The sequence below is a fragment of the Pelobates fuscus genome, chromosome 8 (genome assembly GCF_036172605.1).
Source record: "Pelobates fuscus isolate aPelFus1 chromosome 8, aPelFus1.pri, whole genome shotgun sequence".
Classification (NCBI taxonomy): domain Eukaryota; kingdom Metazoa; phylum Chordata; class Amphibia; order Anura; family Pelobatidae; genus Pelobates; species Pelobates fuscus.
In genome coordinates this window covers 14,629,121-14,761,803 of record NC_086324.1, presented here as the reverse complement: position 1 = coordinate 14,761,803, position 132,683 = coordinate 14,629,121, and the positions used below count along the sequence as shown (strand labels likewise).

At 41.8% G+C, this 132,683-nt stretch overlaps 5 protein-coding genes across 9 annotated transcripts; 4 read left to right on the top strand and 1 right to left on the bottom strand.

The window, feature by feature from the left end:
* Positions 1 to 1,420: 1,420 nt before the first annotated feature.
* Positions 1,421 to 32,088, top strand: LOC134571155 (sterol 26-hydroxylase, mitochondrial-like). The gene is made up of 9 exons (XM_063429281.1): positions 1,421 to 1,745; positions 8,667 to 8,857; positions 14,288 to 14,487; positions 15,613 to 15,810; positions 15,889 to 16,052; positions 19,461 to 19,627; positions 26,461 to 26,542; positions 27,307 to 27,507; positions 31,843 to 32,088. The coding sequence occupies exons 1-9, from the start codon at positions 1,506 to 1,508 to the stop codon at positions 31,972 to 31,974; spliced, it is 1,575 nt and encodes a 524-aa protein (XP_063285351.1). The 5' UTR covers positions 1,421 to 1,505; the 3' UTR covers positions 31,975 to 32,088.
* Positions 32,089 to 71,589: 39,501 nt separating this feature from the next.
* Positions 71,590 to 87,824, top strand: LOC134571154 (sterol 26-hydroxylase, mitochondrial-like). 2 transcript variants are annotated; one of them, XM_063429280.1, is made up of 10 exons: positions 72,023 to 72,081; positions 73,091 to 73,219; positions 74,223 to 74,413; positions 75,085 to 75,284; positions 76,202 to 76,399; positions 82,871 to 83,034; positions 83,351 to 83,517; positions 85,014 to 85,095; positions 85,733 to 85,933; positions 87,491 to 87,824. In XM_063429280.1, exons 3-10 carry the CDS (start codon positions 74,250 to 74,252, stop codon positions 87,626 to 87,628), a joined length of 1,314 nt encoding a protein of 437 aa, XP_063285350.1. In that variant the 5' UTR covers positions 72,023 to 72,081; positions 73,091 to 73,219; positions 74,223 to 74,249; the 3' UTR covers positions 87,629 to 87,824. The 2 variants fall into 2 exon arrangements, with proteins under 2 accessions (XP_063285349.1, XP_063285350.1); XM_063429279.1 differs by lacking the exon at positions 73,091 to 73,219 and having other exon boundaries at positions 71,590 to 72,081.
* Positions 87,825 to 93,189: 5,365 nt separating this feature from the next.
* LOC134570627 (sterol 26-hydroxylase, mitochondrial-like) lies at positions 93,190 to 107,667 on the top strand. The gene is made up of 9 exons (XM_063428553.1): positions 93,190 to 93,415; positions 99,744 to 99,934; positions 100,489 to 100,688; positions 100,767 to 100,964; positions 101,570 to 101,733; positions 104,808 to 104,974; positions 105,500 to 105,581; positions 106,536 to 106,736; positions 107,338 to 107,667. The coding sequence occupies exons 1-9, from the start codon at positions 93,200 to 93,202 to the stop codon at positions 107,455 to 107,457; spliced, it is 1,539 nt and encodes a 512-aa protein (XP_063284623.1). The 5' UTR covers positions 93,190 to 93,199; the 3' UTR covers positions 107,458 to 107,667.
* A 1,097-nt stretch (positions 107,668 to 108,764) lies between these two features.
* Positions 108,765 to 115,554, bottom strand: LOC134571152 (mitochondrial chaperone BCS1). Of its 2 annotated transcripts, none has more exons than XM_063429276.1 (8): positions 115,440 to 115,554; positions 114,362 to 114,732; positions 113,897 to 114,036; positions 113,283 to 113,477; positions 112,358 to 112,421; positions 111,472 to 111,641; positions 111,062 to 111,179; positions 108,765 to 110,185 (listed from the first exon to the last, which is right to left on the bottom strand). In XM_063429276.1, the coding sequence occupies exons 2-8, from the start codon at positions 114,679 to 114,681 to the stop codon at positions 109,933 to 109,935; spliced, it is 1,260 nt and encodes a 419-aa protein (XP_063285346.1). In that variant the 5' UTR covers positions 114,682 to 114,732; positions 115,440 to 115,554; the 3' UTR covers positions 108,765 to 109,932. The 2 variants fall into 2 exon arrangements, with proteins under 2 accessions (XP_063285346.1, XP_063285347.1); XM_063429277.1 differs by having other exon boundaries at positions 115,453 to 115,553.
* A 79-nt stretch (positions 115,555 to 115,633) lies between these two features.
* Positions 115,634 to 131,138, top strand: ZNF142 (zinc finger protein 142). 3 transcript variants are annotated; one of them, XM_063429274.1, is made up of 9 exons: positions 115,634 to 115,669; positions 117,889 to 118,208; positions 119,118 to 119,705; positions 120,006 to 120,188; positions 120,832 to 121,644; positions 121,785 to 121,962; positions 122,216 to 125,402; positions 128,608 to 128,713; positions 130,523 to 131,138. In XM_063429274.1, exons 2-9 carry the CDS (start codon positions 117,950 to 117,952, stop codon positions 130,969 to 130,971), a joined length of 5,763 nt encoding a protein of 1,920 aa, XP_063285344.1. In that variant the 5' UTR covers positions 115,634 to 115,669; positions 117,889 to 117,949; the 3' UTR covers positions 130,972 to 131,138. The 3 variants fall into 3 exon arrangements, with proteins under 3 accessions (XP_063285344.1, XP_063285342.1, XP_063285343.1); XM_063429272.1 differs by lacking the exon at positions 115,634 to 115,669 and adding an exon at positions 115,682 to 115,870; XM_063429273.1 differs by lacking the exon at positions 115,634 to 115,669 and having other exon boundaries at positions 117,869 to 118,208.
* Positions 131,139 to 132,683: the final 1,545 nt, after the last annotated feature.

Here is a 132,683-nt window from a genome sequence, read left to right as displayed (position 1 = left end):
TACAAACATTACATACAAACACATTTCTGTATTAAAACTCTAAAATTATATACAAACACCAACTCTACACACAAAAGTACACCTGCATTTAAAAGCCAACACTACAGACAATCACACATTCCTGCATTCAAATGCAAACACTACACACAAGTACACCACTGCATTCCAATGGTAACAGCACATACAAATACACCCCTACATGCACACATACACTCTATACAATAACAGGCTGACATTCAATTGCACAAGCACTGCTCAAAAATGCAACCCTGCAAGGATGGTAGATCCCCACCTGGCATAGCATCGCAGGAGTTGTATGACAGATGGGGATCTATCTTTACTCTTGTGCTACAGGGCAGGCCTGAATTTTTTTTTTTTTTTTGCACCAAGGCACTCTCTACATTAGTTTCGCCTCTAGGTTGGGGTGGAGGGAGTGATTGCATGCCCAGGGGGCCCAAGCAGATGCTTGCCCAATCAATATTAAAGACGGCCCTGCTGTCATGTGTGTGTTAAAGGGGAAAGAGGTTGTGCTTGAGAAAAAGGGGCACAGGTGCTGTAGTGGGGAGATAGTGGGAGTAGTGGGGGATAGGGTCAATGGTGGGTGGGACGGGGACTGTGGTGGGGCAATAGGGGCTATAGTGGGATGACAGGGACTGTAGTGTGCAGCCAGCACCTTCCGGCCAACACCAGGAGATTTTATCAAAGCGTTGTGATACAATATGGAGCAACAGTCCCGCAAGCTTGCCTAGCCCCATGACAGGAGAAACGGCTGCCCAGTGTAGTGTCCCCCTAAGGCTGTGCCCTCTATGGCTTTATGGCAAATCCGGCCCTGAGCACCCTGTTACTTTTTGTAGGGCTGCTGTGATTGGATCATCCTAGAAAAAGAGGAAAAAGGGACCCCCATACTGCAGTCTGAGGTCTGAATGTATACTGAAAGAGGAGGAAGGGAGCCCCACCGAATACACAGAACTGCTGTTTTATTACATGTTTATGTGCTAGCTATGTATTCAATGTTTCAAATAAATGTTTTCAAACACACGGTGCCTGGTAGTGCAGGGGTTAATATTGTGAGGTTGCCAAATGTCTAGAATTTAGATTGGGTCCCTCCAAGCCAAGGGGTTTAACTTACTAAACAGTGCGACACTGACATGCGAATTGCAAATTATAGAACATATCGACCAAACTGGTAAAAAAAACACACAGAGCACAGACATTGTTTATCCGAGGGGCCAGGAGTGGAGCAGAATGCAGAAGGAAACACGAGAAGCTTGATTCTGAATGTCTTCTATCTATTAAACAATGATAAACAAACAATACATTGTGCCGGTTCCTCACACAGTAAACGCTGGATTCTGTGCACTGGAATAAGGGACATTTTCACTGTGGGAGTGGTGACAATGTTATTTAACTAGTAGGAGTTTCTATTTACTGTCAGTCAGAGGGTAGACGCCATGATTGCTGGAACACCTTGTAACTAATCAGGAAAAGCTTCTGAATACCAAGGCATGTTAACCCCTGCATCCCTGCGCTGCTGGCAGTCTCTGGGCAGGAGAAGGGGCTTCTTGCTGCTGCAGACATGCAGGGTGACTGGGACCCAGAACAGGACCATAACAGGGGCTGCAGCGGGGGTAGCAGAAGGGGAAAAGAAATTGAAGACATTTGATGATCTGCCTGGACCGTCACTTCTCAACAACATCTACTGGGTCTTCCTGAGAGGATACCTGCTGTATTCACACGACTTACAGGTAAGTTTAACCTTTATGTTCCAGGCTCACAGAGATGGAGCCTTGCAGTGCCATCCACCATTTAAGTTTCAGGGAACCAGATAATGACACCAGCAATACCAGAACTGAAGGGCAATGAACTTGGATTGAGTCAGTGATACAAATTATCGTTTTCTTCAGTTATTGGTTAAATAACAATTAGAAATTTACTTTTTTCTCAAATGTGTGTTCAGGGCTGCCATCAGAAATTTTGGGGCCCCTGACAAAGCACAAGGTCTGGCCCCCCCCCCCCTCCCGGGCCCGCCCACGCCCTACCTAGTTCGCTGACAATGATGCAGGACTGAATGTGGTGTGTATGGTGGAAGTAAATTAGAATGTGTGTAATGGATGTAGTGTTTGTGTGTATTAGATACTGTTTGTGCAGTGAATGCAGAGTGTGTGTTTGTGTAGCGGATGCAGTGTGTATAGTGAACATAGAGTGTGTTTGAGTAGTGGATGTAGTGTGTGTTTGTGTAGTGGATGTAGTGTTTGTATGTACTATATGAAATGTGTTTAGTGGATGCAGTGTCTGTAGTGGATGTAGTGTGTGTATTAGACGCAGTGTCTGTGTATAGTGAATGCAGAGTGTTTAAATTTATGGTGGATGTAGTGTGTGTACAGAGTGTGTGTTAGTGTGTAATAAATGCAGAGTGTGTGTTAGGGTGTAATAAATGCAGAGTGTGTGTTAGGGTGTAATAAATGCAGAGTGTGTGTTAGGGTGTAATAAATGCAGAGTGTGTGTTAGGGTGTAGTGAATGCAGAGTGTGTCAGTGTAATGAATGTAGTGTGTGTAAATTTGTAGTGAATGCAGAGTGTGTGTTAATGTGTAGCGGATGCAGAGTGTGTGTTAATGTGTAGCGGATGCAGAGTGTGTGTTAGTGTAGTGAATGCAGAGTGTTAATGTGTAGTGAATGCAGAGAGTGTGTTAGTGTGTAGCGGATGCAGAGTGTGTGTTAGTGTAGTGAATGCAGAGTGTGTGTCAGTATAGTGGATGCAGTGAGTGTGTTAGTGTGTAGTGTATGCAGAGTGCATGTTGTATTAGTGAATGCAGTGTGTGTATTGTATTAGTGTATGCAGTGTGTGTGTGTTAGTGTATGCAGTGTGTGTGTGTTAGTGTATGCAGTGTGTGTTAGTGTATGCAGTGTGTGTGTGTTGTATTCGTGTATGCAGTGTGTGTTGTGTCAGTGTTTGCAGAGTGTGTGTTGTGTCAGTGTTTGCAGAGTGTGTCTTGTGTCAGTGTATGCAGAGTGTGTCTTGTGTCAGTGTATGCAGAGTGTGTTGTGTCAGTGTATGCAGAGTGTGTTGTGTCAGTGTATGCAGAGTGTGTTGTGTCAGTGTATGCAGAGTGTGTTGTATTAGTGTATGCAGTGTGTGTTGTGTTAGTGTATGCAGTGTGTGTGTGCAGGGCCGTCTTTAATAACGACTGGACCCGCTTGCTTGGGCCCCCTGGGCCCTGCCGCCGTCGCCCCTCACTCCCTGGTATGCAATCACGGCATCCATCCCAATACAGTGGCGGCATTAAATAGAATGAATTTTATTGGGACACCCAATTGCAAGATTGGACTAAAGGTAGAACCCCATCTGTCGTGCAACTCTAACAATGCTTTGACAGGTGGGGCTCTACCAATTTCCCATGCTTGCAGGGTTGTATTTAGCACTGTTTTGTGTGTTTGAATGTAAGCATGTGTTTGTATGAAGTATGTTTGTGTTAATGTGTTTGTATGTGGTACTGGAGTTTGAATGAAAGTGTGCATTTATGTGTAGTGTTTGTTTTTGAATGTAGGAGTGTGCTTGTATGCAGTGTTGAAGTTTGAATGGAGGGGTGTATTTGTATATAAAGCTGCGGCTCAGATGCACAGGTACATAGTCTGACACACAAGCAGATACACAGATACATACACTGACTACATACAGATAAGCAGGCACATACACTGACAGACATACTGACACACAGGTACATATATTGACACACACAGACACATACACTGGTAGACGTACTGACAGACACACAGGCTTATATACAGACATACTGACACACACACTGATCAACATACTGACACACATACACTGACAGAAATACTGACACCCACACACAGGCACATACACTGACCGAGATACTGACACACACACACACACACACACACACACACACACTGACAGACACACTGACACCCATATACACTGAGAAATACTGACACACATCCAGGCACATATACTGACACACACAGACACATACAGAGACTGACACATGCATGCACATGCACTGACAGACATACTGACACACACACATAGACATACTGACACACACACAAATATTTTGACACACAGACAGACCTACTGACACACACAGATATATTGACACACAGACAAACAGACATACTGACACACAGACACACAGACAAACAGACATACTGACACACAGACAAACAGACATACTGACACACAGACAAACAGACATACTGACACACAGACAAACAGACATATACAGACACACAGACAGATATATTGACACACAGACAAAAAGACATACTGACACACAGACATACTGACACACAGACATACTGACACACATGTAAAATGTACATTTTTAAACCCACCCTCCAGTTTCCTGCCTTTTGCTGGAGGGTGGATTCTATGGGGTCCAGTGTGGTGCCTGAGGATGATGGGAGTGAGGATCCCCCATCCTCACTCCCTCCCAGCCGGCTGCCGGAAAGCAAGGGGCCCGGTCGTGGGGGGAAAGAGCGCCCGACCGGGCCCCTGCTGATACAAGCCCTCCGGGTGGCCCTAAGTGCATGGACCACCCGGTGGGACTCAGAAGACGGGGGGAAATTTTTTACATAATTTTTTTATTTAATTAAATGGTTTCTGCCCCCTCCCTGCTTACCTTGTCCAGGGAGGGGGGAGATTCCATGATCCCTGGTGGCCCAGGCAGCACACAGCTTCTCTTCTCTCCTCTGTTCCAATAACTCTCGCGAGACCCGCGGAGCGTTGCCATGGCAACCGGGTCTCGCGAGAGTTATTACAAGAGAGAAGAAGCTGTGTGCTGCCTGGGCCCCCTCTGCGGTAACAGGGAGCCGGGGGCCCGCGGCTGCACACATAGATAGCGATATTCGCTATCTATGTGTGCAGGGAAGGAAAGTGGGGCCCAGGACTGCCAGAGCAGTCCGGGCCCCCCAGGGCCGCCGGGCCCGTGACAACTGTCACGGTTGTCACCCCCTGATGGCGGCCCTGTGTGTGTTCTTCTGTTGCACAGAATCTGTGTACTTCTATTATGTGTTGCTAATTTAAAGGGTACCTGTCATTGCTATTTTAAAGTTTACTCTTTTGAAAGAGCATAAAAGTTTGTTTATACATTGTGCGAGCAGTTATTCCAGCAATTGGGCATGACTCACCCATTAGCACATCTCCAGTGATGCACACAGTATCCCTGTCATGCCCCCCCATAGCGAATTGAGATTTATATACCCCAATGTCTCAGTGTTAGGGGGTGTGCATGCGTGTACTTGGGAAATCGACCAGTATGTGTGTGTGTATGCAGAGATGTACAGCAGTTTGCTGGGGGAGTATGAATCATTTTCTATATGTGAAAAAAGAAAAAAAAGGTGCACTGTACTTTAAAGTGCAAAATTATATAGCAGCAGAAACATGCAGAAACAGTGAATTGTCATAAAGTGCAACAATCTGTGTGAACACTCTTATTCACATATACATCAATCTGTGTGAATAACCAACTCTTTAGTGTTGAAGGAACCACTTAAAGTGATATTGTGCATACAAACTTACACTAGCAGCAACTCTTCAGTTAAATCACATCTCCAAATAGGAACATAAAAGGAACAAAACAAATACATAGTGTGATGTAAAATAAATGGATAAAATGCTTGATGAGATAAGAGATAAACTCACAAATATAGAGCAGATGAGCCTGCTCTAAACTTTGACAGCCCAAGTAAAAACTTCCACTCTGGCCAGTGAAACAAGTGAACAGTTTTATTGAAGACAGATAAAAATGCATGCAATATCACCCGGGTCCCTTGTGGAAGAACAAGCTTGCTTCTGGATGTGTGCAGTTGCCGGCCGGCAAAAGTATTACATGCACCTTCCTAGTACAGCAGTCTTCTCGGTCGGGATACTTCCCGGAGGCGGGGTTTGCGTGGTGACGTCAAGTCAGTGACGTGGTGACGTCAAGTCCGAGGAAGCCGTTGATTCGGCGAAACGTGTCATCTGACTTGATGTCACCATGCAAACCCTGCCTCCTGGAAGTATCCCGACCGCGAAGACTGCTGTACTGAGGAGGGGGACATGGGCTGAGTAAGGAGACAGGGCTGAGGAAGGGGAGCAGGGGCTGAGGAAGGGGATTTTAAAAAAAAAACTCCCTGAGGCTCACCTTGGGCCAGGAGGGGTGGGACAGGACCTGGAGCCTGCAGTCAGTGGAGTCGGTCAGCCTCTCCTGATGATGTCAGGAGGAGGGGACGTGACTTCCACTGCTCTTCTCCCGGACTCCCCAGCAGTCCTGTTTGAAGAGCAGTGAAAGTCACAGCCCCTCCTCCTGACATCATCAGGAGAGGCCGACCGACTCCACTGACTGCAGGCTGCAGGGAGAGCAGGGCGAGTCCCCAGCCAGAGGCAGAGCCAGAGCCACAGGCAGGGGATTCGTATTTGTGCTGCCCCTCTGCTCTAGCGGCCGCTTGTGCCAACCCTGGGTCCTGCAGGACTAGTAACGGGTACTGCGTTCCAGCTGTGGAAAAAGTGCAGGAACACCGTCCCCACGTGTTCCTACAGGACTCGAGCCCTGCATACACCCCTTTGTGTGTCTCTTACTTTCCTTAGCCCCTTTGTGTGTATCTTCACCCTCCACCCTCACCCGACCCCCTTTATACATCTCATTCTTTCCATTAGGACCTTTCTGAGGCTTTTTCCTCCCATGCCATATAGATATAGATAGCAACACACAAGCAAACAGGCACACAGAATTATTCAGGCACACAATCAAACAAACAGTCATACAGGCACACAGTAGTACAATCTACACATACGGGTACACTGTCATACAGAGACATACAGACACAGTCCTATAGAGACATACAGACACCGGCATACTGAGACATATAGTCCTACAGATGCGTGCATAACGAGCAGGGGTGGATCCTGAACCTAATCTGATGAAGGGCACTGGTAGTGGGTTGTAGTGGGGTGATAATGGCTTAAAGGAGTTAGCGGGTGTGGTAGAGGGCTAGGTGCTGTAGTAGGAGACAGGGACTTTAGTTGAGGGTTAGGGTTGTAGTGGGTGATATAGGCTGAAATTTGGGTAGAGGGGCTGTAGTGGGGAGGATATGGGACTGTAGTGGGAGTAAAAGATTGTAGTAAGGGAATAGGGGCTGTAATAGGTAATAAAGGCTGTATGTGAGGGGGTAGAGGCTAAAGTTGGAGGCATGTGTAGTAGGGGCTGTAAATGGGGGGCAAGGGTTGTAAAGGGAAGGACAGGAACTGTAAAGGAAGGCATGGCTGTGAAAGGGGGGACAGAAGCTGTAGAGGGGGTAGAGGAGCTGAAGTAGAAGAAGCAGGGGCTGTAGGGGTGCAGTGGCTGTAGAGGAGGGGCAGGAGTTGTAGAGAGAGGACAGGAGCTGCAGAGATGGGATGGGAGCTGTGGAGGGGGCGAGGGGCTAAGAGGGGGGACAGGGGCTTTAGAGGTGGGGCAGGAGCTAGAGAGGGGTGGACAAGAGATGTAGGTGGGGACAGGAGATGTTGATGGGGGATGTTAGTTGATCAGGGGGGGACAGGGGCTGTGGTGGGGGCCAGGGTCTGTAGATGGGGGCACATGAGCTGAGGTGAGGGCCAGGGGCTCTAGAGGGGGGCATACGGGCTGTGGTGGGGGCCATGGACTGTAGAGAAGGGAGCACTGGAGCTGTAAAGGGGTAGGGAGTCTAGGAGAAGATCAAAGGAAGTCATGCCCACTTTTCCTGACATCTTCAGAAAGAGTCAGCCGACGCCACTGGCAGGGGATTCTGATTTTTTTGCGACCACCCTGCTCTGGCGCCCTAAGGCAGTCTCCTATGATACCTTATGGACGTGAAGCCCCTGGGGCTTAGGAAATTTTTAGATTTTGTTTCAGTGCAGATTACAAAACTTGGATTTTGGGAACCACTGCTCTATAAGAATACCTTGTGTTTATTTATTTTATTGTTTGCACAAATTGACAGGTTTATTTATTGGAGTGAGAATTCAAAGTGAATTTCAACTTTATAGTCAAAATAGACAAATTAGTCAAATTCTAGTCAGCTAAATGGACACGTGGTATAAATGCACTTTAGCTTGCTGAAAGGCTTTATATGTGGAGTGTGTTCTCTTTTCATGTTACAAAAAGTGCTGATTTCAAAGGAAACTGGCACTTTTATAATATAACCTTGTTACACCCCCTGGCTGTCATCCAGACAACTGGTCCTATTACCTCCTGGTCTGGTTAGCTCAGTGGAACTATACTCAAGAGGCAGCAATTGCTCGGAACACCTACCTTGCAAATACGTTTCATTGAGCTGTATTGGAAATTCTGTGATTGGACAGACATAGAATGTCTGGGCGGGGTTAAAAGGGGAGGACTTGCAAAGGATACAGACAAGAGAACTGCAGCTTTTGCAAGCTGTTTTTAGATATACCACAATAAAAAAAATCATAATTAAATGCATACATGTTTTTATTGGGGGTAGAGGGTCTCTTTCAATTTGAAATTCACTTTGAAATCCTCTGATAAATCAACCTGTGAATCTTTTCTAATACAGAGTTTTTTGAAAGTGGGCTTTTAGTGAACCAGTCCATTAATTTACTGAGCAAGCGCTGGTTAACATGTAAACTCTGCTGAAACAGTTACTGATGAATTCATATTGTGATCATTTTGTAACATATCAGATCATTTTCAAGAAGAAATATGGCCCAATGTGGAAAACGTCTATGGGACTTCAAAAAACAGTGAATGTTGCTGATGTGGATTTAATAGAAGCCATCCTTAGACAGGAGGGAAAATATCCAATGAGAACCGACATGCATCTTTGGAAAGTCCATCGTAATATGAGGGATCTGGCCTATGGTCCATTTACAGAGTGAGTTTAAAGAATTCCTTTCACCAACCCATCATTCATGGAATGTATTGTCTATGCAAAGCACGTAGATCTGGAAACCGAGAGAGGTCTGTTCATTTCTACCACTTTCCCAAAATTACCAAGTTCTGTCTCAGTCTTGTCATTTTTAACCAATTCAAAAGATAACTCCATTAAACTATGTTCTTCTAGTTGTGCTACATTTTCTCAGTATTAACTCACTTCATCCCAGAGAAAGGGAGAAAAAAAAAAGAACTTTTAAAAGGTTCTAAAATATCCTGCCGCCAGTATCACTGTGTTGCTAGGCAGCAGAATAAATAAATGGTGATGTGAAAAGAAGAAGCTGCAGGTTGGCGGAGGCGCCAATTAGTACAGAAATATTTTCACACAATTATATCAAACAGTAAAAGGTTTAATCACACATTGTTAAGTGAGCCAAAAGTACCAAGACTGTCCCAGTCTATACTTGGAACACTCTCACCGGCAGTAGCGCGGAGATGTAAAGGGTCGTTGTCAGGACTAGCGTGCCCAAGTTAATAGAGCATCTTCGGGTACACATTTAGGCACTTTAACAACAATTGTGGTCAAAAGTGGGGAGATGTGAGTTAATTAATGGATTGGGGGGATTCAAAAAATTCTAGAAGTCCCTGTTTTTATTTTTTTATGACGTGATAAATGGTACACAACAGAGAATACATTTGTATTGTTTGGACATATGGGCAAAAGGACATGATTGTGGACCTGTGAATTAAAGTAGAGCTGTCCTGCTTATAGTTCTTTCTACAAAGAGTTTATTTGTCTATTTGGTATCAAATGAGAATCATAGAAAGTTAGAAGAGGTTCTTTTTAATAATTGTTACCATGTTAAACAAGTTACAACTGCACTTAAAAGTAGCACTAAGTAATACAAGGTAGAAAATGCAGACAAAAAGATCAGCGCTATTTAAGCAGACCACATACAATTTAGAGATATTGAACAGCTAGGCAGCACACCTTAAAGTGTAGGGCTCCCTCTTAGCCCTATGTACAGATACAATGGTAAAAGAAGGATAGGGGGAAAGCTTGCACCAAAACAATAGTCGTCTACTATTTATGAGCAACACAAAAAGCTATTATAATAGAATAAAATATATGAGTAAAATGGTAACTATTACAAAAAATGATAGATATTGTAGAAAAAAGTCCAGAATAGGAACATAGACTTGCCAGAAGAGATGACTATAAAATACTTCAGAGAATATTATTTCGCCAGGGGATCAGAGTTAGAAGAAGTCTTGTAATTCGTATATATAAAAAAAAAAAAAAAACAGAGAGAGACTAATAATGTAATATATCCCAAAATGTTTGCATATATTAAAAGGTCTATATGGTTCTACTCACATCTTTTAGAGCTATGACCAGCTCTAGCATGTATAACGTACAGTGGTACAATCCCCACTTATAGGATACGTGAGACGTTGATAGTTTTTTCAATGTTGTGAAGACCGTAATATGATAAAAGGAACAATAATAGTGCTCACGGTTTTAAAAACTCAAGGAGTGTAGAAATTAATAAATTAGTACGCACATTTGATTGAGAACGCAAACTGCTCAATGAATAGCGCTTAAGTGGTAGAATCCCCACCTAGTGTTCTTTAGAGTAGTCCTCACTGGTCTCCCGAATATAACAGTACCCCTCACGTACAGGTTTTATGGTGTTTTTGAAAGTTACAGGGTCAAATATAAGGCTTGATTTTCTGTTTTATTCACACTGAAATTTGCCAGATTGGTTATGTTGCCTTTGAGAGCCTATGGAAGCCCATGAATGAGAATTACCCCATGACAGCATACCATTTGCAAAAGAAGACAACCCAAGGTATTGCAAATGGGGTATGTTCAGTCTTTTTTAGTAGCCACTTAGTCACAAACACTGGCCAAAGTTAGCATTCATAATAGTTTTTTTGCATTTTATCACACAAAGAAATATAAATGCTAATTTTGGTCAGTGGCTACTAAAAAAGACTGGACATACCCTATGTTGAATACCCTGGGTTGTCTACTTTAAAAAAATATGTACATGTGAGGTGTGATTTAGAGATTTATGACAGATAATGTAACAATTGATACATTTTAAAAATATATATTTTGAAACAGCAATGTCCTACTTGTACTTATAGCCCTATAACTTGCAAAACAAAGCTAAGAACATGTTAACATTTCTAAACTCAGGACAAAATTTAGAAACTGTTTTGTCTGCAGGTAGCACGGTCCTCTGGGGTAAACAACAGGCACAGTCCTTTTATTTGCATATAATCCAGGCCTTTTATTTGTACATGTAGTGAAGTTACTTGTTTGTAATGGTTATACGAGCGTCCCAAGTCCCATTATGTGTCTAGGTAGTTAGCTGGACAGCGGGTATTTTTAAGTCCTCACCCGATGCCGCTGGTGTGCTTCTGAGGGTAGTCATGCTTGTTGGTTCTCTCGATCGCCAGCGCACCAGGGGTTAGGATTTTCGGATGTTCCCCTTGCCAGGCATTTCCCGATGTCCCTGTGTGGTGTTCACCGTTCTGGTGAGTCCTGTCGAAGATTAGGGCTCGGGGAGCTGGTGATGTGAGCGTGGAGGTCGGAAGTTTCCAGAGTCCCTGTGTGGTAGACAGCTTGGGCATGTTGGCTGGGCTTTGTTGAGCAGTTTCTGGGGATGCCGCTTGATCAGCCTGATGTGTGTTGTTGTGCGTCTTGCTTTGAGGCCCGGGGATAGGAGCAGCATTACCCAGGGAACATGACGCCGTTTCCCGCCTTGTGGTTTTGTGGCTCCGTTGCGCTGGAGATGCTGTTCCATAGTCGCGGGTTAGATTTTCCCGCAGACTGCGCCTGGTAGCTGGTCGAATCCATGCCTCCGCATCTCTTAATGCCTGCCTGAAGAGTTGTCTCTGTTTACGCAGTTTCTTCCAAAGGTAAGTACAAAGCTGGTTATAGAAATCCAGGATATGCTTGGGCGGTTTATTGCGTGATTGTTTTCTTTCGATCTGCCTCTGGGCCGCCATCTTGGTTAGGCCCTGGGTGCTTGAGGTTTTCGTCGCTTGATTTCTCCGCAGTTCGGGGGTATTCGCCCCCGGCGAGGACCGGGATATCCCCCGCCGGTCCAAAGGGGGGGTTGGTAGGGCTGCAATGCATGCTCGTTGGTGAGCGTGTCCCGGGCCGTGGGATCGGCCGCTTCCCCCAGACCACAGGTCCCGCTCTTGCATAGGCCGCATGGTCGGTTTCAGCCTTTCCTCGGCGCTCTGGTGCCAGGTTGGTATCAGTATGAAGCCCTTGTCGTCCCGTGCACTTTGCTGGTCTCCGTGTGTTGTTAGCGCGGTCAGATCGCCCAGAATCTCCGCTCTTAGGACTAATGTAGCAGGAGCTCCGAGATTATGCTGCCGGCCATCTTGGCTGTCAGGCCCCGCCCCTTGCCTTTTATTTGTAAATCCACACAGGAGACAGCAGCAAATGAAAACATAAATATAACACAAATCCCTATAAACAAAAAACCTAGCTCGTCTGAGCACTTACTAACTTCAGGTTCCCTATCTCTCAGGGGTTAAACTAGAACAAAACAATATTAGTTTCACCAACCTAGTGTCTTTGTCAGCTCTCTGCACTCCCAGTGCTCCAAGCCAGCCTTGACTGCTTCCCTTTCTGCACTCCCAGTGCTCCAAGCCAGCCTTGACTCTCTCACTAGAGAGAACAGCCTCTCTCCTACCTGCTTCCAGGGAGGAAGCCAGCAATCCCCCTTTACCTGCCTAGCAGGGAGGGGTTTATTCCCACTGCTACAGCTGATTATCTGCAGCTAAGCAGTGGGTTGGAAACAGCTCCAAAAAAACTCTGGCCTGGACCTTATTTCCCCCAGTTGTGTATAAACTGAGGAGTGGAGCATTGGCCCACCCTGCTCTCCAAATGCTCCACCCCAGGGGCCCATAACTAAATGTAGCTTTGTGTTGCACACCACACATACAACACGTACTAACCCTGGGCTTAAATGTTAAAGGCCTCTCTGCCTTCACTTTATCACAATGTGATAACAGATTTTGGGGGTCAAAGTTAGAAAAAGTGTGTTTTTTTTAAAAAAAACAATTTCATCATATTTTATAATTTGTTTTTTAGTAAATGATATGATGTGATGAAAATAATGGTATATTTAGAAAGACCATTAAATGGAAAAATAAACTATATATAATATGTGTGGGTACAGTAAATGAGTTAAAATAATATTACAGCTAAACAGCCCTGGTCCTTAATGGAAAGTAAATGTAAATACGGTCTGTCACTAAGGGTTTAAAAGTTTCTATCATATCCCCCCTGTCTCGTCTTTCCTCCAAGCTATACATGTTAAGATCCTTTAACCTTTCCTGGTAGGTTTTATCCTGCAATCCATGAACCAGTTTAGTAGCCCTTCTCTGAACTCTCTCTAAGGTATCAATATCCTTCTGAAGATACAGTCTCCAGTACTGTGTACAGTACTCCAAGTGAGGTCTCACCAGTGTTCTGTACAATGGCATGAGCACTTCCCTCTTTCAACTGCTAATACCTCTCCCTATACAACCAAGCATTCTGCTAGCATTTCCTGCTGCTCTATTACATTGTCTGCCTACCTTTAAGTCATCAGAAATAATCACCCCTAAATCCCTTTCCTCAGATGTTGAGGTTAGGACTCTATCAAATATTCTGTACTCTGCCCTTGGGTTTTTACGTCCAAGATGGAATATCTTGCACTTATCCAATGCAGCTCAATGAGAAGTCTTTGCAAGGCATGTGTTCTGGGCAAATGCCGCCTCTTGCATTTAGTGCAACTAATATAACCAAACCAAGAAGTAACAGAACCTGTCATCTGCTTGAAAAGCCAGGGAGATGTAAACAGTACAATTTATATTTTTTTATTGAAATCTGCTCTTTTTCTAAAATGAAAAAAAAAGGGGACACACCCTTCACACATAAAGCTATTTAGCAAGTTAAAGTGATTTTGGGGTCTGCAGTGTCCCTTTAAAGAATCCTCATAGGAAAGCACGAAATCAATACTTTTCTATGGGGTAATTTGAAAACGATGCAAAGTGTGAGGATTTCTAATGTCATTTCACAGCGTAAAACTCTGTTAGGGACCCAGTAGCGCCTCTAGTGGCTGTCTAGAAGAGAGCCACTAGAGGTGGAGTAAACCCTGCAATGCACTTATTGCCGTTTCTCAAAAACTGTAAGGATTTACATTGCAGGGTTAAGGTCACTGGGACACTGCACCCAGACCACTACAATGAGATAAAGTGGTCTGGGTGACTATAGTGTCCTTTTAATATCCTTAATACTTTATGCATTATTATAAAATAATGTAATAATTTAGGTAGTTTCCATTCTTTTTGTTGCTTCTGTTTTACCGCTTGATTGTATACGTTTATATAAGATGAACCCCATGTTCCGTGCTTTCAGGGAAGGCCACCGTTGGCACACACTACGAAAAGTACTGAATAAGAGAATGCTGCTGCCCCAGGAAGCGGTGTTGTACGCGGGATCAGTTAATGAAGTGGTTACAGACTTTCTGCTCAGACTGGATGAGATGAGAAAGGAATCTCCTTCAGGAGTTATGGTCAATGACCTACCGAACGCCCTCTACAGATTCGCCTTTGAAGGTTGTAGTTTTTAAAATACTTTGGGAAACTAACCTAGCTGTATACAGCCATGCTGCCTTAATGCAAGACATTGGATGAAATGAGGGCTAGCCAATGGATGGATCAAATGACACACTCACACTCAGATAGTCTAACTCCCATAATTCAGTATATACGGTAATAAATTGTAAATACATTGGAGTGAAATGAGGGCTAGCCAATGTATAGATCACATCACACACTCACATTCAGATAGTTTGACTCCCATAATTCAGTATACAATAAATTGTAAAGACATTGGGGTATATTCACTAAAATGGATATTGTGGAGAATTGACAAGAGAATTACAGATATTAGTCGCTAAACTGGAAACATAACTAAATTGAAGAATTTTAACAGTTTGGCTATTTTGGCTTTAAATGTTGAATTATCTTCTTAATTCTCCACTAGTAAATTATTGTGATTAATTTTGTGGAATTGTTGAACGATTAACACATATGACTTATTGTAATATTTATTCTCCAAGATAAATATTTATAAATACATAATTAGTATAACCAATGAGACCTAATCTTTCACCATTGCATTGTATGTGTTTACATTGATCAAACAAGATGTAAAATGCCTTCAGTAAGATTTTGGAAAACTATTGATGTTTACATTATTATTACAATTATCTTTTTTTATATGACTGCTGGTTCATGGATTTTGGACAAGTAGACTTGTCTTTATTCATTACTAGTGTCCGTCAATCGTGTTCACAGGATCCTCCAAGAGACCATGATTTGAGGACAATATAGCTATGATTCACTGTATGTCAGTGGAACTGTCTGAGGCACTAATAAAGTCCCTTGTGTTAAAGTGTTAACCCAGGACATCAGAGATGTTGGAGATATCAAAAAATGTTGGCCTGTTATTGACTCTAATGGACAAGTTTGGGATGTACTCACCTGACCCAGTGATCCAGTGAACATCTGACTGATTGGACTGATTCATTAAGGTTTAACCAACAGCCATCCATGGGTCTGTCATTCAATGAGAACTGAACCTAATTTCCTTACTTCTCTATAGTCCTTACAAGATCTATATCTAGAGTAGATATTTATTTTACAGAAGTCATACAACTTCTTGTTCACTTATTTTAGGTATTTCTTATATTCTGTTTGAGACTCGGATCGGTTGCTTGAAGAATCAGATACCTGCAGAGACTCAGAACTTCATAAAATCCATCGCTGACATGATGAAGTATAATATAACTATAGTTCTCCTTCCACAGTGGACCAAAGACATCCTGCCATTCTTTAAATACTACATAGAAAGCTGGGACAATATCTTTAACTTTGGTGAGCAGTTTTATTAAAATAATCCTCTCCTCACAGTTTTGTACTGGTAACATTGATAATCTTGATTTTCCAATTTAGGAAAAAAGTTGATTGACCAGAAGATACAGACCATACAGGATCGTTTGGAATGTGGTGAAGAAGTAAAGGGTGAATACTTGACGTATTTACTATCCAGTGGAGAGTTAACACCTAAGGAAGTTTACGGCAGTGTGGCTGAACTGCTATTGGCTGGAGTGGACACTGTAAGTAAATATTAGTTACTTATTTTAAAAACATGTAAAAAAAAAAATAGTTTGCATGAAAGTGTAACTCTTTCAGAGTGTTGTTTTTTTAATTAATGAATCAATTGATCATTCTTTAGGGCCCAGGCTCTATCCTTCCATCCCACAGACAACATTAAGGAAAGCATTGATCCCCATTGCTATGTTTGGGAACTGCTAATATAGATGAAAAAAATCCAAGAAATGTAAAAGCAATGTTTGGGTAGACAATTTCATAGCCCATTAAACGTTGCATTCAGTCGCCTCTGCTGCATATATATATATGCAGCAGAGGAAACTCTCTAATCATCAGGGCAGACTGATCTGGTGAATGTTAGAAACCTTGTGCTACCCCACCTTCCGTTTGAGCATGCCCCACAGATGCTCAATAGGGTTTAGGTCTGGAGACATGCTTGGCCAGTCCATCACCTTTACCTTCAACTTCTTTAGCAAGGCAGTGGTCGTCTTGGAGGTGTGTTTTTGGGTCGTTATCATGTTGGAATACTGCCCTGCAGCACAGTCTCCGAAGGGAGGGGATCATGCTCTGCTTCAGTATGTCACAGTGCATGTTGGCATTCATGGTTCCCTCAATGAACTGTAGCTCCCCAGAGTCGACAGCACTTATGCAGGCCGAGAGCATGACACTCCCACCACCATGCTTGACTGTAGGCAAGATTACACACTTGTCTTTGTACTCCTCACCCGGTTGCCGCCACACATGCTTGACATCATCTGAAACAAATAAGTTTATCTTGGTCTCATCAGACCATAGGACATGGTTCCAGTAATCCATGTCCTTAGTCAGCTTGTCTTCAGCAAACTGTTTGCGGGCTTTCTTGTGCATTATCTTTAGAAGAGGCTTCCTTCTGGGATGACAGCGATGCAGACCAATTTGATGCAGTGTGCGGAGTATGGTCTGAGCACTGACATGCTGACCCCTCACGTACAGGTTTTATGGTGTTTTTGAAAGTTACAGGGTCAAATCTAAGGCTTGATTTTCTGTTTTATTCACATTGAAATTTGCCAGATTGGTTATGTTGCCTTTGAGAGCCTATGGAAGCCCAGGAATGAGAATTACCCCCATGACGGCATACAATTTGCAAAAGAAGACAACCCAAGGTATTGCAAATGGGGTATGTTCAGTCTTTTTTAGTAGCCACTTAGTCACAAACACTGGCCAAAGTTAGCATTCATAATTGTTTTTTGCATTTTATCACACAAAGAAATATAAATGCTAATTTTGGTCAGTGGCTACTAAAAGAGACTGGACATACCCTATGTTGAATACCCTGGGTTGTCTACTTAAAAAAAATATGTACATGTGAGGTGTGATTTAGAGATTTATGACAGATAACAATGTAACAATTGATACATTTTAAATATATATATTTTGAAACAGCAATGTCCTACTTGTACTCATAGCCCTATAACTTGCAAAACAAAGCTAAGAACATGTTAACATTGGGTAACATTTCTAAACAAAATTTAGAAACTGTTTAGCACGGGTGTTTTTTGGCGGTTGTAGATGCTGTGATCCTTGTCTGCAGGTAGCACGGTCCTCTAGGGTAAACAACAGGCACAGTCCTTTTATTTGCATTTAATCCAGGCCTTTTATTTGTAAATCCACACAGCAGCAAATGAAAACATAAATATAACACAAATCCCTATAAACAAAAAACCTAGCTCGTCTGAGCACTTACTAACTTCAGGTTCCCTATCTCTCAGGGGTTAAACTAGAACAAAACAATATTAGTTTCACCAACCTAGTGTCTTTGTCAGCTCTCTGCACTCCCAGTGCTCCAAGCCAGCCTTGACTACTTCCCTTTCTGCACTCCCAGTGCTCCAAGCCAGCCTTGACTCTCTCACTGGAGAGAACAGCCTCTCTCCTACCTGCTTCCAGGGAGGAAGCCAGCAATCCCCCTTTACCTGCCTAGCAGGGAGGGGTTTATTCCCACTGCTACAGCTGATTATCTGCAGCTGAGCAGTGGGTTGGAAACAGCTCCAAAAAAACTCTGGCCTGGACCTTATTTCCCCCAGTTGTGTATAAACTGAGGAGTGGAGCATTGGCCCACCCTGCTCTCCAAATGCTCCACCCCAGGGGCCCATAACTAAATGTAGCTTTGTGTTGCACACCACACATACAACACGTACTAACCCTGGGGTTAAATGTTAAAGGCCTCTCTGCCTTCACTTTATCACAATGTGATAACAGATTTTGGGGGTCAAAGTTAGAAAAAGTGTGTTTTTTTAAACAAATAAGTTTATCTTGGTCTCATCAGACCATAGGACATGGTTCCAGTAATCCATGTCCTTAGTCAGCTTGTCTTCAGCAAACTGTTTGCGGGCTTTCTTGTGCATTATCTTTAGAAGAGGCTTCCTTCTGGGACGACAGCCATGCAGACCAATTTGATGCAGTGTGCGGAGTATGGTCTGAGCACTGACAGGCTGACCCCCACCCCTTCAATCTCTGCAGCAATGCAGGCAGCACTCATACGTCTTTTTCAGAAAGCCAACCTCTGGATATGACGCTGAGTATGTGCACTCAACTTCTTTGGTCAACCATGGTGAGGCCTGTTCTGAGTGTAACCTGTCCTGTGAAACCGCTGTATGATCTTGCCCACCGTGCTGCAGCTCAGTTTCAGGGTCTTGGCAATCTTCTTATAGCCTAGGCCATCTTTATGTAGAGCAACAATTCTTTTTTCAGATCCTCAGAGAGTTCTTTGCCATGAGGTGCCATGTTGAACTTCCAGTGACCAGTATGCGAGTGTGGGAGCGATAACTCTTATAGAATGTAAGCTCGATTGAGCGGGGTCCTCTTCAACCTATTGTTCCTGAAAGTTTATTTGTAATTGTCCTATTTATAGTTAAATCCCCTCTCATAATATTGTAAAGCGCTACGGAATCTGTTGGCGCTATATAAATGGCAATAATAATAATAATAATAAATAATAACACCAAATTTAACACACCTGCTCCCCATTCACACCTCAGACCTTGTAAGACTAACGAGTCACATGACACCGGGGAGGGAAATTTGGCTTAATGGGCCCAATTTGGGCATTTCCACTTAGGGGTGTATGTATGTTATTTTGAGAGGACAGCAAATTTACACTGTTATACAGGCTGTACACTTACTACTTTACACTGTAGCAGAGTGTCAGAGTGTTTCTTCAGGGTTGTCACATGAAAAGATATCATAAAATATATACAAAAATGTGAGAGGTGTTCTCACTTTTGTGAGATACTGTATATACATGTTTATGAGTTCAAGCTACCTTACGTATGTGTATCAAGTACTGTGATCTGCTTGTCTAAGGAAGAAGACGTGGCATTGTATTGCCCTCACCATGTGGTGGCGCTGTGATAACATTCTTCTCTCTCTCTCTCCAGACTTCCAACACACTGTCCTGGGCTCTGTATCATCTGGCACAAAACACAGAGATACAGGACCAGCTTTATAAAGAGGTGACAGGGATTGTTCCAAGAGAAACTATACCCACTGCGGAGGACATCGCGAAGATGCCACTGCTGAAGGCTGTCATTAAAGAAACACTGAGGTAGGTTCTCTTTGAATTTAGTCAAAATGCCCATCACATTTATAGGAACACTGGGGTAATGTAGTTTCTGTAAGATCAAGTACATATATGAAAAAATACACATAAATGAAAAGATCACATAACTACTGTTGCAAAAAAAAAGTGAACTTGAAGTTTAAAATCTTTCTGTTGTCATTATGAAACTCCTGAACGTCATTCACTTCCCACAGCCGCTTCCTGTGAGTGCCTTTTACTGTACTGCTTGCATGATCTCAGTTTGGCCATGATAGATGTTTATCCAGATCATATAACCATATGATTCCTTTAAAAAAAGTGTGCGATATTCAGTTCACTAACACGAGCAATGTCTGGAATTCTATGTGAATTTAGAATTTCAGGCCAGCGTAGCTGGATTATTCAAGTTTGGCCCATTTTAATACACTTTAAATTGCTGACAATTTGTCGGTGAGTGGATTAGATGTAATAAAGATCTAGCAGATTATTCACAATTGTCTGAATTGTCAACTGAACGTCTGAATGGGAAAATTCAAGCTATAACAGTGAAAGTGGGAGAATTGTGCGAAATCAGATATTTCCTTACTTGAAACTTGCCATTCGAATCTGAATTCACTACAATTGAAGATTATGCTAGCGTTAGTGTACTTATAATCTTAATTTTAGTAATGACAGGAGGCGAGTATTTTGCATTAACTCTCTTTACTAACTCACATAGCAGTAAAGAAAAGGTGAAAACATTAACCAATCAAAAGAAAGTAGGAGGTATAGTATTCACAGTAATGAGGCTCCTCCCCCTCTTTCGAGAGCGACATCAGATACAATAACAAATTTTTTAAAAGAACGGATAAAGTCTTGCAACATGCACCAACGGGTGACTTTTCAAATACGAAGTCCTAGGGTGATCCAAACATGCACCAACAGATGACTTTTCCAATTGCGAAGTCCTGGTTTCTGAAGGAAGGTCCAAACCTGTCCATCCTGAATGTAGGCTGTACTGTCTTGAAGTTATGCTGAAAGAGAGTGTGGAAAGGGTTAGGAACCGGTCTGGCAACTGTTTGCAGTAATGTAATAAACCCAGCACAAACTCTAACGAAATGTACCTAGTCTAAGTATGACAATAACAGTAACGAAGCTGTAGTTAAATAAGGTACACGTCTTATATATACCAGGTAGCACACGTCTTATATATACCAGGTAGAAAATATGAAGGAAAAGATAGAGTATAGGTATACTTACATGAGATTTCATCCCTCGAGGGTGCGGAGGGTGGGAAAATACTCGCCTCCTGTCATTACTAAAATTAAGATTATAAGTACACTAACGCTAGCATAATCTTCAATTTTACCACATGACAGGAGGCTTCATATTTTGCATTTTTAACGCTGATGAAGGAGAGACGTGGCTGCCCCCGAGTTTGGGCGGAAATAGAAGGTCCGAAAGGTCGCTTCGCGTGACCAATCCGCGGCTCGTAGGATGTCTGCCAGTGATGCTCCCGCGGAGAAAGCCGACGAGGCCGCCGCTCCGCGAACGGAGTGGGCACCGAAGGTGTCTTCCACACCTGCTAGAGACAGGATCCAGCGAACCCATCTGGCCAGGGTGGTAGTAGAGACGGGAACGTGAGGTCTAACGTAAGACACCAATAGTTGTCCCGAAGATGAAACCCGAAGGAGGGAAGTGACCTGAACATAACGACGCAGAGCAGAGACCACGCAAAGTAGCGGTTCCGTAGGAAAAAAGGGGTAGAAGACCGACGATGAGTCCGATTTAGTACGACGAGACACTTGGAAGGTAACTCCCTCTGGGGAGACCGAGAAGGCGTCGATGTCGAAAGCCCGCACGTCCGAAACTCTGCGGAACGATACCAGACAAAGTAGGAGTGTTAGTTTGGCCGACAGTTGTCGAAGTGAGAGTCTGTCGTTATCTGGCCAGTCTCGCAGAAACTGTAGGACGACTTCCACGTCCCATAGCCGAGTGTACTTGGGTCTGGGGGGCCTTTGAAGTCTGATGCCCCTGAGGAGGCGGCATACCAGAGGGTGTCTCCCGACGGGTGAACCCAGGACCGGAACGTGAGCCGCTGAGATCGCGGAGCGCACGACGTTGAGGGATCGGTAAGACCTGCCCGCGGAGTATAGGTGGGAGAGAAAATTCAAGATGGCCGTTACAGGTGCCGTAAAGGGATCAAAGTTCCGTTCACTGCACCAAGTGGACCAGGAATTCCATGCTGCAAGATAGCATCGTCTGGTTCCTGGTGCCCACGAATCCCATAAGAGGTCTCTAGCTGTCTGCGATAAGTCCTCGGTCTGCCAGGCACCCCTGAAAGAGTCCAGGCTACTAGAGTGAGGCGGTCTTCCAGAATGAGAGGATGGGGGTTCCCTCTCGGGTCTGTGAGGAGCGTCCGGTAGGACGGTATGAGGAGAGGATCCCTGTAGGATGAAGCTAGGAGGTCCGGGAACCATGGTTGGCTCGGCCATAGGGGAGTGATGAGGAGCAGAGACCCGTGTTGCGTCTTTAAGTATTGTATCGTCCTTGCCACCATGGCAAATGGGGGAAAGGCGTAAGCGCCCCTGGGTGGCCATGGTTGGAGAAAGGCGTCTACTGCTTTGCTGTCCGGATCTGGTAGCCAGCTGAAGTACTCGTCCGTCTGCCTGTTGTTCCGAGATGCGAAGAGGTCCAGGTGGAGGGGGCCTCTCCTGACCGAGAGGCGATGGAAGATTGTGGGGTCCAGCCTCTAGTCGCTGCTGTCCCGCCAATGGCGAGAGAACCAGTCCGCTGTCAGGTTCGTTTCGCCCGGGAGATATTCTGCCATGAGGGAGATTTTCCGGGGAAGGCAAAACTCGAATATTTTCTTCGTAATCTCTGAGAGGAGTCTGGATCGGGCCCCTCCCAGTCTGTTGATGTAACGGACCGCTGACACATTGTCCATCCGGAGGAGGATGCAGCAGTTGGTCCGGTTTCTCGCTAGGCTGCGAATTGCAAACGACCCCGCTAGAAGTTCTAGGCAGTTGATGTGGAGTTTGAGTTCTTGGGAAGTCCAAGCGCCTCCCGTCGAACTGCCTTCGCAGGTGGCGCCCCATCCCCAGAGGCTGGCGTCTGATTCCAGGACCATGTCGGGCGTGTTCCCGAAGATGGCTCGGCCATTCCACGCTTCCATGCTGTCCAGCCACCATCCCAGTTCTTCTTTGACTTCCTCCGTCACCGGAACCGTTTGGTCGTACGAAGGGTTCTGGCGGAGAAAGGAAGCCTTCAAGCGCTGCATCGCTCTGTAGTGGAGTGGACCCGGGAATATCGCCTGGATAGATGCGGATAGCAAGCCCACGATCCGAGCCAGGTTGCAGAGTGGAATGGAGTGGCTGCGAATGGCTCTGCGTATTTCCTTCTTGATGGCTGTGATCTTTGAGGTTGGGAGCCGAAGTGTGCTGGTCTTGGAATCTATCTCGAAGCCCAGGAATTGTATCTTCTGGGCTGGGGATATTTCCGATTTTTGAAAGTTCACCACGAAACCTAGGGACGTGAGGAGTCGGGTGGTATATTGTGTGTGTTGCGTTAGACTGTACCTGTCTGAGGAAAACAGTAGCAGGTCGTCCAGGTAAATAATGCACCGAATTCCTTGAGTGCGTAGTCGAGACACTACTGGCTTCAGGAGTTTGGTGAAGCACCACGGTGCGGAGCTGAGGCCGAAGGGGAGGCATGTAAACTGCCAGGGGCGGCCTTGCCATCGGAATCTGAGGAACTGTCGGCAGGATGTATGGACGGGTACCGATAGGTAGGCGTCCTTGAGGTCCAGTCTTGTGAACCAGTCCCCTTCTTGGAGCAGATCTCTTAGGAGATGGATGCCTTCCATCTTGAAATGTCTGTATGTTACGAAAGCATTGAGTTTCCTTAGGTTTATAACCGGCTGAAAGTCTCCAGATTTCTTTTTCACTAGGAAAATGTTGCTGAAGAAGCCGTTTTGGTCGTGAGCGGGTTCTATCGCTCCTTTGGCCCTGAGTTCCCGTAGTTCGCCATCGATTAGAAGGCGATCTTCCTTGGAGCACTGAATGGGGTACGGAGGGGCGGTCTGGGACGGGGTTTCCACAAAATCTATGATGTAGCCTTGGACCGTCTGGAGGATCCATGCGTCCGTGGAGATGGCTGTCCAGTTCTGAAAAGACAGAGCGATACGACCTGCAGTATACGGGGTTAGTGGACATTGAGGCATAATGGTGCTTACCTGTGGGGAAGCGTGCTCTGCCACGGCTACGAGGTCCTCTGCCTCTGTCTGCTCCACGGGTGTAGGAGAAGGGCTGCCTGAAACCCACTTCCGGGTAGAAGGGTTGGGGTCTGTGTGAGCGGGGGCCAGAGGGCCAAAAACGGCTGGCTGCTCGGCCCCTGTAGCGGCCAGCCCGTCCAAAAACACCCCGACTGGGGTAGCCCCTGAATACTCGCTTCATTGAAGTTTGAGCCTTATTGAGCGAGGTGAAAATATTTACGTGCTTATTAAGCTCTTTGAGGAAGGCTTCCCCAAACAATTTGCCCTGTGCAAGTGGTCCCAACTCCTTGGTGCCCAATTCCACCAGCTTTCCGTCAATACGGAGCAGCGCTGCTTTTCGCCTCTCAGAGGAGAGGGCTACGTTGGTGTTACCAACAAAACAAAAGCACCTCTGTGCCCATTCTCTTATATCGTGAGCCCACTCTTTAACCATACTGGTATCAAATTCGTCAGCCCTTGTAAAAGCATCGTCCGCCAAAAACATGATGCGGGAAAGTGGGCCAATAGAGTCTAGGAGTTTGTCTTGAACTCCGTGAAAGCCCTTCTCCACTCCTCTCCTGGGGTCGCGGCCACCCCTAGACATGAATGTGTTCATGACCTGGTCGAATTCGGGGGTTTGGGCCACGTTGTCGGGAAGGGCGAGGGCATTCCGAACGTAGTCGGTTGCGCACCGTTTTGTCCAGGGGTTTGCGGAACCAACGGTGCATAAATTTGGAGAGATGGTCGGGGGGGGTCCAGTCCCCCGAACGCGGGTGCCGTATGTTGCGGGGGTCGAATAGACGTTGCCCCGTGGGGTCCAGAATGGCTTCCCCTTCTTCTTGGACCGGTGTGGGGTCGTCCGGTAGTTGGATGTCGTCCAAGAAGGTGCCTTTTAGGAGACCCGTATGGGATCCCGTGTCCGAACCCCAGTCATTGTCTGGGTCGGAATCTGCGGCCTGCCACTCATCTAACACAGCCATAGAGCGTGTTTGTTCTTCCCCCCGTCCGAGGAGTAATGGGCGGGGGTGGGTGGTGTTGGCCTGTGGCGTTTGGCAGGAGCCTTGCCTTTGCCCATGTTGTCATTCCTTTCCTTGCCCTTCCAGTGGCGTTTGCTGGGCCGAGAGTCGGCCTGGGCATGGGATTCTGAAGCCTCAGAATCATAGTCATGGGCTTGGGCTGTTGTGGCTTTTTTAGTCTGATCGGCAGTCGCCGTCATAACCCTGGATAATGCTTTCTCCATAGAGGCGGAGATGGCTTCCGCAATCATGGTTTGGAAGTCTGCAGGGTTTTGAGGTGTATCCATGGTAATAGGAGTTGGGCCGCTGTAATAGCTGAGGCACAGAAATGTTGGGCTAGGGGTCTGTCCCAGTTAGTGATAAAAAAGGGGGGTACCTGCAGTACCCAGTTAACCCCAGCAGGGTAGGTATAGGTATATATATATAAACCGTGAAATGTAAAAAGGCAAAAACCCCAGCAGGGTGAATATGACAATTCTGGCAGTAAAAAGCACCAGTTTCCCCAGCAGGGAATATTGGGATTTTCTTCTGGGCCACACCCAGGTATAAATGCTCAAATATGTATAGGTGGCACGAAATCCACCTGATAGCAGCGGTATTAAATATAGGGCTTCACCCTGTAAGTGTGCAAAAGCACCAGTAGGCAGTAAATATTTTTCGATTATGGGGCCACACCCCAAGCACAGGTAAATAATTTGACTGACCTGGGGACCCCTGCCTGGTTGTGTCCGGTTACTGTGTGTACGGGCGCCGGAATGAGGAGACCGCAATGCTCCCAAGATGGCGGCCGTGGATCTTGCGAGACGCGAGATCCAAGATGGCCGCCGGAGGAGCGGGAAAAAACGGTTTCCCGCCGTGCGGCTACAGTGAAAGCGGCTGTGAAGCCGTGTGGAGGAAAAAGGGGGGGTGGAGGGTGAGCGTTACCCTCAGGGAAGTGAGAGACAGTCGGTCCGACGGCGGAGAAGCCGGCGGACCGAGAGGTGAAGAAAAGGAGAGAGACCCTGTGAGGAAAACAGGGAGGGGGAAAAGACTCCCCCAAGAGCGAAACCCCAAGAGGGCAGAAGAAATAAAGGTAGAAAACAACAATAGTAGCAAAAATAAAACTACCTATATAAGATAAATACAGTATATATAAAGAATTACATAAAAAATTACATATACAATAGTGAAAAAGGGAAGAGCCAAAAACTCTGACCTGTCTGCTGATGGAGCAGTAAAGAAAGAGGGGGAGGAGCCTCATTACTGTGAATACTATACCTCCTACTTTCTTTTGATTGGTTAATGTTTTCACCTTTTTCTTTACTGCTATGTGAGTTAGTAAAGAGAGTTAATGCAAAATATGAAGCCTCCTGTCATGTGGTAAAATTAGATTTCAGAGAATACACTCATAGCATTCTCAGTCAATCTGTGAACTGAAAAGAATGAATTAGATGTTAAGAAGAAAAAAAAATAGAAAAAATTATTATAATTTTTTTTAAAACACATTTTTAGATATGTGTCCAATGTTTAGTTATGATGATACAGATCCAAAGAATGATTAAAGGTAACATTTACAAGAGAACAGATTCATTTATTGTGCTCTCCATTTTTAGGATGTACCCCGTCGTGCCAATCAATGCCAGAGTTGCTGTTGAGAACGATATAATTCTGGGGGATTTCAGCTTCCCAAAAGGAGTAAGTGAAATGTGTCAATGTGCAGTGACTGGCACACCGACAACAAGGGAGGCATCTCCCACTTAGAATCACACTAATTGCCAGTAGTTATTGTTACCATCTCATACCTTGTGTTAATATGATAACATTTCTTAGTTCCACAAGCACGTTACTTGTATTGCAGCAGCTGCTGCCGCTGTACAACTATTTCAGAGCATACTATAGGAGGTCTATACTGCAGAGACATGCAGCGTGGCAATACAATGGGAAAGTAGTTTTATTCGTGATTAATGTATGAGATTAGTTCTGAGGCATTTCCCCGTCTTGGGAATAGAGACACGGAGTGGGTGAAACTATTCTGATGATAATCTATACTGTTATTGAATCAGCTATTTATCCATTATATAGTACAGGCCAGTGAGACTTTGGCTACAATAACATCAATCTCAGTCACCAATGAGGCAAACAGTAACATTACTAGAGTGGGGAAAAATTAACCCCTTAGTACAGGTTACAAGCCACCCAGTTCTTGAATTCTATAAATTTGTCAGTAAAATATATATAAAATACAAGATAATGGGGTGCATATCAAATTACCTGTACTTTGTTCATTACATTTCACAGGTAATATAGTTATGATTTCAGTTAATCCTCTCTAGTTTATGGTCCGTGCCATAGGGAGTTTCCCATCTGTGAAATATTCCTTGTAATTGAAGGCATTAACAAATCTACAAAGCCATGCTGCCCCTTCAGATGCGTTCACATGTTTTTTTGTCTATTTGCAGACCCTCTTTGCCCTGGCTCACTATCTTACAGGTCGAGAGGAGGCCAACTTTCCTGACCCCAACAAATTCATTCCTCAACGATGGTTTCGGGACGAGCGAGTCAAGAATAACCCTTTCAGTTCAATCCCTTTTGGCTATGGCGTTCGAGCCTGCGTGGGACGGCGGATCGCAGAGCTCGAAATGCACTTGGCGTTATCTCGGGTAAATGCGCAATACGACCATATTTATTACTGAGGTCATACCGACCTAAACTGTTATGTCTCTCATGAAACACAATGGCATAATATATGCAATATTGTATCTGCAAAAATGTTTTAATGAATCTTTAAACAATCATTATTAGATTTACTTATCCGTTATATTCAACACGTATGTGTTTGTGAGGTCTGAAATTTTTTGTAATTAAATGTAGAAATCCACACCTCTTCATCCTGTACCAGGGCTCCTCCATCGTAGCTCAATGTCCATCATTGTTATCAATGTTGATCTTTTTACCTGGCAGTGAGTATACAGAAAGTATATAAAGAAGAGGAGATAGAAATGATACAGTGTTACTATTTTTGCTCTTCATTTGCATTGTGTGCCCTGGCTTTGCCTTATCTGAACTGGATTATGATGTAATTTGCTACATTTTATATATATATATGTGTAAAAGAAAACAGAGCATCACATGAAATAAGGTTAGTGGACTTTGTAAGTGATTTTAAATTTATTCCATGGTGTTTTCAGAGAAGCAGCAGTTCACTTTAACCAAAATAAGTGTGCATAATAAATAACCATCGCCATTGGGGCAACTAAATGACCTCCATTTGTATAAATTTACATAGGGATTAAGGAGAGAGCGCGGGTAACTTTTTCTTTTCTTTGGTTTTTACTATATATTGGGGCTGATGTGTGCTGTAGTCATTGCTGCCGGCCCAGTAGTGATGGGAGTGAGCGCAGGACTTCTCTTTTTGTATTTGCATAATAAATATGACCATGCAGCTACATATTGCCGGCTGTAACTCTGCTGCGTTGAAACATTCTCTCTGAAACGCTCCTGGCTAAACCTGTATCTGGGTCAGAGATCAGTCTAGTTAATCAATACGCTACTTTTACAACCTGCAGAGAATAACAGCAACTTTGCTTTTTCACCTAATGATATCACTGATAAGGCGGGGATGCCGATGGGATGCATGCATGCCGCGTCAATGTGCTGAGAGACATCAATGGAACCCTCACACAGGGGATACAGGATATGAGAGAGGATGCAGGGTGAGAGGAAGGGCAGGGTGTAAGAGGTGACATGCTGGGTGAGAGGTGAGGAGGGGGGTCCTATGCTGGGTGGAGGGACAGAAGCTTCCTGGTTAGAGGGGGAAATAGAGGATGCAGCGTATGAGAGGGGGAGACAGGGGATGCAGGGTATGAGGGAGGAAGACAGGGAATGCAGGGTATGAGGGAGGGATACAGGGGATGCAGGGTATGAGGGAGGAAGACAGGGAATGCAGGGTATGAGGGAGGGAGACAGGGGATGCAGGGTATGAGGGAGGTAGACAGGAGATGCAGGGTATGAGAAGGGTAGACAGGGGATGCAGGGTATGAGGGAGGGAGAAAGGGGATGCAAGGTATGAGGGAGGTAGACAGGAGATGCAGGGTATGAGAAGGGTAGACAGGGGATGCAGGGTATGAGAAGGGTAGACAGGGGATGCAGGGTATGAGGGAGGGAGAAAGGGGATGCAAGGTATGAGGGAGGTAGACAGGAGATGCAGGGTATGAGAAGGGTAGACAGGGGATGCAGGGTATGAGAAGGGTAGACAGGGGATGCAGGGTATGAGGGAGGGAGACAGGGAATGCAGGGAATGAGGGAAGGAGACAGGGGATGCAGGGTATGAGAAGGGTAGACAGGGAATGCAGGGTGTGAGAAGGGTAGACAGGGTATGAAAAGGGGAGACAGGGGATGCAGGGTATGAGAAGGGGAGACAGGGGATGCAGGGTATGAGAAGGGGAGACAGGAGATGCAGGGTATGAGAAGGGGAGACAGGAGATGCAGGGCATGAAAAGGGTAGACAGGGGATGCAGGGTATGAGGGAGGGAGACAGGGAATGCAGGGAATGAGGGAAGGAGACAGGGGATGCAGGGTATGAGAAGGGTAGACAGGGAATGCAGGGTGTGAGAAGGGTAGACAGGGTATGAAAAGGGGAGACAGGGGATGCAGGGTATGAGAAGGGGAGACAGGGGATGTTGGGTATGAGAAGGGGAGACAGGGGATGTTGGGTATGAGAAGGGGAGACAGGGGATGCTGGGTATGAGAAGGGGAGACAGGGGATGCTGGGTATGAGAAGGGGAGACAGGGGATGCTGAGTGAGAGGGGGAGACATGGGCTGCAACGTATGAGAGGGGACATATTGCTGCAGGATAAGTGTGGGGCAGGGGCTGCAGGGTAAGAGGGGGTAGGGCTGCATGGTAATAGGGGGGCAGGGGCTGTAGGGTGAGAGGGGGCATAGGCTGCAGGGTAAGAGGGGTAGGGGCTGTAGGGTATGAGGGGGGCAGGGGATGCAGGGTGAGAGTGGGACAGGGGCAGAAGAGTGGGAGGGAGACAGTGGCTGCAGGGTGAGAGGGGAAGACATGAGGAAGGGGGACATGGGGCAAAAAAACTTACTAACATACTCCCCCATCCCTCTTCCTTACCTTGATCCTTGGCAGGAGAGGACGCTGGAGAGGAATTATTTTCCCTGGTGATCCAGTGGAAGAAGATCTTTGATCACCTCACCGCACAGAGCTCCCTCTATGGGCCGGAGGTCAGGCAGCACTTGCCCTAAAGGGGCCGGTCGGGGAGATCCTTTGATCTCCCCTGCCAGACTCGGCCTATGGCCATCGCGGCCCACCGGGCATTTGCCCGATGGCCAGTCCGGGCCTAACTAGGGATCACTCTAGATAAGAAAGTGGCTTTCCTTGAGAGATATCATTGAGTGGCTAAGCCAAGGAACCTACCAGAAGAAGTCACAAGAGATATAGTCATCTGCTGTCATTCGTATATGCATACAGAGAAGAGCTGCTATACAAGAGACAATAAAATAGAAGAAGTAGAAGGATATCAAAGAATTTCCGGAGCTATCTTTTCAGACAAGAAAGTTAAGAAAACTATTTTGGCCAGTAACAGCTCTTTTGAGGGTAAATAATATTAAATGTAGGTTGGGTTTTCTGACCAAGCTTATAATAACCACTGATGGCAGAATTGAACATTCTCCGGAGTACATAATGAAGAAGTAAAATTTTGGGGCATACAGCGGAAGATAGTAGAGACTTGAGTTGGGGGCATAGTGGATGGAGGTGGGGGAGAGCCGCTGAGAAATTTACAAAGTTTACAAATTTACACAGTATCAGGGGGATATTGGTAATGGAAGTGAATGTATATTATATATGTTTTGTGGGCGGTTATATTGCACAGAGAAGTAGGAATTTATAGAGTCAATATAATAAAACAGGTGGATTTAAGTATCATTGGCCTAGAATGCTAGATTGAACAGGGGTGTATTTTTTTTTTTTTAAATCAATAGATATAGTTTTTTTTTTTTTGTCAATCTGTATTTTATTGAGGTATGGTAGTTGGGATATAGATATAGGTTTTAATGGTATTTGATAACTTAGATAAAATGGTGTGTTCTATGAAACATAATAAAGTAGGAAAAATAATGATGCCCCTCTCCACTCCCCCCTTTATGAGGTCATCACAGGAAAGTATTAATTTGAGGAGGTTTTGGATAGTAATATCACTTTAATTTTAATTATTAATTGTCTATGGAACACACATACAACTTGCACTGTGAGTTTATACACAGCAGTATTATTTTTCTGAACTGTGTGTACTACATCAGTTTTGCATTGTGTATATTTGAAGTGCTCTTGCAGTAGATTGTTGGAGTGCACTTGGGTTTGTTTAGCACCAGCACTGTTTAGTTTCTCTGGCACATTGGAATTGGTGTGGGGATAAGTAAGATAGAATGGTCATGTTTTGGATGTGAAGGGAGAGGTTGGACTTTATATTATAAGTGAGGACCCCCGGGATAACTGGTGTGTGTGTGTGTGTTTATTTTTTTTCTCTCCTCTAGAGGTAGGGAGGGACACACACACACACACACACACCAAGGGAAGTTGTACAGGTTGAGAGGGAAGGTATCGGGAAGTGTGAGGGAAGGGAAAGAGAAAGGAATATAATAAAAAATCCGGATTTAGTATAGAACAGACACAGGATATCCATTGTGATACTTTATATATAACAGTATTATAACTGTAATTGTTTGGTTTTTTGACACTGTATTTTTCTGAATTGTGCTTACCACATCAATTTAGCATGGTACTGAACATCAGATATTTATCCAAAAGTCATTTTTCTAACTCTATTGAATTGTGTTTATTTTAAAACATTTAACATATTTTGGATTATTTTCTGTAAATGAATGCGGGTATTACCCTTTAATCCCAGGTTGTTGTCCTTCCTGTTAACCAATGCTAATCCTTATCTGAGTGTTTGTGTGACAGTCCTTCTTTCTTTGACAGATTATGCAGAAATATGAGGTGAAACCCGACCCCAAGGGTGGAAACATTAGAGCCATGGCCAGGCTAGTCTTGGCTCCAAATAAACCCATAAACCTGCAGTTTCTGAAGAGGATGCCACTGTCTCCACCATGATGATGACCACCTTTCTGGTCAATATTTTAACAACATTTCTTCAAAATTTTTGTATACAATCAAGCACAGAAACACCTTTGTTAAAGGAATACTATATATATTATAAATAGTAAATTTAACCTACCTGTGTGTTTCCTGTTCTAGAACAAGTATGGTTGTCATCCTGGGCTTGTGTACTATCCAATGAACCAACACATGCTAACACTACAGGGGCAATCACTTAAAATCTGATTGAAAGTTATAACGTTGACATGTTTGGTGTCTACAGAACTGGGAGCTGGTAGGTTTTGATTGAAGGACATCAAGTGGAAGAAAATAAATATCCAGGCACATCTGAGGTTTCTTCTAAAAGGCAGTCTTTTTATTTGAAACAAGAAAGTAAAGACAACGTTTCGGCTCCACTCTGAGCCTTTATCAAGTCTAACTAAAGCAGTGTAAATACCCATATAAATACCATCCTAAATAACAATTAAGGGTAAAAGGATAATGAAAGTGAAAACATATGTGACAATGAATTGCACAACATGTATTGTGGAAATAATTGTACAGTGTACAGAATAATAAAAAATAATTCTAAATAAGCCAGTCTTATTGCATTTAGTGACCTGCCATGTGACCTGTAGAGTGAGATTTCAAGGGCTCCTATTGTGGAATAGAAAGGTACAGATAGTCTTTATTTGGAATTGATGTGAATACAATGTTTCAGCTCCTACATAAGTCTTTGTCAAGTCTCTTGACAAAGTGATTTGACAAAGGTTCATGTAGGAGCCAAAACGTTGTCTTTACTTGTGTGCTCCAAATAAAGACTGCCTTAACAGGTTAGTTTTATGTGAACGCATGGCAGCTCCCGCTCACATGCAGAGCCTGCAGGGTGGTTTAGGGAGAAGAAGTGAGGGAGGCCCCCTCTGGGCACCAGCAACGTGACCACAACTAAGTCTCCCAGAGCATGCCCTACTGGACTGAGGGCCACCAAGGGTTTGCCCCGAAAGCACCATCCACGAAAGCGGAGGCCCGTCGGACTGAACCAGTGGCACACCATCAAGACCTCACGTAATCCCACTTGTGGGAAGGACCTGGACTCACAGAGCCCCCAAGTCCGTGACTCAGTGGTGTTGGCCCCAACACGAGTCCAGGGCTGGAGGGAAGCCACCCCAGGACACTGCCTCGCCATCCAACGAATGGCTACATGCACCCCAGAGAAAGCCTCTTCATCATGGCCTCTGTGTGGTGTGGGCTGAAAGCTCCTCAAGGACACCTCTGTTATGTGGCACCACAGAGTTGTATTACTCCTTGCCTTTCCACATGTCCCTCACTGGCTGAGAATGACCTCAGAGGTCCCATTCATCTGCAGATTATGTGCACCCTGTTCAGTGTTGGTACATTTTGTTAATTTAGTTAACTATGTTTTATTATATTATATTATCAACTACTTTATCTTACACGCCAGAGCAACTTATACGATGTCAGGGTTAACGCGCTGCCCAGGCCCCAACCAATAACCTACCTAATCCTGCTTAGTACAGCACTACTCTAACACTGCCTATTAAATGACGCCTGTATCATCTACGAGCAGTCTGCCGGCTTCTGCCTCTACTCAAGCTAATTTTAATTTGACAAGCATGGTCAGCCTGTTTATATTCTTGTAACCTTCACTCACATGGTCAGCCGGAATAACCTGAGATTTATCATTTGTCGCGTTACCACATCACTGACTATTACCCTGTTTTCTCCTGATGTCTCTTATATACAAAATGTGCACTTATTCTCTATGCCACAACTGTTATGCTTTGTTCATATCAAAACATGTTCAAAAACTATTTTTATCTGCAGACTAAGGGAATGGCCATGGGGACCAGATTTGCCCCAAGCTATGCTAATTTGTTTATGGCACATTGGGAGGAACTCCAAGTTTTCTCCAGGGCAGAGCTTGGGACAAATCTGGTCCTTTATAAACGGTATATTGATGACATTTTTATAGTATGGAGAGGAAGTCACTTTTAAGCTTTTTAAATAATTTAAATCAAACCGATTGGAATATTAATATAACATGTGAAATTAGTGACCATATGGTGATTTTTTTAGATGTGTATATTTATATCGAAGACAACCAGATTAAGAGTAAAACCTTTTTTAAAAAAGTAGATGTAAATAGTTTTATTAATTTAAAAAGCTGTCACTTTAGACCGTCGCTGGCTAATATACCCAAAGGACGATTTTTAAGAATAAAACGTAACTGTACAGAGGCTCAACAATATGAAGATCAATCACAGATTCTAATTGACCAATTTGTGGGAAAAGGCTGTAACAGAGACTCGTTAATGTGCATAAGAGATGAAATTAGACAGGAACCAAGAGAAAGTACTTTAAAATATAGAATAAAAGAACAGAAAGAGGAAGATAATATTATACCTGTTATTTTTAATTATAGTTCTAACAGTAGCCAACTACAGAGAATAATAAAGAGAAATTGGCTTATTTTAGAACAGGATCAAGATATTCAACAATATTTAGGGGCGAGACCTAAAGTCATTTTTAGAGGAGCAAGTAGTCTTAAGCAAGTTTTAACTTCAAGTTTAGACAAAGAAAACAATTCTCAGGTTTTAACAATGTTTAAAAGAGAAAATGGTTTTTATTATTGTGGGACTTGTAAAGGTTGCACTTGAAGAATAAATAAGAATAAGAATATTACTAAATTTACCTCATTCCATAACAAAAAATCTTTTAGCATTAAACCGTTTTTAACGTGCAACTCTAAAAATGTTATTTATATGATTTCCTGTCCCTGTGGGTTTCAGTATATTGGGAAAACCTCTAGAACACTTTGAATTAGAATTAGGGAACATATTTATAATATTAACAGGAAATTTACCCTCCACAGTGTATCAAAACATTTTTTGGAAACCCATGGGAGGAATGCTAATGGTATAGAATTTATAGATGGGGTTAAAGTGCACTGGAGAGGAGGAGACATTGAGAGTCTCCTTAGTAAAACCGAGATGAGGTGGATTTTTAATATGGAGTCTTTGTCCCCTCGTGGTTTGAATGTAGATTTCGAAATTAATTCATGCATATAAGAAAGAGGGTTTTATAAAATGTTTCCCATGTCTCCCCCTTTTTATATAATATTTTTCCCACTATCAATCAATTTTTATTTCATTATTTTTATGTATTTTTATGTATTTATGTTTTTATGTAATAGTGCATTTTTTCCGTACATTCAGTTTTTTCTGATGATATTTTCCCTATACTCTTTTTCTGAGGAGGTTTATGTTTCAGCACTTTATTAATTATAAGAACCTGGCAAATACTGGTACTTGGACTTATACCGGACTTTTTAAAATGGCGCCCGCAATACTTCCAGGAAACGTCGCCGGAGTGATGTCATGCTGCAAGAGACTCAATGAAGACGTCGGACGACGAAAGATGACAAAAACGGAAACTGGAAGACATAGAAATTTCAACAATGGGCGCCAAAATTTCCCGTATAAAGACAGGAACAGCGGAGATGGATGGACAGCACCACTTGAGAAAGGCACTATTGCCGAAACGCATCGTGGTATATTTTAAGGACATTTTAAGGATTCTGTAATTGTGTTTTTATCTTATTTCATTTATATCAATAAAGAAGTGTTAATTTGTTCCTGTATCCTGGATTGATTACATCGATTACATCCAGAAGGATCCATTTAGACCGTTACAGAAGTCCTGGGTTACAAGGTTTATCTCCGCTACCAGCTTTAAGTTTGAGTCAGCTTTTTTAAGTGACTCAGTAATATGTGAGTTTGACCAGTTACAAATGGCTTTCTATATTTGTGTGTAACAATATTACCCTATGGTCTCTTTTTTTTTTTTTTATATTTTGTTATTTTAGGTACATGTTCAGGACAGAATTGGTAAACTTTTTATAATTTCTATTGAGTGCTCTCACCATTCTTTTGATTTGCACTTTGTATATTCTTGTGTGTTAGAGTGATTCACACTAGGTGATAGTAGCACCATAATATTTTCTGCACTTTTTCCCAACTTCCATTTTTATCTAAGTGAACGAAATGGACTGAGTGGAAATGGTGGCATTCGCTGGATTGATGGAGTAATGTGTTGGCCATGAGTAGCCCAGTCTGGCCTAAGAGTCCTATAAGCGTTCTTTAGCATTTGTAATAAATAAATAGTTTCGTTTTTCTCCAGAAGCCTACCCTTTCTCCCATTCCACCTACCCTGCAGTGTTTCCCGTTACACTTCAAAAATACTGCTTTACGTGATGTCAATTTTGAAAATGACAATTTTTTGGAAGTTGCAGTTCAGTTGTTAGCTCCCTACAGTTTTTTAGATTATTATTTTGAACTATTTAGGACCAAATCTATACATGTCTGGAGCTTTGCTTGCTCTACTGGTCGGTAACTGTTTTACTCTTTCAGTCTTAAAAAAACCCCAAACAAGCAGACCAACAAAAAAAAAACAAAAAACAAGATACTGTACCACAAAACATCTGTTATCTTAGAGTCACACATTTCTGAAAGGCTATGGAAATCCGAGGATCATTTCTGATTAAACATAAATTAGACTATTCAGTGACTATTGGGTGCCTTCTTACCCTAACAGGTTAAACTACTTCACCACAGCATTGTGAAGTCGGTGCCTGTTGGCTTGTCCCCTTGTCTTCGGCGTAGTCTGAGGCTTCAATGAAGAAGCATTGGGGTAAGCACTGTCGGCTGTTTGCGGTGTAGTATATGTGTGGGCATGTAAACTGGGGCTGTTTGTGGATATGGACTCTAGTGGGGGGTATTATTGACGATAGGGCCTTTTTGTGTGTTTGAAGTTCAGGATAGTAGCTGTATAGTGGATATAATGGGTCTGCAGAGTGTGTTTGGGGGAACAAATTTTGTTGTGTGTGGGTAGTTTTGTGTAGACAATGGCTGTTATGTGTGTTTTGAGGGAGAGAAAGGGGCTTTGGTTGGGCAAAAAGTTGTTAGTGCCAGGTGCTGTAGTGAGGAGATAGTGGCTGTAGTGGGGGACAGGGACAGACTTTGTGGGTGAGACAGGGACAGTGTTGGAGAAATAGTGGATATGGTGTGGGAATAGTGGATGTGTTGGATGAATAGTGGATGTGGTAGAGGAATATTGGATGCGGTGTGAGAATAGTGGATGAGGTGGATGAATAGTGGATGTGGTAGAGGAATAGTGGACACGGAAAGCAGGAGCAGACAGGGCCCCTTCTCACAACACGTGTTGGATGGCTGGACTAGACAAAGATCATCCCTAACACAGCCAACCCCGAAGTCCCCAACATACCCTGTAACGAATACAACCTCTTTTAAAGATAAAAATTACCCCCCCCCCCCCCTTAGAGTGAACAATAGAACGCACAGGGAACACACAAGAGACAGGAACAAGAGTACAATAGAAGTTCCTGATGAAATTAGCAATGACTTGATGGCCTAACCGGCTGGTCCCCTCTTGCAGATCTCGAGGCACCTGTCACTGAGCCCTTTTTCTCAGTGACCCTGCATAATCTTCCAAATGCTCAAAACCAATCTAACACCAAGACGAACTACAGCCAATCTGCGCTAAACATCTAGGCCCGGAAAGCGGTCATGGTTGGTCGAGCGGGTGTCTCGGTGATCCCTAGGTCGCTGACCCACAGGCCTAGACCCAAGTAATACCCTGAACAGGTCATATATACAAAACACAAAGATATGCTAAAGTTACTATATCTAGACCAATGTACCTTCCTGAACAGGCCAGAAATACGATGATAATAGGATACACAAATGTTACCGTATATCCGCTTGGGCAATAAACCGAACAACCCGATTAACGCAGAAAATAGAATACACCACTGTTGGATACTTTGTTCTGTATGTTTTGCTCTCAATGTTGCCACATCAACCTTTGACATGTATCCCCTTGCCCCTTTTTCTTTTTTGTACCCCAACGTATGTTACGACATAAAAGTAAAAACTAAAGAATATATATAAGAAAAAAAAAAGTTACTCCATTAAACTACGTTCTTCTAGCTTCTTCACAAGTTCTCAATAGTAACCCACTTCATCCCAAAGAAAGGGAGACATAAATAACGAACTTCTAAAATGTTCCAAAATATCCTGCCGCCAGTATCTCTGTGTTGCTAGGCAGCCGAATAAATTAAAGGTGAGCCAAAATAACAAAGACTAGCCCAGTATGTACTTAGAACAGTCTGTTCGGCAGTAGCGTGGAGACGTAAAGGGCCGTTGTCATGACTAGCGTGTGCATGTTAATAGAACATCCTCGGATACACAATTAGGCACTTTAACAACAACTGTGAATAGAGAGGTCTGTGGTCAAGAGTGGGAAGATGTGAGTTAATTAATGGATGGGACAATTTGCCATATCTGAGAAGTCCCTGTTTTTATTTTTTTCTGACTTGATAAATGCTATACAACAAAAATACATTTGTATTGTTTAGGTACTTATGTAGAAGGACACGTGTGTTTATAATTGCTGACCTGTGAATTAAAGTAGAGATGCTCTGTTTATAGTTCTTTCTACAAAGTTTTTTTATTTTTTTATTTGGTACCAAATGAGAATCATTTCAGGTAAGGAAGATGTTTATTTGAATAACTGTAACCATGTTAGACACGTAGCAACTGCACTTTAAATGAACACTATAGCGTTAGGAATGCAAACCTGTATGCTTAATGCTATTGTGTTCCTGTCCCTAACTTATCAGACCTACCCCCCCAACCCACCCGATGGGGATATCTAATGCACATTCGCAGAGAGCACCGCATAAGCATTAAGGCTTCTACATAGGAAGGCTCTGAATTAATGCTTTATTATGGTATCACAAAAACTGTAAGGATTTACATTGTACGGTTAAGGTCACAGAGGCACGGCACCCAGACCACTACAAGGAGCTGAAGTGGGTGACCGTAGTGTCCCTTTAATATCCACTTTATATGTGTTAAGATAATCTACACATTGTACTTTGTGTCATTTGAAATAGTTTATCAGTGTGTTATTGTTAATTTATTTTACTTAAAGGCAATACTGCTTGATCCTATGTGTCTCCTCGCCAGTCTCAGACGCTCAATACTCTAAGTTAAGGGACCACTACAATATACTCGTTTTCCTGGCACTATAGTGCCCTGAGGGTGCCCCTACCCTCAGGCACCCCCTCCCACCGGGCTGGATGCAGAGGAAGGGGTTAAACTTACCTCTTTCTCCAGCGCTGTGCAGGGAGCTCTCCTCCTCCTCTCCTCCTCCTCTCCTCCTCTTCGGCTGAATGCGCATGCGCAGCAAGAGCCGTGCGCGCATTCAGCCAGTCTCATAGGAAAGCATTATCAATGCTTTCCTATGGACGCTGGCGTCTTCTCACTGTGATTTTCACAGTGAGAAGCACACAAGCCCTCTAGCGGCTGTCAATGAGACAGCCACTAGAGGCTGGATTAACCCTATTAGAAACATAGCAGGTTCTCTGAAACTGCTATGTTTATAAAAAAAAAAGGGTTAACCCTAGATGGACCAGGCACCCAGACCACTTCATTAAGCTGAAGTGATCTGGGTGCCTATAGTGGTCCTTTAATAAAAAAAAAAATATTTAGTAAACCTATAGTGTACTTTTAGGTAGTTTCTATTCTTTTTGTTGCTTCTGTTTTAACGCTTGATTGTATACGTTTATATAAGATGAACCCCATGTTCCGTGCTTTCAGGGAAGGTCACCATTGGCACACACTACGAAAAGTACTGAATAAGAGAATGCTGCTGCCCCAGGAAGCGGTGTTGTACGCGGGATCAGTTAATGAAGTGGTTACAGACTTTCTGCTCAGACTGGATGAGATGAGAAAGAAATCTCCTTCAGGAGTTATGGTCAATGACCTACCAAATGCCCTCTACAGATTCGCCTTTGAAGGTTGTAGTTTTTAAAATACTTTGTGAAACTAACCTGTTTATATACAGCCATGCTGCCTTAATGCAAGACATTGGATGAAATGAGGGCTAGCCAATGGATGGATGAAATCACACTCACACTCAGATAGTTAGACTCCCGTAATCCAGTATACAATAAATTGCAATTACATTGGGGTATATTCACTAAAATGGAAATCGTTGAGAATTGACAAGAGAATTATCCATATTAGTGGCTAAACTGAAAACATAACTAAATTGAAGAATTTTAACAGTTTGACTATTTTGACTTAAATGTTTAATTATCTTCTTAATTCTCCGCTAGTGAATTACTGTGATTAGTTTGTGGAATTGTTTAAAGATTAGATCAGATTTCATATGATCCGCAATATTTATAAATACATAATTAGTATCACCAATGAGACCCCACCTGTCACCACTGCATTTTAATTGTTTACATTGATCACACAAGATGTAAAATGCCTTCAGTTAAATTTTTGGAAATGATTGATGTTTACATTATTATTATTATCTTTTTCTCTGTGACTGCTGGTTCTAGGATTTTGGACAAGTAGACTTGTCTTTATTCTTTGCCAGTGTCCATCAAACCCAGGGGCAGACTGAGCACTCAGGGGAGTCATTCATTGACTGAGGCTCTTAGGGGCCGATCTGTGTGTGAAGTAATAGCTCAGCTGGGGAGTTAGGGATCTGCATAGCCTTCTGCGGGTCCCTGTAACTAAAGACCCCCCTTTCTCAGCCACACTGCAGAGGCAGCCCCTTTGTAGCCCACTGATCGACAGGTCATGGGCCTTCCCAAAGAAAGAGCAGGCTGCCTCCCAGTGTGCCTAAACGACAGAGACAAAAGTAGGGGGCAATAATAGAACGTTTATGTATGTGTGTGTGTGTGTGTATGTATACGGATGTATGTATATGTAACGGAACGCCTGGTACCCCGACTGGGTACCTTCCGTTGACAGATGCTCCTAGTGCTTCCCGAGGGCTCCAATCACATCCGCATCACCACACGCTTCTGTTGCTGCTGCTCATCACTGGGGAGACTCTCACCTCGCTGTCGCTGGGCATCTTCCAGGGCATCATACCAGACTTCCTTCCTGTCTGCATCCCTGTAGTCCGCGGCCGCCTCCTCCTTCTCATCATGGAACGCGGAACGCTGTCCGAAAACTATCCGATTCCATACTGCTGTACGGATACTAGCGTTGTCCTCAATTAGAGTTCATACAATACCGGTGTCTGCGAGCTGCTTCTCCTCGCACTAGGACACCATCCCACCGCTGTCACCACTGTAATGGAACACCTGGCACCCTGACTGGGCACCTTCCGTTGACGGATACTCCTAGTACTTCCGAGGGCTCCAAGCACTCCACCAGCACCATAATCACCGCAGACCCCACAAACTGCCGCAGCTTGGTTGGGGTTTCGCCATCTTCCACCCACTCTGGACCCAAGACCTGGCAGGTTCGAAATGTCGATTAATCCACTGTATGTAACTTTTATATAATAAATCACATCCTTCTAATCCAAGACCTGTCAGTGCATCCTGGATCACTTCTTTCTATATTTTGGACGCATTGGGATCTGCACCGAGCAGGTTTTTTGTTTATATTTCTTTAAAGGAGAGTGCCAAGCCATCACAATTAATTTTATATAATTTTACGTACTATCCACAGACTTCAGGTGGAAATGTATATACGAATGGTGGGGAAAAATATATACGAAGCAAAAAACTAAAATGTTATGGTGGGGAAAAATTGTGATTGAAAACCCCTTCCACCTGAAGTCTGTGGATAGTCAATACAATGTCAAACACAGATCTGCACACCAGTCAAGCCATAAGACTTGCTTTTCACACACACATTCAATGACAAACACACAGACGTCATTGACAGACACAGACTCTCACTGATTTGACATGCACACATTCACTAACAAACACAGATACACTCACTGACACAACACACATTCACTGACAGGCACACAAACACTCAATGAGAAACACAGACTCTCACTGGTGTGACAGACACTCACAGACAAACACATACAAATTCACTGACAGACACACACTTTCACTGACAGACACACACACACACACATTCTCTCACACACACACTCACAAATGACTAATATTATTATATTGATTGGTCCACCCAGTCTCCATTCTTTTGGGGGGCAGCGGTGAGGCAGTCAGCTGTGAGCACATCAGAGGCAGCGAGGGAGTCGTAATCCTCCTGCTCTGCTCCCTCACGGGCTGTCTACGGATGCAGGAAGCTACATCACATTCCAGCTCCCGGCATCAGTAGACAACGCGCAAGGGAGCAGAGCAGGAGGATTACAGCTCCCTTGCCGCCTCTGATGTGCTCACAGTCACCCGCCTCAGGGGTCCATAAACTGCTTCCTCCATGACAGAAGGAAGCACCAGGGGTGTCCATGCGGTCATTTTGGGTAGGATGCAACCAGGGCTGGCCTTAGGCCTTTAGATGCCCTGTGCAAAAAAATCACACACACAGGCTTACAGTCACACACACAGGCAGATAGTCACACACACAATTACAGTCACACACAGGCAGACAGTCACACACACACAGTTACAGTCACACACAGGCAGTCAAACACAGAGGCAGACAGCTACACACACAGAGGCAGATAGTCACACACACACACAGTTACAGTCAAAAACACACAGTTACAGTCACACACAGCTACAGTCACACACACATTTACACACACACACACAGTTACCTCTGTCCATTATGGACTGAAAGGGAGATGTGGAGGCAGTGTAGCTCCTGTTGTCTGGATGTTGGACATGATTTGTGGGGGCATGGGCTCTTCAGGCCCCCCTAGTCACTTCACTGGAGGCAGAGCCACTATACCCCCTATACCCACTAGAACACTTGTACCACCTGCAACCCCTGCATACCCCATACCCCCTCCACCCCCGTCCCCCCCCCAAAATGTTTAAATATACTCTGAATTCACATATCCTGACACTGAAATCAAAGTCATGCATATATTCACTTATACTAGGGCTTACAGTGAATTTACACAAAGAAACATACATTAATTTTACATGCACATCCAATCAAATACATGGAACATCTACACCAACATATATATTGGTCTGCAGGGGGCCTAGGTCCTGGTTTTGTCCATGGGGCCCAGACCACTCTCAGTCCCACCCTGATCATACCTGTTCACAGGATTCTCCAAGAGACCGTGATTTGAGGATACAATAGTTATGGTACACTGTATGTCAGCGGATCTGTCTGGGACACTGATAAAGTCTATTGTGTTAAGATGTTAACCCAGGATTTCAGAGATGTTGGGGATATCGTAAAATGTTGGCCTGTTATTGACTCCCATGGACAAGTTTGAGATGTACTGACCTGACCCAGTGAAGGAAAACATCTGACTGATTGGACTGTTTCATTTAGGTAGGTCCAACAGCAATCCATGGGTCAGTCATTTAATGAGAGCATGTGAACCTTGTTTTTTTACTTCTCTTTAGTCCTTACAAGAACTATATCTAGAGTAGATATTTATTTTACAGAAGCCATACAACTTCTTGTTCACTTATTTTAGGTATATCTTACATTCTGTTTGAAACACGGGTCGGTTGCTTGAAGAATCAGATACCTGCAGAGACTCTGAACTTCATAAATTCCATTGCTGACATGATGAAGTACAATATGATTGTGTTTCTCCTTCCATACTGGACCAATGACATCCTGCCATTCTTTAAATACTACATAGAAAGCTGGGACAATATATTTAACTTTGGTGAGCAGTTTTATTAGAAGAATCCTCTCCTTGTTACAGTTTTGGACTGATAACATTGATAATCTCGATTTTCCAATTTAGCAAAAAAGTTGATTGACCAGAAGATGCAGACCATACAGGATCGTTTGGACCGTGGTGAAGAAGTAAAGGGTGAATACTTAACGTATTTACTATCCAGTGGGGAGCAAACGCCTAAGGAAGTGTATGGCAGTGTGGCTGAACGGCTATTGGCTGGAGTGGGGGAAAAAAAATAGTTTGCATGAAAGTGGAAAGTGAAAGTGTAAGCAGGCAGATCGGGGCAGAGCAGCAGCAGCAGACTTGAATTCAGGTAAGATTTTACTTTATTTAGGGAGGCAAGAGGGGACCAGGGGGCTAGATGGTGGTTTTAACACTATAGGGTAAGGAATAGATGTTTGTGTCCCTGAGCCTATAGTGTTCCTTTCAAGTTTCCCTCTTGTATATATACGTACATGTATCAAGCACTTTGAACTGCAACTCCTATTGTCCTCAGCTGCCCAGCTAGGAATTTAATGCACAGGAACTAGAGAGTTCAGTGTCCCCTACTCTTCTCAGTAGGTAAATTATAGGAATATAGTAATTCCTTTACTTCAGGTACATTAAAAATTAATCATATTCTAATAAATAGTTTTTCACATAAAATCCAGCCTAAAGATTGTTCAACAAACTCCATGAAAAACACTCTGTGCAATTTTATAACATCATGCAGGGTGTGATTGTCTTAAAAACTAAGTCCATAATGGTTCCTGGGCTAAATAAACATCATAGCTTGCATATCATGCTCCCCCCACCGCTTGTCTAAGGAAGAAGATGTGGCATTGTATTGCCCTCACCATGTGGTGGCGCTGTGATAACATTCTTCTCTCTCTCTCCAGACTTCCAACACACTGTCATGGGCTCTGTATTATCTGGCACAAAACACGGAGATACAGGACCAGCTTTATAAAGAGGTGACAGGGATTGTCCCTGGAGAAACTATACCCACTGTAGAGGACATCTCAAAGATGCCACTGCTGAAGGCTGTCATTAAAGAAACACTGAGGTAGGTTCTCCTTGAATTTTGAATGCCGTCACATTTATTGGAACACTGAGGTCATATATTGCAATAAGATGAAGTGCATCGATGGAAAAAATACAGGTCACATATGTACTATTGCAAAAGCTTGAACTTTAAAATATTTATGTAATCATTAGGGAACTCCAGCAGAATGTCATTCACCTCTCACAGCCGCTTCCTGTGATGGCCTTTTACTGTACTGCTTGCATGATCTCAGTTTGGCCATGAGAGATGTTTATCCAGAACATATAACCTTATTATGCCTTTAAAAATATACATGTTCTTCAGTGTCAATTCTAAGCCAATCAGGAACTTCAGGCCAGAGAGGCAGAATTGTTGTCCCATTTTAATTTACTAATTCCAAAGGACTCCTGGAATTTGGTGTAAATCGAAGATTTGTGGAGGAGTATGAAAACAGTATCCCACTGTTCAGCTGTTAGTGTGTGTCCCAGGTCCCTCTCCCAATATTTGGTAAAATAGGGAAGGGGAGCATCAGCGTGCGGAGTGTTCAGCAGGCTGTACAGTAGTGAGATCGCGTGCTGCGGCGGCGAGGGCCGGGTGCAGATGGTCTCAAATGCAGTGAGAGCTCTTGATGCCGAGGCGAGGTTAGGGATGCTCTTCAGGAATCGTACCAGTTGGTGGTATTGGAAGTGGTATCTACAGACTGAGGAAGCCTAGAAGGAAGGCTAAACACGTGTCTGAAAGAAGAGGAGAGAGAGGAAACAATAATTTAGTATTTATATGTGTATTTTTTATATACCGTATTTATACTTTTATTATTTTTTTGTCTAAATAAATTGTAATTTTAAAGCTATATACATCCATCTCTACCTCATATTTGGTATCCGGTTGAGGGAAGTGTCACCTCACAATTGACACTTATGCCTACAGTATTCAGAGCCAGTCACCAAAAGGCTCTGTAAAAGGTGAGCACTGAGTTTTTATATATATTCTCCACCACTTGCTTTAAGATAATCTGCACCAGGAGATTTCTTCTGTTTCTGTGCTTTATTTGGAGATAATCTACTGACAGAGGGAAGAAAGGAACAAGCCCTGTTGAGAACGATATAATTCTGGGGGATTTTTGCTTCCCAAAAGGAGTAAGTGAAATGTATCAATGTGCAGTGACTGGCACACCCACAACAAGGGAGGCATTTCCCACGTAGAATCACATTAAATGCTAGTAGTTATTGTTACCATCTCAAACCACTTCAGATGCGTTTACATGTTTTTTGGGGGCTTTCCGTTGCAGACCCTCTTTGCCCTGGCTCACTATCTCATAGCTCGAGAGGAGGCCAACTCTCCTGACCCCAACAAATTCATTCCTCAACGATGGTTTCGGGATGAGCGTGTCAAAAATAACACTTTCAGTTCAATCCCCTTTGGGTATGGCGTTCGAGCCTGCGTGGGACGGCGGATCGCGGAGCTAGAAATGCACTTAGTGTTATCTCGGGTAAATACGGGATATGACCATGTTCAAATGTCTCTTATGTCTATATTGACACAGTTTGATATAATATATGCAACATTTCATCTGCAAAAATGTTTTAGTAAAACTTTAAACAATCAATGTTATATTTACGTATCCCTTATATTTAACATGTGTGCGTTTGTGAGGTCAGAAAAAAATAGAATTAAATATAGAAATCCACATCTCTTCATCCTGTACCAGGGCTCCTCCATCTTAGTCCCACGTCAATCATTGTTGTGAACGTTGACTTTTTTACCTGGCAGTCAACTTCCTAGAAAGTATACAGAGAAGAGGTCAAAATCACACTATGTTTTTTTATATTTAATCTTTAATTTGCTTTTCTTTTCTTTTTTTTTTTTTTAACCAGAAACATATCATCTCCATATTATTATAAACATCTCCATATTATTAAAAAAAAAACGTACGTAGTTTAAGACAAACCATTATATTACCTACCAACATGTATACAGTTAGATACATAAATACTAACACACTAACATAGGACTTGGTGTTAGAGAATCTATAAGTGACTTCCTTGTGGATTCAAGGCAACGTTCGACTATATAATCATACGTATAGGCCCGTATGATCTCTTCATTTATCGTTCTTGACCCATTTCCTTGAGGATATTATTCCAAAGAGAATACTGGGCGTTGCCTTTGTTAACATATGACATACTGCCTCTTTCCATTCTATATTGGAAAATAAACTGTGTCTTAACCACAGACAATTAGTTAACTTTGTTGATTTACAATTTTTTGCTATGTCCAATTTTGTTGCTGTCATTAAATTGACAAATGTTTTTTTCTCAACTTGATTCAGCCCTTCATAGGCGTCAGGTCAAATTTTCGTCGTAACCAGTTTGAGAAGAATTCCTCATTCACATAATGTTTTGATTACTCCTCCTCATTTGCATTGTGTGCCCTGGCTATGCCTTATCTGAACTGGATTACGATGTAATTTGCTAGCTATTTAATAGAAATTTAAAATAAAACAGAGCATCACATGAAAAAAAAGGTTAAAGGGCATTATAAGTGATTTTTAAATTTTATTCCATGGTGTTTTCAGAGACGTGACAGTTCACTTTAACCAAAATATGTGTATACAATAAACATGATATTGAACCATACAGCAACATCTTGCAGGCTGTAACTCTGCTGTGTTGAAACATTCTCTCTGAACCTTCCCGGGTTAAACCTGTGTCTGTGTCAGAGATCAGTCTAGTTAATCAATACGCTGCTTTTACAATTTGCAGAGAGTAACAATGACTTTGCTTCTTCACTTAATTTTATTGATAAGAAAACTGATACCTGTCAACAAGGTGCGGCGTGTAAAGATCAATAAAGTGAACTCCGTCAAAGTCTTACTGTCTATCTGATAACTATTTCCAAGCACGAGTACGTCCCGAAATAAAGTACATTTATTCACCTTTGGAAGCTGTATGTATTCGGGACATATTATTCTCATAAAACTTGCGAAATATAAGTCTAACAAATGTAAATTCAATGCGAGCTAAACAGGTGGAATAAATAATCGCTCCTTGAGTCAGTAATTGATTAAAGATACCTTATAGTTTTTGTTTTTAGTTTTTTTTTTTTGTTTTATCTAGATCTGCCATCATAGACAGACTTAGTATAATTTTTTTTATCTCTTTTATAGCATAGGGTTCCCTCTTGCTGCTCTTCCATACAAACCTCAGCTTGGTGGAGTGGTTGGGTGAAATCTGTTCTGTGGACGGTTTGTCCCAGATGTGAAACACCCCAGCTCTGCCCAAGTTACTAATGTCCTACTTACTCGGTCACTGGAGTGTCCCTTTAATAAAATAAACTTACCCAGTATAACTTACTGTAACCTAATCTACACAGTGCACCTAACGTGTGTGGGAGCCTAGAGTGTCCCTTTAATAATATAAACCCACCCAGTATAACTTACTGTAACCTAACCTACACAGTGCACCTAACGTGTGGGAGCCTGGAGTGTCCCTTTAATAATATAAACCCACCCAGTATAACTAACTGTAACCTAACCTACACAGTGCGCCTAATGTGTGGGAGCCTGGAGTGTCCCTTTAATAATATAAACCCACCCAGTATAACTAACTGTAACCTAACCTACACAGTGCATCTAACATGTGTGGGAGCCTGGAGTGTCCCTTTAATAAAATAAACTTACCCAGTATAACTAACTGTAACCTAACATACACAGTGCACCTAACGTGTGTGGGAGCCTGGAGTGTCCATTTAATAATATAAACACACCCACTATAACTAACTGTAACCTAACCTACACAGTGCATCTAACGTGTGGGAGCCAGGAGTGTCCCTTTAATAAAATAAACCCACCCAGTATAACTAACTGTAACATGACCTATGCTGTACACCTAACGTGTGGGAACCTGGCGTGTCCCTTTAATAATAATAATACAGGGGTTTGGGGGGATTCAGAGTAGGGTTGGAGGAGTCAATAGTTTTTTATTGATGAACCAATTTTAATGATATTACATTCAATGAATGCTTAACGTACGTATGGAGATTTGTTTGACTAAGTACGGAAGATGACATCTTTTAGATGAGCTCCATTTGCCACCTCGCAAAGTCGGACTCTTTCGATTAAATTGATCATAACATTAGTTAATGTTTGAGACACTAGTGTTCAAATTTCTGCACAGATATTCTCGTTGAGCTGCTCAAGTGTACGCGGTTTGTTGTCCTACACCCGCTCCTGCAGATATCCCCACAGTAAGTAATCGTGAGCAGAAAGGACGGGCGAACATGACGGCCATTTAATCTGGGAATCTCATGAAATTACCCACTATCTAAAGCTACCGGCAAAAGGAGTCAATGTGAAACTCATAAAATGCTACACAGCAAAATATACAAAAGAGAAAACTTTGCAATGTATCAGGAACTGATATTTAGGTGCATGAGTCAATTTATTAATAACATCTATAAACATTTCCAAAAACTGATAAAATGCTAATTGATGTACGTAGAATATTCATAAAAAGCTCATAAACATATCATCCAAAGAAGACATTCAATAAAATAAAATTACAAGATACAGTAAAATGGAGAATATAAATAAATTATTTTTTATCAACACATCAAAGAACTAATAAACAAATACAAACATGTGAGCATCGAAGCCAAAATAAAAGGGGATGGGAACGAGTGCACGTGTCAGTGTTTGCAGATAACACAAACTTTGTAAAGTAATACAATGTGAGCAGGATTTTGCTTTGCTGCAGTGGGATTTAGAATGGGGGACTGTGCACTCAAATGGCAGATGGTCTGTGATGTAGATAAATGCAAAGTTATGCACTTTGGGGTAAAGAATGCACAGGCAACTTAGACCCTAAATAGTAATGACTTAGGTAAACAACACATGCAGGGCCGGACTGGAACGAAAATTCAGCCCGGGCAGTTAATGGCAGAGCAGCCCACTGTGAGAGGCGGGGCCAAAAGGGTGTGTGTTAATTGTGTATATAAACGTATATAGAGTAGTGTGTGTGTGTGTGTGTATGTATGAATGCATGGGGGTGTGGTGTGTATGAGGGATATAGAGGGTGTAGTGTGTATTTATAGAGGGTGAAGTGTGTGAGTGCAGGGGGTATAGTGTGTATTTATAGAGGGTATAGAGTGTGTGAGTGCGGATAGCGTATTGTATGTTTAGGGGGTATAGCGTTTGTGTACTGTGTGTATGTGAATGATGGGTGTGTATATAAGGGTTATAGAGTGTGTGTAATGTGTTTGTGTGTAAGTGCAGGAAATGTAGTGTGTGTGTATTTAAAGGGGTATAGAATGTGCGTAGTGTGTGTGTGAGTGCAGGGGGTATATAGTGTGTCGTGTGTAAGTGCAGGGTGTGTAGTGTGTCAATAGGGGGCAGGATGGCAGAGTGTGTAGTGGATTAATATGGGATAAGATGGCAGGGGTTAATACAGGGTAAAATTACAGGGGGTGTAGTGGGTTAATAGTGTGTAAGATGGCAGGGGGTGTAGAGGGCTAATAGGGGTATGATGGCAGGGGGTGTAGTGGGTTAATAGGGGCTAAGATGGCAGGGGGTGTAGAGGGTTAATACGGGGTATGATGGCAGGGGGTGTAGTGGGTTAATAGGGGGTAAGATGGCAGGGGGTGTAGAGGGTTAATACGGGTATGATGGCAGGGGTTGTCGTGGGTTAATAGTGGGTAAGATGGCAGGAGGTGTAGTGGGTTAATAGGGGCTGTAGTGGGTTAATAAGGGGTATGATGGCAGGGGGTGTAATGGGTTAATACAGGGTAAAATGGCAGGGGCTGTAGTTGGTTATTAGGGGTTAAGATGGCAGGGGGTGTAGTGGGTTATCACAGGGTAAAATGGCAGGGGGTGTAGTGGGTTAATAGGGGCTAAGATACAATAACTAAATTACTTATAGCTAGTGTCCATAAATATATATGTCCATTTAATTTTATATTTAGAATGCCATGCAGCTTGTCTCACGAGTGGTTGTCCTCAACACTCTAGACAACAATTTAGTAGACTATATATCTTAAACAGAAGCGTTATTAAATAAAATTAAAAAAATAGGATAAAGGAGTCAAGACAAAGGTACTTACAAAGTGCCAATACCCCTACCTGTACTGTACTTGCAGATGCAGACAGTCACAGGGCAGTCTTGTCTGGGCTCAGCTCTGTCTTGCAGAGCGTTCTGCAGATCTGGCAAGATGCCACCGCTACGCTGCGCACTGTAGCCGGCCGCCGCGCATTTGCTACTCACATCCGGCTCATGTTGATGCTGCTCACATCCGGCGGGCCGCGACCGCTGGGAGCATTGGCCGTGGCTCGCTGTGCGGCTGCGATAGGATGAACCAAAACAGTTTTTTTTCTCCTGGCTTGTGGATAGGTGCAGCCACGACTCAAAGCGGCCCCAGGGCAGGCGGCCTACCGGGAAATATCCCGGTATCCCGGTAGGCCAGTCCGGCCCTGAACACATGGGAAGGATTTAAGAATATAGACAACAAACTAGGCAACAATGTGCAATGTCAATGAGCAGTTCTAAAGCCAGTAAAGTTTTGTCATGTATAAATAGGGGCCATAATTCTAGATTTCTAGAATTCTAGAGATAAAAATATAATTCTGCCTCTTTATAAAGAGCACATCTTCAATATGCTGTGCAATTCTGGGTACCTGTTCTAAGGAAGAATATTATGGCACTAGAAAAAGTGCAGAGGCGGGCTACAAAATGAATAAAAGGAATGGAACATTTTAGTTATGAAGAAAGGTTAACAAATGTAAACCTATTTAGTTTGGAAAAATGGCACCTCAGAGGGGATATGATAACATTATACAAATATATTCTGGGCCAATACAAACCATTGTGTGGAAATCTATTCATAAACTGGACTTTACATAGGATACGAGGTCACACATTCAGACTGGAAGAAAGGAAATTTAGTCTAAGGCAAAGAAAATGTATATTTTCAGCAAGAACTATAAGGATGTGTATTTCTCTGCCTGAATAGGTGGTTTATCAGAGTCTGTAAAGGTGTTTAAACAGCAACTGGATGAATACTTGCAAAAACATAATATACACGGATATAATTTTTTATTAGTGGGGTAATAGCTTCTTGATCCAATAAGATATCTGATTGCCATTCTGTGGTCAAGAAGGATTTTTTTTTAATGCACTTCAGACTGGGTGTTTTGCCTTCTTTTGGATCAACAGCAAAAACAAATGTGGGAAAGGCTGAACTTGATGGACGCAAGTCTCTTTTCAGCTATGTAACTATGAATCAAAAATAAATATAAAATAAGTTCATCTATCAAACAAGCTGCTTTAGAAACAGTCTCAGCCAACAACCATTGCTAACCAGTCCCAAACGGCAAGTTGATTGCTTAAAGGAACACTATAGGGTCAGGAACACAAACATGTATTCTTGACCCTATAGTGTTAAACTAACAATTTAGCCCTCCTGTTCCCATTTGAAAAGGCAGTGTTTACATTAAAAACCCTGCAGGGACTGACTATACCCACCAGAACAAATACAATAAGCTGTAGTTGTTCTGGTGATTATAGTGTCCCTTTAACTGAAGTGTGAAAAAATAATATGCAGTAGCCTCTTGTTAGCAATATTACTATTAATACAGTGCCTAAAAATGAGATATAAACGTGGTAGTATGGTCCACAGACTCTGGAGTGAAACATACAGGGGTCAATAGGATCGAATAGAACTACAATAAAACACCATTGAGTGCAGCATCCTGTCTTCCAATGAAAATGCAAACCATATATATTGGTCAATGTAGAATAGATTATATTATATATAGAATGAATATATTGTGGATTTAAAAGAGAAAAATGAACACATCTATAGTGCTCTCCGTAGAAACAATAATTTATTAATCCAAACAGATTAAAAACACAAAGTACGTGAATTAGGAATCATCTATCGCAGTGATTCCCAACCCAGTCCTCACGTACCCCTTCCAGTCCATGATTTAGGGATTACCCAGTTGTGTCTAAGGTGTTTTTAGAAAGAAAGAAAAAAAAACACTTTAGACACAACATGGTAATCCCTAAATCCTGGACTGGTAGGTGGGACTTGAGAACTGGGTTGGGAACCCCTGATCTATCTGGTAACGCAGCCCGTAGTAAGTGCCACTCTGTCCCACATTGCTTCCACGTGCTGATTTGAGAAGGAGTTGGTGCTTCTTAATATTATAATCCTGACACAGGCACAGGTGTGTGTGGTGCTGCGATGCTGATCTGAACCTCACGGAAACTCAGTCATGCATGCATAATGAAATAATAGGCATGCATTATGCGAAATCTGATAACGTGAAGGACAACATATCACATACGCATATTGTATTACTGATCATGTATCTAATAATAATAATAAAATTAATTAACACCAGAGGGCGACAAATACCAACTTCTTTTTTAGAGTAGTCAATATAAGTGAAAATAATGATGCATATGAAACATAGAAACATAGAATGTGACGGCAGATAAGAACCATTTGGCCCATCTAATTTGCCCAATTTTCTAAATACTCTCATTAGTCCCTAGCCTTATCTTATAGCTAGGATAGCCTTATGCCTATCCCACGCATGCTTAAACTCCTTTACTGTGTTAACCTCTACCACTTCAGCCGGAAGGCTATTCCATGCACCCACTACCCTCACAGTAAAGTAATACTTCCTGATATTATTTTTAAACCTTTGTCCCTCTAATTTAAGACTATGTCCTCTTGATGTGGTAGTTTTTCTTCTTTTAAATATAGTCTCCTCCTTTACTGTGTTGATTCCCTTTATGTATTTAAATGTTTCTATCATATCCCCCCTGTCTCGTCTTTCCTCCAAGCTATACATGTTAAGATCCTTTAACCTTTCCTGGTAAGTTTTATCCTGCAATCCATAAACCAGTTTAGTAGCCCTTCTCTGAACTCTCTCTAAAGTATCAATATCCTTCTGGAGATACGGTCTCCAGTACTGCGTACAATACTCCAAGTGAGGTCTCACCAGTGTTCTGTACAATGGCATGAGCACTTCCCTCTTTCTACTGCTAATACCTCTCCCTATACAACCAAGCATTCTGCTAGCATTTCCTGCTGCTCTATTACATTGTCTGCCTACCTTTAAGTCATCAGAAATAATCACCCCTAAATCCCTTTCCTCAGATGTTGAGGTTAGGACTATATCAAAGATTCTGTACTCTGCCCTTGGGTTTTTACGTCCAAGATGCATTATCTTGCACTTATCCACATTAAATGTCAGTTGCCACAACTCTGACCATTTCTTTACTTTACCTAAATAATTTGTAGTTTAGCTTATCCCTCCTGGAACATCAACCCTGTTACATATCTTAGTATCATCAGCAAAAATACACACCTTACCATCAAGACCTTCTGCAATATCACTAATAAAAATAATAAAGAGAATGGGTCCAAGTACAGGTCCCATAATATTCAATACACTAGAATATACTGCTAGGTATCTTGCAGAAAAAACGGAGCCAGGTCAGCAACCCCTTATTTTACACTTTACTGCTTGACAGCAACCTTTAATTTATTATCAATACTCTGCTATGATCTAGGCAGCTTTTGTGATATTTAAAAATCTTTTAACTATTGACAGCACTGGTTTAGCAGTCGTCTTATCTCCCCCCTCTTGTTACAGCTATTAGTGATATATAATACAGTATCACTTCTATTACTTGGGAATACACTTATGTTATATTGTAGTAAAACAGTATTTTGTCCCTAGGTTAATTCTTTTCATTTTCTTCGTATAATACTCTTATAACTTGCTTAGCTTCTTTCTGCCTAATCTTATAGGTCTATCTTCCTCACTCTGTTTTTTTTTTTTATAATGCTCTGCACATGACTTGTTTTGTTGCTATCACACTTTGTGTTACACTCAAATTGCACCTTTATTTCACAAAACACACTTTGACAACAGCACCCCCAACCTTGAGATGCCTCGGTTCAAATATCAGAAAATGTTGCAGTCACACTCCATCCAAAACGGATCACTGCTGCTCTAAAATATTGAAAGCAGTACGGTCACCCACCGCCTGAAAAATTAGTGTTTCATTAAGATAGAATCTTCATGAAATGATCATTTTTACTGTGTTGGAATTGAAATGAAATCCAGACCCCTAAAGCACTTTAGCTTGCTGAAATGCTGTGTGTAAAGAGTGTGTCCTCTCCTCGTTTTGCAAAAATAGATTTCAATAGATATTGACACTTTTATAAATGAACCTTGTTACACCCCACCGGGCTGTCAAACAGACGACCTTCCGATTAGTTTGTGGTTTGTTTAGCTCAGTGGAGCTAAACTCAAGAGGCAGCAATTGCCCTGAATAACTGCCTTGCAAAGACTTCTCATTGACCTGCATTGGGAAGTCTGTGATTGGACAGCCAAAGAAAGTCTGTGGGGGACAAGAGAACTGCAGCTTTTACATTTACCCAATGGGAAAAAATGCATAATTAAATATGTGCATGGTTTCATTAGAGGGATATTTACTAAAAAGTGTTTTTTATTTATTTTGTATTTGGGCAGTGGAGTGTCCCTTTATCTTCTAGAGGGTAAAGCTAACCTGTAATGCCCATTTAAACAAAAAAAGGGAAAAAATAGGATATACTATATGGTGGGAAAACGCTGTAAAACCAAACATATATATGTAAAAAAAAAACAAAAAACAATTCTCCTGATGCAGAATAAACCCCCCTTTATAAAAAGTGGCCGACAGGATCATATTCTGGCTTCTGCTGCTCTGCAGAAGCTGGATGTCATCATTGGCCACTGTATGAAATTCGGCATCCAGCGAGGACCCAGCTAAGAGCACAAGCCGTTACCGGTAACAAGGGCCAGGGTACTCCTGGGTTCAGCGGGCTGTAGAGGTTAGGATACTTTAAGTAACTCTTTAAGGATGCAACTGTGGCCAGGTCTCTATATTCCAGGGTAGGTAAGTACAGCTGCAATAAAGTATTAGGGGCAGGAAATTGTCCCTGAGCCGGCACTTTAACCTAAATTATCAATATCGTATTAAATAAATCTGATTAAAATTGGTGAACTGTTTTTAAGAATGCACACATTTAATATGTAGGTGGGTTTTATTAAACTAGTTTCAGTTGATTTTTTTTAGTATAGATAAAATGTCCTACATATGATTGTGTCAGTTTTTTTCTCTAAGCAAACAATGATCCTGCGTTTCCATGAGGGAACTCTCTGTGTTGACATTCTTTCTCAGAAAATAGAACATTAGAGAACATTAGCTCCCTATCTAAATATAGGAAAGCAAACACATGACTACTGTAAATTATTTATAAGTAAATTAGCAACAGATCGATTATAAATCATTCTTACTAGAAACAGACCTGCTTCAAGGACCATAAAACAGATCACTCCAAGGACCATAAAAACTTTGCATAAACACACATTAACAACTTTAGCTTAATGAAGCAGTTTTGGTGTATAGATCAAGCCTCTGAAGTCTTGCTCAATTCTTTGCCATTTAGGAGTTAATCCCTTGAGGACGGCGGGTGTGCTATGCCGTCCTTGGGGACCTGGCTCTAGTGGCATAGCACTTCCACGGCGATCGCGATGGGGGGACTTACCTGGCATCCTAGGGAGTCCCCCTGCTGCCGATCCGGCCCTCCTGGGCCATGTGATCACAAGGTCCTTGCGAGGACCTCACGATCACATGGACGGAATAGCCATCCATAGCAGTGCCAGCAGGGGGATGCCTGGAATAACAGGTTGTCCCCCTGCTGCCTGAAAAAAAGTAAAATAAAAGTTAAAACAGTGTAAAATTAAATAATAATTATATATATATATCATCTAAGTATATACATACACTTACACATACATACATAGTCTAAGTGTATTCTGATATTAGTATAGATATAATTATATATCTATATTAATATCAAAATACACGTAGACTGATATTAAATATATATATATAATATAAAATAAATATATAAATACGTAAAAAAAAAAAAAAATGTTTTATTACTTTATATATATGTGTGTGTGTGTGTGTGTATGTGTAATTTCATTCTAATACCAATATATATACTTACATATATATTTTTTGTAATTCTACATATATATTTATGTAATATTTTTACATAATTAAGTCATTTTATTTATTACAATTTGCGGGAAAGTCCAGAGAATTTACTTTACTTACGTGAGACATCGCTGAATACAATTAAGTGTATTTTATTGTAGTAAACGCAAACAGTATTATGACATTCACAGTTAAAATGTCATGCAGAACTAAAAAATAACATTTCTTAATTTCTCACTTTTTTATATTTTACTCATATTAAATTATGTTTCATAGCTAAATATTTGATGTTGAATGAAAGCCCTATTTCTCCTGAATATAATGATATATAATAAGTGTGGGTGCACTTAATATGAAAGACGTGAATTACGATTGAACAGACATATAGTCAAATTCCAAGTTTTGTTTACGTTTTCGTTTGATCAAAACGTGTACATTTGGCTCAGTCCTTAAGGGGTTAAATTACTTATGTTTCTGTTTATGCAGTCCTAGCCACACCTCCCCTGGCTGTGACTGACACAGCCTGCATGAACACAAAATGGTTTCACTTTCTTTTAGATGTTAACTTACTTTAAATGTTTTATCTCCTGCTCTGTAAAATGAACTTTAATCACACACAGTAGGCTCCTGCAGGGTCTATCAAATCTATTAACAGAGCAGGAGATAAGAAATTCTAATTTGGACAGAATTTTCAACTCTTTACAGGAAGCATTTAGGAAGGGTGTGCAAGTCACGTGTTGAGACTAGGGCTGTATAAACAAAGTGATTTAACTCCTAAATGACAAAGAACGACTTCATTAAGCTAAAGTTGTTTTGGTAGTTATAGTGTCCCTTTAAGCAGAGTATAACAGAACATGATTGAGTCACAATGGATATAGCTGAAATGTACCAACGTCTTTTCATCTAAATCACCTTTTCTTTACAGCAGTTAAACTTTTAATATGGAAGTATGAGTCACCTGACTTTGAAATCTGGAAAACCGACTGCTGCCGGCCAAGTTGTAATATTCTGAATATTACATCTCACCCAGTGTTACTAATTATTTTACGGGAATACCATAATTAATTATGGGATTAATTGACAGTTCCTACAATTTAATTGTGTTTTGATTGTATGCCAATATCAGCAATGCTTTCCTTCGCTATTTCACGTTTAAAAGTATAACGAAAATTCTAAAATGTAAATAGTTTGTAACATAAAAATAAAGCTGGCTTTATTGCCCCATCATATTATTTGGATTTTACCCAGCCTGTGTAGAGATTTGGTCACTAATGCCCTGGAAAGTTGCAGCTTGACCCCGATTTAGCTTTAATTGCTGCAATTTATTTTGGATAGTCAGTTGTGACAATTAGTCGTTTTTTATGCTAGGAAGTTGGCTTATGACGCTCTGTGATTGAATTGAATACCAAAAATGTGCTTTGATTGTGATCATTTTGTAAAATGTTGCTTATTTTATAATTTTGTGTTTTATTTTGATCTTTCTCTGAAATAAAAGACCCAGGGATAGCTATTAATACAATATGTATCACCTGTGGGTAAAGATTGCAGGCTCTGTTTGAGACTGTCCTCTAGAACCACTTTTCACTAAGTAATAAAACTTCTCACATGTCCTGTAGCTTTACTGTTAGCTGCTTATCTGTAGTTATCGGCTAAAAGACTTTACTGTGGATAATTGTAGATAATTGTAGATAATTGATTTGCTATTTAGGATTTGCTACTAGGTTAAGACAATGTCTAGTTAAAGGGACACTGCAGACTCCTAATGCAGTTGTTGAAATGCCTTATGGGTAACGAGTGTGTCTTCCTTTTTCATTTTACAAAAAGTTCAGATTTCAGTAGAAATTGGCATTTTTATAAATTAACCTGGTTACATCCCCTGGCTGTCAATCAGACAATAGGTCCTGTTATTTCCTGGATGTTTAGCTCAATGGAGCAACATTTAAGAGGCAGCAATTGTCCACAGAAACTGCCTTGCAAAGACTTCTCATCGGGAAGTCTGTGATTGGACAGCCACAGAATTGGAATACCCCCAATGAAACAAGTGATACGTTTTTTGTTTTTTTTTATTTGGACAATAGAGTGTTATTTTAAGCGTAAATTTCATATTTCATAATCTGGGGCTGGTTTTTGGTGGGGTTCCTGATGTAGTGAATAGTCCTACATGTGTATGTTATGTATATATAAATATATATACAGGAAAGTGAAAGAGTCTGGGTTTAATAAAGCGTTATTGGCACTCACCCAATGCACGCAATATGTGTAACGGACCTAATTGGCTCACGGCAGGTCCCTCTTTACCTTTTGTATGGGTTTGTGTATATTGCACTGTCTCGTTCCCCAGTTGTACAACACTATGAAATTTGTTGGTACTTTGTAAATGCCAGTAATAATAATAAAAAAAAACATTTCTCCATGATTACCCAAAAGAGATAAAACATTGCATTTTGTTGGGCCATAGCTAGTCGTGGCAAGTGTTTTATGTTGGTTATTGTATCACAGTCAGAATAACTACAGACAACATCTTGGGGGAAGGGGGGCTAAACTCCCCAGACAGAATTTAGTGTACAGAATGCCGAAATCTGACCTACTGCTCTCCAATACTGCTGCTCTGAACATTAAATGGACACTGTGGGCACCCAGACCACTTCAGCTAATTGAAGTAGTCTGGGCGCTGTGACTCTTTTACACTTAGTGCTGTTTACATTGCAGCTCTAATTCGGCCCTCTATGTCTAACCTTTGGTCGGTTATGTGACGCTGGACGTCCTCACGATTATTCAATGCTGTCCCGAGGGGAGATCTAATTCGCGTGCACGGCCATTGACGCGCATGCGCATTAGGTCTTCCCCGCCGGCTGACATTGGTGGGGGAGGAGCGTGGGCAGAGCCTGACCTAGTGCCGATGGACATTGGCGCTGGATTTAGTTAAGTGGCTGAAGGGGTTTTATCCCCTTTTGCCCTGCGGGAGGGGGGCCCCGAGGGGTTAGGGGAACCTATTAAACCTATAGCGCGGTTTCTTTTCCTGGCACTATAGGATCCATTTAATCAGATAAATAATATCCCCGGACTGTACTGCAGCTCAGATGGAGCCTAGACTGCTTCCCTCCATAGACCTCCGTCTCATTCGTCCAAGTCTTTGTGAAGTAGATTAAAAAGCAATGCTTTCAGTATCACAGTCAGATAATACAGCCTTTTTAACCCCTTAAGGACCAAACTTCTGGAATAAAAGGGAATCATGACATGTCACACATGTCATGTGTCCTTAAGGGGTTAAAGCTACATTTATACTTTACACTTTAGACTAAATAAAGTGTTGGTACTGGATCGGAGGTTGTAGGAGGTGGGAACAGCCAGGGAGAGCCTTCTGCTCAGGTAGGACGGGAATTTCCCAGAAAAGCTCTTAACCCCTTAAGGACCAAACTTCTGGAATAAAAGGGAATCATGACATGTCACACATGTCATGTGTCCTTAAGGGGTTAAACACAAGGCTGGAAAGAGGAAGGGTGCGTCTGGATTCCAGCGACAGCCAGTTTAGTTCTTTTAGCATGTCACAATGGTGGGTCATGTAATTACATTGTAGCACAAAGTGACAGAACGAGTTATACAATGTGTTGAGTTCATTAATGTGCAGATGCATATACTACAACCCCATAATCAATGATTGTCAATAGCATTTGCTGTACAATCTTTTCCTTTACTGTAGGGCTTAGGCAGGATTTGTTTCTGTACAGGGCAACTAGTTTTGGATAAAGTTTAGAAGCACGTTTTTCTATGTGCAGGCCAAAAGATAGATTGGGGTCTAACAACATACCCAAGTATTTGAAAGAGTGGACTGCGGTCAGTGTGCCATTTGAAATAGTTTTGATGCATAAATACAAAATACAAAAGACCGAGACATACTGTAGTGCTCTCTGTTGTACTTTATTTACAAAACAATGAATGAAATACACTCACAAAAAGTTCATGTCAGTGTGACATATGATGGAGTCCAACTCCTATCAGTCACAGTACCCCCTCCAAGCTTCCTCCTGATGGCCGGCCTTGGGGAAAGTCTGGGGTAGAGGATGAACTGAACACTGAGCTGCAGGTCTTCTGTGAAGTGTAACTAGATAAGGTTTAAAACCCAGCTGTACTGAACTGAAGATGCTTTACCTCTGATGAAGTGATCGGCAGAGTCACGAAATGCGTAAGGCTAAATCTGGTTACACTTCCCAGCTGCAGCTCAATGGAACATTCATCCTGTACCCCAAACTTTCCCGAAACAGGCTATCAGGAGGGGGCACTGTGACTGATGGGAGTTGGACTCCATGTGTCGTCACACTGACATGCACCTTTTTTTTTTTTTTTTTTTTTTTTTTTTTTTAAATTCTTTATTTTTGTAGTGCATGAAGGTATAACAGTGAATGTGTGGTACCCCGACGGCATTCCACACACGTTTTAATGACATTAATAACATTGGGGTATTTAGGTACTTTGCACATTTTTAATATATTAACATGAGGGGTCAACTGTATGCGCTGTCGCTTAGAGGAATGTTTAACGCTTAAAACAAGATAAAAATAGAAATAGAACAATAGATTAAGTTATGCATCAGGATTGTCAGACATTGCTAAACGGTGGGTCCCTGAGACCTTTTAAGATTCACAAGCATTTGTTAGCCGCTCATCTAGAGTGGTTACAGCAGAGTAAATGCTACTAGTAAGTAATTAATAGGACGCTCGTAGTGAGTATTAAGTGTGCTAAGATTTGTAGTTAAGAAGTCGTTAGGCTTCAGTGAGATTGTTTTAAGTAGTTAGATAGTAGATTTTTAACTAGCAAGATACTTTTGCAGTGTTGTTGCTTGCCTGATAAGTTATGCATGGACAAACAATAAGCTAATAGTGGCTGACAGTGCTAAGATTTGCCTTCCATATAGAGTCACTCCGCTAGTCTCTCTAGACATGTTAATGCTCTGTTGTGTCAGTAGGTAGTTAAGTGTATGCTTAATTTACCAAGCTAGCGTACATTTTGTAGGCGTTATAATCAGGCTCATTGGATTATGTATGGGGTTAACAACCTGCAGTATATACATCAATGAGCTACATTGACTAGCATTTAAATGTGTTGCAGTCATAGGCATATAGTAGTGAGAGACATAAGCTCACATAGTCTGCGCATATTGGGTAGAGTGACCGCTGGAATACGGTTTAGTCCTTACGGCATGGTAAAGCGTTCAGGTAAGATGGTGTCCATCTGTATCATGGCGGAGTCAGAGTTAAATAACGCTGTCCGCAAACCTGAGAGAGTCTCTGACTCAGCTAATCCCCTGACTCGGGAGGCTCTTAGGACATGTGAAGAGGTAGGTGGCAGCTTTGTTCTCCTCCGTGGGGGGTCCCTGCGCCTGATGGATCTCAACTGTGCAGTCCGAGTATGTCATGGAGGTGTTCGACCACCAGCGTTGACGTTGGCCGCTTTCAGGGTTCCCCGGAATGCTTGCCGGTGCTGTATGGCCCCTGCTCGAGCAGGTAAGTCGGTTCGTGCCGGTCCTTATAGGCGTTTGTGGGCTGTTGTAGCGCCGGTATGGGTGGGCTACTGCTGCCATCGGTTTAGTTCCCCTGGAGCTCTGCGTTTGCAATCTTGCTCGTTGGGCCGCGCCGGTCCGGGGTCCGTGCTGGATCTCTGCGCGTGGGGGAGATGATTTTTGGCGCTTTACTGTAGTTGTCCCCCTTGCTTTGGTTGCTTGTTTTTTTTGGCTGCTCCCGCTTTCAGTGTGGCTCCAGGCCCCAGCTTTCGAGGTGGCTCGTCCCCTGTGTCTGCTCGGCCTGAAGGAGTAGTGCGGTGGATATGCTGTGACACGCTCTGGGGCTTTCCGTGGCATGCCCCGTGCGATATTTTCGAGTGGGGGCTCCTGCTCTGTGGGCCACTGGAGCGCCTCCAGCTTCTCCCAAAAGGAGCTGAATATGCCGTTGAGTCGTAGCTCTGTGGCCTTCCAGGCTGTGCACAGGGTTGCGTTGTGTGAGCCTTCCGCCATTTTGGAAGTTGCACTGTTGCCCTCCGAACTCGGTAAGCTTGTCGCTTGGGCGTCTCTTAATGTGGGGATCGTGTGGGGGTGGCCCGGGATAACCCCCGCCGGTCCAGAGGGGGGGGAACGAGGGCTCCAGGGCAGGATTCCAGCCGTATCCGGCGGCAGGAGAGCGGCCGTCTCTCCCGCGCCAGCCATGCTGGTAGGCCTCTCCAGGGTGGTCGGTGTGCGCCGATGCAGGTGTCGCTTAAAGGGTATCATTGTGTGCCGCTCGGTTACTCCTTTCCCCAGGAGGCCTTTCGTCGCTGTTTTAATAACTTTTCTGGGTTTTATTCTCGCTTTTTTGCCCCAGTATGCAGGAGCCGTCGCGGTGTGCGTCCTCTTGGCTCGGCTGTCAGGCCCCGCCCCCTGACATGCACCTTTTGTGAGTGTATTTTATTCATTGTAATGGAAATAAAAGTACAACAAAGAGCACTATGTCTCTGCCTTTTGTATTGTAGATTAATCTGAACTTCAAGCTGTTTCTGCAAGTGACTATCTTGTTCCTCAAGGTTCGTCACTCTCGACTTCCTGCGTTTTTTAATATTTTAATGTATCAGAATTTTTCCATGCTTTGGATTCTAGTCTCGTACTGGATCATTTTAGCAGAGCAAGCAAGTCTCTTGGCCGTCTTCAAAGCACTGCACGATCTTCAGCTGATACATTGTGGACGATTTTAGGAACATTTTGTATCCATTTTGCAATAGCTGTATAGTATCTATTATATATAACTAACTAGGAATGTTACTAGCTCAATCTGTAAATCCTGGGTTGATCCTTTTCTTACTATATTGCACTGGCTTGATTTCCTCCCCATTCACTGTTTAGTGAATATACCCTTTATGCTGTGTTTCCATTTAGATTTTCTCATTGTTTTATAGAACATTTACTCCTGGTAGAAGCGTTAGTATTTCTATTTGGCCTTTCAGATTTACTTTTTTTTGTCAAATCGGACATACACATCCTTTATACTGGCAACAATGCTGTACTAAGATCAAAAGATGGCATGCAACTTCACCAGGAGGATAAGCCAGGGTGAACTCAAAACATTAGCAGAGCTATTATTATTCTGTATCTGCTCCAGAACCTCCAGAGACATTGTGCCTCCACCGTCACTATGCCTGCTTTCCCTGGGGTCACTGATTCACTAGGTCAGGGACAGGCAACCTTCTGCACTCCAGATCTTGTGGACTGCATCCCCCATAATGCTGACAAAGCACCATGGGAGATGTAGTCCAAAACATCCAGAGTGCCGAAGGTTGCCTATGTGCTACCTGGATCAAGTTATGAAATGCTCACCCTCCTCCCCCCTCCAAAAAAAAAAATCAACATATATGCTTCTGCAATGGTAGTGTCTCTATGTGGGTGTGCTGGGGATGTACTGTGTGTGTCTGTGTGCGTGCTGGGGATGAAGTGTTTGTCTGTGGGTGTGCTGGGGATGTAGTGTTTGTCTGTGGGTGTGCTGGGGATGTAGGGTTTGTCTGTGCTCCTTATCCCCCCCTCCCATAGTGGTCCTTATCCCCCCCCATCCCTCCCCTAGTGGTCCTTATACCCCTCCATTACTCCCCTAGTGGTCCTTATACCCCCCCTCCCCTAGTGGTCCTTATACCCCCCCTCCCCTAGTGGTCCTTATACCCCCCTCCCTTAGTGGTCCTTATACCCCCCCTCCCTTAGTGGTCCTTATACCCCCCCTCCCTTAGTGGTCCTTATACCCCCCCTTAGTGGTCCTTATACCCCCTCCCTCCCTTAGTGGTCCTTATACCCCCCCCTCTTTAGTGGTCCTTATACCCCCCCCTCCCTTAGTGGTCCTTATACCCCCTCCCTCCCTTAGTGGTCCTTATACCACCCCCCCCTTTAGTGGTCCTTATACCCCCCCCTCCCTTAGTGGTCCTTATACCCCCCCTTTCCCTTAGTGGTCCTTAAACTCCCCCCCTCCCCCCCTTTAGTGGTCCTTAACCCCCCCCCCACCCTTTGTGGTCCTTAAACCCCCCCCCTCCTGCCCATGTAGCGTGGCCGGGCGGCGCGGAACGCGGGACAGGAACCTTTGTTTCCTGTACCCGGCCGCCGGCGGAATGACAGGAAATGCTCACTGAGTGAGCACTTCCTGTCATTCCGCCGGCGGCCAGGTACAGGAAACAAAGGTTCCTGTTCCGCGCCGCCCGGCCACGCTACATGGAGAGACCGGCAGGAGGGAGCGCTCTGCGCTTCCCTCCTGCCGGTCATAAACCCGGCCGCCCTCCATGCAGCAGTGCTGCGCCGCCTGGGGCTTGCTAAAGCGCCCAGGCGGCACAGCATGAGGAAGCGCAGCGGGGACAGGGATCCGGCGCCCCCTGGTAAGTTGCGCCCTAGGCGGCTGCCTAGGTCGCCTTACAGGTGGCGCCGGCCCTGCAGACACACTGATACGCCTGCAGATACTGACATACAGATATACACACAGACACACATGCAGATACAAAGACACACAGATATACACACACACACTACAAACATTACACATATACCCACACTACATACAGATACAGATACACTCACACAAACAGATATACACACAGATACAAAAACACAGATACCCACACTACATACAGATTTACACAGATACACATAAACACACAGATACACATGCAAACAGATACATACACACAAACACACACACACGTTAAAAAATTAAGCCGGGGGCGGGGCTGGCCGCCGGCGGGATCAGACGCACCATGTCTGAGCTCCCGCTCCGGGGCCTAAAAATCGGCGAACACTGGATGCCAAACCTAACCAGCGGACCATTCTGGCGACCAAATTGACCCCCAGCTGATGAGGAAAGCGGGGATACCACACAAGCCCTAGCCAGGCAATAACAGCGACCCGACCAGGGCTCGGAGCACAAAGGAGCTTGAGCCGAGACGGGACGGCCGCCCTCCCGGGTCTCCAGCCGGCGGCTGGCTCCCCTCCCCCCCCCTCTGGACCGGGGGGGTCATCCCGGTCTACTAGGGCAACCACTGGGGCGCCAAACTGGGCCCAGAACAACCACCTTGCCGTGGATTATCCACCAAGTGGCACCACACAAGATGGCCACCGCCCGCATGCCATGTGCGCGAACGGCCAGCACTACAGAGCCGAAAGCAGAGACGACCACCCAGCTAGAACAAGGCAAGTCTGGGGACGACAACATCTCCTACCACAGCCGGGGAGAAAGTGGGGCTGACAGTGTTACTAACCTTCTGACCACAACCGACGACCCCTGGAGAAGCTGTGCTCTCACATCACACGACGCCTCTACCAGTCACCCCCTGAACAACAACAAGCTCGCTAACCCACGGCTGCAGATCAAGCCTGAAGGGAGAAGCCCAACTGCCACCCAGATGAGTACGCTGGACACCTGTAAAAGCTGGGAGGATACGCTGTCACTTCTTCCCAGCTCTCCATGCGGCTAGGAAGGGGCCTGCTCGTGCTCTTAAAGATGGACCTTCACACAGGTTCCCAACCCGTGCGGTGCTGCTGCACCCCCACCAAGGGTTGGGAAATCCTGTTTTAGATTATGATAGGGGTGGCAAAATGCCGTCTGAAACCGTGGCTCCAGCGCAGTTTATGGATGGGCCGGCCCTGCCCCACCACCTTCCAGTAGAATTTTCCCTTTGTCTTTCTAGTATCCCCCGTCCCCAGATAACATCTTATCTGCTATTTATTTTGTCTCACTATTCACTATTTTAGAATATATTCACGGAGTAGGGAATTGTGAAATTTAATCCATAATAGGTCAAATGTGAAAATGTCCAGATCTTGCATGTTTCTAGCGGGGCTCTATTTTCTGTTAAGTATAAATGCGTGGAGCAGTCACCATGGAAACCAGTGGAATTTTCTTGTTATTGTTCCAGGAAACCTACATTTTAGTGGCGACTGGGGTATACCTGCTGATTTAATGCTCACTAATCCCAATTTGGAACTCAGTTGTATCTGATTGGATGAATGCTGAATTAACTCCAACAGAGCTATTCACTAAGCGAAAATTAAAAGTGAATCACAATATTAAAGAGAAAGTAGTTAAGCTGTAAGCGTAGCTATACTAGAGAACTATTCTCGTTTGGCTTTTTTTTTATTTATTTTTTTTATTCTTTATTTTTGCAGTGTGTTGCATAAGCCATACAATAAACATTCTGTTGCGTAATAGTAGTTCTGGTATACAATTATTGTATGAGTATAACATTATGTGCGTCTGCACCATTTTTTAATTTTTTAACATGCTATAAATGTGGATCTAGGTTCTGCTACGTGTGACATTTATTTAGGCATAAGTGTGGGTCGCCTGGTCAGTCCTAGCGTCCTTGTCCTGGGGGGCCTTAGAAGAAAAGGTGCGTTCGTGGTTATGGCACTTTTGGGTGTAAATGTTTTGAACGTGAGTGTTTCGTGGGCATAGAACTGAGTGGCACAGTTGTGACTACTGAAGTGTGTGGGTATTAGGTCGCAGCTTCTCCTTTATGATTGTGTGCTATGCCTTGGGTGAAAAACTCCTAACCATGGGAGTTGTGGAAGGGGGGGGGGTTTAGTAAGAGTGTACTTGTCGCCCTGTTACATGTTTGTTGAACCGCCCTGTCTTGGATTTGATGGCCTGTTGCGTGTGTTTGGCGTCGTGTTGTGTGGGTGTGAGCCGTACTGAACGTAATGTCAAACAGTTGAGGTCAGTGTCTATAGTTGGTCCGTCATGAGCTATCAGTGAGATTATCTCCGTCGAGGAAAATAGCATCAACATAAACAATAAACTAGAGAATCATCATATATCATATGAGCCATGTCCACAAGAAGGTTGAGGAGGAGGGAAAAAGAATGAGGGAAATAAAACGTTGTAGTCTTTAGAATTGTTAAGGCAAAGTCAGTTTCTGGGGAAGGGTCCCTTCCGCCGGTACTTGCGCTTCGTCGTCAGCCAGTCCTCTGAGGTTGGTTTGGTTCCTGGGCCTGGGGGCTTCTGTTCCTTGGGTCGAATGGTGTGGTGTGTTCCGGATCCCAGTTAGCAGTAGAGGGTCTCGGGAGTGGGTTAGCGGTTGGGAGCTCCAATCCCAGGGACTCTAAGAGTGTGGGTGCCTCCTCCATTGAGGTAAGTATGTGTTGGGTTCCGTTCTGGTGTATCACCAGGGATCCGTTTGCCCCCCATCTGTAAGTTATGCCTGCCACCCTATGTCCGTTAGTGAGGGTACTGAAGGTTTTGCGCCACATAAGGGTGGATTTTGTGAGGTCCTGGAAGAATGTTAGGCTAGTGCCCTCAAAGGTCAGAGGTGTTTTACCTTTTAACGCGGACATGATCTGTATCTTGTCGTGGACCGTTGGACACCTGAGTATCACATCGCTGGGCACGTTAGAGAGCGCCTTTGCTGGTGTGGGTAGGCGATATATCTCCCCTGTGACCATCTTCTTTAATGTGGCATGGGGTAGAATAGTGGCCAGTAGGCGTCTTGTGTAGTGCGGCAGTTCGTCTGATGAAATGGCCGCCGGGATGCCCTTATTTTTATATTAATGCGCCGGTGGCGTTCCTCCATAGCCGTCTGCTGTGCCATCATGACTCTTTGTTGTTGGCAGACTTGTTGCACTGAGTCTTGAAGCTCAGCTCGATGGGACTGTAAGTCTGTGATGTGTTTTTCGGATGCTTGTACCCTGTTAGTGGTGGCTGTGATGTCTGTTTTGATGGGGGCTAGTTCTGCCGCCAGAATTTTGTGGAAGTCCAATAGTAAGATTTTCAGGTCGTGCCTGGCCGTTGGGGTCATGTCTGCTGGAGGTTCGGGTTGGGGTTGCTGCTCTGTGCGGGTTTCTGGGGTTGTTACTGGCTCCGGTGGCTCCGTGTGATGAGAGTGAGTTGCTGAACGCGGTATTTCCGCGGGGGTGATTTTAGTTGGAGTAGGCCGTTGGAGCATGGCCCCTATATCCCTGCTGTGTTCTGCAGCTTGTGGTCTTTGTGATCGGCGGCCCATGGCTGGCATGTGAGCAGGTTGGTCTCTCGTTTGACTATTTTGACATTACATTTAAAATTCACTTTAGATTCTCACCTTAGTAAATAACAGTGTAACTGTTCAGTAGGTTTGATTGTCCCTCCCTGTGTCTATCTGTGTAAAGTAGCAGCAATCCCCTACAATGCAGGCAGATCCATCACGTTTACTCACATATCTGAAACTGTGTCAGCTGGTTACTATAAAGAAGTCCAAAGCACAAGCATTTTATATAAATTAAATACTGACCGGTAAAGCAAACAAGCTAGGAGCATTGTAAGTTAGCTGGAATCTTCGGCCCCTATAAGCTACACACGTACATGGGGTAGATGCACTAAACGGCATGTTGTGGTAATGCGAGAACTGAATTAGTTCTGATGGTTTTAGTGAATAGGCTACTGACTTGCAAAGTTTATTTACTAAATCAGAAACCGACAATAACTGAAAATATAATCGCATTGTTTCGTCCAATGCAGCGAGTAAATGATTTCTTTACTGAAATGACTTAATTTGCAGTTGTGAAATCAGTGTGCCTTTAAAGCATTGGGCAATTTATATTGGGCGTATCACACCCTAGGATAGGTGTACACAAATTCCCTCTTCATTTGTCTCTGTTTAACATATGTCCTCATACCATCTAACTTTCCATAGAACTAACCTTCAAATATTAATGCTCCAGTAAAATATTAGTAGATTGTACTGGTTATCTAAACCTGCATCACTTGACCTCTCTAATGCATACAAAGCAAGCTAAATAAAATGAGTCCTCGGCAATTAAAGCACAGCTTTATTCTATGGTTGGAAACTGCTAATATAACATAAGTACTTTAAAAAAAAAAAAATTAATTTTTTAGTGTGCATAGGATAACAAAAGCAGGGGGCACTAAACAGCCGCTCAGATCAGGAGCGGAGATCGGCTGCTTCTTCTACCCTCCAGGCACACAACCCCTCCAAGTCAGCTGTCCATCAGCGTGGACACCCGGAGACATCGGACACGCTTGGGGACATCCCCAGTCAATCCAGAAGAACCATTGAGGTGATTAAAGTCATCGGTGGGGGGTATAGACAGCAGTATGAATGCAATATAGCAATTTAAGTGCCAGCGCTCACTCGAGTCGCGCCCATTTGGCATGGCCATCAGGCTCTGCCCCAACAGAAGTACTTTTTAACAAACAGATCATAAAACATGGACATGATAAATCATTATAAGAAAAAGAAAACACCTTAGGCTGGAGATTAAGGTCAGAGGATCTTATGAAAGTATAAAACTGGTTGAAGGATCAAGAGAATTTAAAGGGACACTATAGTCACCAGGACCAGAACCATTAGCCCCTCTGACTCCCCATGGGAAAGCATTGGATTGGCCAGACAAGATCTGCAGCCAAAGCTAGAAGGGAGCAGCGAGGGCTAAAGGTAAGTACATATTATTTTTGTTTTGGGAGGAGGAGGGAGAGAGAGAGAGGTGTACAGGTTTTGTATTTTTATTGTTAGTATTCCTTTAATGATATTTATTTTAGCTCAATAGATCATTACTCTTCTCATCAAATTAAAAGATATTTCTAAAATTAAGATGGAAAGTCATTGTTTTATTTAAACCACACAGATTACTTCCATTAATGTCAAATTCAGTAGTTAGATTTGTATTCAGTTTAGTGACTAAGTCACAAAGCAATGTTTATAAGACATAGGAAGTAAGATACTTTTCCACAAACCCTGATTTTTTGCTGTGTTTGTTTGAACAATAACATCGACTCACTCAAAATGGATTCAGTTTAGATCTAGGTTCTACAATACTCCCAACACAATACACTGGGTATGTCTCATATTACACAGGTGTAGTAACTGTAGAGATTGCGGATGGATCATTTTTCCTATGGTGGCTGAGAGGGCTTTAGTTAAAGGGACACTCCAGGCACCAGTACGACTTGAATGCATTTGCTAGATTTTGGCCTTATTACTCAGCTGCGTTTTTTGCATTCTCAAATCTTTATAGTTTTTTGCACACACATTTTTATTTATTTTTTTGCAGAATGCGGAAACCTAAAACCCCTCTCCTTACCCACGCCCCCTCCACTCCAGTAATCAAAGGTATGCAGACCGTCTCAGCCCCAATCGCACAGAGTGAGCGGCTTTTAATTCACAACCTGGCTGCAGACAGTCAGACTGCAGACACGCAGTGATATCCTCACCGTATGTCTTCCTGGGTTACTCTACTTCAAATGCAGGGATTTGTTGTCAGCGGCCGAGCTGAGTGCATACCTTTTTGATAATGAAGTCTATCAAACAGTAACCTAACAAATGCATTAAAGTAGAATTGGTGCCCGGAGTGTCCCTTTAAGGGATTCATTGACAGTTGGAGTTGGGAGGACCTGATGGGAGACTGTGATGATATAGTCGACAAGTACAGAGTTCCCTAAAATTTGAACTGCACAAAATAATGGAACACTGTATGAAAATCTGGGACTCCTGCTTGGATTGTAAAATGTTATAATTTGTCTTTTTTCACATTCCAGTTATTCACTAAAGCGTTAAATTCTGGGCATTCAAACAGCGTTCTTTAGCAAACTGAGAATTTTTGGGAATGCAAAGAGAATTTCAGACCAAACTAGCCGAACTCGAAGCATTCAGATACGGTCTCTGGGCCTTAGATTTTAAATTCACTTGATTCTCTTTGAATTCCCGATAATTCTCTTTAGTAAATAACTCTGAAAGTGAACTCAAAGTAAATTCCAAATTTAAGGCCAATATATCTGAATTCGAATATTTCTGCAGGTCAACAATTTTTTATTTATTTTTTTAAAGTTTAACTACTTTAGCCTAAAATGTAAAATTCACTTGAATCTAACGCAGTAAGAATGAATGTGGTAATTCGGCTGCCTGGCGCAGTAATGGCTGGCCCTGGCACAGTCACAGAGTGGGAGTGGGAGTGGATGTGGGTGTGTAATTTATTCTCCAACAGGGAATAAGCGGTCACTAGAGGGAGTTTCTTCTAGCTATTTTTCTTACACAACCAGCTTTTCTGTGTTGGTATAAAGCAGCTGCTGTCATTCAACACTCTCACAATAGCAGAATCTGCTCTCAGACATGTTAACCTCTGCATCCCTGCACTGCTGGCCTACTCTAGGCAGGAGAAGGGTCTTCTTCCTGCTGCAGACATGCAGGGTGACTGGGACACAGACCAGGACCATAGCAGGGGCTGCAGCGGGGGTAGCAGAGGGGGACAAGAGATTAAAAACCTTTGAAGATCTGCCTGGCCCCTCTGTGCTGCAGAGCATATACTGGGTCCTGCTGAGAGGATACATTCTACACTCACATGAGTTACAAGTAAGTTTAACCTTTTCAGTGCCAAATATAGCATTGGTTGTTTGGGTGCAGCCTCGAACGTGCTATAGCTATTGTTCTATGCGTTTCCCACGGCTGTTACGCAGAAGTGTGCTATATTTAGTGTTGTTGTGTTAGATCGTAGGGACACGAAGAGGTTTAGCCCGAGAATTGTGGGGAATTGACAAGGAAACTGCAATATATCAGGTTACAATATCAAAACTGGAAAAATTGTCCCGCAGATCTTTTTTATCCAGTTAAGCTATCTGGCCATAGCATGTGTGATTCACATTCTCTAAAGCGTTCTGTTCTCAATTACATGCTACCCAGGGTAACCCCCAATGTTTTTTAGATATCATGAATTCTTAGTGAATTTCACATTTAAAGGGACGCCGTTCCAGACCCTTATAAGTTTAGCGTGCTGAAATGTTTTATGTGTGAAATGTCCTGTTTGTTTTTTGTTTAGTTTTTTCATTTTACAAAAAAATGCAGATTCAAAAAATATTGTAACTGTTATAAATGAACTTTTGTTACACTTCCTGGTTGTCAATCAGAGAGTTAAGTGAAGCTAAACTCAAAAGGAAGCAATTGCCTAAGGCACGGGTTTGCAATCCAGTCCTCTAGTGCCCCCATCCAGTCCAGAGTTTAGGGACTACCTTGTCATGTCGAAAGTTTTTTTCTCTTTCTTCTAAAAACACATTGGACACAACAGGGTAATCCCTAGACCTTGGACTGGTAGAGGGTACATGAGGAATGGGTTAGGAACTACTGGCCTAGAGTAGCTGCCTTGCAAAGACTTCTCACTGAGCTGTATTAGGAAGTCTGTGATTGGACAGTCACAGAAAGTCTGGGCGGGGTTAGAAGGGGAGGGCCTGCAAAGGCTGCAGACAAGAGATATCAACATTTTTAGACATACCTCTAATGGAAAAAATGCTAAATTAAGGGCACGCATGTTTTTTGGGGGTATATCTATTAAACAATGATATTTAATTACATTTTTGTATTTCGGCAGAGGAGTGTCCCTTTAAGGCCAGAGGAGCTGAACTGAAAGCATAGCTGGACTTAAAGGATTGATCCAGTTCAGTTATATTTCATTAAATTTGCCCCATTCCATAGTCCGGGCGATGGCGGTAGGTAGCAGGTATGTCACTCTGATGTTAAGTTCTTTCTCACTGCTGATAATTTAGGGGACGGATTTTCCATGAGCTGTGGAAAAGTAAAAGTTGGTCAGCATATCACACCATTTGTTCATATTGGTAATGAAACGTTACCTTGTTTAATTCAGGATTAGATTAACAGTAATCTTATAATAATCCCCTCGTCGGACTCTAGCTGAAACTCACGTGGGATTCCTCACATAACAGTGAAAAATATCTGGGAGACTCGAATACCTTTCACCAACAGCTGTCCATTAAATGTAATAAAATGTATATAAAATAACTTTGTTTCCAGAAATAAGACATTCTGGGGTAAACTCCTCTAAAACATGGGAGTACACCATGTGAAAAACGGGCCTGGACAAAAGCAGTCAGTGCTGGGTTTACACAAAAAAACCAAACAAACTGGTTTTAAACTTTGTAATGTGAGATGAAACCAATAACAAATCCAAGGAACATTCACTGGACAATAAATGGTTTATTGACCTGCATTACTGTGTCATAGAGGAGTTTATCCCAATGGTTGAAAGAGGAATGTCGTTAAAATAAATCCGATTCTAGGACACTGCACACAGTAAGTTGTTTACTATGACCTTCTTATTTTGAGTATTCGATGACGAGTTTTGATGCAACTAATAGAGAGAGTAGTGTTTTGGGAGTGCACCGCCACGGGGTAATGTGCTATAGTGAGAATGCCAGAAATTTAAGTGGATTTCACATTAAATAAACCAAAGAAGCCCAAATGGAAGCTTTGCTGATTTGAAGATTTTTTTTTATTTTTTTTTTTCTATTTTGGTATTAAATTTACTTTGAATTGCTCCCAATTCTCACTTTAGTAATAAAATAAATAAAAACGTGCCAGTAATCCTAGCACATGTTTCTACAGAGTACAATAGTTACGGGTGGTTGTTTGTTTTTTCACTTGTTCTCTATGTAACATCTAGTATTTGCATTTCAAAATAATCTATTAATATTGCGAACTTTCAGATCATCTTCAAGGAGAAATATGGACCGATGTGGAAATCGTCGTTTGGACAATATCAAGTGGTTAATGTTGCAGACGTGAACTTGGTAGAAACTGTCCTCAGGCAGGAGGGGAAATACCCGATGAGGTGTGACATGGTTCTATGGAAAGTACATCGTCATATGAGGGATCTGGCCTATGGTCCATTGACAGAGTGAGTTTGAAGAATGTATTTTACGGAGATCTCTTGTCTGGATAACTCTAAATTGTCTGCATCATCATAGCATATTCAAAAAATATTGTGATCTGCTGTGTGCATTATCTTTACATTTGTTTACCAAACAATGTATTGGTTGTTAGAGTTTTGTGTGTTTATAAAAAAAAAAAAATTAAAATATAATGGTTGTAGACCAGTGGTCCCCAACCCAGGTGCACTGGGCGGGTTTAAATGATTAAATGGACACTCCAGAGGTTTATGGGACGAGATCAGATTCTTTAGACCAGAATGAGAATTTGAGCGGTTTCCTGGTGAGAAGGGGATTTGCCTCATGCTGCTGGCTTCAAGAGCCTGAAATGTAAACTTTGTTGTTTTTTTATGTTGTGTTTTTTTTTTTTTTGTTTTTTTTTAATTCACATTTTTGCAGCATGTTTTAATCAGCTATCTGTATAATGTATTACAAAACATGAGGTAGTGTGACTGTTGTTTCTCTTTAATATCAATGTTGGGCGGGGGGGGGGCAACTGAATAATAATAATTATTTTTTTTAATGAGTTTGAAGTTTCAATAGCAAATAAGTAGTGAATATTACATAAAGTGTCTGGTTTTTCAAATCCATGTTTGAATATGGTATTTCTAAAGGGAACCCCATGTTCCGTGCTTTTTAGGGAAGGCCACCGCTGGCACAGGCTGCGGACTGTGCTGAATAAGAGAATGTTGCTGCCCCAGGAGGTGGTGTTGTACACTGGATCACTCAATGAAGTGGTTACAGACTTTCTGCTCAGACTGGATGAGATGAGAAAGGAATCTCCTTCAGGAGTTATGGTCAATGACCTACCAAATGCCCTCTACAGATTCGCCTTCGAAGGTAATTTTTGGGGAGGGGAAAGATGCTAAAAGAAAACTACTTCTGTTTTCCAGATCTTTATAATTGTTTTGTTATTCACTCACATTTTCTGCATCCTGTGGATTGGTACTTGAAAACCCAACAATATTTAGAGTTTATGTGCTCCTGGCATGAAATCAATTATGTAATCACTGCATTTTCATTGATATGGAACTTTTTGATTTCTTACCTAAGGTCCATTAGCACCGATAGCAGCTTCTGCTACTGCAGTCAATGAGCCAAGAGGTCTGTGTTTGAGGTAAGCCTGGCAGTGCAGGGTTTAGCTAGTTGGCTGAGCGTTATCAACGGACACTCAGAGCCAGTGAGCTAACCATGCACTCAGGACTTCACTCGGGAGAAGTGATGGAAGCTCATAAGAAGAAACATCCATCTCTCTGGCTGAGATAGTGGAGACCGAGAATGGCATTCAGCAAACCCCAGATAAGAAGTCACACCAATTTAAAAAATAGTTGGACTACTTATCATGGTAGGATGCCAGGGCACTCCTGAAACCATAACCACTATAGCCCACAACTAGCCAGGCTGTGGAATTCACAAGGTGGCAAATACTTGGCGAGACAGCAAGCCTAAAAATCCTTCTTACAGTTACGGTATTTTAAAATCTTTGGTCCATCGGAACTTACCAAAATTCTGGTCCATAATCTTGGTAATTTACTAAACTACAAATTAATAGCCAAATTAAATTTACAAAATCCAGCATGGGAGTTTACAAACCAGAATCATTTTGGAAAAATTGGTTCTTGGGTCCCAAATTTGCATCTTTAATTTTGGCACCGCAGCAACTACCATATGTTGTTGTAGTTATGGTGTCTAGAATGTTCATTTAACGATCACAGATTTTCTTATTCATGATTTTTATTTATTTTTTCTTCTTTTAGGTATTTCTTACATATTGTTTGAGACTCGGATCGGCTGCTTGGAGAAACAGATACCCTCGGAAACCCAGAAGTTCATTGACTCCATTGGCAGTATGATGAAGAATCACGTCATTGCTTCTATTTTGCCAGAGTGGACCAACAGAGTACTGCCATTTTTTAAACGCTATATAGAAAGCTGGGACAACATCTTCTCATTTGGTGGGTGACAAATTCAAAGGAAATTTTTTTTATTTATTTTTTTTATTGCACAATTTTTCTAGTAACATTAAAAAGGGCATTCTACAAAAATAAAATTTGTAGTAACAAGAAAGCAAAAAACAAACAAACTACACTAACAGAACCTAGGTCGGGGGTGACCAAAAGGTAGATCTACAACTCCCATAATGCTTTGCATGCCTTTAGAATGGCATCATGGAAGTTGAAGTTTTAAACTATCTGGATTACATAGTTGAAAAGAGACTTGCGTCCAAGTTCAGCCTACTCACACACGTTTTTGCTGTTGATCAAAAAAAAAGGCAAAAAAAACCCCAGTCTGAATCGCTTCCAATTTTGCAACAAACTAGGAAAAAATTCCTTCTTGACCCCAAAATAGCAGTCAGATGTCTCCTTGGATCAGGCAGATATTACCCCACTAATTAGAAATTTCTATCCCTGTATGTTATGTTTTTGGAAGTATTTATCCAATTGCTGTTTAAACATCTGTATGGACTGTGATAAAACCACCTCTTCAGGCAGAGAATTCCATATCCTTATTGCTCTTACTGTAAAAAATCAAAAACTTTTCTTTGCCTTAGATTAAATCTCCTTTCTTCCGGCCTAAATGCGTGACCACATGTCCTATGTATAGCCCTGTTTATGAATTGATTTCCAGATAATGGTTTGAACTGGCCTTGAATTTATTTGTATAATGTTATCATATCCCCTCTGAGGCGCCGTTTTTCCAAACTATAGAGATTTAAATTTCTTAACCTTTCTTCGTAACTAAAATTCTCCATTCCTTTTTATCAATTTTGTAGCTCGTCTCTGCAATTTTTCTAGTGCCGTGATATCCTTCTATAGAACAGGTGCCCAAAATTGCACAGCATATTCAAAGTGTGGTCTTTATAAATAGGCAAAATTATATTTTCATCCCTGAGAATTTATGCCCCTATTTATACATGACATTTACATTTACATTTACATTAATTTTCTTTAACTGCTGTAGCACCTTGTCTCAAGTCATCCAATCACAAGTTATCTGTAAGTTTTTTTTTGTTTGTTTCTTTTTTTTGCATATCTCTTGCCATAGGATCATCATTAATATATACTGAAGTTATTTAAAAGTTCTGCCTTTTCCTGGTCTTTATTAACTAACAGACCTATCTGTTTCCAGTGTACCTACACTTTCATTTTTTTGGGGGGGGGGGGTTTTTTTTTTTTATAATTGATGTACTCGAAAAATGTTTTGAGGTTGGTTTTGCATTCTTTGGCTATCAATTTCTTATTTTCTAGTTTAGCCACTTTTAGTTGCCTTTTGCCAATTTTATTTCTTATATAGGATGCCTCTGATTTGTCCAATTTTAAATGGCCTTTTCTTATTTTTAATCTCTCGATTTACTTCTCTACTAAACCACATTGGTTTCAATTTGTTTCTTTTATATTTATTACCCAATGGTACATCCTGAGAAATGTACCTTTCTAATATTTGTTTGAAGAGTTTCCATTTAAATATCCTCAGTGTTTCTTTCTTTAAGGAGCTTATGCCAGTCGATATGTTGTGGAGCTGCCCTAATCTTACTGAAATTGGCTTTTTTTAAATTATATGTTTTAGTATACCCCACGTTCTTTTGTTTTTTGAGTTTATTTAAAACATTACCATATTGTGATCACTATTTCTCAAATGCTCCCCTACTTGAATGTTGGTCAAAATCTATCCCAATTTATGTCCGGGTAATTAAAATCTCCAATAATGAACGTGTTACCTCGATTTGCAGCTTTCCCAATTTTACAGCTGTTCTTACTCATTAATATTTACATTAGGTGGTTTATAACATACCCCATAAATAATTGATTTCCCTTAATTTGCCCCAAGCAGATATCTACCCATAAAGCTTCCACATTTTCCTTGTCACACTCCACATGCCTAAGATTTGACTTTAACTCATGGTTGACATACAAACATACCCCACCACCCTTCTTGTTTTTCCTATCCTTCCTAAATAGTGTGTACCCATTTAAGTTAACTGCCCAGTCCTGTGTCTCATCCCACCATGTTTCCGTGATGCCTATTATATTATTTAGTGTATGCTATTGCCTCTAGTTCCCCCTTTTTGTTATATAGACTCCTTGCATTAGTAAGCATACATTTAATATTATCAGGAGTCTTTTGTACTTTTTGTGAATTTTGATCAATATTACATACCTCCTCTGTTCTGAGCTAGCCCCACCCCCCTTACACTGAGCTAAAGCCGATCTCCTTTCTGTCCTATCTCTCGGTTGCCATGACCCCCTCCTCCTTTACTACTAGTTTAAAAATCTCCTCCAACCTTCTAGCCATCCTATCCCCCAGCACAGCAGACCCTCTCCCATTTAGGTGCAACCCATCACGACTATACAAACGCAAAATCGGCCCAGTGCTCCAAAAACCCTCTTTCCTGCACCAAGACTTCAGCCACGCATTGACCTCTCTAATCTCCCGCTGCCTTTCTGCTGTAGCGGGCGGCACAGGTAACATTTCTGAAAATATTACCTTGGAGGTCCTTTTCTTTAGCTTACTTCCTAGTTCCCTGAACTCATTCTTTAGGACCTTCCTTTTTCCTCTGACTTTTTCATTGGTACCAATATGGACCATGACAGCTGGGTCATCTTCAGCTCCTCTCAATAATCCCTCCATTCTGTCGGCAACATGCCGGACCCGAGCACCCGGGAGACGGCAAACTGTCCGGTTGAGACGATCAGATTGGCAGATTACCCTATCTACTCTCTTAATAATAGAGTCCCCTACCACCACAGCCTGTCTAGACTTCCTTACACTCTCAACCCCACCCGTACTAGAGGGGCTGTTCCCACGGCTGTTAGAAGGATCAGCTTCCTGCAGTACAGCTACTCCTGAGCTGATGCTCCCAACATCTTCACACAAATGGGCAAATCTGTGAGGCTGCACTAGATCAGGACTAGCTAAACCTTTCCTCTTCCCTCCTCCCCGCTTCCTCGCCCCACTGTTACCCAGCTATGTGCCTGCTCACCAACCGTCTCATCTCCTCTCACTCCACTACCTGCACCCACTAAACTCTGCTCAGTGAGCAGCAGACTCCTCTCGATTGTCAGTCTCCCTCAATGTTGCAATTTGCCTCTCCAGATCTCCAATCTGAGCTTCCAGAAAAGCCACTCGCTCACACCCACCACAGAGGTATGGACCCTGGACAGATTTATCCAGGCATGCATACATGCAGCAGGATGTGCACTGAGTAAAACTCGCAATCTTGCTAGCACTCATCCCCAGTTACCAAAACACAAGTGAGCAATAATAATAAAACTACTTACCCTCTTGGTTTAAACTCCCTTTCAGTTTAAACTCCTGTTGTTGTTGTTGTTGCATCTCGTACTTTAAATAGTCTACTTTCAAGCAAACTCCAGTGAGCAAGCTCTGTGCGTCAGTAGTGTATTTATATTGGCAATACAAATCCCACACAAGTGGAAATTAAGGTTCCTCTCAGAAATGCATCCTATATCATTCAGTGTAATAACAATAATAATATTTACAGCTCAGGGAGCACTTGGAAATTGGCAACCAGCTCAATGAACCTTTCTTCATTAAATGGTTTGATTCTATACAGGGCTGATAGCAAAGCCTTAAAATCCACTCCAATCCATAGCATACACAGCAGGGATACATGTTTACTACCCGGGATACATGTTTACTACCCGGGATACATGTTTACTACCCGGGATACATGTTTACTACCCGGGGCACATGTTTACTACCCGGGGCACATGTTTACTACCCGGGGCACATGTTTACTACCCGGGGCACATGTTTACTACCCGGGGCACATGTTTACTACCCGGGGCACATGTTTACTACCCGGGGCACATGTTTACTACCCGGGACACATGTTTACTACCCGGGATACCTTTTCACTTGCTGGTGGCTAGTGAAAATTCTGAGCCCGAATATTTATATTACTTGCGCTTTCTCCTTAATCCCTATGTATATTTAGACAAATGGAGGTCATTTAGTTGCTCCAATGGCCATTGGAGGGATGCCCGCCTGCCAACGTCAAGGCAGACCCCCCCTAAGCGGGTCCTAACACTGACCCTCCAGCCTGCTTCCTTGAGCTTCTGGCAAAGATATCTCTAATGAGACAGAAAGGGGTATTTTTTATATACACCCCTTTACTTATTAACCCTTAATAGGGAACACATGGGATGGGCAGCAGCATTGTAACCAGGCTGTGTGATACAAAGTAAATACAAATACAAAAAGAGAAGTCCTGCGCTTTTTGGTTTTTACTATATATTGGGGCTGATGTGTATTGTAGTCGCTGCTGCTGGCCCAGCAGTAATGGGACTAAGCGCAGGACTTCTCTTTTTGTATTTGTATTTACTTTGTATCACACAGCCTGGTTACAATGCTGCTGCCCATCCCATGTGTTCCCTATTAAGGGTTAATAAGTAAAGGGGTGTATATAAAAAATACCCCTTTCTGTCTCATTAGAGATATCTTTGCCAGAAGCTCAAGGAAGCAGGCTGGAGGGTCAGTGTTAGGACCCGCTTAGGGGGGGTCTGCCTTGACGTTGGCAGGCGGGCATCCCTCCAATGGCCATTGGAGCAACTAAATGACCTCCATTTGTCTAAATATACATAGGGATTAAGGAGAAAGCGCAAGTAACATTTTCTTTTCTTTGGTTTTTACTATATATTGGGGCTGATGTGTATTGTAGTCGCTGCTGCTGGCCCAGCAGTAATGGGACTAAGCGCAGGACTTCTCTTTTTGTATTTGTATTTACTTTGTATCACACAGCCTGGTTACAATGCTGCTGCCCATCCCATGTGTTCCCTATTAAGGGTTAATAAGTAAAGGGGTGTATATAAAAAATACCCCTTTCTGTCTCATTAGAGATATCTTTGCCAGAAGCTCAAGGAAGCAGGCTGGAGGGTCAGTGTTAGGACCCGCTTAGGGGGGGGTCTGCCTTGACGTTGGCAGGCGGGCATCCCTCCAATGGCCATTGGAGCAACTAAATGACCTCCATTTGTCTAAATATACATAGGGATTAAGGAGAAAGCGCAAGTAACATTTTCTTTTCTTTGGTTTTTACTATATATTGGGGCTGATGTGTATTGTAGTCGCTGCTGCTGGCCCAGCAGTAATCGGACTAAGCGCAGGACTTCTCTTTTTGTATTTGTATTTACTTTGTATCACACAGCCTGGTTACAATGCTGCTGCCCATCCCATGTGTTCCCTATTAAGGGTTAATAAGTAAAGGGGTGTATATAAAAAATACCCCTTTCTGTCTCATTAGAGATATCTTTGCCAGAAGCTCAAGGAAGCAGGCTGGAGGGTCAGTGTTAGGACCCGCTTAGGGGGGGTCTGCCTTGACGTTGGCAGGCGGGCATCCCTCCAATGGCCATTGGAGCAACTAAATGACCTCCATTTGTCTAAATATACATAGGGATTAAGGAGAAAGCGCAAGTAACATTTTCTTTTCTTTGGTTTTTACTATATATTGGGGCTGATGTGTATTGTAGTCGCTGCTGCTGGCCCAGCAGTAATGGGACTAAGCGCAGGACTTCTCTTTTTGTATTCGAATATTTATATTGTTTTAGGTCACACAATTGGATTGAAAAGACCTGCCTTTACCCAGGAGTAAGGGGATGTATACAATGAGGAATTTGCAATAACTGTTAACATAGACAGGTTGGTTTGACTACTATCTGATACATTTGGCTTCTCTCATTACATTGAATGAGACCTTTGATGACTTGGATTGATTGAATGGTCTAAACACCATAAACACTTTGCATCGTTGCAAATGGTACTTCAAACACGATGAGCACGCTGCCATTTCTAACAATGGGGTCTAGCAGAAGGGATTTGTAAAAACAGCAGCCACTATAAGAAAGGCCACCATGACAGTCAGGCATCCTGCAATACTTTATTCCGTTTTGCCAGAGTCCATTATTTTGCCTATTGTGTGTCATGTGCAAACCACATACACTACTAATATATGAGTTCCTTCTCCCCTCCCCAGAGATACAACGAACAGCTGATACTAACTGTATGAACTGAGGCGTAAAGAGCTGTTCAAATAATTCTATGTGATGATTGGAACTGCTTTTTTGAGGTGTAACTACTTATCCCATAATCTCCTAGTGGACAGGAAATTTGGGATAAAGTCTCTCACCACAAACCAAAATACAAGGCTCCTGATTGGAGAATGTTAAGCTAGTGTTGGAGGGGTCTGCCAGTAGCTGCAGAGAGACTCACTAAGAAGTCCCCAAGGTATAATTTTAAAAGGTAAATAACTTTTTTATTTTTTTATTTGTTGCCAATATTTCTGATACGAAATATTAAATACAATTGTGCCCTATTTTACCTAAAGTAACCCTTAACTCAATCATATTCCTCAGTTTTAAAAAATAATAGCACATGTATTGTGTTCACTGACTGATAGCCCTGCCCCTCTATAGGGAAAAAGTTGATCGACCAAAAGATGGAGAAGATCCAGGAGCGTTTGGAGCGCGGTGAAGAAGTACAGGGTGAATACCTGACGTATTTACTCTCCAGTGGCCAACTAACAGACAAAGAGGTGTATGGCAGTGTGGCAGAGTTGCTATTGGCCGGAGTAGACACGGTATGTGAATAATGGGTTCTTTTAGATTTAAAAATATAAAAAAAAATTGTGGAATTTATTTTTTTTCCCTTAGTCTTTATGTACTAAGAAAGTACTAATTCTTCATTATCCCTGATTGGAGCTGTACAGTCTGTACTACAATAAGAGGCTCAACTGCAAAGAGGAATCCAGGCTCCTGCCCCCGTTTTTATGCCAAGTTATAATCCTTGGCTACCTATCCTGCTCGACCCTTTTCTATTCTCAGGGGTAACGTGTGACCTTGTATTGCCCTCACCATGTGGTGGCGCTGTGATAACATTCTTCTCTTTCTCTCCAGACTTCCAACACACTGTCCTGGGCTCTGTATCATCTGTCAAAAAACCCAGAGATACAGGATGAGCTTTATAAAGAGGTGACAGGGGTCATCCCTGGAGAAACTATACCCACTGCGCAGGACATCTCCAAAATGCCACTGCTGAGGGCTGTAATTAAAGAAACGCTCAGGTAGATTCTGCTTGAATTTAGTTATGTCCCTCACATTTATAGAAACACTGATGTAGGCTCTGCTGGGATTTACCTAACAATTCAGTTGAAAGCGAAGATAGAAAATCTAATTCAGGGAGACCCGACACTCCCCAAAAAGGAAAGGTTTAATATAAATATATAGAACTGGGTTTCAACTCTCATAATTAAATAATTTAGCACTGGTGGGTTTTTCAAATATTCATTTATATCTGAGGAGTAAAAAATAAAGAAATAATTTTACATTAAACTAACATGCTGAATATATATATATATATATATATATATATATATATATAGTTAATACAATGTTAAACAAAAATCTGCACATCAGTCAAGCCATAAGACTTGCTTTTCCCACAGAAATAACAAATTTGCAGTGATGTTACAACCGCAAAGGATTCTGGGTGGGCATATGCAAATTACTTTTAACGAAGAATCACATTTTTGCCTCATTCCATTTTAAACATGGATTCCTTTTAATCTGTGTTTGCTGTATACAACAGCTTGAAACACAATATAGGAAAAGATGCAAAACCAAAAGTCTTTTTGCAGTAAAATTCCTTTATTAGATATATGTGAAAAGTGATCAACGTTTCAGCCCTCGTCCGGGCTTTCCTCAGGATCAATGCATGTCTAATACACATCACAAACTCTTTTGTTTGCGATGTGTATTAGACCTGCATTGATCCTGAGGAAAGCCCCGGACGACGGCTGAAACGTTGATGTCTTCACATTTATCTAATAAAGGAATTTTACTACGAAAAGACTGTGGGTGCAAGCCATTTACTGTTTATTTGTATATTTTGGCTATGGCTGCTAGATGCAACTGGCATTATACAGAATAGTCAGAGTGCAAGGACCTGTGGAGATTTTCTATATATATTTATTTTAATAGTTTTTGTGTTTTTTTTTTTTTCTCTAGATATAAATAAATTATTTATTTTTTAAATACACTAGAGCTACCTAAATTAAGGCCAACCACATTTAATTAGTACATGAATATATTTATTTTTATTAAAGTTTGTTTGGGTTTAAATATTATCCCACAAGGAATAAAAAAAAAAAGGCTCCACTGTAATGTTTATCCTTTTAAAAGTGACTTGGGGACAAAAAAAATATTTGATTTTAAATAGCATGGGCCTGAGACATCTATAAAAGTTCTTCCATGAGAAGTCAAGCAATTGCGCGCAAACAAAGGGAGTTTGCCGATATGCATGAAGCCATTTCTGCCCAAACCGCTCCTAACAGCCAGTGAGGTGTGTCTGCCAATTCAATTATAAAAGAAATCGTCACTTTCATAAACTGTCACAAATATGACAGACTACAGACACAAAAAGCACTTCAGCTTTCTGGAGTGTTCATTTAAGATGAAAGTATCAGTATTTGGAGATTGAAAGTGATGACAGCATTTATTATTTTAAATTAAAAAAAAAAAATCTATAAATGTTTGAACTAATTGTGCCTCTATTTTTCAGGATGTACCCAGTTATACCAACGAATTCCAGAGTTGCGGTTGAGAAAGCGATAAATATAGGAGATTATAACTTCCCAAAAGGTGTAAGTAAACGTTACCATTGTGCCGTGCGTGGCACACCCAGAAAACAGAAAATGGCAAAGATGGCTGCCACCAATGCTTGCTTTTAGATGCTTAATTTATAGGTGCTCATAGGTAAAAATACTGCAAACCTTGCTCTCATGCATACATTATATATTGCATTAGTGGTACTAGGTAGGGGAGGTGAGGTCATTTAATCTGTCCACTTCTGCATTCAAAAATTCGCATTCTCTACACTTTTTATACACAGACACACATAAGATACACACATGCAGATTCACATTCACACATACAGATACACAGACACACTCACTGACACACACACATACAGACATACAATGACACACATACAGATTCACACAGTTACAAACACCTGACATACAGATACACAGGGGCACACATTAAAACACAGAACCAAAGATACAGATACAAAGACACACAGATCTACGTGCAGCCGCACTAGCGATGGTTCCACCCCTGTTTGTATTATATTGTGGACCTTGTCGTGAGGAATTGTCCATCTTTGGGAGGTTCCTTAAAATAACATGAATGTGACTGATTGCGTTTAGAAATCATTGATTAATGTGTGAATCAAGCTGCCCCCCAGTTCTGACTCGTGTTTCTGACTTCTATTTGTAGACCCTTTTCGCTCTCTGTCACTACGTCATAGCTCGAGGAGAGGACAATTTTCCTGAACCGAATAAATTTCTCCCTCATCGCTGGTTCCGTGAACAGCGGGTAAAGAATAACCCTTTCAGTTCAATCCCTTTTGGCTATGGCGTCCGAGCCTGCGTAGGACGGCGGATAGCAGAGCTAGAAATGCACTTGGCATTATCTCGGGTAAGTGTGCGCTATGATACGATCCATTTGTGAAGTCATATGTTGATGATTCTAGTTATGAAAATCTGCTCTTTCAAATGCCGTCCATTATCTGTCAGTCACAGGAGAAGGGGGTGCTTGTGATTTGTTTAAAGGACCACTATAGTGCCCTGAGGGTGCCCCCACCCTCAGGGTCCCACTCCCACCAGGCTGAAGGGGGTTAAACACTCACCTTTCTCCGGCACTGGGGACTCTCCTCCCTCTTCTGATGTCATCGGCTGAATGCGCGGCAAGAGCCGCGCGCGCATTCAGCCAGTCCATAGGAAAGCATTCTCAAGGCTTTCCTATGCATGCTGGTGTCTTCTTCTCACTTTGAAAATCACAGTGAGAAGCGCGGAAGCGCCTCTAGCGACTGTCAATGAGACAGCCACTAGAGGCTGGATTAACCCATATTTAAACATAGCAGTTTCTCTGAAACTGCTATGTTTACAGCAGGCAGAGTTAACCCTAGATGGACCTGGCACCCAGACCACTTCATTAAGCTGAAGTGGTCTGGGTGCCCATAGTGATCCTCTAAGGATGGAGTAGTTTCCATGTTAACTCCCAGAAAAAGTTTATTAAAGTTTTGGAAAATACACCTGAGATTGTAAATTGAGCTTTCAAACTAGAAAGTACAGAAACGTTGTGTCACGACAGCTAGTGTGGTCCAGCACGCAGAACTACGTAACATCTACATAGACAGAACAGAAAAGGATCGACCGTAAACCGGTCCTTCGAGTGGCCGGACTAATACGTTAAAGACAAGGAATGGTCAAGGGATAGCCGAGGTCAAGGAAGCCAGAAATACACAATATCATTCGACAAGCCAAGACCGGGAAACCAGAAATCAGAATAGTCAGAAATAGCCAGAACGTGCGTCGGTCGCACCGGTTGGGCGGCGCGTCGGGGCCTGTGAAACTTTGACATCACTTGCGGTATGTTATATATCTGCACAAAAAAAAACCTCCTGACCAAAAACCTAAGCATTTATCAGCACAGTAACTTGGTAAATAGTCATGAGCACTAAATAGGGATAGTTGATCTGGCTTCTGATAATAGAATTGTACGATCACTGCTGGAATCTGTGCCTGGCTGTTACAGACAGTTTAGTTAACTAGTTATCATTATTATTGGTATTTATATGGCGTCAACTTATTCGGCAGCGCTCTACATTAATATAAAAGGTGGAATTTGTCAATAAAATGAGACAATTACCAAATGTTACAGGAACAATAGGTTGAAGAGGGCCCTGTTCAGACAAGCTTACAGGCTAAAGGAGGTGGGGTACCAAACACAATAGGCAGTACTTCAAGGAAGACCTCAAACAAACAATAAGATGGGAAAGTAGCAGAGCTGGTGGTGAGAGTGGAGTGCGGCCCTTTAGGAGAGAGCAAGAGGCAGATTTGTAAAGTTGCTGTCATTAGACTGATACTCCTGGTGTAGGACACTTTTCCGTTACACGTTACTCTATTCTGTTGTATGGAGGTAATCATAGTATGATTTTATTTCTCGTTTAATAGTTTCTTCTTGCCTCCCCAGATAATGCAGAAGTACGAGGTTAAGCCGGATCCCAATGGTGGAGAGATTAAAGCTATGGCAAGGATTGTTCTGGCCCCTCACAAACCTATAAACTTGAAATTTCTGAAAAGGGACTCTTTGTCTTTGCAATCTGCTTGACCATCATTTACAATTCCAATCGAGGTTTCATCACACAGAACTGGAGTCAATGTCTGAGCGTGGATTTCACAATTCCCTTAAACACCCAGCCCTTGATATTACTTCAATATCTCAACTTCATCATCAAAAAGTTAATTCACGTTTGCCGTTAGTAATAAATGAATGCCATGATTTTTATTAAAATACAATCATTTTATTGGTGGACTCCTCAAACCAGCTAAATTTAAAACATGTATCATCTCCAGCACTGACCCCCATATTCCTGGTGCAAGACAGAACTGGCGGCCACAATGGTCAAGTCCTTTGTAAATTTTAATTTTTGTCAAAATGTTTTGAAGATTTTTTTTTTTTTTCTTTAAATTCTTTATTCCGGTCTTTCTAAACCATGGTGTGTTTTGTTTTGGGGTTTTTGTTTGTTTGTTTTTTTTTGTCTGTTCCCTTGAATGCATGTGAAATAAGGTCATTTCGGTAACATTACAGTGTAAACGGGAAACATTAGACGAGGTCATACTAACAAAAAGATCTTCGAGTTTTAACGACAATTTTCGGTTTATTAAATCAACTGCAAAGTGTTAAACTTGAGCTATACAATTTGTCTCTATAAGAACCTTACAAAAAATGGAAATATCCTTATCATAATAATATATATTTTAATCTATGAAGTTGATAATTACATCGTATCAATACGTTTCTAACCATTTTAATATAATTCCTTGCTTTATGTATGGGGATGTGCAGTAAGAGTGGAATAAGGCATTGTTTATTTTTATTAAGTCACAGTTCAGGGAACAGAATGTGAGATTCCTGACTGGGTCACACAGCGGGGTAACTACCGAATGATACAGGATTGCAAATGGGGCCAATCACAGAGGCAGCACAGCAGTTGAATTTAATTCTGCATTGGTTTTCTATTTCACTGTTAGTGGAATCATTTTAGGAATTTACTATTGTCTCCAGCTTTGCTTATCTCTGGTATTTCAACAAAGAACTCCCTGAGCCTGTTCCAGGTCAATGACAATAAACACTGCCTAATTTTATGACCCCCTCCCCCCTGACTTTCTCTCTCTGTGTCACACGGCAGATATACTTTTACTGTAATGCTACCCTCTGTCCCTCTCCATGTCATCTTTGTATCTGTAAACACACCTTCCAACAGGTGATTTGCTCCTGACAAGATGCTGAGCAGCGGATATTAGACTCAGCCCTCAATCTCTATCAAAAGTCCTTCTCGATCCTCCTGGATATCTCTGCAGTCTTACATTAAAGCCCAGAGCACCCCATTTTTACTCGATCACTTCCCACATCCTTATGTCTGTGTGTTTCTAACCAAAGTCTCTCCATCCATTTCCTAACTCCCACTCCTACTTCTCCTTTTCCAAAATGTTCTCCACTCAGTTTTTTGTTTTGTTTTTACTGTTGCATCCCTGCTTTATAATAACCATATATTAGACACATAAAAGGGGATGAGGGGAGAGCGAGAGACACACAAAGGGGTTGGGGGGAAGAAAGATACACAAAGGGTCTGGTTACAAGACACCCAGGTGAAGACGCATTTTTTTGAAAAGGGGGGTGGCAAAATGTATCTTGCCCTATGTTGCCAAAAATCCTTGCACCGGCTCTGCCCACACCCCATACTCTCGCCTGAAGGATTTTTTCAGGATTGAATCCTCTTTATGGAATGCCTTGATACGGGACAACCGACTCTCCCTGTCTCTGCAGTTCTTAGATAAATCCCTGAAACACTTCTTTAGAAATGCCTATCAGATTTCTCCTTAACTCCTCATTCCCGACAACAACTCTACCTTCCCCACCTACTGTGCTCCATCCTCCCGAACAGCACCTTTCTCAACTACAGTTAAATCCCTTGCTGCCCTCACTTCCCTTAATGTATTTGGCCATCATCGACCTTTAGTTTGTGAGCTTGTTTTTGTATAGCCATCTAACCTACTGTTCCCGTTTGTCATACATGTTTTGTTAGAGTTGACTGCTTGTCTTGCCTCGTATTGTACAGAGCTCTGGAATATGTTGGAGTTATAGAGCTAAGTGTAATTGTAATCAAATCCAGAATCAAACAACAAAGAGTCAGTGATGATTTGGGAACAGGTCACATTGTACAATAATTTTAAATACAACTATATGCACACCGACACACATGCACATATACAGGCACACAAATACATACATTGACAGTTACAGACACAAAGCTACAGAACATGACACACATGGAAATACATACATACACACATGGACAACATACAGATATAGACACATATACTGACAGACATACCAACACATACCTGGACACACATACTGACAACATACAGATACATAAATACACACATTAACAACATACAGATACAGACACATATTCTGACACATAGTCACACACTGACAGACACACTAACACATACAATTACACACTGACACACACATACTGACACAAACACATATGCAAAATGTACACTTGTTATGTCACCCGTGACAACAACATAAAAGAAGACAAAGTCGCTCCTAACGCAGAAATGCCATTTTTCACTCACCTTCTTCATCCTATTTATCGCAGTAAATGTGCCAATAGCGAGGGAACATGGAACTATCATGTATCTTGTGGACGTAAGATATGTGACAACAAATAGCAGCCACCTTTATATCCTCGTGCTGCCGTTAAAGTCTGCTGGATCCATCTGATCATTTTATATTATTTTATTGTATTTCAGTCATTATGTAAATAACATGTTGCCGAATGGCCCGACCAGTTCTTAAAGGAACACTATGGTGTCAGGAACCGTATTCATGGCACTATAGTGGTAAAATCACTGTTCAGCTTCCAAGCCCCCTTGCCTCTCTTTGAAAACTTATTATACTCCCCTTTTTTCCAGAGCCGCGCCAGTCTCGCGACAGATGGCCCTGTCTGGCTCTGTCTCCATGGCTGAGATCATCAATCTTGATGATCACAGCCAACCCTATGCTTTCCCATAGGATAGCAAAATGCTAAACGCTGTGCTGGCCAATCAACATTTCAAGCCATCCAATCACAGTGCTCTGTGTCATTTTACAAGCGTCGGAAAAATCCAAAGAACTTTCCCACGCTTGTAAAATTACAAAGAGCACTCTGATTGGCTTAAACCCACCAATCAGAGTGTTCTTAGCCTAATTGCAGGGCGGGGCAAGGCTTTATAAGCCTTCCCCCGCCCTGCAGAGCTCAGTCTGCGCAGAGCCCTCCATGGGTGAAGATGGATTTTTTTTTTGCGCTCGGGTTTTTTCTTTTTTCGTCAGGTTTTGTTTTTTGCGCTCGGGTTTTTTATTTTATTTTTAGTTCGACGGGTATGATGGTTTTTATTTGGCCTTTTTTGGGGCTGAAAAATGAAGATTTTAGAAAAAAGAAGACGTTGAATGGTAAGTTTAATTTTACTTTACAGGTTAGCAATTTTATTCCCCCCTCACTATTTTTTAGGGTGAGGGGGTAGGTAGGGGCATTTTTGTTTGGGTGGGGGGTGGGTGACTAGGGGCTTTGGGACCCCTAGTCACCTTGATGGGGGGGGGGAATTGACTTAGTGCCCCCACCCACCGCCCAGTAGGTCCCCCCCATTATCATTATGGCCCCCACCCGCCGCCCAGGGGTGGGGGCCGGGGGGGAGGACAGTAAGTCCCCCCCCCTTATTACCATTATGGCCCCCACCCGCCAGCCAGGGGTGGGGGCAGGGGAGGGGAGGACAGTAGGTCCCCCTTATTACCATTATGGCCCCCACCCACCGCTCAGGGGTGGGGGCCGGGGGGGAAAATAGGTAGTAGGTCCCCCCCCCCCTCATTACCATTATGGCCCCCACCCGCCGCTAAAGAAGACGGGAAGAAAAGAATAACAGATCCCGAGAGAGGGGGAGAAGAGGAAGAGATTGAAAGGTAAGTTCGGCATGACAGTGCCGCTTTAAACATAGGTGCTGTACACTGCATAGTATTGACACATGAAACCCCTGTATTCAAATTTTACGTGTATATTTAAGTAATATTTTAACACAATTATGTGATTTAATTAATTAAAATTTGATTGACATGCCTGACAACCCAGGCAGAAAGTACAGAGAATTTAACCCTGTAACTTTCCAAGACACCATAAAACCTGTACATAAGAGGTACTGTTTTACTCAGGAGACGTCGCTGAACACAAACATTAGTGTTTCAAAATGGTAACTTGTATTACAACAATGATATTTTTAGTAAAAGTGAGTTTTTTTGCATTTTTCACACACGAACAGCACTTTTACTGACGATATTATTGTTGTAATATGTTTTACTGTTTTAAAACACTTATTTTTGTGTTCAGTGAAGTCTCCCAAGTATAACAGTACCCCCCATGTATAGGTGTTATGGTGTTTTGGAAAGTTAGAGAGTCAAATATAAGGCTTGCATTTAATTCTTTTCACATTGAAATTTGCCAGATTGGTTATGTTGCCTTTTGAGACCGTATGGTCTCAAAAGACAAACACACAAACACACACACACACACACACACAAACACCCTCACACACATACAGCACACAAACAGCACCCTCACACACACATCAAACTAACAGCACCCTTACACACACAACACCCTCAAACCACCCTCATGCAGCACACACACACGCAGCAGTGTATGTATGTGTATATATATATATATATGTGTGTGTGTGTGTGTATGTGTATATATATATATATACACATACATATACACGCGGTATGTGTTTGTGCTTTAGGGTGCACACCCTAATGCAATAGGCTGCGCACGCCTATGGCAAATGGGGTATATCCAGTCATTTTTAGTAGCCACTTAGTCACAAAACACTGGCCAAATATTTGTTTTTTTTGCTTTTTTCACACAAAAACAAATATAAATGCTAACTTTGGCCAGTGTTTGGCTAACTTTGGCCAGTGGCTACTACAAAAGACTGGACATACCCCACTTCCACTACTTTTGCAAATGGTATACCATCATGGGGGTAAATCTCATTCCTGGGCTACCACACGGTCTCAAAGGTAACATTATTAATCTGGCAAATTTCAATGTGAAAAACCTGAAAAATGGAATGTGCTATATTTGACCCTGTAACTTTCCAAAACACCGTAAAAACTGTTAATGAGGGCTACTGTTGTACTCGTGAGACTTTGCTGAATCCAAATATGTGCTCTTTTTGCAGTAAAAGCTAACAGTATTATGACATTTACAGCTAAAAAAAAAATAAATTTTTTTAATTTCTCACAGTTTTTTTGATTTTATTCATAATAAATTATGTTCCATATATGAATAGTTCAAGTGAAATGAAAGCCCTGTTTCTCCTGAACAAAATTATATATAATAAGTGTGGGTGCATATAATATGAAAGAGGTGAATTACGGTTGGACAGACATATAGCCAAATTCCAGTTTTTGTTTACGTTTTGTTTTGATCAGAACGTGCACTATTGACTCCGTCCTGAAGGGGTTAAAGATTTTACACCTTTCTGTTCGATGAATTCTAAGGAGGAGGAGTTAAATAAAGTATCTAAAGCTGTGCGGAGAGCTGGAAAGCTCAGATTGATCACACGTTGGGAAACCATGACATCTCAGAAACTTGCCAAAGTGTTCCTGCAGCCAACATGCAGAGCTGACACTGTCTATGGGAGATCAAAGGCCACACTGGGCACTGCAGCAGCAAAGCTTGACACAGAAAAAAAACTGAAGGGGATTGCGGATTTACCAGGACCCAGCCAGTTAAACGTTTTATACTGGATCTTCCTGAGGGGCTACCTGTCTCGTATACACGAATTAGAGGTGAGGAGAGTTTAATACATGGAAATCCTGAGAAATAAGAGGGATTATTCACTAAACTGAGAATTGAAAGGGAATAAGCATGGTTAACAGAACACTGGGTCAGGGTCTCAGTTTGCAATGCTAAAGGTACAGGCACATTGTGCAATTATTATTTTTTTACAGAAAAGGTGGTTGATTCATGGAAGAGACGCCCAGTGGAGGTGGTAAAGACACGGCTATAAGAGAATGCCTGGGAAAGGCACAAGGCTATATTAGCAACTTAGTGAACTTAGTGGGTTTACTATTCACATGTAATGTGGCAGTCCTGACAGGCTTGTTGGTTTATTCTATTCGCTGGCAAAGACTTTGTTTCCTATTCACTAAACAGGGCAAAAGCTGTGGGCAACTGAAAATTACGTATTCTGAATTTAGCAGGAAAATAGCCAATTTTGGAACAGAGTTGTGTATGACTGACTTTTTTTTAACATTATATCCCAATTTGTGTTCCGCAGTGGTAGTTTATTTATTAAAGTGAGAATTGAAAGTGAATGTCAGAATTAAAGGCTGGACTATTAAAAGACTGAAAGCTCAGCTGACTTTGACAATGTTTCTACTAAAGGCACCGAGACCACCTAATCTCAATGCAGTGGTCTGTGTGTGCTGGCCCTGTAGTTTTACACCTTGTGATGTAAAACATTGCAGTTTTTTTTAGAAATGACATTGTTTCCATTGCAGGGTTAAACACAGCTCTAGTGGCTGTCCCCCGTACAACCACCATATGTCACTCGATCATGTGATGTCTGATGAGAATGTCCAAGTTAGCAAATCAAATGCAGCTCAAAGGGAAGCACTGGATTTAATGCCTCCCTATGCAAAACATTCTATTGTCATTCATCTCGTCGACAATTATGTCGCTGGATATGGAGCAGGTGGCAGCACCGAGTGAGTCGTGGCGCTGGAAAAATGGTCAGCAAAAAAGGCAGTGCCTGAATCTAAATATGCACTAGGGGGGCGGAGCCTGACCGCCGAGCGGAGCAGAAGCAGGGGACAAGAGCTCCTGCTCGACGGGCAGAAAAAGAGGCATAAACGAGGGCCAAATAGCCCGAAGACCTGCCAGGGTGCATGACTTGGGGGTGCACCCCTGAACCGATAGATATCTCTTTGGAGCCCGTAGGAGCTATAAAAGCAGGACACCGAACGCGGCCTACAGCAGCCGGAGCCGGGGAGAGGCGGCCGCTCTCACTGACACCGGACCCCCAAAGCAACCAAGCAGGTCTCCAACCCCCCCCCCCCCCTTTGGACCGGTGGGGGATATCCCGGTCCCCACTGGGCAGAGAGACCAGGCAAGCTGATCAGTCCCCTGGCTACATCGCCGGCTTGACCACCAAGGTACACACAAGATGGCCGCCCAGCAGGAGCCCAGATTGGCGGGCGCACACGCCACACTACCAGCTCGCTGCATGGAGGGCTTTGACAGGCTCTGTAAGGGTCTCTGGACGCTACTTCGTCACCGCGGAGTGTCCAGCACCCAAGCAGCCAGAACGATCGCCTTATGGATCCGCCCTGTGACCTGCAGACGCCATTACAGATACCCACTCCAAGCCAACAGGCCCTCTAAGCGGCCAAGAAGGCGCCAGGATCCATCATGGCGGACCATGGTGCCAAGCTGCCGGAACCCACACACTCGCTCCCAGACACACTGCAGCTGGATAAACGAGCCATCCCTGCAGCCACATCACCTAATCACAACTAAGATGGATGAACACCACGTGGCTGTACAGGAGGACGCCTCACGCAGAAACACCACAGATGGAACTAAACCAGGGGGCCACACTGAGCAGCGAGATTTACATGGAAACAGCTAGTATCTGCTATCAATGCCCGTAACAGGCATAGGTTGAGGGATTCCTGGACTGCATAACTAAGCCCCCAGATTGGGCCCCCCCATGACCACAAGCTCAATAATATACGCTTACACCCTGTACCTTTATAGATCCCACTTTAGCAATAGCAGATCACCTAACAGCCTCAACCTCACTTAGCAGATCACTTAGCACTTTAGCAATAGCAGATCACCTCAACCTCACTTCATGTAGATAGAGAGGCAGTAACATGACCTGTTAGCCTTTACAACCTAAGCATTAGCCGCTGACTCCACCTGTCTACATTGTTTTCTAGAGATCATATAACTACAAAAATGTGTGACTAATCTCTAACAGTCTCATATCTTACGTTTTGCAATGTACTAGCCGTTAAGCGATTATTGCCTGTTCTTCCTCTTGTTAGCACAGATAGACCAAACATAGTTAAAAAATAAGCGACTAATCACTAACAGTTTCAGATCTTATATTTTGCAATGCACCAGCTATTAAGCGACTATTGCCTGCTCCTCCTATTGTTGGCACAGTTAGATCAATCATGTCACTATGCCGTATACTCATGGACCCACGCTATGCATATCGCTTCTGCTTTATAATATATAAAAATGTGCAGACATATTACTTGCCATGTTTGAAAATGTATGATTTTGCGTGTACCTGCTGTTGTGGCAACGCACGCTCGCTGTTAAACCATGCACAACAAAAATAAAGAATTTAAAAAAAATAAAAATAAATATGCACTAGGAGACTATAGCTTTAGCAATACATGTTTGTATACCTAATACCATAGTGTTCATTTAAATTTGAAAATCACTTTGAATATTCTCACTCCAGTAAATAAATATATAATAAATATATATATACGTCCCAGGTCCCAGCACTCAATGCTCCCGGTCTTTTAATGCTCCGGTGCTGTCTCCAACCAAATTGTATACGATACCAGGAGAGAGCACTCAGGAGTCTTTCAAGGTAAATTTCATCTGTTGCTTTATTGAGCAATTACAAATTCACACAACGTTCCAGCCGACGTTTCAGTCTGTAAAATACTTTTTTCAAGACAATTGTGTATGTGAGATGGATACCTTATATACAAAAACTGCAGTGATCCTATTTGGAGGTGAACAGGTGAAATGTAACAACGGATCAGAGTGATGTCATTAATGACGAACTGTCTGGCGTGCAATTCTATGATACCAGGTAAAACCTTCTGTCATCCAAAATCTGGAAAGGTGTACACAATTAAACACCGGATTACGTGCAGGACCACACATGTTGTGTAAATAATTATATGCCCCTGTGGTCTCACTTACGTGGGCAAGACATCTAATGACCTAAGGGAACGCATGCGGGGTTACAGGTCTACTATACGTTCAGCACTACTGAGCGGCACTGCAAGCACTCCAGTCGCCCGGCATTTCCTTGAGATGGGACATAGCCTGTCCTCACTTCGCTTTATGGGAATAGATCACATACCCATCTCACCCAGAGGAGGAGATCGTGATAACCTGTTACTCAGACGTGAGGCTTTCTGGATATACATGTTGGAAACATTATCACCATCTGGTTTAAACGAGAAGAACTGATTATATTGTTTTTTACCTAGAAGATAATATATGATTGAGCTATTTTTTTACAGAATTACAGTTATTTGCCGTAACTCCATGATGAAAGTAGTCCATATCGTATAATGCTTCAAAATTACACTGACAATATTTTGCTATAAATTAGTTAATATTTAGCTAATGACAATGTGTACTATGTATCTATGTTCCCTTCGTTAGGGTTGAAACTTTGTATATACTTTATTTTTATAGTTATTTATCATTTATTACTTTCTGACTTATCTACACAAGACTATGTTTCACATACCGGTTACACATAGGGTTAACTTCAATTTATTACGTAATTTAAACATGTTTACGTCATTAATGACATCACTCTGATCCGTTGTTACATTTCACCTGTTCACCTCCAAATAGGATCACTGCAGTTTTTGTATATAAAGGTATCCATCTCACATACACAATTGTCTTGAAAAAAGTATTTTACATACTGAAACATCAACTGGAACGTTGTGTGAATTTGTAATTGCTCAATAAAGCAACAGATGAGATTGACCTTGAAAGACTCCTGAGTGCTCTCTACTGGTATTGTGTGTATATATATATATATATATTTATTTATTTATTTATTTTGTGTTTGTTTTGTTTTTTGTTTGTTTTTTATAATTCTGTTACATAAAATTCGGAAAAGTATATCATCCAGATTTATTTTGTGATTCAGAATGTTATCAACAACAATTTATGACTTGGTGGAAAATTTCCAACATGCATTCCACAATGTACTGATCTACAATTGAAAACGTGTTGTTTTAGGCCAGAGATTCCGCCAATTCCTTCTGTAAACACTGAAAAGCAGACTGAGCAAAATAACATTCTGGTTTTCATTTTGTGAGGGTTTACTGGGAAAGAAAAACAGTTCTTGAATTGTTGAATAGTTCCATTGAAATTAACTGTTTGGGGATGAAGGCTTTTCCTCCATAGAACAAATGTTACAAAGAAACATTGAAAACTTTCAAAAACATCTTGAAAAAAAAAGCATTTCAATGCGACTTTCGAGATTTCAAAGAAGATAACAGTTTTCAAAAGAACCGATAATCTAGACATAGATCTAATTTTAGATATTACATCTGATGAGATCAAGTGAACCCGAAAGACAAGTTTGATTGGGGGCTAAAGAACACGGGAATTTTTTTAAGATTATAAATTTATGTGGGAGGAAGAGATGTAGAGAACAGCTACAAGTACCTGGGGGTACCACAAACACGTGGCAACCATGAGGAAGAGGCAAGGAGAATAGCAACGTTCAGAGATTCAGACAGGCCCTGAAGTCCCAGCTCAATGGCAAGAACAAGGTCCAAGCCATCAACACATATGCCCTATTGGTCATCAGGTACCCAGCTGGAGTAATAACCTGGCCAAGAGAAGAACTGGCATCCATGCATATCAAGACTTGGAAACTACTTACTATGAATGGAGGATTCTACCCAAAATCCAGCACCCAGAGACTGTACACTACCCAGAAGGAAGGAGGTCATCCAGGCCTCAGTCCTGGATGAAGCATGGAGCATCCACAAGTACAGCAACAAGATGGCCTCCAAAGATGAACTACTAAGGGAATGCCTTAGACTTCAAAAGATAGAGAATGCAGAAAAGGAGGAGGTTCAATGGCAAGACAAACTTTTCCATGGGGTGCACCACGGGCAGAAAAAAAAAAGGCAGGAGTTTAAAGACAGCACTAATCATAGCAGCACAGGAACAGGCACTTAGCACCAGATCAATAGAAGCGGGGTCTACCGCACCAGTCAAGACCCAAGGTGCAGATTGTGAAAAGATGCCTCTGAAACAATACAGTACTGTCATGGAGTGATGGGATCCAACAAGCAAAGTTACGTAAAGCAAATATAAAAAGAAAAGAAGGCATATTACCGGACCTTAGAATGGCCGGACTGAACGCTAAATAGAATGATACAATACAAGCCGAGGTCAGGGATAACAGGAATCAGAATAAACATTAGAATAGCCAAAGGTCAAGGACAATCAGAAGATAGAGTAGTCAAGGAAATGCCAAGGTCAATAAGCCAGAAGATACTAGAATTAGAAACGCGCTCTTGGATAGACCAAGCTAATGGAAATCACGACAGGGCATCTAAGAAAAGGCTAAGAGTGTTTAAAGAGCCTTAGAAGGGCTCTAAGTGGTTGATTGAACCTGGTGGCATCAAAACATGCCAACAGTGTCATAAACTGAGGCGGTGCCTTTAAATTGCGAGTCTGTGGAAGCGGCCGCCGTTCGTCGGAACACCAGTGCGACCGTAGCATAGAGAGTGGAGGGAGATCTGGCATGAGATAAGTATTTTTTATTTGTTATTGTTAGTGTGTCCACACCGATCGGGTGCCATGTGACAAGCAAATAGTGGCTGGTTGCAAGATTTTAGCAGGAACAACATACACTGAGAGATACAACCAAGTTGCTGGGTTTATGTACTGAAACATCTGCTCAGAAGTCCATATGGGAGATACCACCAAGGGTAGCTGAGAATGACAGGACTAATATTCTGTGGAACTTTCAGATCCAGACAGACAAGCAACTACTGGCCAACTAACCTGACATTGTGGTGGAAGACAAAGAAGGGTAGACTGCAGTCATGGTGGATGTGGCAATACCCAGTGACTATAACATCATTGTGCTAAGATTTAAATCTGGTCTGATAAGCTTTGGTTCAAATTAGGTTTAAGGTATAGTTAGTGTGACTTGAGTGGAAGGATGATACAACCATCTTATATAAATTATTAAATTATAAATACAAAATATCACCAATCTCCTCCACTGATACCACAATGACATTTTATCTGGAGCAGACATGGTGATGCATCTTTCCAGCGAGAATGTTCTGTTATTGGTCATTTCAGATCATTCAGAAGAAAAAGTATGGGCCTCTGTGGAAATCCACTTTGGGAAACTACAGTCTGGTGAGTGTGGCCAGCCCAAAGATTTTGGAGTCACTGCTGAGACAAGAAGGGAAGTACCCTATGAGGAATGACATGTTCCTATGGAAAACACATCGGGATATGGGAGGCCACCTGTATGGACCTCTAACAGAGTGAGTATAAATTGTGACATGATTTGCCCCCCAAAAAGTATAGAGTTTTCCATGGGATAGAATATGTCTTTCAGTATTCCAAAGCTGATAACCATCGTGAGTAGGACCTCTCGGCATGGGGCATATCTCTTCTAAAAGGATGAGAAGAAGGAGTTATAGGACAGAGGAGAAGGGAATGCTGTTTTAAGTTACCTAAAAATTATTGTAAACTCAATGTAGGAAGTCTTCCGAAAATAAAGCAGAGTTGCAAGTGTTTTATTCCTCTACCTATTAATAATAGATGAGTATGTGTTCTATAACCTATAGTAAAAGTGTAAAAAAGAAGAACTAGATATTCTCTTTATCTTCCCATAAAGAGGGGCTCATAAAATAAAAAAAAACACAAAATAACAATATAACCATTAAAAAATGATTTCAAAACATTGACCAGTCAAAATCAGTAAAACCAACTCCCTAGTTTTTCAGAACAGACAGAATCCACAAACACAGACATAATGACGAGAATTAAGTACTTTGTCTATCTAATCCTAACCTATAACCCTCACGTCTCACAGAGAGGGTCATCGTTGGCAAAAACTGCGGTCTGTGCTAAACCAACGGATGTTAAAACCGAAGGAAGCCGTACTCCATACAAGAAATTTTAATGAGGTGATTTCTGATCTCCTGATAAAGATTAAAGATATTAGAGCTGAAAGTCCATCAGGAATAATGGTGAAGAACATGACTCACCTACTTTACAGATTTGGCTTCGAAAGTAAGTTAAAGGCTTGTCCTCTTACTTAGATTTACAACTAAAAAAAAAGAAACTGATATTTGCAATTTTTGTTGCCAGGTGTGTGCACAGTCTTGTTTGAAACCAGACTTGGATGTCTCCAAAAGGAGGTCCCACCAGAGGTTGAAAAGTTTATCAATTCTGTTGACATTATGTTCAAAACTCAAGTGATACTGGAAAGATGTCCCAGGTGGTCGTTCAACATTCTTCCCTATTGGAAAAGACATAAGGATGCATGGGAAACACTCTTTACATATGGTAAGTGAACCATTACTTCTGCTAAGAAAATAGAAACCATCTTCCTGGGCAAATTGCGATCAGATTTGATGTGTCACAGTTAAAGGACAACTGTCACCTCAAAACAGTTTTTGGGGGAATTGTTTTTTTTTGTTTTGTTTTGTTTTTTAGTATATGACAGTAACCTTCATATAGATGTACCTTGGGTCAGTAGATACTTAAAAACCAGAAGTTCGTCTCTATGGTTTTTCCAGCTTTCCTCGCTCCACAGAAACAGGGAAGACCATGGAGACTAACTGTCCACTTTCAAACACTGTCCATAAAAAAATCTGTTTCCTTTTAAAACTTGATGAAATGATTTTTATATTAAAAATAGTTTTGAGGTGACAGTTCTTCTTTCAAGAATCTAAACTAGACAGTGAACCTGTTATTAATCTTCAATCAGCTGGTTCCACCTTAGTTCTCGCACACTGGAGGTTAGGAGTACAAAGTGTCGAGCCACTATACAGGTATGATTTATAATTTTCCATCTGAATCACTTTCCAGGTGGTTAAAACCCTTTCCCTACTGTTATACATTGGTACATGGTGTTTTTTTCATTGCTTCCTCTGCCTTTGTATTCTTAGCAAAGTATTTGATTGATATGAAGATGGAAGACATTGAGAATCGATTGCAAAAAGGAGAGACAGTAGAAGGGGAATATCTGACGTACCTGTTGTCCAGTGGCAAGCTGACTATAAAGGAGGTGTATGGAAGCATGCCAGAGATTCTACAAGCTGGGGTTGACACAGTAGGATCTAGATTCTATATACAAACCACACGTTTAATAATTAGAGATCAATAAATATAATAAATATTCCAAACTGTATGATAGAGAGTTCATGTGGAACCCACAGAAATAAACTACATAATGTTTTAGCAATGCCACAAGCAATTATATACAGCAAGATGTAGTGTTCCGACAGAACACAGTGAGAATCTTTGTATCTTTGTCCAAGAGCTCTACCAAGTAGGGGTCTCTGCTGTATGACGAATACTGAACATGATCGAGAAAACTTCATATCATTCAATATACCACGCAAAGGTTAAAAACCTTAGCCTTTAGGGGTGTCATAACTGCCATACTATTACTAATGACTTAAAATCCATTACTGTACTCTTGGATAATGGATTATTTATGAAAAACAAACAAAATCTATTAAAACTATTTCATATCACAACTCTTACAAACATGCAGATACACAGACATACAGATACACACACAAACATATTTACAGATACAGACTCACAGAAACACACATACAGACACATTTTAGCCACCCTCCAGTTTCCTACCTTTTAGGTGCTGCAGGGGGGCTTCTGCTGTGAGGCTTTTGGGACTTATGGGCTTGCTCTCCCAGTCCGCCCCACTTCCTCTCCCTCCGGCGCAGCTTGGTCTGTTAGCTGGGAAGTAGTGACTGGCTCTCACTTACTCCCAGAGCTGAAATATTGCAGTCCAGTCATGCTGTTAAACGCCCCAGCACAAAACCCAACCCATGATTCGAAGTACTCATGTGGCTCTAAATGCATGGGCCACCCGACAGGGCCCCTCAGCATATGGCCCCGGACCAGCTGCACTAACTGCACCGATGGTAGTCCCACCGCTGTTCAGTAGTCATTGCACTGGTTCCTCTTTTCTGATGCAGATTATTTCAATAACCTGGACAGATGCTACCAGGGTTATTCACTAAGGAGCGAATTGCTGAGACTTTAAACTTTCTTTACATACTCCGTAGCAGCACCGAACATAGAAACAAAGAACCAATCAGAGACAAGTATAGAATATAGCAGGCACCTCAAACTCAGGCACTTCCTCTAAACAAAGCGACATCACAAGTCCCTTATGAAACAAAACAAAATATTTCAATAATCAGAAGACAACATCCATTCAGGATCCTGTAAAACAAAGAAAATTGCTGTAGGCACACGGATGAATTAAACGAAGAAAAACTGGTGCAGGCCCACGGAAGGAAATGTCCGTTGAGTTAAAGCGGCACTGTCATGCCTAACTTACCTTTCCCCCAATCGATTCCCCTCTTCTCCCTCTTTCAGGATCTGTTCTTCTTTTCTTTCTGTTTGCTCTAGTTTTATTTAAAACATAAGACAAAGTAGGGACTATTTTGTCTTATGTATTTTTCCTACCCTTGCCCAACTTTGTCTTATGTATTTTTCCTACCCTTGCCCAACCGTTTCCTGTGGTCAAAGCAATTTTCCCACAATTCTCACCTTCCTCCGGCTGCTTCATTTGGCGTTTGACCGCCAGTGAAACTACCGAATTTCGTCCTAACAGAATGAGAACAGTTTGTCCATTCATGTTAGGACGAAATTCTGGACTTTTGTTCGGATCGTAATTTAATTCAAATAAATAAAACACCAATCCTATTTGTGCCGTGAGTAGATAGCTCCCTGATTTTCAGAATTGCCAAAAATGGCCTGACTATTCCACAGTTGCATACATTCAAGCGATTATCGGAGTTCCTGATGAACTTCTTCTGTCACCGAAACCAGTTTATTGTATATGGGGTTCTTCCAAAGAAAGCGGGCTTAGAGGCACTGCATGGCCCAATAGTGTAGCGGACCCGGGGAATATCGCTTGAATGGATGAGGATAGTAGACCCAAGGTGTCTGTGCGGAATCGATTCCCAACGGAGTACCTTGTGATTCCCAACGGAGTACTTCTTTGTGAATCACAGAGACCTTCAATGTTCAGTGTACAAGACTGTGAGTTGATGTTGAACACCAGTCTGAGTGGGAACCAATGCAGATTTGGTCTGATTGACTATAAATTCCAGGATTTCCCAGAACTCCACAATGTAGTTTGTGTGGGCCACCAGCAATTTTTGGACATGGCAAAAGAGAAGTATGTAGTCCAAGTATAATATGCAAAAAATGGACTTCGCCCGGAGATGGGTGAACTGAGCCCGAATGGGAGGCAAGTGAATAGCCATGGGGCCCAGTACCATGGGAAATGTAGAAAAGGGTCTAAATCTATCCTGAAAGGATAGATCCCAATTCCCCAGGGTAGAAACAAAAGACATTCGTTGGCAAATTAAGCCACAGGCGAATGGCGAATTACGCCACAAACGGGTTGGCCATTTGCAGTCAAATCTATTAAACCCAGTGGGCAAAACAAACTCACTCTGTACGTGCACAACAGTGTTCGGTTCACGAATAGAGAGACAAAGAGACACACATGCGCGAGGCAACCTACGCACAAATCCACAAATTCTGAGGCACTTCGTTGGCGCTTCGTGCTGCCAAATAAGTGATTGTGAATGTGTGCTCCTGTGTGGCGAGTGTAGCCACATGGAATCAATGGCCACTAGAAGTTCCTGGCTTGCGTACAAGTGCTGGGAATGGAGGGTAAAGGTGTTGGGGAGGGATGGGAGAGAGGAAAAAGACTGGCAAAAGAAGCAGGGAAACCCAACCAAGATGCGGGAATGGAATAGCCCTGCAAGCAGCCCTAGGAACCCACAAATAACCAAGACAGATGATTTAGAGTTGCAATGATAAAACAGTAAGCATACAATATAGAATCAATGATCAAATCTATTAAAAGTGCAATGTCAACGAAAATAGTGAGAACACAATACTGTGCCCTGACTTGTGATCGAGCAGCAAAGAAAGAGGAAGTGCCTCAGCTTGAGGTGAATGTTATATACTATACTTGTCTCTGATTGGTTCTTTGTTTCTATGTTTTTTGCTGCTATGGAGTAAGTACAGAAAGTTTATGCAAAATGTAAAGCCTCTTGTCACGTGTGAAAAATTCATCCTTTATTAAATAATCCTGTATTGTGTAACTTTCTGTATCTCCCATTTCCTTAGACGTCGAACACCATGACGTGGGCTTTGTATCAACTGTCAAAAAATCAAGACATTCAGGAATCGCTGTATCAGGAGGTGATCGGGGTTATCCCATCTGAGTCTATTCCAACTGCAGACGATATCAACCAGATGCCACTACTGAAGGCAGTGATCAAGGAAACCCTGCGGTAAACTATGCAGTTCAACTTTAAAAATCAAATTCAACAATAAGCCCTCTTTACGTAAATGTAGAACTGTCGCGTTTGAAGGAGGAGAAAGAGGAAATACAATTATTATCACCTGGAAAGGGTGCCAGGTTCACTTTAAGAGATAACAGCTCCTAACACAATTACAATATTAGCCATCAGAAAGATAAATGATATATTAAAACATTTTAGGAGCAGCTATACCTCACCTCCTCTCTAGTACTGCTGTTACTACCTCGAAAATGGGAAAATTTTCACAGCAGTGTCTCTTTAATTTGCTCAGAGTTTTTAGATGTAGTGCATTCTAGCTCGAATAGGAATAAGAGGAGCGAGATAGAATTACCAAACAGGTTCATCTAGACAAACAATCTGAGAGAAGACAGGTAGCGTGACCTTTATTATCTGTGGAATGTTTTACATTGTACGGTTTAGAACATTCAATAATATAGCAAAGAAAGATCAATAAAAATATTCTTTTTTTTGTCTTTATTAATTTCTATTATCTAGCATGTACCCCGTGGTCCCAGAAAATGGACGAGTTGCTGTAGAGAATGAAGTGGTTCTACAAGATTATATTTTCCCAAGAAATGTAAGTCTCATTCTTGCATAATTTTAAGGTTTATTGAGCAGCCAGATGGAGAATCCAGATGAACTGTTTGCTGCGAGTAGTATTTAGAGGATTTTATTAAGGTAGACATGTCCTGGATTAAGGAAACCACGATTAGTAAGTCTGTGTTTTTATTATGGCCTGAGGGATATATGACGATAACAGTACAGGCAGCAAAAAGAAACCACATTTTAAATATTAGTATGTGACTTCAGCAGGTACACAGATAACATTAATGTATATTGAGCAGATAGCAAATAGCTTAGTCCAGTGTAGGAAATAGATTCATTGCTAAATGCAGGCCATGGTCTGTCTGAGATATTTTATCAATCCATATTTAGCAATGCATATTTAACAATCCATTTTTGCAAATGCACGGAATTCACTAATAGGCGAATTTGAGCTCACAGTGAATTTTAATTTCTAAGACAAAACAGCTGAACGTAAAAAAAAACAGATTTGACGAAATTTACATTTTTATGTGTCCTAAAAATAAATGTTTCTTATAGTCATTGGACCCTCTTGCACTGTGCAAACTGTATGAATTAACCTTTTTAATATTAGTTTAAATTTACAGTTTTGCCCAGCTATGTATCTCTTATTGCACACATTGAAGAACACCTTAAAGTAACTGCCTAAGTACTAATCTGTTTTCTAGTGTTGCTCAGTGTTACAGATTCACTGAAACTTAATTTCTAAAGAGTTTATACACTAAATGCCAAATTGTACCAAACTAAAATCCAAACTGCAAGATCAATGCTAAAATAGCTAAAGAGGAAAAACGATCTATCTCCGCTATAATCACAGTTTAGCTATCTAGCCTTATTCCAGAAGTTTACTGTATAGTGAATGATCCCATAGTTAATTTAGCCCGGGGACGTAAACTAACAAGCTAGTAATTCCACATTTACGTTAATCCGGTTTCTGTTTTCTCAGACTCAGTTTGTCCTGTGCCATTATGCAATCTCACGGGACGAGACTAACTTCCCTGATCCGGACAGATTTATACCACAACGATGGCTGAGGGATGAAGGGATAAAACACCACGCTTTCGGCTCAATTCCTTTTGGATACGGGGTCCGATCCTGCCTTGGGCGACGTATTGCCGAACTGGAGATGCACCTAGCATTGTCACGAGTAATTAATGAATGGGGTTATTCTTTAACTGTGCCTTGATCAAACATGTTATTTATTCTGTAATAATGCTATAAATCATGCAAGGGTTTATTCACTAAACAGCGAACGGTAATGAAATGCAACATTTACTCAAAAACAGCTGATTTGGGAAAATATTCTGCAAGTCAGGTATAGGATCAGTTACCAAACAGGTACATCTCCACTAAGGGGCTTTCAGCATTTATAATCTGCCTTATTTTTGAGAGTTGCAGGAGATGAGTCATGGGAGGGGGGAGAGGGGCAGAGAAATGAAAGCTGTTTAAATTATACCTTTTGGTTACTCCTTGTTTAGTGCAAAGCATGAATAATATCAAATTGCAGACTAGCTCATTCTCACTGGCTAATGGGAAAGAATAGGACATGATGATGAATGTGCTATATGGAAAACAGAAAATGTATAGCCTACAGTAAAATAATAAATAAAGTTGTGATTTAAAAACCAGTTTACAAAATATATCAGTAGCGGGTTTTGATAAATTCTCAATTTTGGTATTTTAGCTCAGTTTCCTAAAATATGGTGTTCTCTAACACTGTCTCAATATTTGCTTGTCTAACTCTTTAGATAATAAAAATGTTTCGAGTACACCCTGAGCCAGACATGGGAGAAGTAAGAGCCCTTAATCGTATAACTATGGTACCTGATCGACCAGTCAATCTCCAGTTAATTGAGCGGCATCAATAAAAAGCCACAGATAACATGCTCATTCTATAAGAGAACCTCGAACATCATCTACGAAAAGCTTTAACAATTGGACAGTCTACAAGGAGACCTACAACTGCCATCTCTCCATGGGACCAACTAGTCTTCTCGGTTTACTTCCTTCCATCAGATCGTTTGTCTTAGTAACCTACAGCTCAATCTACGATATGAATACCATTTTCTTGTGGTGTTTTTTTTTCCCATCTGTATGTGCTAATTCTTCATAGTTCTATGCACAGTTACTGCTGTTATGCTTAACCCCTTAAAGGGACACTGTAGGCAACCAGACCACTTCTGCCCATTGGAGTGGTCTGGGTGCCAACTCCCACTACCCTTAACTCTGCAAGTGTAATTATTGTAGTTTTTTATAAACTGCAATATTTACCTTGCAGGGTTAAGTCCTCCCCTAGTGGCTGTCTATTAGACAGCCACTAGAGGGCACTTCCTGCTCTATAGCACAGGTGCTAGAGCGTCGCTGGACGTCCTCACGCTGTGTGAGGACCTCCAGCGTCGCTCAATTCCCCATAGGAAAGCATTGAAAATCGTTTGCAATGCTTTCCTATGGGGTGCGCTAATGCGCATGCGCGGCATTACCGCGCATGTGCATTAGGTCTCCTCGGCCGGTGGGCAGGATCAGTCTCGCCCACCGGCCGACGTAGGCAGAAGGTGGAGCGGCGGGGGAGGAGCAGGCAGCGATGTGGGACATGTCGCTGCCTCAGGTAAGTCACTGAAGGGGTTTTCACCCCTTCAGCAACTGGGGATTGGGGGGGTGGGAGGGAGAGGAATCCTGCAGTGCCAGGAAAACGGATTGTTTTCCTGGCACTGGAGATTCCCTTTAAAGACACATGACATGTGTGACATGTCATGAATCCCTTTTATTCCAGAAGTTTGGTCCTTAAGGGGTTAAAGGTAAACTATTATGAAAATCAACATTATATTGACAATAGAGCATTTTTTACCCCTTAAGGACACACGACATGTGTGACATGTCATGATTCCCTTTTATTCCAGAAGTTTGGTCCTTAAGGGGTTAAATGTCACTTGCAAAGATGGAACGTTCATATCCGTTAGTGTAAAAGATTGTAATTTTGGTTAATTATTCTGATTCAGTTTCAGCTGCTGTGTTCCCTGAGTATTCTACAGACTGCAGTTAAAGGGTTACTCCAAGCATCGATGGTTTGAAGTGGTCATGGTGCCTGGTCGCTTTGAAATGCTGCACATACAGCGATTATCCTCTTCCCTTCCTACGGTGTAACTATACCACCAGCAGCGTCATTAGCCAGTCCAAAATAATGTTCCTGGCTGGCTAATGTCAATTTAGTGCAAAATTGACATCTGACAACAGCACGCACTGCCAGACAGTCAATGCCAGCACTGCCCTCCACACTGTCCGTAGCAACCCAGTCCTCCCTGACATCCCTCCCACTTAGGCAAAGGAGAGTGATGTCAGCTGAGGATCAGGATAAGGAGAAAACGTGGCCTTGGCGAGGGGCATCACATAAAAGGGTTACTACAATAAATCCAGTGTTTTTTGCAAACATTGATTTTTTGGTTGGAGTAAACTTAAAGTTATAATATCCACTTCCCTTTACTGTAAAAACATATTGATGGCATTTGGTTAATTGCCCCACCCAGGTGTTAGCTGCTGTGTTGCCTGAGCATTCTAAAGACAGCAGGCTGTATGACTTTTTGGATCACTGACATTAATTCCACTGTTTGTAATCTGAAAAAAAATGCTAAAAAACAGTCCTGTACAAATGAGGGTTCAGCACATAATCCTAATATTTCTCACCTATTACTCAACAATGATGGATGTTGTGTCAATAAATAGTTTATTCACTAAATAGTAAATTTTATATTGAAATAGCAAACTCTGCTTTTTGGCCTGAATACTGTAATTACAGGTTTCAACTCATTAAAATACTATGTTTAGTGACCAAACAGTCAATATATAATACCTTCTATGAGTAATGTAAGGAGAAGAGGGTCCTGGTCTCATTATAAGCCTTCCAACTATAATTACAAAGTCATCACAAACTCGCTACAGTGCGTAAGTTAGCACAGTAATAATTCCCATTGTGTCACAGGAGGGGTGACTTTAAAATGTAATCCTGCATGTGATACATGGCACAGATCAGAATGTTTTGAACACTAATGTTCTATATGAAACAATTGTGGAAGTGTCAGCACAGAGCCGAGCACAACTCCTGGACTGGACAATGAGATTCCACAAACAGGTACAAATTCAGTTTAAAAAGAAACAAAGTTTTATGTTCACAACATGAAATTCTCAATCTATAATTTAAACCTCATTATGAGGCACCAAATATGAATAATCAACTTCAACAAGTGTCCTTTTGAGCTGCACACAGGAATCGCCCCTTTTGTGACTGGCGTTGAGGTGACGTAGCCCATGTCGCAATGTGATGTATTCACAGACCAATAACAGGCCATGTATCACACAGTCACACAACCAATGTTCTCGATTGCACCTTCAGGGTCTGTTTTATACATCATGAAGTGTCCTTGAACCTGTGCAGCACTGAGTTTGTCTGTGTGGGAGAAAGCTGCTTTAGCAAATTGCTCTCCAGTAGCAGGTGTCTGGTCCGGGTAGAAACGGAGGAACATTTGTGTGAGTTGCCAGTGAGTGCAGTGTCCCACATACTGCTTGAAATCAACACGCCCTGGGCGGATCAGCGCTGGATCTAACCTGGAATGAAATCAAGGGACAGGCAATGTTTGCAATGCAATCTTTATTTTTAACAAGATCATTTGCTTCTTCAATACTTTCACAAACATTTAGATGTTTCCATGCATCTGAGGTTTGTATGTGAGTGTGATGTTCTAACTAGGGAAAACAAAGTAACTGTCTAACTTAAAGCAGCTTTGTCAGCTAAAGATAAAATAAAACAAAAAAACTTTGAGCGTTTCATAAGGATTAAATAGTTAATTAAATGCTCATAAAAAGACTGGGTTGAAATTTCATTGAAAATCTAAGGCAGTCAAAAGGAACTACTTTGTCTCATTGTAAATCCTCGAGCCGACAAAAAGCGTAGATATTGCTGTCAAGTATTGCAACTTACCCTGGCCATCACTAGCGATGGTTGTGGGAATAAGGCATTATCTTGCTCATTGTGAGACAAAATCTATGGAGGCTTCCATTGTCTCGCAGGATTCTCCCCACATATTAGTGTTATCCACGTGCGAGATTACAACACTAACATTGAGTCTTGATGGATGAAGCACCAGAAGCTCAAGAAATAAGATGGCAGCACCCGCCAGGAACAGCATCTGGTCAGCACAACTCACCTCCATTGCACCCCTAGCCACTGGACAACAAGCAGCAAAATAAGCAAAGACGCCAGAAGGTGACAGAGCCAGCCTGATACAGGCTATAATGAAAATCTATAAATAAGAGCAGTCCTGGGACAATGTTTTAAAATTGGAGCAATCACCATGACAACCTATGACATATTGTTGCTCCCACTTTAGTACATTACCCCATAATTGTGCTTTATGCAGAACCAGCTGGTTCTGCATAAAGCACAATTATGGGGTAGCCATCGCATGGTTCTCTCTGTGTTACCTGTCTATGTGATTGGTTGTCATGAACACTATCCGAGCCTCTGTGGAAGCTACGCCATCCAACGCATTTAGGAGGCCGCTGAATGTCAAACGCCCCATTCCCTGGTATACTCCTGGATCTAGAGTAAGGAAATTAGGGGAAAATCGACATTAACGTCACAGCTGATAATAATAGAATGCATTAAAAGGTATATAGACTATTCTGGAATGCCATGACCGCTATACCAAATGTTAGAGACGGCAACGGCAGATCAATGGGAGGATATGACAGATATACAATAGATTAACTCATTATTTTTTAGTTAGATAGATAAATATAAATATATACATTAAGTTGATATCACAGTGAGGGAATAAACACAGTGAATGAGCAGTCTTGGCTGCTGAGCGCTGACACTGTAAGATACTAACTCTGTTTGGCCAGATCGCGGCTGACGAATGCGGCATCCACATCTTCCAGAAGGATGATGCTCTGTTGTGGGGCCACACTCAGGAGGTGATTGAGACGGTCGTCTGAGAGGCTGTTGTCACTGAGGCTCATCAGGCATATACTGTACTCCAGCTCTCCAGCAATGGCAGTGCTGGGGGATGTAAGGGACAAGGTGAAGCAGCAGGTAATTTACATAACTGCAGGCAGATCGTCACATGCTGCACTTCTATAAACTACATGTGGTGGATTCTCAGCCCTTTAACATATGTATCCAGTAAGGGAAATTATCATACAGGATGTGAGTTTAAAGACATAATTAATATTATTATTGGCATTTATATAGCGCCAACCTATTCCGCAGCGCTACATCACTATTCCTATGGTTTTCATTTACAATTGGATCATTACATCATGTCTGAAGCCGTTGATTGTTTTGCTTAAAACTTTTTAAACAAAGTAATTTTTCAAGGGCATAAAACCGCATCGACTCAAATCTGCTATAGCTACAGGTACTTTACAATTTACACTAAATGCAGCCATTTTTCACATAGATTTTTTATCTATGCAGCTCTACAAAGTAATGCAGTGATCCCTCTGAGGCGAATGAACCATGACTTAAGAAAAACACCCGGGACTTTGTATACAGGCAGTGCATGGAGCACTTATTATATGGAGACCGCCATATTGATTCCATTGTAGTTTGGCCACCTTAAAGGAAGAACGAATATTCAGCAGTAAAATTGTGCATTTTTTAAATGGGCTTTAATATATAATTTATTCTAAAGTGAAGATATACATTAGAATAACAAGAATTGTTAAGAAGCTCGCCCCATTTTAATACACACAGTAATTAATAATCCCACTTACATAAAACTGCTTTTCCCACACCCTGGAGGTCCGTAAAGCAGGTAGCCTCTTCTGTAAGGGATACCTATGTGTGATGAATAAAGCCTTAAAGTTAGCACTGTGAAGTTTACACTAAATATCGATGGTTTCACAGCTCAAGGATACAAAGCAGATTAAGCTTCATTCAATCTACATCGGGGCAACAACAGTTAAACTGGAATTAGGTCAACTACATTTTTTTTATTTGGATATTTTTTTTTTAAGTTTTTGAATTCCTGGCAATTCACTTAAGAGGTGAGGCCCAGGAGGGCCAGAAGATCTGTTTTGGGATTCAGTAACTTTCGATCGAGTGATGGACTACCCTTGTGAGTGAAAAAGGTCTTAAAAACAAATGACAGGATAGCGACATAATCGAGCTACAACTGGTTTGATATCCAAGTGGGAATTGATGGACAAGCAATTATATTTTTGCCTATGCTTCATGTTTATGTTGGACTAGGTTTTGGAAAAGTAATGGGTTTAGTCAATAGAATTCTAATTGTAACTAATTAAACTTAAAAAGGTGGAAAACTTATGGAAAAATTACTGTTCTGGTAAATTTCTCCAACTCAGCTTGGCTATTTTAGCGAAATTCTGAATTAAGTGAATATGCTGCTACGTCAATTTCCATGAAATGCACAAATGGTGTCTTTTCATATGCAAAGCATTAGTAACAGCTAAATGATGCACTGGATTCAGAAAATGTCTTATCTCAAACATGACAGTTCTGGTATTTTAAATAAGTTATTAACACCTCTAATTTCATAAAATAGGTTTGAATTATGCTATGACAGCGGTGGGAAGAGCATTTCTATATAGAAATACTGATTTTCAGCACAAAGCATAGGAGGATAAGAACATACATACAGTTGGAGGTGGTCATTATTTGAATGGACAGACAATTTACCTCGGTCACTGTACCACTTGGGGTGATTAATAAATCCTTTCACATCTTGTAGAATCTTCTCCGAGACACCTTCTTCCAGCACTACGGAACTCAACGGACGTCTGCGCCGTGGGAACCCAAACTGCCGCCATTCTGCTCCCATCGCGGTGTACATAACCGTCTTCCCTTCCTGCTCATGCAGGGCTAACTCCCTTGCTAGAGCCAAACATGATGAAGATATGAAAACATTGATTACTTTATTAAAATGTCTGAATAAGCCTTATAAATGTCAGACTGATAACAACCCCTGCCCCCTTCCAGGTCTACAGGCTATTAATAGCTCTACTTTATTATAATAAAAAAAAGGTTTAATAACAACAGTTGACCTTAAACCAACTTTTAAACCTATAAGGTTTCCCAGATATTAGCATGTAATCATCATGTGTTTACTATATGCTAATTAATTCTGATCATTTAACCAAATATTTTTTATAAAAACCACTGGTTTATCATAAAGGAAAGGTTTAAGCATTCTGTTTTCTCAAAAACAATTGTTTAAGTTCTTATATCCAATTTATCTAAATGCCCTCTCCCATATCCAAATACAGTTTGAATATCCTTCATGTCGGATTTACCTTCCTGCAGAATGTTAAAGAAAATGTTCCGATTGGTCCCAAAAGCAGTGAATGTGACATTTTCCCAGGGGGTTCCAGTGTGAAGGTCAATCATCTGCTTCTCACGATTCCTCTCAATTCGAATCCACTTCCTCCGGTACCTGGGGATGGTGAAACATAGCTTAATCCAAAGGTCTCTGCATTACAGTACTTTACGAGTAGTTTTGGGAGTTAAATTCAATGATCAGATTTCTACTGTAGAAAACTAACCGGTAAACTACAATCATTTACATAGAGTAGTTAATCTTAGCTTTAGGTATCCACTAACATTATTTAATCACCACACTATGCTACAATATCTCACTTTTTAAATAAAAAATGTGATACATCTTCTCACAGACATGAGACAATAACTCTGTAGAATATGTTGGGGCTTTTTACATAAAATTACAAGATACCTTATTACCTTTGGTTTAGATCACTCACCAGATGAAATGGTTGCCAGGACTTGGAACAAAGTCAAACTTGGTGCTTATCCTTCCGCTCTCATGCTGTAGATAAGATGTCTCCACACTCAGATGCTGAGTGTGCTTGGCGTGGTGAGATATCCAATTCAGAAGCCATTGGTAGCTCTTGTCTTTGCTTGGCACCTCCAGTGTTATCATATAGTGTCTCCTAAAGGCAACCATACCAAGCTGGGCACCTTTACGAGCCAAAGCCAGTGCTGTCCCCACGCCAACCAGGCCAAACCCGGCACCAAAATAGGGATTGTCTTTGAGAGCAGATATAAAATCAGTAAACGGCATTTTTACGGCTGATGGATCTACTCGAATTAGTGTTTCTTCCAATTCTTCATGCTGTGTTTACGAAATAGAGACAGAAATTATTACATGGTATTGACTCAATACAAAGCTGCACCTACTTTAAAGAAATAGTCATCTCATATATAGATGAACTACTGTAAACCTTCGTTTTGGAGAGTCATACAGGTTAGCTGCAAGAAGCAGGCAGATCAAGAGACCCCATGGCCGCACCAGACTTTCTACAAATGTCTTATTTAAGGAGATAATGTTTTGATGGTCCTCACAATACATACATCAAATATTACTCAATTTATTTTAGCATTTTTTTCCCCTCATGAACAACAACACCAAAGAGAGCTAACACACGTGTATGCGGTTATAATGCATCGTCTGCCTTCTAATATGGTTATCGGAGGATGTCGACAAACTAGCCACTCAATACCTTTTAGTGTGATAATTATCTAAAAAGACATTGTTTTCAGACACAGCGCTGGTAGACACAGGAACCTGGCTGAGTATAGGAGCGGTAACTTTATTGGGGAAGCTAGATTAGAGTGCAAGCTTTCAGGACCAGCTGAGTCTCCTGTGGCTGCAGGTCATGTAGAAGATGTGGTCTTTAGAGCTTGCACTCCACTCAGCTAGTGACCTTCACTCTGCAAACAGGGAGCCAATGATTGGAATACATTAATTATTAAACAATACCCAGTGAGACAAACTGTAAGTCACCCAGCAGGTCAGGGTAAGGAAACTGCCCTAATTACCCCGGCTTTTTACCCCCTGTGAAGGACAGACTGCCCGCTGCAAGCTTCCACATGTATCTAACCAGACTCCAGCAACAGCTTCCAATGCGTTCCACGCCTCAGCCGGAAGCAGAACTCTGCGTTCCAAGCCTCAGCCGCAAGCGGAACTCTGCGTTCCAAGCCTCCGCTTGATCCCTGAACTCTCCGCGTTCCATTCGAGCCATCCGCCCTGCGTAGCGTAGCGTTCCTTCGTGCGTTCCACTCAGTACTTCCGGTTGCGTTCCAGCTTGAAGGCGTCTCACGGCGCTGTCCTGCGGGTCTCTGAGACCGACACTGGAAATAATAATAATAATAGACCGGAATTACTGCGGCCTGACAGCTTCCTGCTCCCCCCCAGTCAGCTCTATCCAGCTCCTGGCTAACTCTGAGCGAGCTGCGGCCTCCACTACCTGGTACTGCTGGTTACCTGGGCAACGGCTCTCTATTATTATTATAATTATTATTATTATTTATATAGAGCCAGCTTATTATTATTAATATTATTATTATTATTGGTATTTATAACGCGCCAGCTTATTATTATTATTATTATTAGTAGTAGTAGTAGTATTTATATACCGCCAGCTTATTATTATTATTATTATTATTTATATAGAGTCAGCTTATTATTAGTAGTAGTATTTATATAGCGCCAGCTTATTATTATTAGTATTATTATTATTATTATTTAAATAGCGCCAGCTTATTATTATTATTTATATAGAGTCAGCTTATTATTATTATTAGTAGTAGTAGTAGTAGTATTTATATAGCGCCAGCTTATTATTATTAGTATTATTATTATTATTTATATAGAGTCAGATTATTATTATTAGTAGTATTAGTAGTAATATTTATATAGCGCCAGCTTATTATTATTATTATTATTATTTATATAGAGTCAGCTTATTATTATTAGTAGTAGTAGTAGTAGTATTTATATAGCGCCAGCTTATTATTATTAGTATTATTATTATTATTTATATAGAGTCAGATTATTATTATTAGTAGTATTAGTAGTAATATTTATATAGCGCCAGCTTATTATTATTATTATTATTATTTATATAGAGTCAGCTTATTATTATTAGTAGTAGTAGTAGTAGTAGTAGTAGTATTTATATAGCGCCAGCTTATTCCGCAGCGCTTTACAATACGAGGGGAATTTACCAAATGAAACAATAACAAAGTGTAACAGGAACAATAACAGGTAGTTACAGTCTGTAGAGTAAACCTAGCTGGTTATATTGCTTATAGAGAGACCCCTGTGTCTGTCCATATATCCAGCTGTCTATTATAATTCCTGGTATTTATTGCTTTACAATATTACAAAAGGGAGAAATGTAACCATAAAAGAGACAATTACAAAATGTTACAGGAACAATAGGTGGATGAGGACCCTGCTCAGACAAGCTTCCAGTCTAGAGGAGGTGGGGCAGAGTGGGGGACAGCAAGCAAACGACAAGGTGGGAAATAAGCAAATCTGTAGGTGAGAATACAGTGTGGCCTTTAAGGAGATGGCAAGAGACAGGTTTATGAAATAGAAGTTACTCTGGGAGACCATAAGATTTCCTGAAAAGATGGGTTTTGAGCAGACATCAATACATATAAAAATGCATTTCAGGGAGGTGGCAGCCACTGTGTCCCCGCCACCAAACATGTATAAACACCTTGACATACAGATACACACACACACACACACACACACACACACACACTAGCCCATACACTAGCCCATACACTCAGATACACATACTGACATACAGATATACACAAACACACTCAGATACATACTGGCACATACTAATTCTGACATACACAGATGCATGTCAAACTATATATTTGCAGCCATCTACCTTTTAGCTTACTGTTGTCGTGTCCAGGACTGTGGCTTGCTTGGGGTTCTGGTCCTGGCTGGGGCTGATGGCAGTGAGCATGCAGCAGCAGCTCATTTCAGCCTCTCCGCTGCCTCCTCCCTCCATTCCTCCAGGGTTGCTCTCTGTGAAGCGATCGTCTGTCACTTCCTCCCTGCAGGCTGATTTTACATGGGTCCGGTCAGTTTGTAAAGGGCCTGGGCACCCTACCGGGCCCCTGTTTAGCGATCATTATTGGGCGCAAATCACATACAAAATCCTGGAAATCGCACACACAATCTGACATACATTGTATCTTAGATTGTGTGTATGATTTCTGGGATATTGTATGTGATTTGCAGGTGTCAGTGAGTCACATTCAAAAATATTTAAAAGCATGCATGTTGTCTTTTGGGGAATATCTACTAAACAGTGATTTATTATTTTGTATTTGAACAGTGAAGTGTCCCTTTACATCTCTAATCCTTTTCTCACGTTTTTAATGTTAGCCATTTCTTACCAAGCATTTGGAACGTGGGGATTTAGATTTGCTGTTTGTTTTTGTTGTATTTTTTTAGAAGTTACCATATATGTTGAGGACTGATCATAACAGAGTATGCAATATACAGTCACTGGGAAATGGCAGACGAAGGACTTGAAGGGTCTTGTGTTTGGACTACCAAATCATGTGATCAGCTACTGCTTATCCAGACAGCACCTGACTGTGGGTACCACACAGAGCATGCAGCTCAGAACGATGCTCTGGAGCAGAATGGTAATGTGCATATTAGCTGCCTGGATGTTGATTTGTCATCCCATGTAAAAGAGCTGGCTTTAGATGCACCTGGACATGATTTATTTAAGAAACCTTCAGAAGTGGAATACAATGATCCAGGAGGTAATGCATTCAACAGTTTTCTCTTTCATGTTGTTCAAATGTTGTTGTTTTTTTCCTTTTTTGTTGGTAGAATAGAACAGATTATGAGCGTTCAGTAATAAGTGCACTGTAAAGGTATTCCAGAATTAGTAACATGTGCTACAGACCTTTCCAGATGCTTATTACTTATTCCCTTCTATGTCAGAGGATTGCGGCTTATGATGTTCCCTCATCCTACACACACACAAAATGGATCAAAATCGGCTTTTATTATTTAAAGGCTCATGCGTATTCTGCAGCATTGCACAGTGGCTGTAAGCAGAATGATCCCCATGAATCCACTTCTGTACACTTCTCAATGACCAGAATGGTAGACCTTCACTCTTCAATGATAACTTAACCCCTTGCAGTCCCATGTTGGAATATACCAGACAAAATAGCTTATATCCTGCGGTCCAAAGTCGGATTGATCCCTAGAGAGTAGCGCTTATCCTCTGTGCCAGGTGCTGCAAAGGCGTGTGATGCGCACAGACTGGGAGGTTCTGGTGCTGGAACACACGCACGGGTTGCATTCCACCAGGAGATTGCGGAGCTCTTTTCGCAATGCGATATCCAATTCCGGTGTAAATTGTTCAATTAAAAAAAAAAAAATTAGACCTGCTGGAGCTCTTACTGAAAATATATTAGACCGCAAAGAGTTAATACAAATAAAACCAAAATTGTTTCAAAAACTCAGTATCTATTTTTTAGTTGTCTGTTTACCACAATGTCTTTCTGTATATTGTGCAACTATAGCCTGCTGTGTACTGTCTTGTGGCACATATGAGTTTCTTTTTCTTTTCTTTTTTTTGCAATATTAGATTTGGTACATTTAATGTTCCTTTTTTTTTTTGCTTAGAATATTTACCATCCTCATTTTTCTTTCCTCAGATGTATGTTTATTGTCCCAGGATTTACTTACAGACACTATTACCTCAGAGCCTCCTAACTATTCTCCCAGGAAGGGAAATAGGTCCCAAAGCAGAAACATTGCCTCCAGTACAGAGAGAACTCTTCAAATCGGAAGCTGCCACCAGCCCAGGCAGGAAAATCTCCTGTGTCCTATTTGTCACCATGAATATAAGTCTCCTAGTGAACTCAAGGAACATTTTAAAAGCCATACATCTCCCCATACAGACTTTAATTGCTGGGTGATCAATTGTCCCTTTACTACACATAACCGCAAGAACTTCCAGGCTCATCTGAAGCAAGAACACCAATTAACACCTTTTACCTGCTCCCAGCGCACCTGCAAACGTCTATTCCCAAGCCATGATGAAATGTTACTGCATTCCCGCAACCATTTCCCCTTCCACTGTAAACGCTGTGACTTTGTCAGCTCTAACGTAAAAATCTTCACCCAGCACCATAAAACGCACCCCAGGGGCGAGGAAACACAGTCTGGCATAGAAACACTGGAGTCAATGCTGAATTCTTCAGATCCAGCTGAAAACCTGGCTCAGAACATGATACAGACAGGTAAGTAAACAAAGTGACAGACACCGCCACCACCACCTCAAAATCTTATGCTACTTGTTATTGTTAATTTTTGTTTCCTAATGGATCATTTTATATTTGTGCATTGATTTGGTTTTAGGTTGCATTCTAAGTGTGTTTTGGTTTTATACAGTACATGTGTGGTTTGTGTTTTTGAGTAGGTACACAATATTGATTTACTCATTCCATGTCTATTTAAACTTCAGCAATTAATAAGCCAGTGATATGTCATTTTGCTATTATACAAAGTTTAGCATAACATCTGCATTTTTTTTTTTTAAGATACAGAAGCCAGTCAGGGTTCAGTAGCGGTGGAGAGGCCTAGAAAACTGAGAAAGTCTGCAGTTCTAAGAGGACAGGTTGCAGGAAGCCACAGTGATGGGGAAAGTGAATCTGCTCGAACTGTCAAGAAAAAAGCTACAAAATCCAAAACTGCACTCACTGCCAAGACCAAGGAATTTAAAGGTACAGTTATGGGGTGAGAAGCGATGAATTGCATTTAGTACAAGGAAGATCAAACTTCTGTCAATAACATTGCAGGCATAGAAATCTAATATTATTAGTATACTATACAATGTCTCAAAAATGAAAGAAATAGTACACTGGACAAATATGTCGTCATTAGGATATTTTTCAATTCTACTTTTTGGATTGCAATAAACTCTGTGTGGGAATGAGAACTGCGGAAAAGATTACACAGAGGGTGGGGGTCGCTGACCTATTTAGATTTAGAGATATCTAAAAACACGAAGCTGCCAATCAGGACCCAACTACAATTCTTCTAATAGTTAATGACCAGAAGATAAAAAAAAAAAAAACCCTCAGTAGTTGTATTTTATTAAGGGAGCTCAGTAGTTTGTACATATGACGTTTGCACTAGTTCCCATGTAATATTCTAAAGGTTATATGTGAGCTGTATATAATGGGCTAGAAAACATATCTTCTGTGGAGAATTCTGCCTCTATTTTATGTTATTTTCGGTCTAAAACTAGCAATTCCAATGTCAGTTGAACAAACCTCTATTGAATTTGTTAATATCCTCACTTAGATATTATAATCGTTTGCTTGTCTGGAAAAATAACACCACTAAAACATGTTTTCCTTTCAGGGCATGTAGAGAAAGGAAAAGAGCACTTGTTTAAGACCCACATGTGTCCCGAGTGTAAACGCTGCTTTAAGAAGAGGACCCACCTAGCAGAGCACCTTCATCTTCACTTTCCCGACCCTAATCTTCAGTGCCCCAACTGCCGCAAATTTTTCACCAGCCGCAGCAAGCTGAAGATCCACATGATGAGGGAGTCTGGAGAGAAGACTCACCGCTGCCCGCTGTGTGATTACTCCTCTGTGGAAAGTAATGCTCTTAACCGTCACATGGCCAGCATCCACGAAGGGGTGTCCAACTTCTATTCAGACACCTACTGTTGCCCAGTGTGCAAGGAGACCTTTAAACTGAGCCAGTCTCTTAAAGACCATATGAAAGTACATGCATCACAGCAGAAGATGCTTTCATGCTTCCAAGAGGGTTGTAACCAAGCCCCTTCAGACCGTAAAGAGTTCTTACGTCACCTTAAGGAAGCTCATGGCATCCGAGGTGTGGAGTGCCAATACCACGCTTGCTCACTGCTCTTTAAGTCACAAGAAGAGATGGAGCAGCACCGGAAGATTCACTATGCTTTCCATTGCCAGGAGTGTGACTTTGCCTGCTCAAACAAACACGCTTTCCGTAATCACAAGAAGAAAGGGCATCCGGGCAAGGAAGAGTTGTCCTGCCACTTCTGTCCTTATAAGAGTTTTAACCCTGTGGAGTATGCAGACCACATAGGGAAGATGCACGCTAATGAGAAAATCCACCGATGTGGAGATTGTGAATTTGCCACTGCACACAAAAGAGTTCTCATCCGCCATTTGTTACTGCACACTGGTAAGATGAAAAATTATAGGTATAACCCTTTAATTTCAAGCAGGTCGCATGCCGGTCTACCCTGCGAGAAAACTGTACAATTTTTTATAATGGTTATTATGTGTGATGTGTGTTTTTTTTTTTTTTCTTTTGTTTTATAGGAGAGAAACCTCACAAGTGCAGCCTGTGTGATTTCACCTGCAGAGATATCAGCTACCTCTCCAAGCACATGCTCACTCACTCCAGCGAAAAGAACTACATGTGCAGCGAGTGCGGCTACATCACCAAGTGGAAACACTATCTCACCGTGCACATGCGCAAGCACAGCGGGGACCTCAGGTTACTGCAGTCGGACCACTTGTTGCAAACAGTTTGTTATGCCCTTCCTCTGTGTTCCTATTAACAAAAACCTTTCAGTGTTTTAAAGAGACACTAAGCATCTTAATATGAAAATACATTGTCCCCAAAAACGTAGTTCCATTTCAGAGATATGGTGTTAAAACCAAAAGTTCATTGTTCAGGGGGAGGGATGGCAATGGGGTATTTGTGTGGAGTGCGTTGGTATTAACTGAAACCCATAATTTTATTATAGGTATCAGTGTAACCAGTGTTCCTATCGCTGTCATCGTGCGGATCAGCTGAATAGCCACAAACTACGTCACCAGGGGAAGAGTCTCATCTGTGAGGTCTGTGGATTTGGCTGCAAGCGTAAATACGAACTCCAAAAACACATGCAGACAAAGCACTCCCAATCCTGCCAGACACCCATGTACCACTGCCAGCATTGTACCTACCAGACCAAATACAAGCAAGCACTGCTAAATCACAACAACTGCAAACACACCAAACAAAGGGAGTTCCGCTGTGCCCTATGCACGTATCGTACCTTCAGCAACACTAGCCTTTTCTTCCACAAACGCAAATCACACGGCTATATCCCTGGGGATAAGGACTGGCAGGAAAAATATGCCACCAAGCAGCAAGAGATCAACCAGTCTGACACGTTGTTTCCGTACAAACCAGAGGAAAATTCCCATAACAAACAATCTCTCTCCAGTGTCCAGAAACTTTACTCGCAATCATTGACTGCTCAAAGGCAAAGTGACTTGATGGAACAGGAAACTGAATGTTTACAGGTTGGTGATCTAAGTGAGACAAGTGGAGATGGCCAAGTTTCAGTGACCACTGAATCCCTATTGGCAACTATGACATTGGAACCTGTTGAAGCCTGCAACATAAAGATGGAGAGTTTTCCTGCACAACTTGAACTGTCTACATCCACTGATCTTTTGCCCAATGAGTCTTCGGTTGAGACATTGGGTGCTTGTGAAAACTCTCTTCCTACAAAGGATGCAATGTTATGTTTCTCTGAAAACTTGGCAGTGGAAGACAATGATAACTGTGGACAGGAGTTTGAGGAAGAGCCAAACCCACAGTCTATAGATCAAGCCAAGCTAGGGCACTGTCCAACTGCCCAGTACAACCAACAAACAATGCTGTGTACTCTTAGTGACAAATATGAAGAGCTACATGTCCATGCTGGTACTACTTTGGATCTCCAGACTGGAGAAATACCAGTAGAGGTCCAAGAGTCTTGGGTAGAAGCTATAAAAGGTGGAGTAGAATTAACCATTGTATGCGAGTCCAGTGGGCTTCTGCCTAATGATGCCACGGAAACTGAAGGTTCTGCCACATCTCTAGAAGAAAATAGTAGACCGGATTCTGTTCTTAAAGCTTTAAGGAAGCAGGACAGAGAGCAAGCGGAGGCACTTGTGTTGGAGGGCAGAGTTCAAATGCTGGTTGTCCAGTCCAGTGCTCAGGTTTACAAATGTGAGAAGTGTTCCTATGTCACTAAGAAGGAAGAAAGTATGTACCAGCATGCCAAAACTGCCTGCCAGGTGCACAGAGACTCACTAGTATGCAAAGAATGCGGTGCTTGCTTCAAACAGCAGAGGGGGCTCAACACACACATCAAGAAGAAGTGCCCAGTTATACTCAAGAAGAAAAAAACTGTTCTAAAGACTTCTTCTACATCTGTAGGGACTGATCAACACGTGTCCAGTAGCAGTTTGCCCCAAGAGAATAGTCATGGAGATGGTATAATAAATATGGTTTCGACTTTGGACACTGTTCAGGAATCTCAAGGGATGGACATTTCAGAACACAGTTTAGAAGACGTGGAGACAATATCTTCTTGTCAAAATTTGGTTCAAGAGGAATTCAAAGAAAACATTCCTGAAAAATGTGTTTTGTTAGATAAAGGTGAAATAGGAGTTTTATTTTCACCACATCTCACAGGAGAAAGCCACGATAATGTATCTGCTCCCTCTGACTTTCAGGAGAATGGAAAATACAGATATGAGCAGGGAAAGTTCCATTGTCTGGTTTGTTCTTTTTCCTGCTCTAGAGAATGTACCATTAGTTGCCATGTGAAGGAAAACTGCAAAGGCTTAAAAAGGATCCTTTGTGTCCAGTGCCCTAAGGTGCTACTGTCTGAGGCAGCCTTGAGAAAGCATCAAAAGGAGAAACATCTCAAATTGGTTGATCAGGATAAAGACCAGCTGTCAGAGTGCTCTGCAGATGATGGAAGCCAAAATCTGGAGGATGTTGAGGAGAATATGGAAGTTTTGGGTAATGGAAAATACAAATCAAATAATGACACTGAGAGTGGCTGTCGACTTTCTTGTCCAACCTGTTCCTTCAAGTGCTCCCAAGACCGAGCAATGAGGACACACAAGAAAAGGGGCTGTTTGAAACCAGGGGAGCTTCACTGTCCCTTGTGCTCCTTTCGATGCATGTCTGTGGCCGCCTTAAAACGTCACAGAGCATTACACCAGAAGTACACTCGTAACAGAATTCAGCTGCAGTGCAAGCAATGTGATTTTATCTGTAAACAGCCACGATGCATGAAACAACATGTTCGGATCCGCCATGAAGGTATCAAACCTCATTGTTGTCCATACTGCGATTTCAGTACCACCAGACGTTACAGGCTGGATGCTCATGTGTCCATGCATACTGGGGTTGGCCGTATTTCCTGCAGTTCTTGTAGTCGTACTTTTGGGACTAACTCTAAGCTGAGACTCCATCAACGCCGTGTTCATGAGAAGAAACCCACCCACTTCTGTAATCTCTGTGACTATAGTGGCTACAGCCAGAATGATATTGCACGCCACATGGGAAGTTGCCACAGTGGTGAACTTGCCTTTCCTTGCTCAGTTTGCCCGGCAAGCTTCAGTTCCGAGGCGGCACTCAAGCAGCACAGCTTGCGAAAGCACCAAGAGAAAGATATCCATGAATGTCCACAGTGTTCCTTTACCTGTCACAGCATTTCCACTCTTAGATGCCACCTCCAAAAACATCATCTGCAGTTAGAGTGCAGCATCTGCAAGCAGTCATTCTCTCGACGTCTAGATCTGGAAGAGCATCGCAAATCCCACTTTGCCCACCACTGCCAGCAATGCCAATATGCAGCTAAAGATAGCAAGCAGCTGGTGCACCATTACTCCATGGAGCACGAGAATGTAACAAATCCTGGCTGCGAGGGAGAAGAGAGTTTTCTCCATTGTCCATTCTGCTCATTTTCTTGTCGTCACCAACTGGTTTATGACCACCACGTCAAAGGTCATGGGGGCACTAGACTGTACAAATGCACAGAGTGTGATTATACTACCAGGAACAAACAGAAGATCACTTGGCATAGTCGCATTCACACCGGCGAAAAACCATACAAATGCCATCTCTGCACCTACGCTTGTGCAGACCCTTCACGTCTCAAAGTAAGTTGTTTTTTTCTTTTTTTTTCTTTTCAAAAACACTTTGTATACTCTGTGTGATGATGTATTTCAATTACATTTTTCTAAGAATAATATTTTTCATGGCCCTGATATTATCAGCCTTCATATTGCATGGTATCAATCAAACTGTGCATTTTGGAGAATAATATACACATTAAAGGACCACTGGCACTATAGGGTCCTTGTGTCCCCCTCACCCTCAGGGCCCGCCTCCCGCCGGGCTCTAGGGTGAGGAAGGGGTTAATCCCTTACCTTTTTGCCAGCGCCGGGCTCCCTCGGTGCTGGGGACTCTCCTCCTCCTTTCCCGTCATCGGCTGAATGCGCATGCCGCGCGTGGATTCAGCCAGTCTCATAGGAAAGCATTCTCAATGCTTTCCTATGGACGCTGGCGTCTTCTCACTGTGAAAATCACAGTGAGAAGCGCGGAAGCGCCTCTAGCGGCTGTCAATGAGACAGCCACTAGAGGCTGGATTAACCCTAATGTAAACATAGCAGTTTCTCTGAAACTGCTATGTTTACAGCAGAAAGGGTTAATCCTAGATGGACCTGGCACCCAGACCACTTCATTGAGCTGAAGTGGTTTGGGTGCCTATAGTGGTCCTTTAAGTAAGAATGATGGTATAATACTCATGATTATTCACCAAAACTGAAAATTGGTGAAGAATTGACAAGAGAACTGCACATTTTATCCAAACTAGAACATTTCTCTAGCTTAGCTGTTTCGAATTATAATTTTCACTGCCCTTGACATCAGTCCTGTGATAGTAAGTACTGGATAATTGTATCTCTACAGGGAGTGCAGAATTATTAGGCAAATGAGTATTTTGACCACATCATCCTCTTTATGCATGTTGTCTTACTCCAAGCTGTATAGGCTCGAAAGCCTACTACCAATTAAGCATATTAGGTGATGTGCATCTCTGTAATGAGAAGGGGTGTGGTCTAATGACATCAACACCCTATATCAGGTGTGCATAATTATTAGGCAACTTCCTTTCCTTTGGCAAAATGGGTCAAAAGAAGGACTTGACAGGCTCAGAAAAGTCAAAAATAGTAAGATATCTTGCAGAGGGATGCAGTACTCTTAAAATTGCAAAGCTTCTGAAGCGTGATCATCGAACAATCAAGCGTTTCATTTAAAATAGTCAACAGGGTCGCAAGAAGCGTGTGGAAAAACCAAGGCGCAAAATAACTGCCCATGAACTGAGAAAAGTCAAGCGTGCAGCTGCCAAGATGCCACTTGCCACCAGTTTGGCCATATTTCAGAGCTGCAACATCACTGGAGTGCCCAAAAGCACAACGTGTGCAATACTCAGAGACATGGCCAAGGTAAGAAAGGCTGAAAGACGACCACCACTGAACAAGACACACAAGCTGAAACGTCAAGACTGGGCCAAGAAATATCTCAAGACTGATTTTTCTAAGGTTTTATGGACTGATGAAATGAGAGTGAGTCTTGATGGGCCAGATGGATGGGCCCGTGGCTGGATTGGTAAAGGGCAGAGAGCTCCAGTCCGACTCAGACGCCAGCAAGGTGGAGGTGGAGTACTGGTTTGGGCTGGTATCATCAAAGATGAGCTTGTGGGGCCTTTTCGGGTTGAGGATGGAGTCAAGCTCAACTCCCAGTCCTACTGCCAGTTTCTGGAAGACACCTTCTTCAAGCAGTGGTACAGGAAGAAGTCTGCATCCTTCAAAAAAAAACATGATTTTCATGCAGGACAATTCTCCATCACACGCGTCCAAGTACTCCACAGCGTGGCTGGCAAGAAAGGGTATAAAAGAAGAAAATCTAATGACATGGCCTCCTTGTTCACCTGATCTGAACCCCATTGAGAACCTGTGGTCCATCATCAAATGTGAGATTTACAAGGAGGGAAAACAGTACACCTCTCTGAACAGTGTCTGGGAGGCTGTGGTTGCTTCTGCACGCAATGTTGATGGTGAACAGATCAAAACACTGACAGAATCCATGGATGGCAGGCTTTTGAGTGTCCTTGCAAAGAAAGGTGGCTATATTGGTCACTGATTTGTTTTTGTTTTGTTTTTGAATATCAGAAATGTATATTTGTGAATGTTGAGATGTTATATTGGTTTCACTGGTAAAAATAAATAATTGAAATGGGTATATATTTGTTTTTTGTTAAGTTGCCTAATAATTATGCACAGTAATAGTCACCTGCACACACAGATATCCCCCTAAAATAGCTAAAACTAAAAACAAACTAAATACTACTTCCAAAAATATTCAGCTTTGATATTAATGAGTTTTTTGTGTTCATTGAGAACATGGTTGTTGTTCAATAATAAAATTAATCCTCAAAAATCCAACTTGCCTAATAATTCTGCACTCCCTGTAGGTGGAGGAAGCCAGCTTTTTTTTGTTTTTTGCTGTACAAATTTCTGTCTCACTGTCCATGTTTTTTAAAGGTTTGGGATAACCATAATCAATTACCGGTAATAAACACAGAAAAATGGATAAAAAGAAAAAAATATATAGTACAGGTTAGACAAATTTATATAAACTGAAGACTGATATCCTGCGTGGGAATTTTGGAGAATATGTCAGTAATTTATGAGAAATAAAGAATTTGTCTTACTATTCATGTTACATGTTATTTTTCCTTAAAGCAACACTATAGTATCGGGAACACCTATTCCTGACACTATTCCTGACACTATAGTATCGGGAACACCTATTCCTGACACTATAGTAGTGAAATTGCTATTTAGGTGACCTGCTCCCTTTGAAAAGATATTACTTACCTTTTTCCAGCGTTGTGCTGGTCTCGCCGCAGCTTGCCCCGCATCATGAAATTTGACGATCTTGGCCAAATCAACGCTTTCCTATAGAATTAAAAAGCTGTGGGAGGCTATTGACATGCGCGGAAAAACGCTGCGCCTATAAGCATTTCCTCATAGAGATGCATTGAATCAGTGCATCTCTATAGGGAACATTTCTGCACACTGTGCAGCACTGACTCAGGAAGCATCTCTAGTTAGTCACTAGCCACTAGAGGTGTTACAAGGCAGCAATGTAAATATTGCCTTTTCCCTGAAAAGGTAGTGTTTACATTAAACCCTGAAGGGAAAGGTTATAGATACCAGAACAACTACATTAAGCTGTAATTAATGTTTGCTTAAGTTTGTTAAAAGCTTCTTGTATGAAACATTGAATTCTCTCTCACAGTACCACATGCGGATCCACATGGATGAGAAGAAATATTTGTGCCCAGAATGCGGATACAAGTGCAAATGGGTCAATCAGCTGAAATATCACATGAGTAAGCACACAGGTAATAAAATGGACCTGCAACTATTCTTTGTGGATTCATATCTTGTGTTTTTATGTTTGCAGCATCTGCAAGTATAGCTAATAAATACACAGATACATTACAATGGGAATTTCTTCTAAAATTTTACAATTCAATAGATAAAATGTTTATCTTTTATTATTTCATCTCTTTTATTATCCTCTCACTGACGTATCATTCCCCCAGTTAATGTATTCTCTTTCTGCTGTCTAAATACAGTTTTACTTTCCCCTTTGACTCACCAGTAAAGACCCCCTCACCCCCACTGCTCAGCTCAAAACAAGTGTGAGCTCTACATTTAGAAGGAAAGAGGGGAACAGTGCCTTGATGATGTCCTCTAAGTAAAAATAAAATGGGAGAGAGGACAAACAAAAAAAGGAATATAGTGTAATATGGTAATATTGGTGTGGAGGAAAAAAGGAAGAATTGCACTTAGTGTTTGGAGCTATAAACTATCTCCAATAGTTGTGCCTGGGTGGTACAATCCCTGCCTGAGGATATAGACTTGATATTGACTTGGAGCAAAAATAGTTTTTGCTCATTCCAAGGGCGTAGATGGTATGTTCCCCACCTAGGAAATATATGTTCCAGTATAAGGGTAATAGGAAGGTTCAGATGTTTTAAATATCCAAAAACTTTATTTGAAAAGTATTATAAATACAATATCCTGACACACTAACACTCTTCACCCAGTGAAATAGTGCTACAGGTGGGGGGGGGGGGACCTTCACTGTTTAAATAGTAGGAATATAATTTACAAAAAAGAAAAAAATCGGTCGCATAATGTCATAGGTCATGTGACCGTCCCATAATTAACTTCAGGAGAGTACAAACTGAGTAATAACCGGTGTAGAATAAAATAGGGGAAATCTTTTAAAGTACTTCATAGATGGTACCTAGTCCCAACTAGACTGGCTAAGATATCTATGACCAATTCCCCACTTTGCTGGAAATGTTTAGCCCAGGAAGGAACTATGTTACATATTTGGTGGAATTGCCCAAAAATAATTACATTCTGGGACTCGATATATTCTATTATGTCAGCCTTTAATGTAAATCTAAAGAAATCTCCAGAAATTGGCTTGCTTCACCTTTAACCCCTTAAGGACACATGACATGTGTGACATGTCATGATTCCCTTTTATTCCAGAAGTTTGGTCCTTAAGGGGTTAATGGGGTATACTTCCCCAAAATCATCAAATATTGACCTTACATTGTCGTATGTCCACAAAAATAGTAATTGCAAGATTATGGAAACAAATATCAACTCCAGACATCACTCAGTGCAAAAAACAACTTATATTTCAACTTAAAATGGAGAAGGGAGTTTTATATTCAAATAATAATCTCAAATATATACATTATTATGAACAGTGGATCAAAAAGATTAAAGAAATATTTTAATAACTTGTTCCATGCAGTTAACAGGTTAATTTTATGTATATCCTTCTAAATAGAGAAATATACTAAACAATAATATATGTATTTAACTTTTGTATTGTACTATGTTTGTATAATGTTTGTTTTTTAATTGTTGTAAGTATGTATGTTTAAAAAAAAACAAAAAAAAAACACCTCAATAAAAAAATTTAAACATAAAAAAAAATAGGGGAAATCTAAACTTCATAGGTTAATACAATTTAAAACAAGGTCTATGACACAATAAGAATAAGGGGAAGGTGAGGTGTACCAAAATGTCCAGAATTATTTTATTTCTCAATGTTGGCACACAATATTATATAATAAAAATTGCAAAATGCCTTTAATTACATTCTCATTTGCTCCATGCAGGTTTAAAGCCATACCAGTGTGAAGAATGTGACTACTGCACAAACCGTGCAGATGCTCTTCGTGTACACAGAGAAACACGTCATCGGGACATCCGTTCTTTTATCTGCGAGCAGTGTGGCAAAGCATTTAAGACTCGTTTTCTGCTGAAAACCCACATGAAGAAGCACAGTGAGGACAAACCATATGTTTGCAAAGTGTGCCAAAGCAGCTTTCGTTGGCCAGCGGGCTTACGCCATCACTACCTCACCCACACCAACCAGCAACCCTTCTTTTGCCAACACTGCTCTTATAGGGCCAAGCAAAAGTTCCAGGTCGTTAAACACATACAAAGGCATCATCCGGATTGTCCAGACATCTCCAAAGGAGTGGGAAAGGACCTCATCTTATTAAACTCCCCCCCTCAGGATCCTGTAGACACTAGCATCCACCAGTCAACCCAGACAATATAAAAATGAACTAACTTAGCATGACACCTGATGAATGGTTGGTTGGTCTAAACAAGCATGCCCTGTCATCTTTGTAAAATCTTAAGGACATCAACAAAGACTATTTTTTAAATATGTTAATTTATGTTTTAATATTTTGAGAAAAAGATAAAATTATTCTGAATTTTAAAGTGTTATGCAACCTTTTTTGTTTTTGTTGATTTAAAAGCAGACAAAATTAAAACAAAACAAAAACAAACATTGGAGACTGGCTGTGTTCTCTCGTTGCCAAGCAATACATTTGAAACATCCTGTTTACTATAATAATCTAATATGTGATCGCTGATCTCAGCCCATCCAATGATTTCCTATAGGAATGGACTGGGAGGCTTTTGCATATGCTCTTCAAAGCGTAGCTCTATGCCAATCAGATGGTGTCTATAGTCCGTCTGATTAAAATAATGGAGTTTCTGCCCACTATTTCGGCAGAAACGCCTCTTGTGGCTGCCAGTATAAAGGCCAGTGGAGGTAGGTAAACCCTGCAATGAAAACACTGCCCTTTCTGCAGAATGGAAATGTGTTTTTAGCAGCAGGATAATACATGGCCAACATTGAGATGAAATGGTCTGGGTGCCTATAGAGTTGCTTTATAATTGTGAAAAATTGTTCTGCCTAGGAAAAGGTCTAAATAATACAGACTGCAAGTAACAGAGAGAGGTTAAAGGACAAATGTCATCACATTTTCACTACTCTTGTTTATTACATTTAGTGAAACAATTATTTTTGTTTGGTGTTATTTAAAAAAAAAAAAAGTAATTTTTATAAAATTTCTAAAAAATAAAATCATTACGTTTAATGAAACATTTTAAAACGTGAAGTGAAAATGTAATGATTGTTCTTTAAAGCAGGTAGATGCCAGAAAGATATTTGTGTGAACTTTGTTTTTAGCAGCTTTACCTACTCTCAATATACCTTTATTAACCCACCATGCAAAATGACATGTGCGCAAAAATGTAGCAAGAGGAAGGGGGCAGGGGACTCCTCTGACTCCTGTTATGTTTTAGAGCATTTTATAAATCGCTATCTGTACTATGAAAAGAATTCACGGACAAAACAAAAGGTGATTTTGTCCTTAGCGCGCCACTGTGTGGAGAATGTCACGTAATGTGTTTTGTCAAGAGTGGAGAAACCTAAATCCTTTCAAACTGCCCACAGTCACTGCTGTTACTGGAACCTGATCTCGGTTATATCGAAGGGGGCAACTTTACCTGAATACAATTCTTATAGGCTGACAACATTTTTGAGGAGACATTTGTCATCTACAAAACGATAGCATGTTTTACAGTGTTATCCACTAGCAAAGGATTCAAGATTAACATCGGATTTTGTATGATATATATATATATTTATTTCTTTTTATTGACATTTTTTTTTTTTAACAAATACAATAAAAGATAAAAGTAAGAATTGTATAAACTTCATGATGAAATACAGATACATTAGTAAATGTAGTTATATAATCAACAATAAATAAATCCTTATCCTTTCCTTCTTTCTCCTAAGCTCTTTATACTAGTCAAAAAGTTTCTTACGACAAAGTACTTAAATCATATCATTTATCAATCTATATCGGTGAATAGGAAGGAAGAGAAAAAAACCCACAATAAACATTCATTCATTAAAATAAATCCAATCAATCATCTTATTTTATTTTATTGTCTCTTGTGTTTCAGGGT

Coding starts and splice junctions, on each gene's coding strand:
- LOC134571155 (XM_063429281.1), top strand. CDS start 1,506: ATGTTAACCCCTGCATCCCTGCGCTGCTGGCAGTCTCTGGGCAGGAGA. Junction 16,053..19,460: donor TATTGGCTGGAGTGGACACT/GTAAGTAAATAT, acceptor CTCTCTCTCCAG/ACTTCCAACACACTGTCCTG. Junction 19,628..26,460: donor GTCATTAAAGAAACACTGAG/GTAGGTTCTCTT, acceptor CTCCATTTTTAG/GATGTACCCCGTCGTGCCAA.
- LOC134571154 (XM_063429279.1), top strand. CDS start 71,842: ATGTTAACCTCTGCATCCCTGCACTGCTGGCCTACTCTAGGCAGGAGA. Junction 75,285..76,201: donor CTACAGATTCGCCTTCGAAG/GTAATTTTTGGG, acceptor TTCTTCTTTTAG/GTATTTCTTACATATTGTTT. Junction 85,934..87,490: donor TGCACTTGGCATTATCTCGG/GTAAGTGTGCGC, acceptor TTGCCTCCCCAG/ATAATGCAGAAGTACGAGGT.
- LOC134570627 (XM_063428553.1), top strand. CDS start 93,200: ATGACATCTCAGAAACTTGCCAAAGTGTTCCTGCAGCCAACATGCAGA. Junction 100,689..100,766: donor TTACAGATTTGGCTTCGAAA/GTAAGTTAAAGG, acceptor TTTTGTTGCCAG/GTGTGTGCACAGTCTTGTTT. Junction 101,734..104,807: donor TACAAGCTGGGGTTGACACA/GTAGGATCTAGA, acceptor CCATTTCCTTAG/ACGTCGAACACCATGACGTG.
- LOC134571152 (XM_063429276.1), bottom strand. CDS start 114,681: ATGCCGTTTACTGATTTTATATCTGCTCTCAAAGACAATCCCTATTTT. Junction 113,478..113,896: donor CTTTAACATTCTGCAGGAAG/GTAAATCCGACA, acceptor GTTTGGCTCTAG/CAAGGGAGTTAGCCCTGCAT. Junction 111,642..112,357: donor TGTGGGAAAAGCAGTTTTAT/GTAAGTGGGATT, acceptor TACATCCCCCAG/CACTGCCATTGCTGGAGAGC.
- ZNF142 (XM_063429274.1), top strand. CDS start 117,950: ATGGCAGACGAAGGACTTGAAGGGTCTTGTGTTTGGACTACCAAATCA. Junction 118,209..119,117: donor GGAATACAATGATCCAGGAG/GTAATGCATTCA, acceptor TTCTTTCCTCAG/ATGTATGTTTATTGTCCCAG. Junction 119,706..120,005: donor TCAGAACATGATACAGACAG/GTAAGTAAACAA, acceptor TTTTTTTTTAAG/ATACAGAAGCCAGTCAGGGT.